At 35.5% G+C, this 112,273-nt stretch overlaps 2 protein-coding genes across 2 annotated transcripts; both read right to left on the bottom strand.

The window, feature by feature from the left end:
- Positions 1-8,064: 8,064 nt before the first annotated feature.
- On the bottom strand, positions 8,065-15,546 carry LOC136801051 (uncharacterized; the record flags this gene model as incomplete). Its single annotated transcript, XM_067057679.1, has 6 exons — positions 8,065-8,155; positions 8,508-8,655; positions 9,035-9,117; positions 12,965-12,969; positions 14,414-14,439; positions 15,321-15,546. Coding segments are annotated over 5 exons (462 nt in total), but the record flags the coding sequence as incomplete, so codon positions are not given.
- Positions 14,213-80,843, bottom strand: LOC136801050 (uncharacterized). Its single transcript, XM_067057678.1, has 43 exons — positions 80,504-80,843; positions 78,649-78,878; positions 64,732-64,816; positions 62,475-62,551; positions 62,023-62,124; positions 61,344-61,415; positions 60,549-60,727; positions 59,022-59,103; positions 57,460-57,535; positions 56,647-56,701; positions 55,641-55,725; positions 54,328-54,396; positions 53,305-53,415; positions 51,880-51,960; positions 51,443-51,496; positions 50,011-50,173; positions 48,556-48,690; positions 46,961-47,118; positions 45,586-45,718; positions 43,740-43,874; positions 42,912-43,078; positions 41,934-42,217; positions 41,604-41,679; positions 41,243-41,332; positions 40,838-40,904; positions 40,100-40,282; positions 39,217-39,537; positions 31,751-31,951; positions 30,405-30,477; positions 28,640-28,820; positions 27,612-27,734; positions 26,950-27,171; positions 26,176-26,282; positions 25,046-25,223; positions 23,866-24,032; positions 22,583-22,881; positions 21,726-21,899; positions 18,940-19,221; positions 18,157-18,282; positions 17,230-17,415; positions 16,576-16,702; positions 15,650-15,825; positions 14,213-14,439 (listed from the first exon to the last, which is right to left on the bottom strand). Exons 1-42 carry the CDS (start codon positions 80,841-80,843, stop codon positions 15,657-15,659), a joined length of 6,225 nt encoding a protein of 2,074 aa, XP_066913779.1. The 3' UTR covers positions 14,213-14,439; positions 15,650-15,656.
- Positions 80,844-112,273: the final 31,430 nt, after the last annotated feature.

Below are 112,273 nucleotides of genomic sequence, written 5' to 3'. Positions count from 1 at the left end.
TTTAGAAAAATTTTCCGCAAAATTTAAAATAGTTCAATTCTTTGCAGACAGTGTAAAGAAATTTTGAAACAAAAAAGTTGATTACCCATTAAAACTAAGCACTTTTTGTAAAAGAGGGTGATGCAACATATTATTAACATCTTTTTAAAGTTCATAACGTCATTTTTGCAATTAAGTTCTTAATTACTCTTAAGGGATTCGATTAAAAAGCAATTTATAAAGGCAATTCTTTGTTAAAAGTGTTAAAGAACCTAAAATATAACTTTTATGTTCAAATACCAAAATAAATTTTTGGACTATGGTCAGAGCCCTTAAGGGGTCAGACCATCACTAAAGTAACTCGCAAATTTTTGACTTTTATCTCCAGCAAAGGAGTGCAAAGAGATGGAAACATCTTTTTGAAAACGATGGAAATACGGCTCGTCATGTACTAGGTCCTTTGTTTTCTTAATAATGCGTAAACTTTATGGGCTTTATTTTGGGAACACCTCGCTCAGACCAAAATATACCTATATTAACTTGCTCAGAATTTCCTAGAAATATAAAACGCCAGAATGAAAATTTAATCTGCTTTTCCCGAAATTTGACCAAATTTTATCAGGCAACAAAATGGTGCAATACATATTTGTTACTTCACAATGAAACTTTATAGAGTAATCTGAAAAAAACGAAAAACGCAAATCCACTTTTATGGCCATAGCATATAGAAACTAGCCAAGTTTTAGCCGTCTTTCCTTGGACTTTTTTTAGGACCTAATTATAAAGCTTAAAAACGAAAGCGCTTCCAATAGAAACCATCAAAACGCTTTGGGTAAACAGAGAAGCTGGTTTTCTATTCCATCTCATTTCTCTGTTTCCAGTCACCTTTCATCTATTAATCAACTTTTAATAAAGCGTGAGGAGAATGGGTTCAAGCCAGGATGAGATTACGTCAAAATTTCTGAGGTCGTTCAATTGTCATTCTCAAATTCCTTGATAATTCATTACTATTCCCCTCAGAAACCGACTGTGTAGTTAATAGAGGGCTGATAGTTGTGTATTATTCATTTAGTTCGGGACCATGCACAGTTTACAAGACTTTCCGCCTCTGAATTAAACTTGTTTCAGAATAGACGATGCTATCGTCCGTTAGAGGGTCAGTAAACGCGGCGAAATTTATACGCGCAGGGCGGTTTACGAGAAAATAGTGGCGGTAGAGTTTATAACACTGTAAATACCCCTGCCATTGCTTACTCTGCCCCTGGCTAAGCACTCTTTTAAAATTTATCCCACCTCCGAAACTTTTCATTTTTTAGTGATCTTGTGTGGACGATAGGAGCGTCTAGTTTCAGAATGAAGGAAAATGAACAAGGAGAAAGAGTTACATAACACATTATCATATATACCAGAAAATGAAAGTTAAAGGTATGAAGATGCTCTCATATTTTTTCCTTCTTTCGAACTTTTCCAAAAACTGAATGGAAAGAGGAAGAAAAGTTGGTGACCCAAAACACGAGGAAGTCTTCTTGAAAAAAAAAACACAACTGCGTTGCACAGCTAGCATAGACCTATCGCAAAAAGAGGAATAGCAGTTTTTGAATGAAAAAAGAAGAAAGTTTAAATTCTCGCTTATGAAAAGGGAATATTTTTTAAATTCTCAATGAAAATTTTTGGGACCAAAACTTCATGGAGTGACCTCTTTTCAAATTTTTTTTCAGAGATATTTTCTTGATATACAATTTTTTTGTAAAGAGAATCGCTAAATGAAGTTGAAGCTCACATAGAAGAAACATTTTTCTTTTCATTTCTATTTTATGAATTTATAAATCGGTGATTGATTGAAAAAAAGAGGCTAAATCAAAAATTTATTAAAAAGGGGTGAATCGTATTCGTCTTATTCATTTTACACGAGAATATTTTTTCTATCAATTCATATCTTTATTTTGATGAAAAAATATTTTATCCTGGATAAGAATTTAGTACTGTGGTAGATTAAGAATTGGAAAGTTATGTTGCAAATTTATACGGGAAAAACTAAAAGTAAAAAATAATTTTTCACAAAAATTCAGGAAAATGGTAAGTAACATACACGCTTTTTTAATAAGAAAAAGAATACGCACTTTATAAGAATGTCCATGATGAAAATGGCCAAAAAATTAAGAATATCGTAAGAATATAGCCATCATGGAATTAGGCAACTGAAGCTAAGAATGTCTTATATCGACTGTATATTGCCATTTACTCCAAGGAAATATTAAGAAGTTCTAAAAGGTCCCAAATTCTTCCTTGAGGTATATATTGCATGCTAGATTAGGTTTTTATCCTAACCTAAGAATGATGTAAGAATATTTCAGGATGATTTCGACCAAAAAGTTAAGAATATCCATGATAAATTGAATAATTCTTATAAAAAAAGCGTGTAAAATCCCAGTCTAAAGTAACCGAAATCTTACTTGTTTGTGAGCATATTCTACTGATTGTATGTTTGCCCACCAAAACACTGAAAACTTTCTTTTAGATAGGGGAAGTGTAACAAATCGGGAGTTGAACCTCGTATTTTGGAACTAATTTTCGGCCTTTAATAACTTTCATTCTCATTTCAGAAAATCTATGCACTTGGTTCAATCGTTTACATCTTGACATTTCTCTCATTACCTTATCCAATCAAAACATGGTTGCCATGGGAAAGTTTATGGTATGACAGTGATTTCATGCATGATTCACATGACAACAGTGGGATGAACAAAATTCTGGCAACTTATCAAGGCTTTGATTCTTATCGTGTAAAGTATGTTTGGTTTTAAACTTTGTAATACGTTCATAAATTCCCAAGTTAATTAATAGACTTTTTCATAAATCACTTTTTACCACACTAACATTCTATTCACTTTCCTGGGATTCTTCCGTTGTATTTCCGAGGGTATAACTGGTATGAGATTGGAAAGGATTTTTTCACGCTTCGCGTTTACGGGAAATCTTGTGTTTTCTTGCAAAACTGCCTAACTTTCCGTAGTGGATATTATCACCTTCAAAATGAGGCAGTCGTTGCACTCAAAATAATTTATTATGAAAAGACCCATTGAATGATTTTGATGAAAAAATGATTTTTCAACGACTTTTTTGAAGGACAATTTGCATTAAATTGTGCAAGTTCAAATTGAATAGAAAACCCTATGAAATAGGCCAAATTTGCAGGGCTATAGTGTTATATATATTTAGGAAGTAGATCCAATAATTTTCTACAATAGCATACAAAAGCTCTTTTACAAGACCGCGTCACAAATTATGAAGTCGTTTTTAGAAATTTTCTCTCAACCAGTTAGGTTAGGTTAACGCCCAAGGCCAATTGAACCCAACTAGGGACTTTGAACGTTGTACATCAAAGCCTGATAATGATTCTTCTTTGATGAGAACTTTCCCAAGCCCCTTTTTAGAGCTTAAGCACCAATCCGTTATAGGAACATCAGTTAGTAAAATGCAATTCCATGATGGTGACATTCTTACCCCGGGGGGGGGGGGGGTATTAGGGTTGCGAACTGACGGGGGTGTCGCCCGACTTTCTAACTTTAAACCTACCGGGACTAAAAAGGAGAAAACAAAAGAAAATTTTGGGAATTTTACGACCCTTAGCGGGACAAAATTGACCACTTTTGACCAAATTTCGATCTTTAAGGGGGTAAAAAGTTGAAATTTTTCTATTTTTCCGACCCTTAGTGGCACTGAAATTTGATTTTCTGATTTCTCCGACCTTAGCGGGACTTTGGAAGTCCAAAAAAGGTACCCTTAAGGGTGGCACATACCGTACCCTCCATTTGCCTAAGTACCCCCCTGGGCATTCTTAGCATGTTAGTTCTATTTATACTGAGACGATTAATTGTCTGAGACGAGCAATTTAGAAAATGAGAATTATAGAGGAGTGTACTTTCCATTTATGTTTCAATAAATAGTATCGCCTCCACAGATCACATTTTACAAACTACTCGTCTCAGACGATTTTTCCGTCTCAGTATAAATGGAACCAATCTTTATTTTTTAGTCAATTTCTTCATAAAAATACTCAGAGAGTATGGCTGCGTTTAGACCAACTGGCATTTGTAATTTGGCATTTGCTCATGAGGGATTCGTTTTTAATAGCTTTTCCATTGTATTTTCTGTCATGGCATTTAAGGAATCGTCTTTTTAGAGTCATTACTGAAAAGGTGATTCCCTCAAGTTCAACTTTGACAGATCAAACAATGAAAAGCATGGAATTTCTCAAAAACTGCAGTCATTAAGCTTGAAACTTTTTGCCGTAGGGCTAGGCTATGGCAAATTTTGCAAATTTTACAATCTATAGAAAGAACTGAATAAAAAACGTGCAAATACTTTAAAAAATCAAAAATGTCATTTTTTCTCTTTGTTTTGGTTCCTTTGTTTGATTTGAAATGCCAGAAAAGGGGATTCCTTTGCTCAAAATGGCATTTCAAATGCCAACGTAATGCCAACACGCTGGCATCATTAGGCATTTGACAAACCGAACAATTGCGCGGAACAATAGAATTCAAAAGAATACTGCAAGCAATTACAAATGCCAGACTGGTCTAAACGCAGCCTATATTATTATAAAAAAGACGTGCATTAATCTTTCTTTTGTTTTTAAAGGTACCAAGAGACTAAGAAAATGGGAAACGATTTCATTGATGAGCATTTTCATTTATGTTTCAACAAAGATGGTACCAAGACATATTATAAGAAGTTAGATCCAAGACATTTTGAGAATCGACGACATTGGGTTATATCTGCTAAATCTGGATTTGTTGCTTCTATGGAGTTGTGTTAATCTTGTTTCTAAAGTCCTTTAACGTGTTTCACTGTCTTTTACTGTATTCACAGCCCTTTTTAAAAATCAAAAATTGAAGTTTTACTTTTAGGAGCTCCTTTTAAGAGCTCCTGCGTACTGAATTTTCTTCGAATGCATTTAATTGTATACCAATCGACACAGAATTTCAAATAGGTTTCTAATGCAATCGAAAATGTTGCAAAAGTTTCTGCGTCAAAAGTGATGTTGAAGTACATCCTGTATTTTGGACTTCTTACTGAAAGTATATACTCGTAGTCACTACCCTGAGTATCAGAGGTTAAGTTTTCAAAGAATATATTAACCTCTGAAGACAAATAATAGAAATTTTATCGCGCATGTGTCAATCTAATCACTGTAGAAAAAATCAAAGATGAAGAGCAAATATTACCATATTAATGTCTAGCAGACTGTATCAGTATGCAGTTTACTATTTACGAATTCCCCAGAAACCTCCAAGTGTAGTTGAAATGAGTTTATTTCGAAAGAAATCTTTTACATGATCCCAAAATGTATAACAGTAATTACTAAACTTTTAATTATGGAAATGTCACTTTAATTGAATCGAAATAATAGACAGACTTTATGTTATGATTCTCTATCACTGACTCTTTTTACAAAGCATTGATGACTTTTTGTAAGTTGTGTTTTCAACGACGGGAATAAAAATATCGACTATGACGCTCATCCAAGATCTTGGATGGTCGTCATGGTTACTTTTGTCTTCGCTGATTGCGCGATGAATAGAATCTCGATTCGTCGGCACAGCGTAAATACATGATTTTGAGCTGTGCTTTTCACGGTACGTAGTCACCTAAGAATATCCTGATAACAGACTTTGAGTTTTCTTAACACGACACGATGAAGATGGCTGAGAAGTATATTTTCTCCCATGTCTTCATCCTTTAGCGAAAATAGTTACTTATGAAGTACTTTAATGGGATAAATTTTTGCGGGGATAATTTTCGCGGATTTCGCGGATTTGGGTGTCATTCGCGAAAATAAGTCCCATTGGAAATTTGAAAAAGGCCCATCCGCGAAAATTTGTTTCCGCGAAAAATTTGAATTTTTTTTGCAATCCGCGAAATTTCTATTTTTATCGCTTTTTATTTTTTTTCTACATGAGGGCACGCAACCCTCGAAAAAGGTCAAATCCTCGATATGCTTGTTAGCAAAAAATCGTTTTCCTCAAAATTTTCTTCACAAATTTAGAAACTTGGAAGAGGTATTGGAAAAATTTTTATCTAAAGTGATCGCTTATTGTTAAAAGCTTTTCAATGCAAGAGGGTAATCCAACTGGCTTGAAATTAAACATTTATTAAAAGGATATGTAAGAAAAGGAGGGAAAACGGAAAACAAAAGAATTTATTTTCAATTTAATTTTCTTATCCCGAATTTCTCTTCCGCTTTTTTCCCAAATAGGCTAACTTTTGATAGTTGTAATACATAGCTCCTCACCCTATTCCAAAACACCCTCTTATTACTTGAAAAAAAATTCTTAATTTTCCTGGAAAAATTTTATTTCAATGTTTTGACCCTTTTCAAAAATTTCAATTTGTACCCCAATCCGCGAAATTAAATCCCCGCGAAAAATCAGGAAATCCTTCATCCGCGAAAATTAATCCCCACGAAATCTTAAAATTTCGCGGATGAGCTCAACCGCGAAATTTAATCCCCGCAAAAATTTATCCCATTAAAGTATATCTATAGAAGTTTACGATTCAGACTAACGTCTTTAGAGCTTTAGCGTACTGGGCCAGAAAATATGGAGGAGTCTAGGAGTTAGGAGTCTGTTATCAGGTTACCAAAGAACTTATTAAATTCTGTTCGCGGTAGATGTTTGTTTCCTCCTTTTTACCGTGCGGAAATCACTCTCAATGAAATTTGTCTTCCAGCTAATAGGCCAATATTTTAGCTGGAATTACAGAAATATTCAAACTATAGAAGTATGATATAGACTGTACAGTTGGAGGATTATTTTTGCTTTATAAAGCCTCCAACTTTGTAAATAGCATGCTTTTGATACATCATATAAATTAGATAATAATTTATTACTTGTAAATTTGTAGAGTTGTGAAATTTCAAAACTTTAGGCTAGAAAAAATTTTAAAATCTTATCCAAAATTTTTTAAATCTTTTGTTATATAAAAACTTTCTTATAAATTACATCACAAGCAAAGTTTACCTCGTTTTCAAAATATTGCTATATGGTAATTGATAAGAAGTTTACTCTATTCATAGAAGGAATCTTGAAGACTCGAGGTAATAAATTACCTTGGTAATGGTTTCAAAACGAGGCAGTTGTTGTCCGTGATGTATTTTATGAAAATGTGACGTGACTCTACTTTTTTAACTTTTCAGAAATACTTGAGGTCTGACACCACCCTTGGTATCCTCAGAACTAAGGAGCTACCCTTCAAACTGTACTCAAACTCGTATCCCATAATCCCTTATTTTGTTTTGCCTTTTTTCATGATTTTGATATCGCTGATATGACGATTGTTAGATAGACCATCGGCCGAGGTAGTGAATACATGTTTTTGTTTTATAAGCATTGCACTTGTAAGCATATCTAGGTTCAGATATATATGGGGAAAAATTAGAATATGCTAATGTATTAAGTATTAGAATATAAGCATCCCTCAAGCATTTTTTCAGCCTTATTAAGCTTTCGACCTAAGCATCTCTGACCCTGTTCTCAGATTTTTATATGCTTATAAAAAAAACATGTCAAAAAACATGTGTCACTTCATAGGGCACCGCTTAGATCAGGGCAAATTTTTGATATTATGCCCCTAATAGGGTGTAGAATTGACAAAAAAAATTACTCGTCGAATCTCCTGCAGTTTTCGAGTGAATCGATTTTTAGTTAATCGATATAAATTATCAACTTATTATCCCTTTACTAACGGTTTTTTTGAAGTCTGAAAATCAAATATCTGAGGCTACCAACGGGATTCAGCGTAAAAAAGTAGATAAAGAAAATGGGATTATTTGTTAAGTTTCGACCACCTGGTGCTGAGAAATGGCATTTTTAAGGCGAAAAATTGACGTTTTTGTATGTTAAGTTATACAATAAATAATGTTGACAAAAGTTCCGGGAGAAACTATGCTGATTTAACTTCACAAATAAATTTATGTATATAACCACAAGGTACATCGTTCCAGCAATCACGGACCAGCTCGACGCAATGTTCCCTCTTGAAATTGTTGTTTGGCTCATTTTTGCACCATTTGACGAAATTATTTTCTTCTCCGTTGACCCATTTGAATTCACCTTCTTTCTGTATGTCATTAAGTCCAATGAGAGCTTTCAAGAATTTAGGATGACCTAAAGATCTGTTGTTAAAAAAATGAGATGAAAACCATTAGCCTGTTAAATTTTCGTTCGTCGTCGTAATTTTACCGATTACTTAACTTCACTTTTATGAACATGCGAGGGAACATATCTTCTATTTCAAATGGTGAAATATACGTCAAGTTAAAGTTCTTAAGTTAAATTCCTCGAACGAGCAAGACACTAAAAGACTAATTATAATGAATTTAATGTGCTTTATCAGAGTATAAAATTGCTCAAATTGATAGGGCTCACTAAGCTATATTCTCAATGTCTACTTTTGAGCATCATGTTCATTCTTTGCAGTTATCACGGAAGCTAAAAACTGTATTACAAATTTTCAATAATACTTACTTCATAGCATTGGCTAAGTAGATATTCTATTCGACATGGTTAATGGTTGCCAAATCACCTCCAAGGTGCTGGCAATGTTTTCTGGCTTCAGTGAAATTCGAATTTTGTTCACCGATGTAATAGTAGCTCGATTCAATTCTTGTAAAGCCTACATGAAAAGAATTCATTACACGTTTTTTTATTATAAAAACAACATTCAAAGTTTGTAAAAATTTCGAGTGTACTTAACTTTTTTTGTGTTTTAAGCCTAAAAATGTTCTTTTAAAAAGCTAGTGAGCATTTTTGTCAAATTTCCTAAGAAATTGACTTTCAAACATTTCATTCAATTGAGCTTGCAATGGTCTTAATTCCGATAAAAATTTGAGCTTGGCCGCTGAGACAGGGATGTGTAAAGTTAGATAAAACAAATTGAAAAGATCCCAGCTGGCACACAACGTTGTTTCAACGTTCATCTAACGTTATATGAACGTTGTGAACGTTAAATAAACGTTGAAACGACGTTGTGTGCCAGCAGGGATTGATCTTACCAATGGCGCTGGTGAGAATGAAGAGATTTGTAAAGATGATCAAAGTGAAGCCAGTAGATGACATAATGGACCTTTCTAGGAACCTAAAAAAAAAGAAACCATAACCAAATTGAAACAAACAGTCTACTTGAAACCACAATCATGGACAAAAATGTTTAAGAAAAACACAGGAATTTGCAGTAAAAATGTAGAAAAAAGTTCCCTTCCCCCAGCTGCAATGTTCAGTCCGCAAGGCCTTTGACAGCTAAAATTGTGCACTCGTTTTTTGGGTAACAAGTGTGATCTTGATCAAAAGAAAACGAGACTATATTTGTGTCTTCAAGTGGTATACAATTAAATTAAAGAAATCAATAATTGAAATTTTGATGATGAGCTTCAAATGTTTGTGACAGCTGTTATGCATGAAAGTTTGTGGATGACAAATATTAATTTTTGGTCAATTTCAAAATATATCAAAGTTATATAAGGTGCAAAGTAAAAAAGTAAAATTAAAGTTAATTACCTTTTCCGACGATTTAGGAAGTATTAGTGACGAAACCTCACCATAGGGAACAAGAAAAACTTCGGGTATTGTAGATTCTAAATGTTGTTAAAGATTCCTTGAGAACGGACCGAGACCGCGAAATATGTTTGAGAAAATTATCTGAAAATTCTCTTTTAGATACCTTCTGTCTGTCTGTCTGTCTGTCTGTCTGTCTGTCTGTCTGTCTGTCTGTCTGTCTGTCTGTCTGTCTGTCTGTCTGTCTGTCTGTCTGTCTGTCTGTCTTCTCAAAGTAAAACTTTCAACAATCGGGTGGCTTTTTAATTTCGTATAGCGAAAGTATTACGATAGCCTTTCGCGGAGTAATAAAAAAATTAGAAAACGAAAGTGCTTTAGAAGCTTCTCGAACATTCTCGAATATCTTAAAGATTGACTCACTCGCTAAGATAAAATCTAACTTTTTGTCGCTCCGCAAGTCCCGGTAGACGTAACCAAGCATTGCTCGTTTTTAAATATGGCGGTTTTCAGCATGCTGTCAGCTGCTGCTTGTTTGTATTTTTTGTGCTTTTTAGAGTATTTAAGAGGCTTTTATTTCTTTTAGCTATGGCATAGTATTTTATGTTTGTGTAGTTAGTAAATGCACTAATAAAGTGATAGGAATCTTACAATCAAAGAGTTGCTTTTGAACATCACCATATATCACTACAACAAAACAGACAGCAGGTATGATTTTTTCAGGTAAGTATTTTTACAGGTAGGTTTTGGTTGTGTATAATAGATTATCAGTTATTAAGTATTTCAAAGAGGAATTTATGGCAGGGGTTATTTGGGGAGGACATTAAAGTAAGCCAGACCCGGCAGCGAATCAATCGAACTTGTCGATCAGCTGATCGATTATGCAACGGTTGGCTCTAAGCTCTAAGATGATTGACAGATTGATTGTTAAACAGCTGCAAGTTCAATCAATCATTTCAATCAATCTATGATGAATGCTCAAGATTTTGGAATAGACACGATTGCCCTAACATAAAAGTTGATCTAAGCTAAGACCGACTGACTGTCTTTTCAAAGTCGCGGTGACGGAAACAGGACCCCCCCGGCGCTCCGGAAACTTCCGGAGTTTTCCAGGGCAGCTAAAAAATACTATTTTTCTCTCCGGAAAGTTCTGGAGCTCTTCCGGGGCTTCCGGAGCAAGTGATTTTTATCAGTTTCTAAAAAAAAACCGTTTAAACATTTATTTTATTTTTTATTCATAGAATTATATTTCACAGGTCTATCGACCTCTACGAAATAATTTTAGATTTATAAGATATTGTCTAATTCTTCATCTGTCGTTCAGTCGTCAGAAGATATGGACAGAGAAGACGTTGTTTTGGTCTTTGTCCTAGGTTTTTGAACTAGGCGAAGATTTGTTCTAGGGCTTCCTCTTACATGCAAAACGAAATCATCATTTTTTAAATTCATTTTTTTCGCCTTTTGGCACATATCTTTAATAATTTTTCTTTCGTTGATGGTGAAGTCGTCTGTAATGCTAAAGCCACCAATTTCATTGGATCGTTTCAGCTTATGCAGATTTTGCATTATCCGTTCTTTTTCCTCTTTACTTTTTAAGATCAACTTGATTGGACGCCAATGTAGCCCTCTTCTGTTTTGTCCAATGCGATGACGGTTTGATATCTTGGACGCCAATGTTACCTAGTATACCTTCAATATATATTTTGTATTGTTCCTCTTTGTTATCTACCTCTAATTCCACCATTCCATGTATAATAATATTTCGTTTTCTTGATTCGATGTCTCTTTCTTCATTCTTGTTTTCTTGTTGGTGTTCTCTCACTGCTGATTTGAAATTATCCTTGTGTTTCTTCGTTATTTCAGCGTATGTTTTTTCTGATATTTTTTCTATGTAATTCGTCGTTTGCTTTATTTCTTCTTTTATAATCTGCTTGGTTTTTATTTCAAAGTCAGCCATCTTATTGGTTAAGATGTTTTCGATATCGTTCTTAAGGCTGCGGTTCTTGGCTAGCTGGTTTTTGAGCTTTTTAATGACGTTGTCCTTCTTCTCAATCTCCCTCTGCATCATATGATACGAGTTCTTTAGAGATCGTGTTATCCGCACGCAATTCTGACATAGATATTGTTCGTTATAAGTGTTTGCGAAAATTTTTAGCTGATAAAGCGGTAATTGTGTGCACTCGTAGTGTACCATGCAGTGTCATTTTCGGCATTTTAGACGGTTTTGGTCATCGTCATCTTAGCAGGAGGTGAGAGTGCATGTTTGGCTTTGTTTAGCTTCTTCAAATAGTTTTTTTCTTGCTTTTTGTCGGTATTTTCGTTCATGTTTTTTTAACATGGTTACAAAAAATATTTGTCCCCAGGATATGGACACTTTGGTCAAATAAAATACTTTGAAGATGATGATTCAGCCAATGAAATTGAATTTGTCACATTAGCTATATTCGAAAGCATCACTGGTCAAAATATTGAAACTACCATGAGTCGGCTGATTTTTTTAGAATACGCGCGTGCGCAACTAGCGGAAGTGCACTGGAACGTTCCGGAGTTCCGGTGCAGACCGCCAATCACCGAAAATCGTGCTCCGGAACACTGAAAGTACTCCGGAATCTTCTGGTGTTCCGGAGCACGAAAAACGGCACTCTTTGCTCCGGACGTTTCCGGAGCGCCGGGAGGGTCCTACGGGAACCAAGCTATTTTTTACAAACGACCTAATATAATGTTGACATCCCTCATGTTATTCCGACACCCCTCTCAATAGATAGGATTAAAAGGAAGGTCAGAATCACTGATTGTGACAAAAAAGATGTTTTCCTCTCTGACCCTTTATCAGCGATTCCAACCTTTTATTATTTTATTATTCCCAGGTTTAAAGAATGGTAGTTGGAATTAGATGAGCGATGTCAACATGGATGAGGGATGGCAAAGTTATGGTTATATTGATTATGGGAACCAATTGATTGGTCATTGATTTAAAAATGTATCCGTCGTTTTGTATAAGATTCTCATTTCCGCACTAAGATTCCTTAGCCACTTTTCTAGCGGAAAAAGACCAGGACTTAGGGTTTGAAAAACAAGCTTCTGAAAGTTTTAGGCAATTTCATTAAAGATTATCATTACCTTTAGAAATAACTTTCTAAAATAACTAGCTTTCAATCTTATGCTGGTTAGCACAGAAAAGATTAATTTCCAAAGATTCTGGAAAAATGACAAGTAATGAGAATCTTACCTTAAGGGAGTTAAGTTTCGTAGTTGAGAGAATTTTTTTATTACCTTTTATGGTCCTAAGAAACACCTCCAAAGTTTTTGACCCAATTATTTTCCAAAGCTGAGAAATTCGACTTTGAATTTTCAAATTTTTACTTGAAAACAATAGAAATTCAACGTAAAGACTGTGTAAAGACTCATTTTTAGAGATTTCAAAGAAGTCATACCTCAGCTTTGGAAGAAAAATTGGTTAAAAAGATTTAGAGGTGTCTCTCTGGACCATAAAAGGTATCCCTAAGCCAAATATCAAATAGGTCAATAGGTAGGTACAAATTAAATGCCTGCCAAGGTTGATTTTGTTCGATTGAGGTAGTATTGTATCTAATATCATTTAAAAGTATGTGGATATACACTTCACTTTTTAAACATTTTCTCAGGCCCATTCATAAAGTAAAAAGGTATTCATCGTTTGAAAGATATATGAGAGCTGAATAATCGAAAACATTAAAAGTTTTTTTAAATATTGAGAAATTATATGGAGAAAAGTGAAAGGAGACTGAAAAAGGAAAATTCTTACTTCTTGCTTGCGATGACACATTTGAACATGAGGATTTTGAATCTCTCTCTCTGCACAAATTTCCAAATTTTATCGTATATTACTAAGTTAAAAATTTACTCGAACCCTATGCAGTAGGGCTATAACACTCAAAAATGACTGAAATATAGCAAAATATATACTTTGAGTTTTTTAAATTTAGGCAAACTTTCACTTTATTTTCGATATTATTTTCTTTTTTGAGTCTGAGTTTTTGTCCCCAAATTTGGAGTCATTTCAGATATTTTCTGGCCGGTCTTTTTGGTATTTTTGCATTTCTATCTATGTATCTAGTGCCTTAATATTTTGCAGATTTGTTTTGACAAAGAAATTTGATGAATTTTCTTTAAAGTCATCCGTCTCAAAAGTATGTGTATATATCCAAGAATATCTTACAGTTTTCTTGATATATACCTTAAGTTTTTTGACATTCTCACAGCCCTCGTTTGTGCAATCTGCAATCCAGATTTCCGTATCTTTCTGGGATAAAAGTAGGTCTAAGACGGTCAAAAATGACCAAAAATAGCAAGAATAACTTCAGTCGTTTCATTCTATGACCTTATCTATATCATCTATGAATAATCGTGCACTGTGTAAAATTTTCGACTCTAAGTCGTCTTGTTTGTGTTGATTTAAACCAAAGGCTTTAACTTTTGTTGACGTTGGTCCAGAAAAATTAAGAAGAACACACCTCCTCTATAAGGAGCACGAATCTGTTAGTGGATGCCAGAAGCCTGGAAGAGGCTGAGGTAAAAAATCGCATTTTGTGTAGACAAAATTCAGATCCTAAATTCGCCTATGGGGTTTTTGATACAAAAATATATCAGGGGAAACTAATTATCTAAATGGAGGATAAACTAAACAGAGTCAATATGTTATTAAGATGTTCATTTTACTTTTTTTCATAAATCTTTTATATGTGCGTATATATTATGTATGAGGTGTTCAAGTGCGGATATTATAAAGTGCATCAAAAATCAATTCCCTATTATAACTAAAGGCCTGGTTACATTTCACAAATTTAGTGTAAACCATGCCACAGAATTAAATACTTTTATATATGTGTGTTTAATGTGCATACAATTTGTGCATAAAGTTTTCTTGCACCTGAAAAATCAAAATGGTAGAATTTTGTTAATTTAATATTCATTGACGCACCCGCCATGATAGGGGTTCTAAAAAAAGAAATTCAAAATGACTAAACCCACGTAAGAATTAGTGTAGCAATTGAATTGTTGGTCTAAATTTTTGGCTGTTTTTGCATCTAGCCAACGAGAAGACGTTATGGAGGCGCGATCTGTCCTGATTACCCATGATCCATTTCGACTGTTAAATGGACTACAATCATGGTCGTAATATTTAGGAACAAAAGGGAAATTCCAACGAAATCTTATAGCCACAATCGATTTGGAAGCGCTCTAAAATAGGTCGGAAGGGTAGAGTTTTAACTCTGAGTTTTAACAATAGACTTAAGACCCAAAGTCCAAGAATGGTCCAATTGGGCTCAGAATATAGCGTGGAAGTCTATAAACCCCTTCTGAATTGGGATGAGCTGGAGTTTTTATAATATACTTCACTAATTGGTCATTTGAAATAATAGAGATGACGCGTTCTTTAGAAAAAGCAATAAAATCCTTTGTCTCAAGATTCAATCATCAACCGAATCATCGAAAACCTTGTAAAAACTCCAGCTTGACCCCCTGAATTGAAATATTCGAAAAATTTATCAATTAGCCCAAAAGCGACTTTCTCGCCCGAACTTTAAATTGCTAAAAACGAGGAATTAACCAAAATTCTCAATATATTTTGATCCAGGATGTATGTCAGAGCAAATTGGGTTCTGATAACATAGTATTACTTCCAACCGTGAAATGACCTATACACCTACCAACCCTTGGAATGCAAGAACACTGGGTTGGAGTTTACCAGGTACCTGACGTTAAATGTGTGAAATGTTTATGAAATGTTTTATTGATGTTCTTATAGACACAGAATTGTAACGTCAACCCTACCTGATAAATTTAATCCAGTCTCATCAAAGGCTACGGGTTGATAGCACTGACCTTTATATACCCCGGAGACAGTTTTTTCTATCCCGGCCAAGCAAAATCTTTGATCGGAGATCATCAAAGCTGGCGAAAGATATTTTAAAACGGAAAATCTGATTGAATAACAAATTGACACACATTGAGTAGTGCTTATGTTAAAGTACCACCAATTTTATAAAAACTTCGATCAAAGATGGCGGTGGATAAAGCTTGGTCCAGGATATATGAAGGTCAGTGTTTAATAGTTTTATTATGAAGAGTTGACTTACACAGCAATTAAAATTCATCCAGATAGTGGTTAGTAACAGGTAACAAAGATGAACCATCCGGCAGGTAAGCTCCAACTGAGAAATGATCACCACCAGTATTCTCATTGAAAACACCTTCCATGTAATATTTCTGTCCAGCTATCAATTTGATTGGTCCTGATTTTTGTTTTTCATGTCTAAGATAAATTAAGATCATCTTATTAGTTTTGTGCTTGTTGGAAAGAAAAACAGGAGTGGAATATTACCAAAAAGAAAAAATTCTAATCCGACCCCTATCAAAAGTTACAGCCTTTTTTGTCTCCACTGCAGATAGACACTGAGACATACTTTTTTAAGTATGAAAATAAAATGAATCGATCTAAACTCCATTTGCTTTTAGTGCCTAACACGTTTTTGTTTCAGCGTTTAGATATTTCCAGAAAATATCGATTCACCAACGTCCCACGACTAGGAACTCCGTTATTTTTAGTCAGAATTGACCATGTTACTTTAGAAAGCTGAGACACACAGACAGATTTCTAACGAGAGAGAGAGATAAGTGGACCCTCCGATATCACCGGATCGGGCCCTATCTCGGAGCCGTACTATATCGATGACGATACTCGCACAGTACGGGCGATCCTTGCCTTCTCGCAGGTAATGAGCATACGAGTACCATCGCCACACCACATTCAATGTCCGGCATATCTCCCCATACTCTTGTATCAGAGTGATGGTATCCTATTCCCCTCACATGGTATGGGTTGACCCGGCCAAGGCACATTCACTTGCCAAGTGAATCGCAGCACCGAGTGGGAATCGAACTCTGACCTCCAGCACGGAAGTCAAGAACGATGACCACTACGCTACTACGCCTACAGATTTCTAACGATAACAAAACATTTGATTGAAAGTGATTTTCTAAACAAAAGATGTATATTTCTTACTTGTCCCATTGGTGGAAACTATTCCATGAAGCGACAGAAATGATTTTTCGTTTGTTGGTAGCTTGAGTGTCCGTTGAGAGATACAAATCGCCTTGATCATCACACGACACAACAAAACGATATACACCTGGAAACAAAAATCTTACTGTTGTAATACAGTAGCAGGATTCTTCCTTCTTATTTTAACTTTTATCATTCGAATCTTTCTATAATTCGAATCCGTTCTCTGTTCCCTTCAAGGGAAAACCCTCGTAGATTACTTTCGAATCTTTCTCTTTTTTCGACTTCAACGTCGAAGTGGTCGACTTTCGGTCTCGGGTAAAATCATTCAATACTGTAGCCTCTTTCAACCCCAAAAATACAAAGACTGCGGTTATTTGTAAAAAGAAAGTTGACAACAAACTCAAAAAGCCTTAAAATGTTCTTAACTTGCTCTTAATATTTTGTCCACCAAAGCATTATGTTCTTATATATAAAAAAAACGTGTATGTATAGATAGAAAAAAGCAACAGACACATCCGGGAAATTACTATCTACTATACCGATGATATAGCGAAAACGTGAAAAGTTTGCCAAAATCACAAATATTTTTATTTTTATCAGTCATTATGCCTAATTATTGAACAAAAAAAACAAACGAATCAATCTATATACCTGATTGAGGTGCAACAAAGTATGTTTGAAGTCGGGCAACATAATTAGCTCCAATATTTCTGGTCAGCTCCAGATTGTCAATACGACCCGTTTTTGTTGGTGAATCCGGATAACTTTGATGCTTAGCAATTTCGTCAATTGTAGTTACACTGAACTCGTACTTCGATACCTTAACTTTTCCTATTGCTATAAAGAAATATAAAGAGAACTTTCGAAATAAAACTTTCAATGATGCTAAGAAGTAAAAACAAACTCGAGGAAATTCACTAAACCAAGATAATGGCTTATCCAGCATTCGCATGAAAGTCACGCGCGGGTCACGCGGTTTGGATGGATGAGTACTGGATGAGATTGCACATAGCTTCTGATTAATTGTCAAAGAACTGGTGATCACTGATAGCATGCTGTGAAAACAGCAACAACACTTTATAAAGTTTCTATGGCAACTGATACAAAGAAATAGTTCAAGGGTCACCTACTCAGCTAGGTGGCACCTACATTAAATGAAACTAAAACGGATAAAAAATGACTAAAATTTCACAATTCAGTCTAACTTAAATGGTATCCTTTTGGCTTTTCCCTTTCACTTTTCGGCAGGCTTTATTGTGCTTAACAATGAGAATATAAGGTTTTTAAAGATATTTCCTATTCTTTAAAGTTTCTCATTTTCTCAAACTAAGTAGATCATTTTTCAACTCAGGCGCAGGCCACTTAAACTCTAAGGACAAACTTAGAACCTGTTTATTCATGACATTCATGACATAATGTTTTCTACGGAAAGACCCCAGTTTCCGCCAGTAGTGGCAAATTTTATACAACTTTTGTCTAGTTTAAATTTGCCACTACTGGCTAAAACCGGGGTATTTCCGTAGAAAACATTACGTTATGAATATCATGAATTATAACCGAACGAGATATCACACTCACCAATGGTTGGGAAGACCAATCGTCTTTTGTCTTCTGAACATTGATTCCATGTTATAACGGTTCTCCCATCTCTTGGTGTTCCTCCTGAAGCTTCTAAACATTTGGTTGAAAATTGAACACTGTCGTCTGAAAAACGAGAATCCATTAATTGGCGTGTATCTTTTCAGTGATGTACCCCTGCAAATTTACCCTTGGCACATATTTTACCCCTAGACACTGAAATCTACCTCTATCTGATCGCAAATTCACTCTATGGATACGATAGCTTCCTCATTATTTCTTCGATACTCCAAAAATTAAGACATCAAAAATCATCATCAAAGTGCATTGGTTTATTATGACCGTGAAATAGCCTATTGCTTTGAATTCAAAATTAATAACCAATTTCAATCTCACACTGATATCATTATCAACCGGGAGAATTAATCGGGAAAAAGTTAGTAGATTTTTCATAATAAAGAAAGGAGGGGAGCCTCTATGCTGACAACGCAGACTAAATAAACGAATTTCTCAATACAGTGGATTATAACTCGAACATTTACAACTTAAATGTCTCCTTAGCACGAAAAATACCTTATAAACCTTATTCCAAAACTCGAAAAACTCGAACAAATTTGTGTTCCCCGTGCGTGTTCGATTTTGGAGACTCTACTGTATTTGTGCTTGCGCAGGGTTGAAAGGAGCGAGATTTGTTCTTTCTTTTGTTTAAAAATGCTGTTTAAGCAGTAATCCTATTCCAATCTTTAGCGTTCCCTTGCAAAAGAAATCTAAACACAATCTTACAATAAGTCCTTGCCAGATTCAAATCACTAGTTGGTTCTTTACAAGTAGAGTTGACAACCAGAGATACTCCCCAGCCTGTAGACTGATCTTTGATACACACAGGTTTTTTACTGCATTTATGAATCAATTTCCCAGTATCACGATTAAAGATGAAATCAGAGTCTTCATTTTTGCAATGTGAAGTTGTTGATCGGTATTTGATGACAGTGCCGTCTGATGGATTGCATTGACCAGTCTCAGGCTCCAAACAAAAGGAATTGTCGAATGTGGTGATTTTGGAGACTGTGAAGATAACAAAAAGAAAAATGGAATAAAATTCAATGAATAAGACCTTTATATCTAAAGTAAATAACCTAGAGTAAAGAAAGAAACGTATCAAGAAAAAAAAATGAAAAAAAGTAGTGTTTCTGGAAACCGGCCGGGTGAAAAATAAAAATTTTCTGACGCGGCCGCAGAAATATTATAAATTCTATAAATATGGTTCATCATAAAGAAAATCAAGTTGACCGTTCAACCTATCAAACGTCGTTTGGTTAGATATTCCCGCTTGTAAATCAAGTTTTGTTCGTTAGTAGTTGAATTTTTTTCTGGCCGGCCGGCCGCACGAGAGCTTTTTTCCTTCACCCGCATTCCGGAAACACTACATTTTTATATTTTCGCCTAGGGACGAAATATGCTACCTCTAGTGTAGGGTCAAAATAAAAAGAAAGAGACAAAAGCATTTTTGTTTTGCATTGTATGAATTCTATGAATGTACGAATGTATGAATGTACGCAGCAATCTGAAAGCAAGAACGGGAATACATCCTCTCCTCGAAAACCCTAATAATGAAAATTCGATCAAATATGATGACAAAAGTAAAGCCAACATACTCCAGAGCCAATTCTGTAGTGTCTTTACACGTGAGCCACTTGAACAACTCCCTGAATTCCATTCCAGGACGGATAAAGAAGTAGAGATAAATATACTAATTGAAACTATAAAAAAGGAACTCAAGGCGTTAAATCCAAACAAATCCATGGGGCCAGATGAACTTCACCCAAGGATGCTAAAGGAGCTCGCTGAATATATTGCAGAACCGCTTTTCCTAATAATGACAAAATCTCTCAACGAAAGTTGTCTCCCAAACGACTGGAAGCATGCTAATGTATCACCTGTTTACAAAAAAGGAAACAAAAAATATAGCGGAAAACTACCGTCCGATTAGCCTGACATCCATTGTGTGTCGAATGATGGAAAAGATTCTTAAAACACATATTATGTCGCATCTAGAGCAAGAGAAACTACTTTCTAACAAGCAACATGGTTTTATCAATCGCCGATCAACAGTAACACAACTGCTAAACTATCTAGATGTGTGTACCGAAGACATTGCTAACGGTAAAGCTGTTGACGCAGTATACTTTGACTTTGCAAAGGCATTCGACTCAGTTCCCCACCAAAGGCTCTTAATCAAATTAGAAGCCTACGGAATAAGAAATAAGTTGCTTGAATGGATCAGATACTTCCTGAAGGATCGATTTCAGATAGTTAAAGTAAATGGAGTTGAATCCGAAAAACAATTAGTTCTTAGTGGAGTACCCCAAGGTAGTGTCCTAGGGCCTACCCTTTTCGTTCTATACATCAACGATTTACCAGATTCAATTAAATCACAACTCTTTTTATTTGCTGACGACACTAAACTTGTTAGTAAAGTAGAATCAATTGAAGATGCACTTATAATCCAGGAGGACATCGATCGACTACAGCAATGGTCAGATACGTGGCTTTTAAAATTTCATCCCGACAAATGTCATGTACTAACGTTAGGTAAGCCAAATATAATTAAACATGTACATCAATACACACTCGGAGGAAATTTACTGAAACATGTACAATTCGAAAAGGATCTCGGAGTTATCTTTGACCAAAATCTCTCATTCGACCAACATATATCAAACCAAGTAAAAAAGGCAAACTCAATGGCTGGTCTAATTAGACGAGCCTTCACGTATCTCACTCCTGAATTATTCCGTAAACTTTACATAACATTTGTCAGGCCCCACCTAGAATATGCCCAAGTCATTTGGTCACCGAAACTGAAAAAACACAAAAAACTTATAGAAGGTGTTCAGCGGCGCGCTACAAAAACAGTCGAAACATGTGGACGACTATGTTATGAAAGCAGACTACAAAGAATTGGAATCCCAAGTCTAAAATATAGGCGTGCGGTAAGTGATATGGTTGAGATCTTTAAACATTTAAATCACTATGAAAAATCGTGTGTTCCTAAGAAATTTAACCAACGAATAAGACCAATGAGAACACATAATTCTGAGCTGGTAAGAATTTTCGGGAACGATGGTGTCCGTGGACCCCAGAGCAACTCCCTTTACTATCGGGGCATTGAACAGTGGAATAGCCTACCTGAAAAAGTAGTTAAATCATCTACAATACAAGAGTTTAAAGAAAACCTCGGTCTAGCTTGGAAAGAGAAAATGTTTGAGTATGATTGAAACTGTCACTATTGTTGCATATCTGTTTGAAGTTAACCTTTGTAATAAACCAAACCAATGTATGAGCGATTTATAGAGGCCCATGTGCTTGCACGGTGGCCTGGAAATCTGTAAAACATTATTATTATTATTATTATTTCTACTATTCGAACTTAAATGTTGTTCTCTTCAGCTGGAAAGTAGTAATTGTTCTCTGTAATTCGAATCCCCCTCTAATTCGAAAAATTATTGAGCCCTCTTGAAAATCTAATTATAGAGACTCAACTGTAACAGAAATGTATAAATCTTTACCGTCACAAGGTCCTTGGCATGATTGAGTTTCTTCTAAAGATTGTGACGCAGGGCACTCATCACCACCACACTTGGGGATGGGATTGTTGCAGAGTCGATGTCTTTTTTGTGTTCCTTGGCCACAGAACCATGAGCATTTTGACCATGTTGACCAAGTACTGAAACCTCCATCCACTGAAAAATAATGCAGTACATAAGAGTCTCTATATCTCAAATGTCTCATTAACTCGAACAAGTTAAAAATGCCTTACTAGAATTTTTTCAATGTGCGTATTTCATTTATGGAGAAAGATATATGATACATATGTAAGAAAAAATGGTCTAATGTTTGGTTCAAAACGAAAGTGAAAGTTGCCACCAGGAGTGTAGAAAAGAAGGTGTTTAAGTAAAATTTCAAACCCATTTTCCAGGACCCATCCAGGTTTCTTCCCTATTCCTTTTTCAAATTATGAATAAGGCGAGGCCAATTTAATTTGTTGTTTTACGGGCCAAGCAACCCAAAAAAGAGGATTTCTTGTTGGCCAAAAAGAAGCAAAATAAAAGTAGAAGTTTTACCTAAAAAATCCCCTAAAAAGAAAGCAAAAACTACCAGATCTTGACAAAAATGTGACATAGAAAATAAAAAGACAGAGAAAGCTCAAATTCATGTATAAAATGAAAAATTGAACATACAATTCTCAAAACCTTGGAAAAACTACGAAAATTTGAAAATTTGGGAGTCTGTAAAACAATGTACTACCAAAATTAATTTTATTTTTATTTCGATTTTTGAGATTTCAGGGTCGGTCAGGCCCGCAAAACAACCAATCTAATTGATTTCACCTTTTGACAATTATAAAATGAATTTATGTAATTACCTTTAGCATAATCAATATTACAATCATTCTCATTTAACCAGTACCAAATAGAGCCTGGACTTTTGACATTATCATTCATCCAAGGTGCTGGATTACGATTGGATATATTGGAGATAATGGTACCATATTCCCAATAATCCACATACGATGCTGTTGTCAAGAGAGCACGTCCTTTGGATGGATCACCTAGATATGGGAATCGTTTTTGCGGAGAGCTATACCAATTTGCTTCGTAAGCCCAATCACTGAATTTGTGAATCAGGTGGACGTTGTCAAGATTAGATGAAGTTTGTGTAAACCTATGACAAAAAGCGATATTTAAAGTTTTCTGAGCTGAAAAATTTCCATGGGTGTTTCTATTTGGTTGAGTCGCAGGATGCTTTTAAGGCCCATTTTCGCAACTATAGACGCTTTCAATTAGCGCCCCGTCAGCACCTTGAACTGACTACCCAATTCCTCTCACATGGCATGGTTGACCCGGGCGAAGGTTCATTCACTTGCCAAGTGAACCGCTGCGAGTGGGAATCGAACCTCAGTCGCCTGTGTAGCAACCAAGGTTAATGACCACTATACCACAGCGCCTATTGTGACGCTCCGACTCTAGCAATTCTAAAGAACTTAAGAACGGAGTCATTTATGATCCGTCTAATACAATGACATGGCTGTTATTTGATAATAAGATATTTGTTACGGGATAAAGTTTGCATAAAATAGAATTTGTCCCTTCCATTGTTTTTTTTGCTTTTTTTTCTATTATGTCTAAATTTGTCTTCTGGTGTGATAGATTTAACCTGAATGATCGTACCCTTGAAACTTTTACGGGCCAGTTCTCAAACAGTTAGGAAGACCGTTTCATTATCGTTACTTAAACTTTACATTTTTGAAAGTAGAAATATGTTATAGGGAGCTATTGTGAAAAGTGTAAAATTTTTATAAGAATTTAGCAACTAGCACAACTATGATAACAAGAAAAATAATTAAATCTCCAACCACTATCGGAGGCGACCTGATGGCTATATTTTGATAGATTTCCACTCGAAGGTAGGGGGGGGGGCGTCACTCTTTCTCCCTTGATCGCTCCTAACCTTGATTCTTACCTTTAAATCCTAAACGCCAATCAGAGGGACATCAAGTGTCATTTTTGTGCTAAGTACGAAATCGTTGGTATAACCCACCTGGGGATTGAGCCAATGAACCTTGCGCACCATAGCCTAACATCATACCTATTCACTAATTTTCACCAGAAGCAAAAAGTTTACTGCACAGTTAAATTGTAATCTTACGAGTATTCGATAGGTGCTCTCCATATACCACCCCAATGCCGTCTAAGCTTGGCGTCCAACATGTATTTAAAGGTAGAATTTTTGGAGAGAGATTTCATTTTGTTGGCTCGATTCAAAATGGAATAATCGTTGTATAATGATGGTCGGTTGATGTTACGCTCCAAAACCTGAAATGGCGTGAAAAATTTGGTAAAAAGCTGAGAAAACTTAGTCCTAGTTCTAGTCGCGTCAAAAGCGGTAAATTCAGAAACCTTTTTTGAAGTTAGATATACACATTGTTTTTATTTTGACGTTAGTTAAACGAATTGTTAAAGAAACCCAGTCTGGTAAGAATTGTGAAAGCACAGACACCTAATTTTTAAGGGCTAATTTATTTTTGGTTTTATGAAAGAAAGTTAAAAATTCGACTCCGTTCAAACTGAGTGTCAGCGGTTTTTTTCCAAGAACGATGAAATAACAAAAACCTAGCAAACATCTCACCAAGAAACAGGATTTTTCATTCCGTTTCTTGATGAGTTCCACTTTGATGATTTTCGAAAAATAGAAGCCTTTCAAGTGTATTGACGTCAATTCGATTTTTTTGCTACTGCAGGAGCTTCAAAAGTTTAAAGTGACGTCAAAAAATCGAATGTAGAGCCCAAAACATTCGAAAAAGTCGCAAAGTGGAATTCATGATATGCACCATTGCAATGTCTTCAACGGACCCAACAGCTGATTGGTTGAAAGTGACGTATTGATTGATTTTACATCACTTACAACCAATCAGCTGTTGGGTCCATGATGTAATGTCAGAAGACATTGCAATGGTGCATATCATGAATAGACGTTAATTTTTTTTGGGATAGACGTTAATTGCGTAGAAAAACGCGAGTGACGTATTGTATAAGCTAACAAAAAACATAGTTGCATAACAACGTTCAAATGTCGTCCATAACATCCATGTATTTAACGTTCTAACTATCTAACTATCCTCAGAGGTAATCCTTTGGGAGCTCCTTCTTGGGAAAAGACCACAGGGCAGACCAACCAAAACTTGAATCGACCAACTGAGAGATGGTGCAGGCTGTTCAAAAGAGCAATGGGAAATCGGCAACAGTGGAGAGAACGTGTCATTGCAAACCGGGCAAGCTCGATCTGTCAAGGTAAGGTATCTAACGTTGAAACCATCTACGGAACAAACCTGTTGAGCGCTCCATCCTTTGTTATTGGAAGCCACCAACAGTGTCCATCCTTCATTAGGCGTGGTTTCCATATCACAGTAAATGTTTAAATTATCTTTCAGCATGTAGAAACCATCCTTGTAGTCAGTCTTTCCTTTGTGAAAGCCTCTGATCTTAATATCGTTACAAGATTTGCGGCTAGAGAAAGAAAATAAAGAAAAACAGTAAATTTTAAATAAATTCAACCAACTCTTTAGGGACGAGACCCTTCATATCGCCATATGCTAAGTGCAATGAAAGGGTTAATCAAATCAAGCAAACCCTCTCCATTTTAAGGATCGGACCGCTCTGTTGTTATGTCGCCTTCGTTCACCCCCATTTAGGAAATACAGTTGACGCTCTCATAACGACGTTCTACTACTATTCGATATGCTTCATTATTCGATAAAATTGAAAGTCAACAAGAAACTCTAATAACGACGCTCTACTATTCGATACGCTTCCTTATTCGATGAAAATCCACAATCATGGTTGAAATATATTGAGAATTCCGGTTATTTTTAACGTTCATCAGGATTTAAAGTTCTGGAGAGAAAGTTGATTTTGGGCTATTTCTTTAATTTAATCGAATATTTCAATTTGGAAGGGGTTGGCAGACTTCTAGGCTATACTCTCTGAGCCTTATTGGACTATTTTTTAACTAATGGATCCTCATATCCTAAGGTCCTTAAATCTTAAGTCTAGCGTTACAACTCTACCCTTCCAACCTACTTTAGAGCACTTACAAATCGATTGTGGTTTCAAAATCTCCTAGGGAATTTCCCTTTTTCTCAAATATTATGACCTTGATTGCAGTTCCCCTTGAAAATTGATTAGAGAGCGTCAACTGAATTATTATAATGGAGGTTGCTTTTATTACTTAGCAACCAGGTTGTAAAATGAAGTTTTCAACTCGAACGTGCACAGGGACACAAGTTTGTTCGACTTAAAGGAAATTATGAGTTCTGGAGTAAGATTTATGAGGCATTCTTAACGAAGGGACGGGGAAACTTATGTTCAATTTAAGGAGAAATTCAAGTTTAAAAAGAGTCTATTGTATAAACAATGTAGACACTGCAATGTAAAATATTTAAGTAGGGCTGAAACATACCTTCCTCCTTCACGAACCCAAAGTTTAACTATGTTCGGTTTTGTAAGGGTTGACAAATATTTTCCATTGCCTGAAGTCACGATTGTTCCTAACACATCAGATGAATCCTATAAAGACAATTTGGTGCTTCCTTTTTCGAACAAATATTGAAGAAATCTAAGTCCACCTCTGGCGTGTAAAAAGCCCCTTAAACTATTTTCAATTTCGAACAATTGGGTTTTAACTAGTTGACTCAGATTAAAATCACAAATCGCTAATAAGCGGGATCCAGCTATTGCTTGAATTTCGATAATAAGCCGTAAGTAACGGTCTGCAGTCGGAAGTCACCCAATACTCCTCTTTTGATAGCTATCTACCGGAAGGTAGGGGAGGGCGCCACACTTTTCCCCCATATTACTCCTTTAAACCGTACTGGGTGTGACTTTTTAAAGTGGGGGGTTAATTGCAGGTTCTACTAAAAAGGTTTGAGATAATTTTCATCACACATTACGGTTCCGCTCCGATCCGAAACGATTGGAAGCTTTTTATTGGTTAAATATAATATCGGTCAAACAATAAGTCAACAGAAAGGCCGATTCCAAATGGATAGGATGAATGGATGATTTTTTTCTAGAAAAAGTCTTCAAATAAAAAATTTTAATGGAAGAAAAGCTCAATATTATAAAATCTGCCTCTAGGGCTCTAGGGCTCATTAGCCCTAACCATGTCGCTAGGACAAACTGAAATAGAAACCTCAGTGCAGTCAATAAAAAAGAATTCTTATTGCATACTCACATCTGAAGGGCTTGCTGCTAAAAAGATACCATTTTTCGAACCAGCCGTGACCGGATATTTCAAGAGGTTCTCTGTTTCTTCATTCCAAGATCCAAACTTCTTCTGTAAGACAGGCTTTTTGTCTTTTGGCGGGCAATTCAAGAGTGTAAAATCAACCGGTAACGAAAATATGCCACCGTTTGAATCGACACTGTTGGCTTCGAGCATGTAATCGAAAGAAGTCTAAAAAGGATAGTAGTGGTCAAAGTAAGGTATTTCGTCGGAGACGGAACATGGATTTTCTACACAACAAATATTAGCACATATTTTTTAAACTTTTGGTGAATGAGATATAAATTGTCTCTTTAGATACTTCGCTGAATCGGAAATCCATCTGAGAAGGAGAATGTCAATATTTTTTGAAGTTTTCAACTCAATCTGAATATCAAATTTTACAAATTATAATTTCCACATTCTTTTCTTTTAGGGAATTCGTTTCGATTTCAACCAATACATTTCTATTTGCACGCAATCTATCTAAAGATAAACTGGTGCCTAGTTTGATAGCTTTAATATACCAATCTATTGCTTAGAAAATAATCGAATTTCACCAGTAGCATGAAATCTCTTTCATTTATCATTATTCTATTACAATTAGGATTCAAAGAGTATATTCTATTTACCTCAGCCGGATCTTTAAACTTTAAATCATCAATATATTTGAAAATAGAGTAATCCCCTTTCGAAGCATCATTCTCATTGCGCAGAATCGAATTTTCTTTTGTCCAACCGTTAGTTGTGGAAACCTTTAAATGCAAATTGTTTAAGTTTTAAAGTTTTGAGAATTATCAATAAGACATTTCTACGGAAATTCTATCAGGTGAACTGATAAGTACAATCGACTTCCGCTTAATCGAACTCGGGGATATAATTTGTTCGAAGTACAGAAAGATTCGAACTATAGAAAGAATTTCAGGAGTGTTTTTTATTGAAGGGGATTGAAATTTTCTTCGAATTATAGAAAGATTCACTCTGATGCAATTGAAAGTGTCCAACGTAGGGCCACAAGACTTGTCGGTGGTTATAGAAACCATTCATATTAAGAACGTTTACAAGTCATGAACCTACCCAGCCTCAAGATCCGGCGTAAAATCGGGGACATGGTGGAAGTATATAAACATCTTAATGTCCATGATAAATTTTCCCTATGTCAGAAACTCGTTTTTCGAAATCGACCTCGACGTAAGCACAATCTCTAATTAAAGAGGAATTTCGCTGAAGACGGCATTAGAGGACACCAAACGAATTCACTTTACTATAGGAGCATTGATATTTGGAACGGTTTGACAACCAATGTTGTAAATGCACCGTCCGTAGGGAAATTCAAATTAGAACTGACAAACGAATAGAGTGATAAGATCTATAAATTGTAAAGATGTAAGATTGTTTCATAGAGGTCAATAGACCCATGTTCATGATAGACCTGAGAAATACACTTCTATAAATTATAGAAAGATTCGAATACTATAAGTTCGAATTAGCTAGACCCAGCTGACACACAACGTTGTTTTAACGTTCAAATAACGTTATTTGGACGTTATGAATGTCAAATGGACGTTGTTTTGACGTTGTGTGCCCGCTGGGGAGTCCACTGTAAATAAATAATGGTCAAACCTTTTTTCTCAATTTAAAGAAAAAAGATGATGAATACCTTGGTGATTAGTGTCCAGCCTCCCCCATGTCGGTCAAAGTCACAATATGTCTGAACAATGTCACCTTTGATTTGAATTTTATAGATTCCACTCTTGAAGGGTTCTTTTTCAGAAAAACCACGATACATGATTTGGAGACATGATTCAGGGTAGGAATATTTACCCTCTCTCATCCAATACCTTTGATGAAAATACTACCACGTAAAAAAAGGTGTATTAAATTTATGCAAATAATGAAAAAATAGCTCAGTATTTGACTTATTTAACGACTTTTACGACATAATTAATTGTTAAAATACTTTTAAAAGCAGTTTTCGTTTACAACATAGTCAGTTTTTAGTAAATAGTCAGTTTTTAGAATATTTTGAAAAAAATTCTTATCGAAAACGCTTAAAAATGCTTAATTTAATACCCTTTTATTACGTGTTTTTCACACTTTTCGAAAAGTGAATTTTAACTTCAAAAGCTTATAACTTGACAACTACTTGACCAAACTTAAAAAGTTATACCGCAAAATTTAAGTTAGCATGTCCTCTTTCTAATAAAAGTGGTTTTGAGTCTAAACAAGACTTTGTTCGGCCTCAGTGGCTCGCCAAACGTCCAAAGTTTTTTCTGCTGCACCCGGTAATGATTTTATCAGTCTTCTTTAACATTAAGAGGAATCTTTATACCCTAAGACCTGATGTTTGGTTTTCTGTGTGGCAGACTTGTTAGAAAAGCAACAAACTACACTCATTAACCCCTTAGGCAAATTGGGCACCAAATTTGGTGTATTTTACCATCTGACATAAACCTCAAACGCAAAACAATAATGATAAATTTTTGCTGCTTCATAGTGAGTCATCTCAGACTCAAAAATGTAAATTTGCCATCACTTTATCTGTTAGAATCACTGACCTTTATATATCCCTGGACCAAGCTATATCCGCCATCTTTGATCGAAGTTTTTTTGAAAGTTGGTACCCGCAAAGAAGCCATTGTATGGTTTGAAACTTTTCCTACCGACAAACGGCGCTACATCACTAGTGCACGAGCGAAATTAGACATAGCGCTGTTTCCGCAGGTACCAATTTCAAAAAAACTACGATGCTTGGCCAGCTTTGAGTAACTTGGTCCAGGGATATACAAAGGTCAGTGATAAGAATCAATGTTTTACGTAGGACTATTAAAGTCTTTCGAATAATTTGACGGTTTTTAGGGTCAGTCAGGTATGCTACTTATAAATAGAATGGAACATTGAAAGGAGTGGGGATTCAATCTGGGAACCCCTGATTTACTTGACCATCGTTGACTCCTGTACAGTAAAAAAAAAACATTTGAATACACCTTGTCGGGGGAAAGTGATGAAAATTTTGAGGGGGTGACGAAATTTTTCCCCGACGAAATTTATCCCCGACATTTTATCACCCGACCAAAACTTGTACCCGATGTTTTATCCCCGACCAAAACTTTTACTCGATTTTTCCCCCCAGCCAAAAAATTCAAATCCAAATTTTTTACGCCTTTATTAACCGAAATTAGTGCTTTAAACGTCGAATTACAAAATCTTTTTTCGAGCTAGTGAAGGAAACCATTTCATTTGGACAATTTAGTCGGAGTGAAGTGACTAAATTGTAAATTTGGTCGGGAAAAAAGTGACGAATTTGAAATTTTGGCTGGGTAAAAGTGACGAAAATGCTTCTAGGTGACGAAATTTTTCCCCGACAAAATTTTTCCCCAACTAATTAAAACCCCGACATTTTTTTCCTCGATAAGGTAACATACCATATGTGTTCAGGTTGTTGCATCATGTGGTCACCTCGGATGTAATAGGAAGGTAGGGCAGCGTGTTGATTGTCTGAAAATTGATTGGTATGAACATAGTAACAGTGGTCAAAAAAATCTTAGACGGAACAACCAACATGCTGAATGTACCTACCTGAGATAGATAGTCGGAAACATTCTGAATAAAGATGAAAATGCTCGAACGAAAAAAGAAAAGATAACAGCATAGCATAGAGATACGTAAGCTTGAAAAACATGATGAAGCTTGTTTCACCCCGGCTTTTTGATGTTTTAGAGCTAAGTTTTAGGCACAAACAAAAACCTATTATTTCTTTCCAGTAAAGATAACTTATAGCTCTTTTAAGATAGAATCTAATGAAGCAACTTTCACAAATCCAAAATTTTTTCTTTTAAAAAATCTTGAAGTCTAACATTTTAAGGAATACAATTTCGCGTCAATTTTGCTGTGTAAAAAATCAGGAAAAACTAAAAACAAAGAATTTCACAAAGTCCAAAAAACCCCACTTTTTTCTGAAAATCGGTCTCCATCAGATTTTAATAAACAATACCATTTTACATCAGTGTGCAAAAAAATCAGAAAGAATCAATCGAGAGAAATGCTCATATTGTCGCTTTTTAGAGAACCTTGGCATTTATTTTTATGTCAAAAATCGGAAAAAACTAATGAAGCAATTTCACGCAGTCCAAAATACCCCATTTTTAGGCAGTTTTTTAACCAAATTTGCCCCCCAATTTTTTTCTTCGAAAATTGGGCTCTGTCACTTTTTGGGTACTGTCATTTTTACATCACTATGCAAAAACCCTGAAAAACCTTATGGGCCAATCCCGAGAAAAGCTGGTAACAGACGGGAACAAAGGTTAAATTAAAGGACTTCCGAGGTAGGTCCAAAAAGGAGTCTTACACAACACAATAGACCAGATTCCTCTTTAATGCAACAAACAACAACAACATTTTTACATTTTTCATAAGAGTAATTCTACACTACGTGTTTTCAATACCGTCGTCGAAAAGACTTTTCACTTTATGTTCGTTTCCAGTCTCCTCGAAGACTAACCGCATCGCCTAGAGACAATAAGTGTTAGGCGAGCATCATCTTAAACGGCCTCGCCAAACATTTCGATGTTTTTCTATATACAGAAGAGCTTCTTAAACTCAAACCTCTATAACTGGAATGTCTCCTTAACTCGAACAAATTTGCGTTCCCCGTGCGTGTTCGAGTTATGGAGACTCGACTATTTATGAATATTGCCCTTATGAAATAGACTCGACTATATAAAAAAATTACACATGAAAGTTAAAAAAATCTCCACCACACAAATTATACCTGTGATACTCCCCCATCCGTTCTTATCAGAGTCACTTGTCGTAAGCCGCTGTTTATAGAGATACGGCAGACGTTCCTGTAAGCCACGGCTCTGATAATCCCAGTTATTGAATTTCTTTAATAAAGTGACGTCAGTTTGATATCGATCGGTCGATGATAAGGAGTAAGTGCTTGGCGCTTTCCAAATTCCACCCCAATGACCTGAAAATCAAAAAAAGAAAGACTTGGATGGTGCGATAAAATCTTTCCTAGCCTCGCTGGAAAATTATCAGAAAACAAGAAAGTCTAGTCTAAAGACTTGGCTTGTTTTACGAAGGATTGCGAACATCATGGAAGAATTGAATTTAGTTCAAAGCTACAATTTATACACACCCCTTCTCACAGACCCGGTAGCATTTATTCAGCCAGTGGGGATAAAAATAACGGACTGAAACTCGATGGGGATTTGTATTCCAATATTTTGTATGCCTGGGGATTTCAATTATTTTGTTTTCAAAGCAGAAAATTCAGTGGGGATGGGAAAAATAGCAAAATGTTTTGCAGTGAGGATTAGTTTATTTGATTAGTTTCAGTAGGGACAAAAATTGGAGGATAATTTTCGAACGGGAACGATTTTTTGGACAATTTTTTCATTGGGAAGGGTTCCCAGTGGGTCTGTGAGAAGGGGGTGTATTTATTAAGCCCGTTACACGTAAAGGAGATTATACGTTGGTTCTTTGTCGGTTGATAAAAGGCTATTAAAACGGTGACATTTGAGTGCAAATTATGTCTAGCTATTTTTGTAATTGATGTCTTTTTTGTCGAATAGGTTGCAAGCATTCCTTTGGATATTCTTACATTACATATTTTTTTAATGCATAGAGGCATCGAACGTATCAAAAGAAATTCAAAGCTCGCCCGATTAAGTAAGACTTTTTAGTAGGAACTCAGGTTTGCTTTGAACATTCTAAAGCTAAGGGGACACGGAAAAAAACCTTCTCGCGATTGCAAAAAAAATATTTAATCAGATATCGCTATTTTTCAACATTTTCCGCTAGATGTTTTTCTGTTGCTGAAACAAAAAAATATCAAACCAGTATGATATTTTTTTTGTTGCAGAACCAAATTTTAATGTTGCAATTGAGAATTATACAAAAACCCTCGTGTCCCCTCACCTTGAAACATTTTTTTAATTCTAACCAATCAAATTCGTTATACGAATAAACACAAATTAAAATCATCGGCCATCTTGAATCACTGTCACACGTGTTCAAAATTTAATTTCATAAATTTAGTTTCATGTGCTAGGCCCATGCAACACGGAATCAATTTTCATGCGAATGCAACAAATTTTTCTTTATTGCAATCGCACAAAAATTGTTTCCGTGTCCCCGATGCTTAACTATCAGTATTGAAGATTTCTAGCCCTCTTATATTAGACTGGCACGCCAGTCGGGCTGGAACGGTATCACGCGGGAAAAGTGAGCGTAGGAGTTAGGTAAGCGTAGGAAGAAATTTTGTCGGCGGCGAGGGCTGAAAGCCCGACTGGAGCGAAACCCCAGGAAGGAAAAAACGGCTAAGCTGAAGCCCCAATCTTACAACGCCAGATTTCGGCGTTGTAGAAATGAATGAACTTTGAGAAATTCGTGAAATGAGAAATGAAAACTTCCGTCAAAGTCGCAGATCGTGTTGTTTTGATTTTTGAGGAGGGAGTGATTGGAAAAAATAATGGCTGACTTCTAGTGGAAATTTTTATTTGAAAAGATTTTGTTTTGTTTCTTGTTTCTTATTGATGAGTCTCTTATTTGTGTATATGTGGCTTTTCTTCATGGTTCTCTGCATGCAAAATTCTTTGGCTCATTTTTGATTGTTTTTTGTTTTGATTTGAGAGGCAAGAGAAGATGGAAAATCTTGTAACATCAGTTATCAGAACTTGTTGACTTGTTATCTTTTCCTATTCATAACTCATTCAATTTTAGGAATGGAGTATTCAGATTGCAAACACTATGGACTGTGAGTTTTTTTTTTCATTTCAGCTTTCTTTTTCCTAGGTTTGCAGGTGGTAATCAAAGGGATAACCCAGGTACAGTAGCTAACAATTATTTACTGACATTCAAACACATAAGACGTTTTAATTTTCCAGGACTCACAAGTCAAAGGTTCTTTATCAAAAATATATGGTTGTTGGACTACCAGAGACTACTACACGACACTGACACAATGTCGTGTGTATTGGAAGTGCTACAAACTTTTGTGAATATCTACCTGGTTATCCCTTTGAGTTAATACGTACTGTATCTATCCCTATGATAAAATTACACAGTTTTGAGTAGAAATAAAGTTATGGTAAAGCGGCACTGACAAATTTCTCCAAAAAATATTTTCTTTCAAATTATGAAATATTAAAAGTCTTCTTACATCTAAAAATGATTAAATTTTTTCGCCATGCTTATGTTTTACTCAATTCTAGTATTTTTTCCAAAACTTATATATACTTACGTAGAGGGAAATTTAGCACAATTTATGGAGAAAATTAAGAATTCTCAGTTTGGCAACAAAAATTTCTCAAACGTACTGTACACATAGTACCTATTATAACTTTAAACATTTACATATTTTTAAATTGCCAGATTAGTGTGGCAAGAAAACTCATTTTTTTCATTCAGCCATAAATCTTCAAGTGTGAAGTTAATTTTATAGTACACATACTTACAATTTACAGAAAAATGGGTGATAAGTATATGTCACATGTTCAACAACCCATTTTTTCCACAGCTTACTTGTTCAACAAATTCTTGTCAAATTGAATGTCGAACAAGTGGGTTGTGGAACAAATGGGTGCCAAAATGATCGACAACCCAGTTTATTGACAATCCACTTGTTCGACAATCTATATAGTTGTTCAACAGACCAGTTGTTTGAGAGAAGAGTGTCGAACAAGTGGTCGTCGAACAACCATGCAGTCGAGCAAATGGGTGTCGAACTAATAACTGTCAAACAACCGGTCTAACAAATGTACCGTCGGAAGTATACTGTCGAACAAGTGGGATTTCCCCAAAATTATAGTTGTACGTAGATGAAAATTTGTCAGAATTTATATTACGGTGAAAATTCAGAATTCTCAGTTTGACAACAAAAATTTCTCAAATAGTAGGTAACTTTAATTTAAATAATTATATTAAATTGTAAAATTAGTGTGGCAAGAAAACTCCCAAAAAAATTTAGCCATAAATCTTAGAGTGTAAGGTTAATTTTTCAGCATTTTTGGTGTGTTTTTGGTGTGACAAGAAAATTCTTCAGCACATAGCCACAGTCTATAGAAAAAGGTCAGAATTTACAATAAATTCTCTTCTCATGACAAAAATACTGCATTTTTCTAAAATCATGAATACGTGTACCCAAAAACTTTTCTGTCACCATATAAACTCTGGATTTTCTATCAGAGCTATCTTATCACAGCACTAAATTCTGCAAATTTCAATTTTTCACAAATTAAATTTGTACATGACAGATGTTACATTTTTCATTCGACAGACTGAAATACTTAATTATAATAATACACTTATAATAATAATTATGCACCAATGTGTCATTGTTTTGAGGTTGGAGTTTTAGTTATTCAACATATGACATCTTAACTATTAAAAGTAAGTACTTTTCTGTAAGTTTTCCATTTAATTTTCTATGTGTACGTGTAATTTTCCTGTGCTTGGCTGGTACGTTACATGCTGACAGGTTGTTTTTTGTAGCAGTGAGTCTGTTGAAGAGGGTCGGACTGTCAGACAGCAGCCTGGCAGTAATGACATTGAGAGTGATGAGAGGGATAATCTTTGGAGTTTCTTTAAACTAACCAGGAAACGCTGTTTATTCTCACGATAACCTAAAAATAGTTTTCAAACCGTACCAAAAAAATTTTTGGTACGGCTTGAAAACCTGTGTTAGGTTATCGTGAGATATTAAAAGTGTCAGAATTATTGATTATTATGATATGTTATTATTCTTAAAATAGTGTCAAAATTTTTTCAAAAAGGTTATTTTGTTGGGTACTTTTGAGCAGAGTTCCTGCCTGGTTAGTGTTAATACTGTTGTATTCATAGAAAAGTGTTGGAGGGGTTCACTTAGCCACAATGAGACTAGAGTAATCAAGTTCCTTAACAAGTAGTCTGTAAGTACTAAAATAAAAAGCAAAAAGTATTTAGGTGGAACCAAATTAGACTGTTAGAAAAAATATTTCTTACCTTGAATGAAAGAGGCTAGCAAAAAGCCCCAAAAGCACGTAACATATACCACCAACCTGCATAAGGAAAACTGAATAATCCTTGTATACTTTTGATGATTGTAGAAAACTGAAGCTAAATTGCAAATACTTACCTTTCTAAGAATGTATGAATAACAAAAACAACTAAAGATGTAAAAGTTTCAAAACTTGAAAGGTGGCTCCTCCACCACCCAAAATTCAAAACAAAGTGGTCTGTCGGCTTTTCTCCCTCCAAAATTTAGGAAAGCACTCCTCCGTTCTCACAACCTCCAAAATGAAGCCGTGGCAGAATGTTCTAGTCTGTATATCAGCAGCCTCTCACCAACTTTTGCTCGCTCTCCTACGCAGCTCCTATTCTAGCAAACGCCCGCCGCCTTTATGTTCCCGCCCTCTGACATGATTAATTTACAGACTAGTTTGCTAGTCTATCTTATATACGCGAGAATTAAATAAAACTTAGCCCCAGAAACAAGTATATATTCCATGACGTTAACCATTAAATTTTGTTTTGAAAAGATATTTTCTTAAGCCAGAAAACGGAAAGTTTATTATAAGCACACGCGATTTGAGACTCACCTTTTAGACAAAAAGTCGCTGGAGAATTTTTGAGGTGGGTATCAAGCAATAGATTTCACTTTGAAGAAAACAATGTCTTAAAATCTTGTCATTTGTTGAAGGATTGCCAAGTTTACAGGCCAAATATTTTCTTATACCGATGTCAGAAACAATCTCGTCTCATCTAATTTCTTACACTGAAATGAGCCAATAAGACTTCACCAATGGACAAAAGAGCTAATTAAAAATGCATGATATATGAGATTATGAGCATGCATACCTAGTAACTTTTTTAATCGTAGGGCGAGTTTGGTTATAATAACACACATTTCCTGTTTTTCTTGATACCGTGGGCCCCCCAGTGGTTTGCGTGAATGCGTGAATGGGCTTTTTCACTTGCGTGAATGCATGAAAATTAAAGAAAAACTGCGTGAATGCGTGAATTGGAAAGCTTTGCGTGAACAAAAATTGCGTGAATTGCGAAAAAACACTGCGCGAATGCGTGAATTTGGGGAAAAAATTTGCGTGATTGCGTGATTTGAAGGTCCGCTGGGGGGCCTCTACCATGACTACACACGGATTGTAAGCTTAAAAGTCATGGTTAAATTATAATCAGTTTGTTGTCATTGTAATGAAATTGATCATGTGCAACCGATTTCTGAACTGTCTTTTAATTATTTGTTTTGATAATAAACATTAGGTTGCATTCCTTTGGTTAGTTTCATATTACATTTTTGTAAAAATGCGTAGGGTTTTCGGTTTTGCTCTGAGAGGCGTTTTATTTTGAACGTAGAAAGAGAAAGATATAGTTTGTTGAATCAAGGTTTGAGTTTTCCTCAAATTCGCATCAAAATGGAAAACAATCTACAAAATGTTGTCATCAAAAACATTGTAGATGATATGAGAGAGCATAATGCGCATGGTGAAAGAAGATTGGACGAACACAACGCACAAGGTGCACGAGAGGATGATAATCACCAAGCTATTGCTGTACCACAAGTAAAAGGAAACGATGGTGGACATGTGCAGGAGAGAATGAAATTATTAAAGGAAGAACTTGAGAAGACGAGGAGAGAAAATGAGCTTGAGAAATTGAAATTCGAAAAGGACCAACTCAAAAGTGAGAAAGAAAATGAAGGCTTGAAAGCTACTGTGGACAAAATGAAACTTGAAAACGAACAAGTAAAAAAGATTTTGAGATGGAGAAGCTGAAAGCTGAAGTTGCTTTGTTAAAAACTGAAAAACAATTTGGTTTGGATAAGAAAATATTCTCAGATCAAAATTCAAAGCTTGAGAATGAGTTGAAAGCTGTCAAGATCGAAAAGGAAAAACTTGTGGAAGAGAATAAAAGTTTGAGGGACGAGTTGTTGAGATCGAAGAACTGCAAAACAAAAACATTAAAGAACAATCAGATAAGTTACAACTCGACAAAGCTGTCATGGACGGAAAACATCAAACACTTCAAAACGAAAATGAAAAGATTGAAAACCAGTTGAGAGCGTCACAATTAGAAACGGCAGTATTGAAAAAAGATTTTGAAAAGCTAAGTACAGAATTAAAAGACGAAAAAGAAAACAAGAAAATGCTACAAGGAAAATTGAACGACCTCCAGGAAGCATACGATAGGCTACAAAAGGAGAGACAAGATTTGAAAAATGATAAAAACGCGAACGAACAGACAGCTCTTGTACCTGTGAAGGAAAAAGTATTGGAAGAAATCGACTTCAGTCACATGGCTACACAAGAAGTATTACTTCATGGTTTATCCATGCTTCTCGAATCCAAATTTTGTTCGAATTATGAGAAATGGTATAATGCTATGCAACTAAAGATCGCTCCTGGTGAAAGTGTTTGTTCGGGGAATAATTTGATCATTAAAAATGAAGCTTCAATGTTTACAGGTTTATTAGGGATTCACGCTAAAATTGACATCAAGGAATACGTCATCGACCGACGAGAATGGAGCAACAGAAAGGTGACACGTATGAAGCTTCTTCATCCAAAGGATAATTCAAGACCAATAAGGTTGAAATATCATAAGGGACAAAATGTATGGCTGCTTGATTATTCCCGATGTGACGAAGAGTATATCTTCAAAGATGTTATTTACAGTTACCTTATCTTCGTTACGAAAACATAAATTATTCTGCACAGAACTGTTTGTCCTCCCCTTACGAAATATATTCTGCGCAGAACTGATTGTCCACCCCTTTCCCGTTACGAAAGCATGAAATATTCTCCACAGAACTTTCTATTCACCCATTTCCCCATACAAATGTTGAACGTCCAAAAATTCAACTCCAACATTGGTTTTAAGGAGAGAGGTTGCCGATGGAAAAGGGGATATCGGACATCAGTTCGGACCACGATTTGTAGTTTATAAAGTAGAATTTAAAAAAAATCAATTATCTTACTACACCGGGCACAAGTCTTTTTTTAATACTAAGAATATACCATTTGAGAATATTCATGATGAGATTGGCCAACAAATTCAGAATATGCTAAGAATATCACACAATCATGAATTTTGGAAACCAAACCTAAGAATACATAATCATTCATTATATTCCTTCTTTAGCAGAAAGAAATCTTTCGTCTTTTATTTCATAAGATTAGACCTTTGTAGTTTAATCGGCTTTTATGCGGGAAAGCAGAAATAAAAATTCGACGTTACCTCGAGTGTGCGCTTCTAGTTTATATTCGAAGGTCGGTTGGGAAATCAAATAACTTCTTTTAATAGCATCAGCGTTTTTCAACATTGAATAATCTTTACTCAATGATGGATTCTGTGCATCACGTGATAAAACATTAGCCTCTGACCAATCATTCATGTGAGATGAGACAAGTAGAGTCCAGCCTCCTCCATCTGACGTCATATCACAGTAGGCTGGAAACGCAGCCTGGTCGTCACTAGGCTTGATGTTGTAGACGCCATCATAGACAGGTCGTTTTTTTTCTTCAAGAATTAGTTTAGTTGCAAGGCAGGATCTACCAACTAAAATATTAGAAAATATATAGAGTAAGAAACTTAAAATTCACAAACTAAATCAATGGCAAATAGGTTCAACAACATTAACCCTTCCGTTATCGTTAGTTAATAAAAAAACACACTAGCAGTCAAGATTTAGAAAGGATAATCAACATTTAAACAGAATTCTGAGGAGGAGCTACGAGGTTTTTTAGGAATTTATGTAGATAAATTCCTTCTAAACCAACCAGAAACCTTTATTTATCAGCCCCCGTTTTGCAACACACGAGGAAAAGATGTATTAACCAATGAGTGGTGAAAATGATAATCATTCTTTAAGGAAAGGCTGTTGATTTATTACCAGACTAGCACTGAAATACAAAAGGGCGCAAAAAAGACGCCTCTGATTACTAATTTCGACGCCCCTATTCTTTTTTACAACTTAGAATTGGCAGTTTTCATCGAAAAGGAGAAAAAAATACCCAAAAGTTTTCGTGCTCGTTTCGCTCGCCTAATTTTAACATATATATTTTTGAAAGGGGGCGCCAAAATCACCTTCTTTCTTATGAAGTTAAATTAGTTAACAAACCTGGACAAGCGTCAGTGTTACAATTTCTCGATTCAATTAAAGCACCGTTACACATTGTGCCGCCATGTTTAGGAACAGGTGTATTACATTGCCGGTACCGAGACTGCGATCCCCCATCGCAACCTTTACTGCATCTGTCCCATTCAGACCATTTGCTAAAACCACCATTGATAGGGGTGTAAGCTATAAAAAATGACAGTATAAAATTTTCAAATGTTTTAAAAATAATATTGTCGAAGATGGCCGCCCCACTTTTTTGCTAAGAAAAAAAAAAACCAACCAACCATGGTGGCGCCTCCTTAGACACTTACTATTTGGCCCCTCCACTTTCAAAATTGATTCGCCGGCCCTGTCAGAGGGTAATTTAGCAAATAGTCAAATATATTTTTTTAAGTAAAGTAAGTGATCTGTTGGTTGTATTAGAAGATAAAAATACGCAGACTTTATCCTTTTTTCCCATGACGTTAATTATTTTAGAACGCCATGTTGCAGAACTATGAGATGCTTAAATGATGCCCCACAAATTCTCAGCTAAAACCGAGACTTGAATCTGAAAACCTTTGCTTTAACTGTAGGTTGGGTGTCCTACAAACTCTAAACTCTAAATAATCTACCCGCCTAATACGCACATGTAAACCGTAAAGAAGATTAGGCCCGAGTTTACCAGGGTTAACGATGTCTGATGCAATTTGGCGTTCCCAGAAAAAAAATGTGTGGCATGTTAAGTATGGATGTTACCTTTTTCGCAACCAGTGGCTGGGTTTAATAAACCTTCGCATTGACAAACACCGTCTAATCGACATACCTTTGATAAAGAAAATTGAAAAATATAAATGTACAATACATACAATATAATGCTTTAAAAATATAATGACACTAATGGAGTCTAACATGTGGAAAGGCAGTATGGGAATTTAGAAACCTTTTCGGTGAAATCAATGCTTTTTCCACTCGACAGCCAAAGAAGGCGTCGTGTCGTCACTAAATAATGAAATCAACTTTAAAATCAATAATTTCTTTTACTTGAAAGAATTTTACAAGGTTCATCTGAGAAGTTACACAACGTTGTTTCAATCTATCTCATGTTCACAACGTCCATATAACGTTATAGATGAACGTTGAAACAACGTAGTGTGGACTTACTCCCTTGCCATTGCATTCCTTTCCATTGACTTTTATGCATTCTTTGAATCCGTGTTCTTGGGCTGTTTTACATTGTTGTTTCATACAGAACTATAATAAGGAAAAATTATACATGTTTTTTCATAAGAACAAACTACTATATGTACATAAGGTTTTAATGAGCAAATCGTTAAGAACAAGGTAAGAACATTTTAAGACTTTGCAGACTCTAAAACACTCGATTTCTTAGGAAAATGAACAAAAGTAGTCACAAAATGGTGAAAATATTAAGAACATTGTAGGCTTAAAACTCAATAAGTTAAGAACATGTGAAGGCTTAAAAGAATTTGGATGTTCTTGTGAAAACAAAAAAAAGAATTACCTTGTTGGGAGCACACATGGTACCATCTTCAACCATCCCAAGACCAACTTGATCGGTTTCTGTTATTGATGCACCACTAGTAAAAAAAATCAAAACATAGTTTAGCCAAAACCCAGGGAAGGGGGGTACTAGGGTTGTCAGCTGATAGGGGGTGCCGCCCGACTTTCGATCCTTGGCCCCTTACCGGGACTAAAAAGGAGAAAAAAAAGGAAAACTTTGTGAATTTTACAACCCTTATTGGGACCAATTTGACCAATTTTGACCAAATTTTGAAGACCAAAAGTAGACTCTAGTCTACAGTATCTTTTACATACCTACAAATTATCTTACCTACAGATGTGAGTGTCAACATCAAATTTCTGATAAACTGTACCATAATCAATATAATATGGTTTATCATCTGGGGATCGGCATTGAATCTGACCACATTTGATATTTTCCGTTGCACATGATGTATTCGATGTTGATGAACATGTTCCAAAGCCTTTAGCCTCTGTGTTTAATTTGTTCCAACAAACATCAGAGGCTGTACGTGAGTCAGCATTCCAAAGTGATTGACATTGATGATTTAGGGTCTTCTGGCACTTTCCATTGTAGCAGACACTATTATCATCCTAACAAAAAACGGGAATTTAAACGTGAAATTGAATAGAATACGACGAAATAGCAAGTCTCTTAGAAAGGGTATCAAAGAATGAAAACTAAAAAGGATTAAAAAGTTTTTATCTCCGGTAATAAAACAATTTCAGATAAATATAAATACATTTCAAAAAATAATAAGAAATCGGTGGGGGTTGGGAAAATGCGAAACTCTGTTCCCTGAACGCCATGAAGATTTTTTTGTAAAATAGCATGAATGTAAGTGTCGTTCAATATTTTAATTATTTCACTTCTTCTAGTGGAAGATTTATGTTTTGAACTTCTCAATAACTGCTAACATTGGGCTTCTGCTCATCCTCTAGCGAGAATGTTTCTTATTATAATTTTGGTTTATATTCTAACTCGCATTCGAGTTACTGTAACTTAGAAACTCGCCAAAAAGGAACAATCTACCACCATAATGAACCACCGTAGCGGGAAGGCAAGCAATACACTATTAAGCAGACCTATATAGGAAGTATCTTTATAGAGGTCTGCGATTCAGACTACTGGAACATTACCTGATGATCGTTTAAGCGCGAAACAGCCTGTGTAGCATGTTTTATTTTTTAAAGAAAAATAAATTCTACCAAATGGAACAAAAATTTTTCAGGCAATTCGAGATTGAATTACAGATTTGTTCAGCTGGTCTATATTTTATACACATACCTTCCAAGAAGAAGCATGGGCATCTTTGAAAGGTGTCCAGTGTTTATCGTCATCAGAGTAGTACATATGATAGCCTGTGACCCAATTCCAATAATTACCACATTGAATGCCCATTTCTGTGATTTTGACTTGCTTGCCAAAATCAACTTTCAACCAGCCACCGATACCTAAGTATATGACGGTTGAAATGAAATCGAGCTTTTTTTAGCCTTGACATATTGATCTCTGTCTGAGAAATTGACCTTCAAATAATAACCAGAAATTATTCACTTTAGACTTTTGTTTCGTAAATTTGGGCTATTCCAGGAGCAGTCTGTACCTCTATTTTGAGGAAGAGGGAGGAGTTTGGAAAACAAAAGAATCCATAGGGGTCTGGTTTTCGAGTTCAAGAACCCAGGTGAGTAAAATAGAGTTAAAAAGGTAGGGTAGAGCAAAATAGGATGGAAAATCCAGGATGTTCAGTAAAACGAGGTCAAAAATCCAGGGTGGTTAGTAAAACGAGGTCGAAAATCCAGGGTGATCCAAAAAATGAGAAAAAGAATCCAAGGTCTTCAAACCAGAAGATAGCAATGGGTTTTTCTAGAAAAAAAACAATTACCCCCCGTTGAGGAGGACTAGCCCTTTGTGACTTTGAAATGCTGCAATCCCCTGGAATTCCAGGCAATTTTTGGTTCAAATTCTGAGCTTTTGTAGTATTTAAAAAGTTCTCTCCATAGAATTTCAGTAACCTTTGACAAATTTTTGTATAATACTATGAAACTCTGCCACATATCAAATCTGACTCCCTCTTCAAAGCCCCAAATATCTCACGAAAAAAAGTTTTTGTACCTCCTTTATGGGGACACCATTTGGAAGCATCATTGATACGAGCATGGAATGCTTCCTCTCCGTTATCATGAGAGCTCGATGAAAAAGCTGAGTTTGGTAAAGCTCCATTGCGAAAACCTTGTGCTAGTTTACAATCTGCAAAAAAGAAGGTAGATTTAAAAAAGTGATAAATAAAGTAAAGGCAAAATGAGTATGAGTTTATTTATAAAACACCCCTGTCTCACAACCCCAGTGAAAGTTTTTCCTACAGCGGGGAAAAAAATTTCGATTGAAATCTCAATAGGGATAAAAATTCTATTGTTCCAAGGTTATAAAATGCAGTGTGGATGGTTTTGGAGTGAAATTTCTGAGCAATGAATTTCGAATTGGGATGAAATCGAGGTCAATTTCTCAGTGATGATGAAATTCTAGGGTATTTTTCCCACCGGGATGAAATTTTTGTCAAACTATCCAATGGAGCTGGGGCCCCAGCGGGTCTGTGACACAGGGGTGTTTAAAAGGAAGAGTCAAATCCCGTCCCCGTGTATCCAAGGCTTTATTCAGATTAAAAACATATTTTTCTTTAAACCATATTTCAATCTTTACTTTTCAAGGCTTTATTCATGTACTGATGGGCACCAGGGAATACTCTGGTAGCGCCATCAGTATGCATAGTATGGATTAGATCTTTTGGTTTTAAGTGACCGGATTTAGAAACTCTTTTCCCACACAGATGTACATACAGATAACTCTTACTAATTTGAAGTCGAACGGGAAGTCAATGTTTTCGAATTCTGAAAAGTATTTTAAGAGGCTTTCCCTTTGAGGCGGACTGAAAATTAGTTCGAATTATAGAAAGATTCAAATGATAGAAATTCGAGTTAGAGAGAGTCCACTGTATCTATGGTAGTAAGTACAACAAATATTTTAAACAGTGCTTTCGTGCAATAGCTAATCTTATAGTAAATTCTTCACTTCAGAAGTCATACTCAAAATAGCAGATAAATTTAAATCCTCAATTCTAACAAAGCCCTCATCTTCCTTTAATAACGGGCTTTAACTAACTAGACAAACCTCTCTTATCCTTTGATGGAGATACAATTAGAGAACGAAACAAAAACTGTAAACTGAAAGCCTGCAAATGAGGCCCAGAAGTTTATTTAACAATTTAACCGCAAAAATACAAAAACGCCACCCCATATGTTATTGCTTTGCTGGAATTCATGTTCTGAACATCTGCAATGACTTTATGCAACCATAGTCCGTATAAAAAATATGATTACCCTTAGTATCAGAGGTTAAGTTTTTAAAGAATATATTAACCTCTGAAGACCAATAATAGAAATTTTATCGCGCATGTGTCAATCTAATCACTGTAGAAAGAAGCAAAGATGAAGAGCAAATATTACCTTATTAATGTCTAGCAGACTGTATCAGTATGCAGGTTACTATTTACGAATTCCCCAGAAACCTCCAAGTGTAATTAAAGTGAGTTTCTTTTGAAAGAAATCTTTTACATGATCCCCAAATGTATAACAGTAATTACTAAACTCTTAATTATGTAAATGTCACTTTAATTGAATCGAAATAATAGACAGACTTTATGTTACGATTCTCTATCACTGACTCTTTTTAAAAAGCATTGATGACTTTTTTTAGTTGTGTTTTCAACGACGGGAATAAAAATAACAACTTTGAACTTCATCCAAGATCTTGGATGGTCGTCATGGTTACTTTTGTCTTCGTTGATTGCGTGCTGAATAGAATCTTGATTCGTCGGCACAGCGTCGATAAATGATTTCGACCTGTGCTTTTCACGGTAGACTATGATATCATAAATAAAGAGACGCAGTAGCTGAAAACATACCAGTGGCAAGTAACACGTGTTTTGAACGATAATCACTCAAGTCACAATTGCTTGAAAGGTAAATCTTTCTCCCTGTTTTGGGCCAACCGCCTTCACTGAGCCAACACTTCTCATTTTGTTTCAATGAGTCAAGCTAAATGGAATCGAATGAAAGAAAAGTAACGATGGGTTATATAGTCGACTCACTCTAAGTCGATTCTCTCAAAACTTCAAACTAAAAAATTGGTCACCTCAGTTGGAAAGTAATGCAAAATAGTCTCTATAATTCGAAGAGAAGTCTAACTCCCTTGAAAAAAATTGAATTAGAGAGGTGCCCCTCTCTAATTCGATTTCCAAGGGAGAAAGTCTTTTTATTCTAATAAAGCCACACAAGGCGAAGACCAGAAGCTTATACTGTTGACGTTAAAAAGTTTTAAAGGTAAAAGAAAACAGTCCAAAGTTTTTGAATCTCAACTTCAATATCTTATAATTTAATTTTACAAGACAAAATATTAAGTTAAATAAGCTCATTTCGAAAACTCTGCAAAAAGACATTTTTAACATGTGCAGGCGTGGAACAAATCGTCGTTGTCCACATGACTAAAGGTTCAATCTCAAAACAAGTGTCTTGGAAAATTGGAAAACTTGCAATTCCTTTGAGATTGGTTTTTTTGTTATATGAAAACATTGACTATCCCTCTATATGAAAAAGGGTAATCTCAATCTCAAAGACGATCACAACATTAAAACTTTAAATTTTGTAAGGTACTGATTTTGAGGTTTAACCTTTAGTCATGTGAACGGTGAAAAATGTTTGTTGCGATCCACAATAGCATCGGGTATCACGAAAAATAATTCGTTTTCAAAAGCCAAAAAAAAACGTACGGTGTACCACAACTAAAAGGTATTTCCAATCAAACACGCAAAAATCGCAAAAGTTCGGATAGTGTTGCGGTACGGCCACTTTCAAATAAGTCAAAACTAAGCTGGCACATAATTTTGGAGCGTTACGTTGAACAATTCTAACGAGCAGCCAGCTTGATCTCAAAATATTCGTTGATTTGTATTTTCAGCTGAGATGTTTTCAAGTGATTGTTTAGCGTACCTTTGGATTATTAGGCGTAAAGGCCGGTCTCCCCTTGCGCGCGCTTCGATCGCACTTTTTCGACTAAAGCTTCCACGCTATTGGTCAAAAGAAAAATGAAGCAACTCCATTGGCGCGATTTGACGTAACGGGTGAAAAAAGTTGAAATGTGTTCAGCTTTTTTTTCGAGCGCGCGCTACATTTTTATGACGCAGTCTTTTTTCCAAGCAAAAAGGACTGAAGCCAAAAAGTGTAATTGCAGCGCGCGTAAATGGAGACCGGCCTTAAGTATATGGTACCATGTTGAAGTACCTGAGTTCGATTAAATTTAGATTCTTCAGCTCCACATGTGGAAGAGACATGCAACCACCCATCAGCATCCTGACAAATCTTTTTACCACTGCAATGATGAATCATGGTACCATCGGATTTGTAGTCAAACAACATTCGATTGTGATTACAATCCAAATCTGTGAAAGGAAAGGAAATAAACATGAATTTTATCTCTTTGAAAGAGGTTAATATTAAAACTTTACTTACTGTTTATGAGGGCAATATCGTAAAATAATTACCCAATGCAGGGGGAGGTACAACCGCACGGTACTAACCCATAGAGTACTAACTCTAATTTCAGAAATATTTGTCTTAGATACCCCCACTTAGGTGCCACCACCCCTTTTTTAGTACCCATAGACTAATCTTTTTCTGTAAATCTTTTGTGACAATTTGATTTTTCAAAATTAGGAAAATATGAACATCGAAAAATAAATTTCCGTTAAATAAAATCTGATTTTTTTCGGGAATGAATTCTGAATTGCCAAGATTGATAGATTTTTGTACCCATTTTACCCACCAAATATCGAAATTCAGTTCAAGGTACTAGCTTGAAATAAGTCAAACGCCCACCCAAACCCCAGAATATAGTACCGGGTACTAACCTTTTTTGCGATTCAAAATTATCACCACCATTCGGCTATCGGCCAGTAAAAAAAGTATTGATCCGATTTTATGGTAGAGGATGATAATAAAGGTATAAGAATACTCCCGTTACGGATACTGATGTACGATACAAATTTGAAACGAAATTCTAAGAACCAATCTAACTAGCGAGTTTATGTACTTGCACTTTTGAGGATGGCAAAGTGACCCGCAGTTATAGATAGATAGAGTCGATTTTATGTGGATAGCCCAGTAATGTAGGACTTTTAGACAGTCTTTCGATTCTTTTCAGGGGTTCCACGGCCAGGCGGCTCTGCTATCTATGAACTGAACGGAACATTGGAAGGAGCGGGGATTCCAACTGCGACTTCCAATCCCTGGCTTGAGACGCTGACGCCTTTGACCACTTGGCCACCGCCCCATAAGATCCGACCCGAAAAACCGAGGACGGTAAAAGTGTTTGTTTACTGTCGACAACATTTGATCACGATGTAAACAAATCAGAAGCGGACCGTCTCCGTCGCAGAAAAACAAATATACATAAACTCGCTAAATTATTCGTACCTCATTGGATATTAAGACAAGGCCAGCCTTTTTTCCCTTAAAGTTGTAGTTTGGCTATTAGTAGTAGCGTAGACAGGAGGGGCGCAAACTTTGTGTAGGAGGGCAGATTTTTATGACACTCTAATTATATTTTTACATTATGAACTATTCACAATATTAAAAGATAATTACTGTGTCATAAAAATCTACTCTCCTACACAAATTTTGCCCCCCCTGGCTACACTACTGTATTAGCACGTAGAAAAAACTTTGACCGTGTTATACGACTTTGCCCCTCGGAAGATAAACCACTGTGCTACACAGAAATATGTTCAAAATTGATATTCAAGAGAGATATTGAAGTAAACACATTTCATAATGGCCTTTGTGGATATAAGACTGGACATAGTCCTTCATTGTCTTACTTGGCATTTGCTTGTAAATCAACTTGGTGCCATCAGGGATCGCTGCACATTCATCATCATTGGTAATATTTGGCGTGATACACATTCGACTGTGATAATACAAATCGACCGTTGAAATAGGTGTTGCCACATTCACTAAACAAAAATGAATCATAGTTATAACCGACGAGCGGCAAATCACTAAAATAAATCTCGTACACAGTTTTATAAATCAAAAATAAATCATAAATCAAAAATAAATCAAAAATGAATCATAAATCATAAATACCTTATTGGTATTAAATTTCGCGGGTTACAACATTTCGCAGGTTCTTGATTTCGCGATTTTTTTGGTCAAATTTCGCCAAATTTAATACCGTTTAAAATTTTCAAAAATACAAAATCAGGAAATTAAATACACGCAAAAAATTTTCAAAAAATCGAAAATATTTATTGTTATACTTAGGTACTATTTTTGTCACTAGTTTTGTTACTATTTTTGGTATTTTTACACCCAATACGTTGTGTTTCAAGCGAAATCTGTCATTTTCTTGCCTTATTCCCACTTTTTGAAAGTGCCCAATTTAGTGAATCCTGAAATTTAATACACGCAAAACAAGTTTCCTCGAAAAAATTTCGCGAATCGCGAAATTTTGTAACCCACGAAATTTAATACCAGTAAGGTAAATCATAAATAAAAAATAAATCAAAAATAAATCATAAATAAATCATAAATAAATCATAAATAAATCATAAATGAATCATAAATCAAAAATAAACCATAAATCTCGTGCACCATTTTTCGAGTGATTTTCCCCTATAATTTATTTATCACGTGATGCGTGATAGGACATAAATCTGAGACGTGACGTCGTGACGAAGGTGTTGCTTTAAGTAAGTAAGTTTGCGACCGCAGTCGAAGGTTCCCTTTTCGTATAGCTGTCTACGCGAAGGTAGGGGAGGGTGCGTGCATTAATTTGTAAGTTAATGGAATTAATGAACCAAAACCATACCCTAAGGTCCCAAATAAAAGGGGGGGGGGGTTCGAGTAAAAAAAAGGGGGGTGAGGGTACGGAATTTTTTTCATAATATAATAAAATTTTGAAAAAATAGATAAACGTGGGCGGATCCTAATAAGATCAGGGTGGTCCGAAAATGAGAACCCATCTACTTAGGATTACTTCTAGAGTTTCTTTAAGTTACCTTTCACTATGATGAGTTCTGTAAAAAGTTAGTATATGGTTTCAGGAAAGAACAACCAGGGCAGAGACAGAAAAATATGTGATCAGCGACGGAAAAAACGTTTAACTCGACTACCTATATCTGGTGAGCATGTTTAACTCGATTACCTATATCTGGTGAACATGTTTAACTCGATTACCTATATCTGGTGAACATGTTTAACTCGATTACCTATATCTGGTGAACATGTTCAACTCGATAACTATATCTGGTGAACATGTTTAACTCGATTACCTATATCTGGTGAACATCCGTACATTTCCATTCTCAAACAAGCCCAATCGCTTTCGCCAGTACCTTTCCAGTGCTTTGGTTCAATACGAAAATATCGAGCAGTAATGTGATGCGAAAGCTTAGTAATGGTTTCACGGCTCCTTGACTTTGTACCAAAAATCATCTGACAGTAAAAACAAAACAACGAAATAAATAAGTGTTTTTGTAAAAGGCAAAAAATGCTCAATATATATCAAAAACCTAAATTATTCACTTACCTGAACTATTCAAAAACAACTATTTTAATTTCGCTTGATGTCTATTACCTGAGTATTGAAAAATACCTTACATTCTAAATACAAAAGGATAAGATTTCAATCTTGTGTCATGATTGGTTGAAGGGTAAAAGGTTTTTTTAATAAGAGTCACATCGTTTGCTTACTCATCAATTTTAACTCACAAGCTTTTTCAAATTGGATTGACACGGATGTGGAGCAAGATTAGTCAGAAAAAAGAAAAGAAAAACATTTTTTTTTGCTTATATCATCATAATATAACAATAGGCAAACACTGCTCTGATATAAAATATGTGTCTGATATGAAACGGGAACATACTTATGTAAAAATAAAACCTTTAATTGAGTAGTTATTTCAAAATGATAACTTCAAATGAACTCAAAGGGAACACATAAAAGTTGTCGGGCCTCGTGAAAAAAATCACTGATAAGACTGTATTGTTTTCAATTTGATACCAATGTGTGCAGCGTGTCCCGTGTCGTATTTTTTATAAAATAAAATTCTTAAAAATCATTATCTAAAGTGAGTTTAGGATAATTGAAGTAAGCGATTGGTTCAATTCCCAAGATGATTAAATAGGTTTTTGAGGTTGAAATAGTATACAGGGTGTCCCTAATTAAAGTATCGAGTCGAAACACAACTATGAGTAAAAAGTTTTATGTGCATGTTCACAAAATTGTATTTTAAGCTCTCCCTATTTTTTCTTTGTCATTACGATTAATTTATACGTTGTAACTACCTTTTGTAATAAGCCTGTGTGATGGAGAACGTTCTTATATTTTAGCGATAACACACACAAACTTTTCTACTCAATCGCATGTTCAAACTCGATACTTTAATTAGGGACACCCTGTACAAGTCACACAATTTTGCATAAATTATGAGGATTTTACTTTATTTATAAAAAACTTTCCGCTTTTTTGGGACACACTGCGCAGTTATATTAAAAGACTTTCAAAATATTAGGAGAAGATATAGGAAAAGTTCAAAGGGAAAATCTAAAGAGTGTTTTCTTGGGAGGGAAAATTGCCGCTACAATCGGTAAAGAATACGCAGCTGGCACGCAACGTTGTTTTAACGTTAATCTAATGTTCACAACGTACATATAACGTTAGATGAACGTTGTAACAGCGTTGTGTGCCAGATGGTAGGTCACCTGAATACTATCACCACAACTCATACCATTCTGTGCTACATTATCGACTGGACACTGAAAAAAATTATTATTAAAGTGAATACTATAAATCGAGTGGGTTTTCGAGTCATGGAGACTCCACTGTACAAATTCCGCGGTCTAAATAAGTTCCTTTATTTCGATGTTTTAAAGATAGACTAGGTGATCCACCTCGGCGGTAGCACAGTCCCCTGTCCAGTAACATCTCTAGATTAAACGTTAATAACTTTTGAATCTTTCTTTTCGCCATCAAAAGCAATGCTTGTAAAAAAACATTATCAAGGTAAAACTTGACAGACTATAATTTACTTACTTATTTATGTTTATAAGGCATTGTTAACTGAAGGGACAAATAAACTATTTCGAGAAGATATTCGAGTAATAGAGAGGTTCAAGTTTCTACTGTGATCAAAACTTACCATGGGGAAATCACCAGTACAATACTCATCCACATCACAATTGCTGGTTGCTTTTCGACACAACGTGCCTTCTTTACGAAACTAGAGAAAAGAAAATATCGTGCGATTGGATTTCAACTAGCCTATACTAGACGGATGTCACGGCTTTTTTCTATGAAGCATTTTCGGGCGCTAAATATTTTTTTGAAGCTCTTACATTAGCTAAAAATAAAACTTGCGTCAGAACACTTGAAAGGCGCCTTTTTTTCTCGAAAATCTTCAAAGTGTAACTCAGCTCTAGACGGCCCGATGCTCGGACATTTCCCACAATGTATTCGAGTCGGCGGGGCAAGTTTTAGTTTTTACAAGCTCCTATTTGATTTGGTTGGTCGTTAAGATGTAATAAAAGAACCTTATTACTTTTTCTAAAGAACGTGTCATCTCTATCACTTTAAATGACCAATTAGTGAAGTATCTTGTAAAAACTCCAAGGCATCTCGAGTTAGCTTGCCTAAGGTGGAAATTGTTGGCAAGCAGTGGCTCGTCGGGTGATGTTGCTAGGGAGATGACTAAATGTTTTTTGAAGAGGTCTTTTGAGCAATTGGTCATGTCTCTTGCACTTGTGGGGAGGGAGTTTATAACAAAAGAGGACCCTCTTGTCAAAGAGCACCCCCTCCAGATGCTTTAGTGTTTGGTATTAACAGGTTTGAGATTGCAAGTTCTGCCCAATCTCTGACATGAACGACAAAAGATGCCTCTCATTTGATCATCAAAACTAAAGTTTGGTATGTTGGCCTTTTTTCGATACATGGGAAGTGAGTGCAACCGGTTTGTAATTGTCAGCAAGTCCTTGATTCATTTTCTTGTAAACGGGTGCAATGTGTCCAGTTTTAAAGAGTTTTGGTGTGGTTCCTTTATTGATCATGTTTCTCCAGATGATTTGTAGAGGCAATGCAATGGATTTTTTAGTTTTTAGAAGGAGAATAGCTAGGAATCCAAAGGTTTGCCCCTTTTATGGAATCATCAACCAACAAATTGACTAATGATGCAAAATCAATACAAGTCGGTCTTCCTTCAGCCATTACCCAACTATGAGCTTTCTCAACCACAAAAACCAATACTTAAATTCGAATCTATATATTAATAGCCGTAGTCGTATGTCTGTTTTCTGTTTGTGTGTCACTTTCGTTTACGCAAGCAATTTTTTCTTCTCGATAACTTTGTTTTGATTAACAGATCGGATAGAGCTAGGTTTAGAATTTATTCAGGCTTTATTTAAAACCCGTAAGGCGATGCGTAGTTTTGTTCTTGGGCTTCCTCTTACGCACCAGTTGAAGTCTTTATTGTTATCGTCTTTGTTAAGTTTCTTTACATCTCCTTTATCTTTTTCCCAAAGTATATTTTATCCGGGAAATCTAAAAAAAATAATTACAATATCAAACTTACGTAACATTGTTCTGAACAGCATCCTGGGTAATTGTAATGACTGCATTGCACATGCGCTTTTAATTTACATTTCATTGGTTCACAACAATTGTCTCCATTCTTCTTACAATTCTAAAAAGTAAGTTGTATGATTTTTTTTTTATTTTGAATTATATGATTGATAGCAAAGGAGCACAAATTCTTCATATTTCCCAACGCTGTATTCAAAGATGGTGAAAGCTCTATTGTGCGTGACCGTTTAAACCTTTCTTAGCAGTTCGATATGCGAAAACACCTAACTAAAAGTCTATTATTGCTATTAAACCTATTTAATTCTTATAAACGCGACCTCTGTGGTGTGGCGCTCATTGAAGGGTAACGCTAAATAAAGGAAATACGGCAGTTAAACACTCCTTCTAAGGCGATCGTTCAGCTAGACCCAGTATCTAGAATACAGCTAATTTCAAAATTCATTGCCATAGAGCGTTTGTTGTTATTGTCTTTTCTCATTTGAGATTTTTCAAACCGACCGAAGACGACGAGAGAAGTTTTGCTATTTATAAATCATACTGCTTCGCAGATGTCTCCATACGGGAATTTTTTATCAAACAGACAACACACACCACAGAGTGCACTACGAAGCTATAAACGTGAGGAAACTCTGGTACAGAGTATTTTTTAGCATGTGTGGTATACTTCTTCAAATCTTTCGTGAAGATGACGGGTGACTCGCGAGTGGCAGGGGATGCTTACTCTAGGTACCGCACCTGATCTCATCTTTCTATACTTTTTCCATTTTCTTTCGGTTTAGATCTCTTTTCATTTTTGGGTTCCTATTCGCTAAATTTGTTTTTAATTGTTATAGTAATGTGTCTCTAGTGAAATTTGGTTGGTTTGTCTTTTGTCTTTTAGGATTTTGGGTGTTAAAATTCATTGGTCATTTGATTGTTGTCATATGATGTGGCAAAATTGCTTGTGTTTCTTGAAATTTGATTAGCTTCTTCAGATATAAAAAAGATGAAAATCTTCTATTAAAATACTAACCTCCTCGGTACCACAGTCACATTCTTCTCCGGGATCCTTGATACCATTACCGCATCGATGTAAAATTGGCTATGGTTTTGGAAAAAATTAGTACAATATAATGACATAAATACGTTAGAATTGTCACACTGGAAAACACAAAACAAATCATCAGAAAGTTGTACGTACTACAGTCAAAGAAATTATTTTCGAGTTACCAGAATTTTACTTAAATGTGTATATATAAAATATAAGGCTTGTTTATCTTTTCTTAATTCCATTTCATTTTTCAATTTCAGTTGTTTTTTTTGCGTTGTTATCGCGCATGAAGAATTGTCACGACCGACTATATCCGCCATCTTTGATCGGAGTCAAACTGCGTTAAGGCCGGTCTCCACTTGCGCGCGCTGCGATCACAACTTTGGCTTCAATCATTTTTGCTTGGAGAAAAGATTACGTCATAAAAACGCAGCGCGCGCTTGGAAAAAAAGTTGAATGTATTTCAACTTTTTTTTCAAGCGCGCGATCGTTACGTCATATCGCACCAATGGAGTTGCTTCATTTTTCTTTTGACCAATAGCGTGGAAGCTTTGCTCGAAGAAGAGCGATCGCAGCGCGCGCAAGTGGAGACCGGCCTTTACATTACAAGTTAGGGAAAAGTACATCTAGACATCTTGATATATTATAATGCTATTGATTGATCAAAATATTTAGCTTGGCTCAGATTGAGAAACCGGGTCTCCAGGTTTTATACAAAGCTCAGTATAGTTTCACAATCCGTGATTCGAGTGCTCAGAAAACACAGTAGCATAATCATTTGTTTGTACCAGACGATTTTTTCTAGACACCGTTCTATCTGTAACTTTTTCACGAAAATCCCTAGCCTGGGAATCCAAGCGTTAAACTTTTTCCACAGTCTAGCTTATGATATTTTTGCTGCTTGTTTAAGACTTCTGGCGTAGGTAACGCTCCTGCAAGGAGATTTTTCCTTGCAATACAGGTTCAGTCTGATTGGCCAGATTTTGTTCGCGTATTACTTAGCTGTACTTTCGCGCGCATTTTGATAATTTCGATGCACACGCATAATTGTTTATAACATTTTCTGTGTCAGGCTAACCTGCACCAAGCTCTATAGTTTTAGAACTTTGTGAGGTGAGCCTTTTTTTGTTTGTTTTTTTCTAAAATTATGAGCATGGATTTCCCAGGCTAGAAAATCCTAAACTGATCATTTAAAACCCTGGACTAAAATTATCTGGGATTGCGAAAGTGTCAGCGAGTTTTATATAAAGCTCAATGATATCCCTCATTAGTCTACAAAAACATTTTCTACTAACCGCTTTGGGTGGCTGGTTGATACATGCAAATTCTTTGAGCGCCAATCTTTGTAAGTTACAATCACTAAACCCAGGACGGCTCGATCTTAAATTATAAGAGAGAAGTTTTACGAAACTTTGTTGCAATTCTAAGATATTTTGACAATAGAGTAGACAAGAAGGACGCAAATTTTCTGTAGGAGAGCAGAATTTCGTTATACCGTGATTTTATCTGCTTAGACGAAAATAAAAAATGTAGTGTTTCCGGAATGCGGGTGAAGGAAAAAAAGCTCTCATGCGGCCGGCCGGAAAATCTTTTTTGCTATTTTTGATATCTTAAGATCATTGAAATAGAACTTTAAAGATAACTTTTATGTACAAACAATATGAAGTAAGCCCTGAATACTAATTTGTCAACTGCTAACGAACAAAACTTGATTTACAAGCGGGAATATCTAACCAAACAACGTAGCTTGAAAATATTTTTTTTCACCTGGTCGATTTCCGGAAACACTACATTTTTTTTTATTTTCACCTTATATATTATGAATATATAATAATGTGTCATAAAAATCTGCTCTGCTACATTTTGCACCCCTCTTAACTACGCTACTGCTAGAAAATCATATTGCATAAAACAATAAATCAAACCTAATCTGAAACAGATTTTGCCATACAGTTTCTTTACTGGTTGTTAAAAACCAAAGTCATTGCTAACACAAGAGTGACGAATTTGGTACAGCAAAAGTTTGATCTGTATGAAACTCAATGCATTTTGTCCATCTTTATAATTATAATTTAGGTCGAAATACCAAAGACAAAAGAAATACTTATCAAACCATGGCAATTTTTTTTAATCTAAAAGTTAAATATTCAACATAAAGGGACAAGAGAAAGTTTCTACAATGACATTTTCCATATTATTTGCGTATGTGTTGCAAAATGCAAATAATTTTGATAAAAAGTCAATGCGTTTGTTGAAATCAATCAATGCGTTTAAAAAATGTTATCAACGAAATATAATTACTTGGATCCACCCATGAAACAGCCTCTTGGAGTCAAACATGTACATTCATCCCCATCTAAAGAAAAAATTCAAAATATCACCAAAAAATTAAAAACAGTCTCCGTTCGAAATCATCCCCATTCCACGCGCACCTTGGTTGCACTACACGTTTTTTTTTATAAGAACAAACTATATAAGAACATAAGGCTTCCAGGTCCAAAAATTTAAGAACATTCTAAGAACATTCTAAGGCTTTGGAGACTTAAAAACATGCAATTTCTTAAGAAATTACATCAAAATGCTCAAAAAATACTGAAAATAAGAACATTTTAAGAACATGTAAAACGTGTATTCTTGGTCGCTCAATATTCGAAATAATGATATGGTCTCTGTATTTTCCAAGCTGCATAAAGCATACAAAGAATTTGCAATCACTTGGTCAAGCTTTGTCAAAAACAACTAATCACTGAGAGAAGAGAATTGCTCTGTCAATTGGTAACATCCAAGCAGGAGTAGAATAATTTATGAAGGAGAGAAAAGATCTAGTTTACACGCTTTTTTTATAAGAAACCCAAAATTTCTGAAGCCTTAGGATGTTCCTAACTTTTTCAGTTTTGAGCCTAAAAATATTCTAAACATGTTCTTATTTTAAACATTTTGTGAGCATTTGTGTCCATTTTCTTAAGAAATTGACTATTTTAGAGTCTGCAAAGCCTTAGAATGTTCTTAACTTGTTCTTAACATTTTGGCCATCGAAGCCTTGATGTTCTTATATAGGTTGTTCTTGTAAAGAAACGTGTATCGTCAATGAGAAAGAAAAATCGTCAAGCTCACCGTGAGGAAAATTGAAATTATGACCAAATTCATGCCCAATGATTGTAGTAGGACCACTGATCGCTGTGAAAGTCCACTGAAAAAAAAAGAGAGAGAAGTTATTATTTCGCATTATCTGATCTTGTTTATTGAACCCTTTCCCTATGGGTATTGCGATTTGCAGCAGTTGGCAGCAGTAAGCAAAGAATACTCATACACGTTTTTTATAAAAAACCTTAACTTGGCTCCCAGCCTGGAGTTCCTTATTTTTTTAGAGAATTTCAGCCTCAAACTTCTTCATTGAGTTCCTTCTTTACTAAGCTACTAAGAAAAGATTTCCATTATAACAAATGGACTACAGAAAAAGGCTTATTGAATGTTGTTTCGTCAATATTCGGCATCTTTTTGTTTAGGTTTTTGTAAATGTGTGAAAGTTCAACTCTCTTTTCTTTAACTTGTTTTCTTATTCTCAGCCTGCGAGCAGTTCCTTAACAATTCCTTATTTTTCTGACCATTTTCAGCGTCGAGTTCCTTATAACCGTGTTCCTTATAAACGTGCTCCTTATAAAAAAACAAGTGATACTGTTATGGACCTACCTGGTTATGCATTTAACACATACATAATTTGTTGAACGGTGAAAAAGAATGCGGCTATTATATTTTGATTTTTCCCACATATATAATTGATATCTACTTGAGCGTGATCGGTAAAACAATCATTCGGAAAACAAATAAGTGACGATTTATTAAAATTCGTCGTTTGTTCTCATCATTGATTGTCCCCCGTGCCCATTGGGGTGGTTTTAAGTGAAGGGATTGGAAGGAAAAAAATATCTACACGTTTTTTTTTATAAGGAACACGTTTATAAGGAACTCAAGGCTGAAAATGGTTCAAAAAATAAGGAATTGTTAAGGAACTGCTCAGGCTGAGAATAAGTGGATTTGAAAATAATGTACCTTATTGGGAGTAATTTGACCAAATTTTGATCTTTCAAGGGGCAAAAAGTTCAAAATTTCCTATGTAGTAAGGAACTCGATAAGGAACTTTGAGACTGAAATTCTCTGTAAAAATAAGGAACTCCAGGCTCAGAGCAAAGTTAAGGTTCCTTATAAAAAAAAAACGTGTATCTCATTAAAAAAATGAGTAATTTGACTGAGAACATTGATGCATGCTTTTAAACAGTGATTTTTATGGATAAAGATTCAATTATTGAGGCGAGAAAATGTTTTTGTGAAAATCTGCTTCAACCATCTTTTACCTATGCTACCCTACTTTCATGCAAAAAAATCAGATAGAATTAACGATGAAAAAAAAATTAAAATATTTTACAGAAAAAAAAAAACTTTTTTAGCCGTTTTTTTGCCTGAAATTTAACAAAAAAAATTTTTCCCAGAAATCGGGCTTCGTCACATTTTTTTTTTAGGCAGTGCATCGTTGTGCAAAAAATTAGAAAAAACTAATGAGCCAATCTTGAGAAAAGCTCATAACGAACGAACTGACGGACGAACGAACGGACAATTTATAGGACTTCCACCGGGATAGGTCCAAAAAACGTGTAGTTAAGGTAAATGGACAAACTTACTAGATTGATAGAATATTGTAATGATGTACAAACAGAGCCCATATAAGCCATGCCGACGACGCCGTCATCCCAACTCGTTTTGCTAAAAGATTAATGTGAGCAGTAAAGTTACAATTTGTTTAAAAAAAAATGAGGTTATACCATAGTCCGTATAAAAAACCCCGGTCTGGAAGCCATTTGTTTCTTTCTATTGTTTCTTAATTGAACTTGCGCAAAAAAATTACGAAAATGCGCAAAAATTACAAAACTGCGCACAACAAATGTTTTTCTGTTTTTAATGATTTTCTTGATCACTTTGAGTCATAAAATGTGTTCATGAAATCATAGTCCGTATAAAAAACCCCGGTCTGGAAGCCTTTTGTTTCTTTCTATTGTTTCTTAATTGAGCTTGTGTTGAGAAATTAGTTTGTTTTGCTCACTTTTTGATCATGTGATTAAATCTTAAACCAATCCCAAGAGGAATATTTAGTAACGTGATCAAAAACTGAGCAAATCGATTTTTGTTTTTTGATATTAACAAAGGAAAAAGCTAACAAAAAGTTAAAACAATAAGCTTCCAGACCAGAGTTTTTACACGGACTATAGTTATACTTTTGAAACAAGATATGTGACAGTTTGAGGTTGTCGTTGTTAGTAGCTATATAGCTTAATTATTTGTCTTGTTGTGTTTAGACCCTGTAGGGTCAACCATATAACCCGACCCACGGCATGTGGCGCCTTTAAGGGTAGGTTTTATATAATCGGGACAAGCTGGAGCTTTTACAAGCTCTTATTTGATTTGGTTGGTCGTTAAGATGTAATAAAAGAATCTTATTTCTTTTTCTAAAGAACGCGTCATCTCTATCACTTTAAATGACCAATTAGTGAAGTATCTTGTAAAAACTCCAGGTCATCCCATAAAATCCACTGATTTTGAATGCCAGTTTTGGCGGCACATGCTGTTGTTTAGAAATCGAGCGCCCCCAAAACTTATGAAAGACACAATGTACGTCACATTTTTTTATTATTCTCATTGCTTTAGGGGGGGGGGGCGCGAATGTAAAAATGCATCTGTAACCTGATTTAAACCTGAGATCAAGAGAATATCAATAGATACACTTTTTTGTCAGACTAAATCAGAGACTAAGTCCCAATGAATCTTATAAATCACCTAAACCTGTATGGAAACAAATCTCGAGCTTACAGGAGGTAGAGCAAATGTCACTTTCAAAATATAGTCACTTTAGTACAATAAACTTTCTCGGGGACTTATTTTCGCGGATGGCACTATTGGGAGACAATATTTTCAATTTTTTTTGCCTTTTACTGCCAAAAATTCATGTTGGTTGTCGAAATACGCATTATTAGCGCTTCTTTGATACCAGTAAACAGTTTAAAAGTAGTTATTTAACATTTTTCGAGATTCGCAGATAAGGCATTTTCAAATTCCCAGTAGGAATAATGATATCCCAGTTGACACCCAAATCTGCAAAATCCACGAAATTTAATTCTCGCGAAAGTTTACCCCATTAAAATAAACAATCATACCTGAAAAACAAACCATGATCATAAGAGATATCTTTGAAAGCATCTGTTTTCCGTAACTTCTCTGCGTGTTCCTTATAATTACCTAATTCTTTACCCCCTTTATTTTCACGTGCGAAGAGATCTTCGGTTTGTACCTCAAGAGCAGTTAATACCATTCGAACACCGATAGCCTGATAAGACTAAAAAAGAGAAAATTTTAAATTTGTGCCAGGAATGCAAACCAGTTTGTAAGTGTCTTTTTTAACTAAAGGGGTAGAAACCTTGTTCGAGTGACATTCGAGTTATGGTAACTACACTGTATTCAAAATTTAAGATACCAAGCAAAAATCCATGGATTTCCGATACCGAAACAATTTCAGAATTCCGAAATACCGAAGGAATTCTGCCCGATTTCCGAAATTCCGATGAAAAAAGGGTCGATTTCCGCAATTCCGAAATACTGTACGCCCCCCATTCTTTGTGGCTTCCCCGTTTTTTCCTGAAGAATTGTCATTTCTTCATTTCACTGATCTTTACCATGACATACATTTTTTTCAAATTATCGAGAACTGGACGGCGTATTTAATGTGAGCGAAGCGAGAAAAAGATCTCCGGGGGAGGGCTAAAGTGAAGAGATTTCTTTTTTCATTTGATCGTTTATTTTTAAGCCAGCTTCAACATTCAAAACTTTTAGTGCGTTCAGCTACAGCTTAACCGGCGTGCGACGCCGGGTACCGGCTAGTTATGTTGTATTGTCCCATTTGGGTTTTGAAATAGGAGCTTTGGGAAGAACTTTTCAGGGTATTTAATACTAACCACATCCACTTGTCCAATAGCATTCAATATTCTCTCCAAGATCAACGATTTATTGTTATTGTAGCCTTCTGTCTGAAATTTCAAAATAAGGAAGTCTCTCAAAATATTTTTTTGAAGAGACATATTGAGCTAACTGATTTATAAAATAAATGTTTAGACAACAATATTTGAAGGTTTTCAACTATCTTTATGTGAGTTGACTAATATGTAATAATGCAATGACTTCAGCCATGTGACATAATCTGAGCCTTGGGTGATCAACTTGAGGATGATCTCCTAAGAAGAAAAAATCTTCAAATCCAAGGCCTGGGAAACGGCCAATGTAGAGGTGGGAGTTTTATAGATCCCTTTCATCTTTCATCGATTATAATCTCCAACCAAAAAAAAAATCCACTTCCCAGGCTTGCGATTTCTTGGAGGTGTAAAATGGTAATTTTCAGGGCGGGCTTTATTTTGCTGAAAAATTAGAGATTTGAAAAGCTCCCCAAAAGTACCAATTCCACAGGCCTGGAATTTATTGAGCTGTAAAATTGTAATCGAGGTGGTCTTTCTTTTGCTGAAAAATTTTGAAATTTTGAGATTTGAAAAGCCACCTCTGTGTATTTTTCGGGGTATAAAATGACCATTGCCTGTGCTTGTATATACATGCAGATAATTGGTAATCAAATAAGTTCCTTACCACTCCTTTATCAACAGTTGCCAAAAGTTCGACATATCTTGTTTTGTTAGTTGTCAAATATTTTTTATATTGAGGTTCAACATCAATCAGTTCAAACACTCTCTGAAAAAATGAAAGCAAAATGAGTCAGGTTAGTAAGGTCATAGACAAATCCTGATAATTCAAACTCTTTGCTTTCGTTTCTTTGAAAAAAAATTTTCAAAATTACTATGAGATCTAAATATTTCCTGCAAAAAAATCCTGTAGAGTTTTGTCAAATAAGTAAACCTCCTTAGGTAAACCTAGTACCTAGAAAAAATAATTACCTAACTATTATTACTTAGCGAGTCTTACTTATTACGAATTTCCTTTTTCTGGAAGGTTGTGCAAGCTGAGCAACCTGTTTAACAGTTTTGTTTGGAACTAAAACAATACTAAAAATCATGATAAATACTTCCTAAAAGATAACTTACTAATCCAGGGATATTTCCATTTTTGGTGGCATCTCTACGCTTTCTGATCATTGGAGCTTCAATAGATTCATCATTTTCTAAAAAGAAATCAATATTGACGAGAAGAGTAGCTATATTTGTTAATTACAGGCAATAGAATTTGAATGAACTTCAGCTCCTCATTTTAGATTAAATACTTTGTTAGCTCTTAGACTGGTGGTGCAGTGGTAGAGCATCTGGCTACGGTTCGCAAGGTTGTGGGTTCAACCCCCAGCCAGGTCATACCAAAGATTCTCAAAATGGTACTTGATTCATTTCTACTTGATGCTCAGCAATTAAGAGAAGGATCAAGGGTAAGTGGAAAAATCCAGGGAGAAAGAGTGGCCCTACCTTCGGGTGGATAGTTATCGAAAGAGGAGCCTTCGGGTTGCCTCCAACTCCGGTCGTAGACTTACTTACTTACTCTTAAACTGTTCTTATTGAGTTTGCAAAAATATGTTTTATCTGATATCAACTTAATTTGCTATCATGTAGAAACAATGTTAGTGCAGTTAAACTAATTCCATTCCAATAAAAGCGTTGTTTCAATGCACTCAAAGCTAATTGATTTTAGTTTTTATTGATTGATGTACTGTTTTGTTTTTACATAAATGTTCCCGTTTAATATCAGACACATATTTCATATCGGGACAGTGTCTGCCTTTTAGTTATATTATGCTGATTTAAGCAAAAAATGTTTTTATTTTCCTCTTTCTGTCCAATCTTGCTCCACATCCGTGTGAATCCTGGTGAATCCAGTAAAAACGCTTTTGTATTAAAATTTATGAGTAAGCAAACGATATCACTCTTATTTAAAACCAAAACCTTTGAAGAATATTTAAGTTAGGCGAAAATAAAAAAATGTATTGTTTTCAGGAAACCAGACTTCGTGAAAAGGAGGTCAAGCCATGATTTAGACTTAAAGTTCAAGTTATCAAACATCGTTTGGTTAGATAGTCCCGCTTCTAAGTCAAGTTTTGCTCGTTAGTAGTTGATACATTAGTATTCAGGGCTTCCTTCATACTGTTGGTACATAAAAGTCATCTTTAAAGTTCTATTTCAATGATCTTAAGTTATCAAAAATAGCAACAACAAAAAATATTTCCGGCCGGCCACAAGAGAGCTTTATTCCTTCACCCACATTCCGGAAACGCTACATTTTTTATTTTCACCTTATTAAAATTAAATCAAAATTTAATATTCCAGCAGTTAAGTTATTGCATTATACGAGGTGTCCCAAAAGAAAGTCCTGTTCCAAAACATGGCTACAAGTAGAAACAATTTGTGTGTCAAAAAGTTGGTATTCGATAAGGTCTTTATTAGATTCTTTTTAGTACACGTTAATTGATTTTATAGTTTCACAAAAAACTAATTTATTACACAATCGATATTTTAATCATCTTTGGCTGCGTTTAGACCAACTGGCATTTGTAATTTGGCATTTACTCATGAGGGATTCGATTTTGATAGCTTTTCCATTGTATTTTCTGTCATGGCATTTAAGGAATCGTCTTTTTAGATTCATTACTGAAAAGGTGATTCCCTCAAGTTCAACTTTGACAGATCAAACAATGAAAAGCATGGAATTTCTCAAAAACTGCAGCCATTAAGACTGAAACTTTTTGCCGTAGGGCTAGGCTATGGCAAATCGTGCAAATTTTACAATCTATAGAAAGAACTGAATAAAAAACGTGCAAATACTTTTAAAAATCAAAAATGTCATTTTTTCTCTTTGTTTTGGTTCCTTTGTTTGATTTGAAATGCCAAAAAGGGGATTCCTTTGCTCAAAATGGCATTTCAAATGCCAACGAAATGCCAACACGCTGGCATCATTAGGCATTTGACAAACCGAACAATTGCGCGGAACAATAGAATTCAAAAGAATACTGCAAGCAATTACAAATGCCAGGCTGGTCTAAACGAAGCCATTTACGTGTTAAGTAAGCGTTGCATTAAAGAGAAAAACTAGACATAAACAAATATTTCTCCTTTTAGCCGTGTTCGAGCAACCTGATAACAGCTGTTCATAAACACAATCACGCAACTTTGTTGTCATCCCCAGTCCTTTTAGACGAACGCGGTCCTTACGATTTCCAGATTGCATATTCGTCAGATTGTATGTTTTCACCCATCCCTTTAGAGCTTCAGCGTGGTGGGCAGAAAACAACCACAATCTGATCTCAGGTTATGTTCTAGACATTCTGCACAATATATGAGAAACACAAAACGAACTATATACCAAAGAATGAGCCTTTTTTAAGCATGTGTTGGATATTGTTGACATGATCATCGACTCTTATAAATTGATGTCGCCCTTCTTCATCCTAAAAATTCAAAAACATCTAAAAAGTAGGATTTTCACAAATCAGGCATCAAATAATCAAATGATATACAAACAAAAGGCATTTAAAGAAAAACTTTTCTTGAAAAAGTGCATAGGAAAATACGGGAAAGAAATAAAATGTCATTTTTTCTCTTTGTTTTGGTTCCTTTGTTTGATTTGAAGCCACGAAGCCACTGGCTGCGTTTAGACCAGCCTGGCATTTGTAATTGCTTGCAGTATTCTTTTGAATTCTATTGTTCCGCGCAATTGTTCGGTTTGTCAAATGCGTAATGATGCCAGCGTGTTGGCATTTCGTTGGCATTTGAAATGCCATTTTGAGCAAAGGAATCCCCTTTCTGGCATTTCAATAAACACGGAGCCAAACAAAGAAAAAAATGACATTTTGATTTTTTAAAGTATTTGCCGTTTTTATTCAGTTCTTTCTATAGATGTAAATGCAAGATTTGCATAGCCCTAGCCCTACGGCAAAAAGTTTCAGTCTTAATGACTGCAGTTTTTGAGAAATTCCATGCTTTTCATCGTTTGATCTGTCAAAGTTGAACTTGAGGGAATCACCTTTTCAGTAATGACTCTAAAAAGACGATTCCTTAAATGCCATGACAGAAAATACAATGGAAAAGCTATTAAAATCGAATCCCTCATGAGCAAATGCCAAATTACAAATGCCAGTTGGTCTAAACGCAGCCACTGACGTGATATATATGGCTAATTTCTAACTTCATTGCTGTAGAGTATTACAAAACGATAAACGATATCCACATAACAATTCTTTAAAATCTAGTTTGTGTAGAGCTATTTTCGGACGTGAAATTCGATCTCGTCCCTGTACACCACACGATGACATTATTCCAGATGTGTGAAATTCAATCTTCAGAATCTTGTGTCACGCAATGTGATTTAATGAAATTTAATGAAGTCTTTTTCACAGGATTTTTGACTTTGAAAATATCAATTGGCCAGTATGCGCCCAGTCACTGATCAGAACTCCTGCGGAAATTTTTATATTTTTCTATGCGCGCATAATTTATGGAAAAAGCTGACCTTGCGAAAAAAGATAAACAAATAAAAATGAAAACACAGGTTTATTTCTAAACAAAATGGCCGCTGGAGGAGCCTTTATGAATTTGGAGTTGAATTTTTTGATAATTGTTCGTTAAAGTCTTGATTTCTTTTATGAAATGTACAGTATCAAAAGAAATTTTAAGCCCATGTAAACCCACCCTTAGACACACGAGGTGTCTTTTTAGACATTTCTAAGGCCTTTGACCGAGTTTGGCACGAAGGCCTTCTTTTCAAGCTTAAGTCATATGGGGTTTCTGGCTCTCTCCTTCTTTTGAACAAAATTTCTATGGAAGGCAAGAGGGTAGTTCTTGGGCAATCCTCGAATGGACCCGATTTCAGAGGTACCTCAGGGTTGTTCTGGCCCCTCTTTTTCCGTATATATTAACGATCTCCCCGAGATATAATTTCCTGATAAAATTTTGCTGAGACTCTTCTTTTTTTCCTGATTCTTGATCAGATTAGTGTCTCAAGAACCAACAGGACTTGCAAAGTAAATAGGGGCTTATCAAGGGAGATGTCCTTCACCCCTGAGCCTCTAACAGCCCGTGAAGTCTACTTTCAAGGGGCAAACCTGATCTCCAGTATTCATTCAACAATTTACCCATTGCGGTTCAAGATCATCATAAACATCTTGGTCTTATACTTGATCAAAAGTTAGCCTTTGATCGTCATCTTGATGAAAAAAATTAAAAAAGCCAATCGAGGTATTGGTCTCATCAACTGGACGAGAACATACGAAATCTTCCTTCAATCTCTCTTTTCAAAACCGCGATACTCAGATTCTTAAAACCAAATGCCAATTCGGTTTTCAGACTGATACAATAGAGGGTGGGTTCTCTTAACCGTTAGGGTCGATTCAGTCATTTCGGGACATAAAGCAAACCAATTTGCGACACGTTGATCCTTTTTGCAACGGCGAAATAACTCTATCGAACTACACATCATTTTTGATGCATGCTCTGATTTCTCCGATGATAGACTGTAATGTTTGACGCCTTCTTCAACTTGACAGAGCTTGCTACCATTAACCCAAGAATACTCTCCAGAATACTTCTCTTTGGGGATTCGAATTTTAGTAACAACCTAAGTCATGATATAATAAGTATAACCGTAAAATTTATCCAAGATACCGGTCGATTCGAGGGTCCGTTGTTTTTTTTTGATTTTTGTTTTAATTTTGACTAGTTTCTATGTTTTTTTTTTCTCTTTTTCTTTTATAGTTCCTCTCTCCTGGCGTTCCTCTAGCGGTTTTTTTTTTTTGCGGAGGGCTGGAACCTTTTAGTGTTTGTATTCTATGTTCGTGTCATTACTTATAAATAAAAAATAAAAATAAAAAGTTTTAAGCGCGCCCGATGAAATTTTAGTAGAAATCAAGTTTTCTCTAAACATTCCAACTATCACTATTTATCAATAGAAGAATGCATATCAATAGAAGTATATTTTTTACGTCTATTGACCTCTATGAAACAATCCTTTATAATTACAATTTATAAATCATATTTTCCCATTCCGTTGCAATTTCTTCCTTGAATCTGCTGAGAGATGAGGCATTCACAACCTTGACGCCTAAACTATTCCATGCATCGATTCATCCGTAATAAAGCGAGTTACAGTAGTTTGATATCCTCTCATTCCATCATCGGCAAAGTTCCTTCCTAGCTCCTGGTTATGCTTGCGCTGATGTCGATTACGATAAGAACGAATTTCTTTGAGCTGGCATCATAAACATTTAGATCTTTATATATTTCAACCATGTCTCCGATTTCACGCCTTGTTTTAAGGGCTCTGGTAGCCTGGGATTCCAAGCTCATAATCTTAGAAGAAAAAAAAAATACCTCACCTCACAAAGTTCTAAAATTACAGAGCTTGGTGCAGGTAGTTTTGTCTGACACAGGATGTTGTAACCAGTCTGTGTGTGAACCCTTGTTGACAGACTTTCTGAACTTTGGAAACCCAGGCAAACACACTTAATTAATTTACCATAAAAACTCTTTTACAAGCTCTAAAGACTTTCAAAAATACTAAAAACCACATCAAAGCATCAGCCACCGTATTAAGACTTCCAGCCAACAGCCATTTTTGGCCATTTTGTTTCAAAATGAATATATGTTTTCATTTTCATTTGGTTTCCTTTTTTCTGCAGAGTCAGCTTTTTCCATAAATTATGCACGCGCATTAAAATGCGCGCAAAAATATAGCGAGTGCCTCACTAAAAACCGAGATTTTTTATCCCGTTTCTTAGTGAGTTCCACTTTGGTGCACTTTTTAAAATAAGGAACCAAATGGTGGAGGGTGCGATCGGTCTCGGGCAGGTAGTCGGCCCTTATATGTAAACTCCATGGCGGACAGATCCAAACAAATCAAAACAAATCATAACAAACCAAACGGTGGTGCACAAAATGGTAGACCTCTAGAGTGAGGAGCGTTGGAGATACAGACGAAAAAACATAAACAAAGCTATGCAATGGAATCTGTTTTTGTTTTGGTTCAAAGGTCAGGCGTTAATTGGCGTAGAAAAAACGTTGGTGACGTCTAGTATAGGCTAGCAAAAATACTCCTAGATAATACGCCGAAAGATGGCCAATCAGGCCGAACCTGCATTGCAGGGAAAAATCTCCCTGCAGGCGAATTACCTGCGCCAAGCGTTAGACAAGCAGCAAAAATATCATAAACTAGACTGTGAAAAAAGTTTAACGCTTGGATTCCCAGGCTAGGGCTCTGGATATACCCAATTTTTGTGAAAAATAAATTTCCAAATCTCTGATAAAACCTTATGTTTTCGGTTCTTTGACATGTTTAAGAACAAATTGCTTTTGAAAAAATGAATTTAAGTAATTACATCATGAGTAATTAAGGAATAAGTGTGACATGGACCTTAATAAAACGTCATAACGACGCTATTCATATACTTTTCACAAAAAAAGCCTAATCTCCTTGGGGAAATCATTTTATTGTTTCAAAGTTTTTTTAAGTTAATGACAAATAATTTCTTTATTCAGAAGTTTTCGGAAAAATTTTCTTTTTGGCTACATCCCAAGTCAGTCATAGCTGTTTTCGTATGGAAATTTAAGTGGAGAAAATTGCCAAAAATGAGGTTTTTTGGAGATTTTAAAGGGAAGATAGTTCCACATAAATTTTCCGAAATTGTATTTTTAGATACTAAATAGATACATCACCTGAACCAAAAAAAATTCCAAAATGTTTGATTTTTACCAAGACTAGGGCTTTGAAAGGTGAAATACTCTTCTTCAAAAAACTCTTCGTTTTCTTCTTCATTTAATTTTTTTATTTCAACCTTTCGATTTTTAAATTTTAAAAAGGTAGGTTTAACAGGATATATGAAAAAAAGTTATACATTAATCTTTTTAAAATGCAGAGATTGCCATTTAAGTTGGTGTAAAATCGAAAAATTGGGTATATCCAGAGCCCTACTTGGTAGATTCAAAATTCGTGGAAGTTCTTCACATGGATGGTTCCTGTAACCTCTTACGAGCCTTGTGGCTATTCGCTGGAAATTTTCGATCGTGTTAATACTAGGTCATAGTTTGCCGCTCTCATAACGGTCACGTATTTAAAACAAAGCTTAACAAGGCGACTTAAAGTCGAAAATTTCGCCAATTGTATGATGAGTTTTGAGATGAAATAAATTTCTTCCAATCTCCGAAAAAAGCTGGAAAAGAAATAGATATACCTTTTTTAATTCATTAATTCTAATAATCATAGAATCTTTCGTTAATCTTTTCTAAAGAAGTACAAGCAATGCATTGGAGAGATTGTCGATATTGAGTAAGTTACGGATTACGCATTTTGATTTTAACTGGTTGAAAAATTTTAAGTTGATAAATAAGAATTGAAACTTTAGCTTACAGTACCAGATTTGCAAAATCGCAACTAAAAATTTCCTTATTTTAACAGAGTCTTATAAAGTAGACGCTTATAAGAAAAATAGATATGCTCATCTTCTTCGCCATCCATTGTTTATTTTGTAAGAACTAATTGTCGAAAGGTATATAACCTTCAATAAAGAGTTTTTGATTTGATTCTTATAAAGTAGATGCTTATAAGGAAAATAAATATGTTTATCTTCTTCGTCATCCATTGTTTACTTTGTAAGAACTAGTTACCGAAAGATATATTACCTTCAATAAAGAGTTTTTGATTTGATTCTTATAAAGAAGACGCTTATAAGAAAAATAAATATGCTGATCTTCTTCGCCATCCATTGTTTACTTTATAAGAACTAAATACCGAAAGATATACTACCTTCAATAAAGAGTTATTGATTTGATTCATATAAAGTAGATGCTTATAAGAAAAATAAATTTAATAATTTTCTTCGTCATCCATTGTTTATTTTCTAAGAACTAATTACCGAAAGTTAATAGTTAAAGCAAGGAAAATTCGAGATGCGTGTCCAATATCCTAGCGTGAAGTAATGACTGCCATCCTCGCTCGCCCTCAGGCTCGCTGCGGTGGCAATAATTGACAAGCCTTGGACACCAAACAAACTCAAGGTGAGTTCGTATGGATGCTATGAAGAGTGCACGTGCACGGAGCATTCCCGGTGAAAGGAAATCGAAACTTCTGTTTATTAACCCGACGATAAAGTTTTGATCTTGCTATAGCTATGCTCTTCGATTTTAAGGGCTCTGACCATAGTGAATTTTTAATATTTGCTACTTATAAAATATAAATTTCTACTTGATGTAGCTCACAAAACCGTGACATGTTATACATATTCTGTTAGGCCAATTATTCGTAAGTCTGAAAATTTAAGAATCACAAGGAAAAAAATTGATTAAGAAGAAAATCAAGACTTTTGCGAAGAGTAGTATTTCGACTTTGAAGAGCTTATTTTGGGCGACGAAATTACATTTTGAAAATTTTTTTGCGGTAGATGGTGTATTTTTTACCGAACTAAAATTTATTCTTCGGAAAAGTTTTCTAAAAGCTTATTTGCTTCAAAATCTTGAAAATAGTAATTTTTGACCAATTTTTCATCCCAATTCTTCATAGAAACAGCCATAACTTTTGATGCATGATTTAGAAAAAATTTTCTGAAAAATATAAAACAGTTCAATTCTATGCGGACACTTGCAAAAAACTTCGAAACAAAAAGGTTAAATACCCATTAAAACTTAGCACTTTTTATAAAAGATGGTATTGCAAAATTATTAACGTATTTTTAAAGTTCATAACATCATTTTTGCAATTAAATTTTTAATTACTCTTAGGGGATTCGGGGGGGGGTACTAGGGTTGCGAGCTGACGGGGGGGCAGGGGTGCCGCCCAACTTTCGACCCTTAGCGGGACAAATTTGACCAAATTTGACCAAATTTTGATCTTCCAGGGGGTAAAAAGTTGAAATTTTCCTATTTTTCCGAGCCTTAGTGGGACTGAAATTTGATTTTCTCATTTTTCCGACCCTTAGCGGGGCTTTGGAAGTCCAAAAAAGGTACTCTTAAGGGCGGCACATACCGTACCGTCCATTTGCCTAAGTACCCCCCCCCCCCCGGGAGGGGATTTGATTAAAAAGCAATTTATAAAGGTAATTCTTTGTTTAAAGTATTAAAGAACCTAAAACCGTAGTATAAGAAAGCCGCGGCTGGAATATGTACCGCATTGTCTTTTCAGTTAATTGCTGTTCCATCTCTGTCTCCGAGCTTTATAAGAACATCAAGATGATCAGTTTGTTATTGGTAGATAGTTTTTGAAATTGTTCTCTTATTTTCCTTCACAAAAAGTTATTTTGTTGCTAGATATCTTTGAATCTGTACCCAATAGAACACTTGAACTAATTTTGGACATATTTCAGGGGTATTTTGTGGAAACAATAGTTTTTCGCTAAAATTGAAATTATAAGAACTATATTCAAGATGACAACTTTCCTGTCAGTTTAAATGATAAATTTTGAAGAAGCTGGCTTGAAATTTTCACAGTGTTATCTTGATGTAATTTTTCATGGATTTCTAAAGAGATTTCCCTGAAATATTGCTAAGGCATTTCGAGGCACCTCATTAATTTTTGAGTTCTATCAGCCCAGCCATTTTGTGCTTGTTTCAATTTCTTATTGTTGATTTTTCCGTTACAATGATTTTATAATGCAAGTGTATTATCAAGAGCATATCATTAATGTCTAAAACGCACTGAGAAGTAATTATTAACGACAAACCAATAAAATTTACCATTAAAGGTGCTACATTACTGATTTCTTGATCAACAAATAGTCATCAAATACGACAGAGATAGAATAACAGAAGTTCAGATGTTATCATTCCAGCCGCGGCTTTCTTATACTATGCTAAAACATAACTTAAATGTTCAAATACTAAAAATTCAATTTTATAATTAAACAAGAATCGCAAAATTGCGACTAAATATTTCCTTAAAAATGAAGGTCATTATTGACATATATAAAAAAGCACACATAATAAAGTATACATATATATTTGTCCAGAAAGAACTGGCATGTTGTTTGCTTTGTTTTGGTGTTTAAAGATATGTACTTATCAGTCCTAAAAAAATACAAATTTGAATATAATGAGGGCAATAAGTCTGGTTAAATGTTACTTTATTCACAAGATTCAAGGATTACTGAAAAAATACTACTGCAGATGAACTAAACTCAAAAACTAAAACTTTACAATAAATTTACATTACGACAATCTTTAATCTTTAATAGCAACAAAGAAAAAAATGTGGCTCAAAGTTTTAAAGCATTTAAATAGCTTGTAAACAGTAGACCTTTTTTTAAAGAGGCAGCCATATTGAATAATTATGTACTCCAGCATAACAATGATACAGCCATGCATAATTACTGTATCATGCATATTTTAAAAATTCAGTAGGTATAGAGAATTCAAGATTTGAAAACAGACACTGCATTGGTTTACAAGACTAGACTAGAGAAAGATGTCAACCATCCACACGGTTCATGAAAAAAATAAAGTATTTATCTATCAAAAAAAGGTTCTCTTTTTTTTGGTAATCAATACACTGTTTAACAGGTGTCGGTTGCGTACGCGTATGAACAATTTTCTATTGTTTTGATTTTGGCAACCACAAGAAACTTCACTCTCCCCCGTAAAAAATGGTAGGTAAACATCCAGTTCTCATAAGAAAACCCAGCAGAGAAATGGTAGGTAAAGAACTCCTTTTAATCATAACTTTTTTTCCTCTTGATGAATTTTTGTGAAATTTTCAGGAGAGATACATAAAATTGTCATTAATATCATGTTCAAACATCTAAAACATTCTCTTTAAAGGAAGGAAAAAAAATGGCAATGTTTACATTTCTCTAACCTTCCAGCCACAGTACTAAAGTGAGCATTTTTACCTACCGCCCGCCTCTACGGTGGAGATGGCGAGACTGTTAAACGGTGTATTCCAACAAACAACAATCAATATACCGTAACAGGATCCCACGGTGTAAACATTATCAACCAACAAAACCCACACCACCAAAATTGTAAAAATAAGTCAATATAATTTCTATCAACAATTTCTCGTAAAATGTTTTTTTTCCAACATTCTGACTGTCTGATACCAATCATGGCTGGAGTCATCATGTGTAAGAGTGACTGTGTATAACAACAAAAGTTTATTGAAAATCATCCCACGGTCATGGTGAAGCTAAAGATTTATCAACCAAACAAAACTGACGCCAAGTCAAATCTGTCGCTTAAAAATTTCCATGAAATTACAGTCGAAACTTATCTCATAAAATGCTTTTTTCAACATTCTGGAGGTGTTCAAAGTTAGAGGTATCATATGTAGAGCCAAGCAATACATGAAAAGTCATTTGCTATCCCATTTGCCATGAGATATACAAGTCAAGAAATCAAACAATAACCAACAAATCATGTCTCTTCACTTTCATGTCACATCGTGTTTATATGGGGTAACCAGAAAGTCAATCCACAAGAACAGCCATCTTCCTTTATTATGGAGTGTTCCAAAACTATTGGTAGGTTGTTTGGAAGTAAAGAAACCCACACAGTTTGATTTATTTTAAAGATTTAACTTGGTGAAAACAAACTGCATCTTTCTAGCAAAAACTCATGTTTCAACCTGCTACATAACAATTGCCAGTCGGGTCTGCTACTAACATGTAATAGTTTTATTATAACCGGGCTTGAGAATCTGTAAGGAACTTGTAACATATATTATATATATAGTTTATCAGTCGACTCGAATCATGATACATAACTTATACTTCACTGGGTGCATTTTTCGCTGTGAAATTAAAAACGGGCGTCAGTCAGGGCGTACGGAAGGCGTTTTGACACGGGAAATTATGGAGAAAGCCCGTTTTAACAAATATTTCCCTTTTGGAAAACGGGAAATATTTAATAAAACTTAGCCCCACAAAACAAGTTTATGTTCCATTTCGTTATCGGTTAAATTTTGTTTCGAGAAGATATTTTCTTGAGCCAGAAAATGGAAAGGTCTTTATTAGCACACGCTAATTAGACTCAATTTTTAGACAAAAAATCGCTGGGGAATTTTCGGGTTAGTGATAGAGCTCAATTTGAAGAAAACATTGATCGAAAGATTTTGTCATTTGATGAAGGATTGCCAAGGTTACAGGGCCTTTTTAGTCCAAATATTTTCTTACACCAATGTAAAACACAATTAATCTCGTCTCATCAACTACTAACTAAAGTCTGTCTCAAAATAATTTGCAGTTGAGACAATAATGATCTGTAACTTTTGATAGAATTTGAATCAAGTTGCGATTTTGTGCTCGTTAAAAAGATATTTGTGAGTGGAATATTATCAAGTAAAAAATTTGGAAAAGAAGGAAAAATGAAAATAAAAAATGAAAAAGAAAAAAATCAACTTCTTGTAGAAATGTGGTATAATTACCATTTTCACAGGAGTGATTCTTCAATCTTAGACCATGATCACCGTGAAAAATAATTTCAAAAATATTCATTCAATCAAAAAATATCAAACAAAGTTTATTGGTGGTTGACTCTATAAAGTGCAAAAAACAGCCTTTTGTCGATCAAACACCAATAACCTTTGTTTTATATTTTTTGGTCGAATGAATATTTTTGAAAAAAATTTTCACAGTGATCATGGTCTAAGATTGAAGAATCACTCCTGTGAAAATGGTAATTATACCACATTTCTACAAGAAGTCGATTTTTTTCTTTTTCATTTTTAATTTTCATTTTTCTTTTTTTTTTCAAATTTTTTACTTGATAATATTCCACTCACAAATATCTTTTTAACGAGCACAAAATTGCAACTTGATTCGAATTCTATCAAAAGTTACAGACCATTATTGTCTCAGCTGCAAATTATTTTGAGGCAGACTTTGACACTGAAACGAGCCAATAAGATTTCACCGATTGATAAAAGAGCTTATTAAAAATGAACGATATATATGAGAGCAAACCTTGTAACCGAGCCTTTACTCTATTTGGCATCAATTTTGTGATGCGCTAGCGATTTCCAACTGATAAAAGTCCCGCTACCGAAAAATGTGCTGTAGAAAAACCTTCAGACACGTACTGCTATCATAATAGATGGATAAGAAAAATTGTATTTTTCTATGAGATTACAAAAATGTACCAAAGAAAAATTACAAAACTGCGCAAAAAGCTGTAAAATTGCAAAGAAATTACAAAATAGTTCAGAAATCAAATCTACGAATACCGTATTACTTCGAATAAACACTGTGGGCGTTAATTAAACTTTTGGGATTTTAGGTAGGGCGTTTATTCGAGGGGACGTTTAAAAGAAGGGGTGTTTATGCGAAGTAATACGGTAAATAGTTTAAAAAACCAGGTTAAAATTAATGTTTCTGATTTTTCTAAATTTATACCAGGGAATTAGCAATGCTCTCAAATATAAATGTGACATTCATACAAAATTTGATGCATCCCACTGACAAACAAACCACTGAACTTTACAAATTTTGTTTACAAAAAATATGTGTACATGGAAAAATTCTTGCACAAATCAACATTTATCTTTTCAAACAGCTCCTCGCCAGATACAAAAGTCTTAACGTTCCAATCACCGTAGCATCGATATTTCTCCTTCGATAAGAAATATCGGTAATAAAAATCTTGCCTTTCAATAAATTTTGGACAAAAATACCCATCATCGTTTAAAATTTGGATGTAAACATGGTTTTTGTTCTTTTCCTTGTACGGCTTGTAAAGGGGACTGTTGTCCCATTCAAACTTAGTTGAAGTCAAATGCCCGTCAGCCGATGTCTTTATGCCATTCAAGTAAGAAGAAAAATGGATTTCTAATGGGTCTTGCTTTACTTTCGAACGATGGGCGTTTACATTTTTTAAGATGGCCGACGCTATTGGAACATAAGTAAATTTCATTCCATAATCAACAGTGACAAATATTTTTCGAACCTCCTTCATGCAATCATCAGTAAAAAAGTTTTCCAACGGTACGACATATCGTAAACATCGTGGTCCGGATTTTTTATGACATCGAACAGTGTCTTAATGACTGGGTGTTGCAAAAGAAAACCATCGTAACTTTGAAGCTGTGTTTGAATATTTCGATTCAATGGAAGCCAATCTATTGGTTCATAATAAGTGTGAATCCTGAAAACAATAATTGTCCATTGTCTCTCGTTCTGTAATACATCCAGATTTTTGAGAATCTCATCGAAATCACCATAACTCATATTATATATGATAAGGACAAGAATTTGTTTAATGTTTACATCATTCCCCATGATCTTCTCGTCGCAAAGCTGCTTCATTAGTTCGGCGATTCTACGCTGTTCGTTATTATATCGAGAGGAAGAAAATTGAATATTCTTTGTTCGAAATTGAAATTGATTAATATTGTAGTTCTTTCTCAATCTCACTATGTCAAAACCGTCGAAGTAGTTCACCATAAAACATGCTTCGTTGCCAAGCAAATCGTTTAATCCTTGCACGAAAAAAGGGTGACCAAAAGTAAAATGATAAACTGTCCCATACTCGATAGTGCTAATGAAGGTGACATTCCTGAATTCGGAGCAACTTAACATTGAAGAGTCTTGGAAATTCTGCACAACACCATTTGAAGCAGTAAAATAAATACATTCTGATAGAACGAATAACTGGACTGCAAGAAACATGCTTGTCTTCTTATTTTGATTTGCAAACCTCTTCAGTGTCGATGATTTATTACTGCAATGAATCTGATTTAAGGATGATTGTTTATTTGCCTTCTTATAAAAATGCATATTAAAAAAGAATACCACATTCTTATCCCAAGTATGAAACTTTTAAGACTAATTGAATAAGAATTGCTAAAGATTAAATAATGTGCTGTCTGCTTAATCACTTTTTAATTAACTTGGAAGCAACAATATGGTCGTGTTCAGACCAAGGTTTAAAGCAATTAGGTCTACATGTTTCTTTTATATTCCTTTTGTATTTAACGGCACGCTTCTCATTAGTTAAACCAAAGTTTAAAAAGGAATCACCCTCTGGTTTAAAAAAAAAGTTTTTACGATTTCGTTACAGTTTTCTGAATAGACGAAATCAGAATTCGCTAGTGAAAAGCATGCTCCTATTGTAAATGAAGAAAAAAGAACGTGAAATTTATGACTTAGAGACGCTCGGAGCATCTCTAGCAGTAATGACTTCAACAAACACGAATTAGTGTTTTGCAGAGGGATTCCCTGAGATCTTTTTTGTTTCAAAGTATCTCAAGAGAGAAGATGACATGATTTCAAGTTAGGAAAGGAGATTCCTCGAGATCGCCAATCGATGATGACAAAAGAAAAGTGATTATAATTGCATTCCCATATCAAAAAAGTATTACTTAAACCTTAAACTTAAACTTTCAGGTCTGAACACGACCCTAGGTTGCTGCCATGTTAATTAAACTCCCTCAATTAAAAGCTCATTAAACAGCATGATGTGATGCGATATGATCACGTGGAAAAAGGGACGAAATACTCTTTCTTATCATGTCTCATTTCTTAAATTGCCCATTGAAGCCCACCCCCTTTAAGTGTGCACTAATCTTTGTTTTGCTTGTCATTTTTCAACGAATGCCTCCATTTTAACATACCTGTATTTTAAACCGTTGAAATAGTCCAGGGAAAGTGTGCAAAAAAGGATACAATTTTGCATTTTTAGCTAGAAAGCCTAAAATTTGGTACAGTGGTATCTTTGGGGGTAGGAAGGGGATAGGAAACATTCTAAAAGCCTCAGACCCACCCACCATCGGAACACCTGTTTGTTTATTTTACAGACCAGAAAGCCTCCCAGGTAAGAAAGAAATTTTTGTCTTCAAAAAAATTTTTTTCTTCAAAAACATGTCATATCACATACCGTTGGATTTAGAAAGGTATTTTTGCACATACATACACATATTTTTGTGATACATATGTATTTTTGGTCAGTTTGCTGAAGTCGATGTACGCTTATGATTATCATTTCACTAAAAGTTACTGTGATTGGTTGATCGATAAAAAGGTTGTTTTTATTTGTTCTAACATGATGAACAAGTCATCTCCTCGGGTTTGGAATGGATTAGATGGCTTGAAAGTGAAAATGACTTGGATTCACTTAATGGTCCGACAACACACCATCCGAGCCTTAACTGGAATGCTTTAGGTCCTTCACCACGCATTGGTATTACCTTCAAGGGTTCTAATGCCTTTGCACAATTGGAACCGTTCAACAAACCAACCTTGAAAGTTTGAAATCCTTTTGTGATTTTGTTAAGTGACATAAGATTGAAGACAAGTGACTTTCACTTCTTCACATTATCATACGTTGGAACATCTCCTATGTCAACCAGGAATTCTCTTTGGGTATACAAACGTGGAAGTTTGATCATGCTATCGCTTGTCGTAGAAGAGACGCAAAGATTTTCGATCAACTGGCATTTCTTGAGCTTCTCACCATGCAAAGTCTTCACAATGAGAGATGTGTGAATTCCTGAAGAACCGAATGACCTTGCAATAACTTCACTAACGAAGGATCCGTTAATACCTGGATCAAGCAAAGCATATATGTGGACAACTTTGTTTTGATGATTGACATGACACAGTTTCACAGGCACGACACAAAGACCAACATTTGTAGAAGACAACGTATACAGAGCTGGACGTATATACTTAGCTGATGAAACTACTCGACACTACGCCAGGATCGTCAGGTGCCTTCTCAGGTTCCTTTGGAGAATCTCTGGACTTGTCATGAAGTAGTGTTGGATGTTTTCCTTTGCATGTCAAGCAGGTTTTTGGATTTTTACAAGAATTTCTTTGATGACTTTTCGCGAAGCATGAAAAGCATAGTTTCTTTCGATACAAGAAGGTTCGACGCTTATCAACAGGTAATTCTTTGAACTTTTTACATGACGCAAGTTTGTGTGATTCGTTCGTTTTGGACAAGGTGTGCTGACTTGGTTTACAAAGCTTGACCTTCTTCCTCTTTGATTTTTGGAATCAGATCCTTTCTTCTCCGATCCTTGGGACAGAGCACCAAACGAAAACAATAGCAAGTGCTGTTTCGATTTTAACATATTCAATCAAGTCTCGTAGCTTAGGTTCCTTTCCAATTCTCAACGTCTCTCTCTCTGTTCCATTTGTTCGGCATAAAGGAAGGCATCTTCCGAATGACTATTTGAATCAATGCAGGAGTGTCATAATTCCTGTTTTTGTAACATTTCATGTTGAATTCGAATTTAACAAAATAGGCGTAGAAATGACACAACGACTCTGCATTATTTGATTTCAATCTGGTCCAATTTTTCAACTCCTTCAGAAAATGACTGGTAACCTTGTGTGGTTCTTCAACAATTCCATTGCATGGAAATATCCATCGTTGGATGATGAAAGATGGACACATCCTTCAACCAACTCTTTCAGTTCTCCAGTTAGACAGTCCATCAGGCAAAGCAACTTCCAGGGTCCAAAATTTTCTTTTCCATAGATTCGACGAAAGTGGAGAAAAAATAATCAAATTCAAGTGGGTAACCACCGAATGTATCTAACTTCACGCTTGGGGTCTGCAGATAGCCAAACATTTCGGATAACATCCTCTCCGGACGAATTTGACTTGATGTAGTTACTGTAGAATCACAATCAGAGTTGATAAGAAGGGACATTTTCGAACGAGAACGTTCTGGAGTGGAACAATATCATCTGGAACATCTTGAACTTGGACGTTTTGAACTGGATGGTTCTGGACTTGGAAATTCTGGATTGGACTTTGAACGCTCTGAATTGTACTGAAGATGGAACGTTCAGAATTTGGACAGGTTGGCCTGGATCGATAAATCCCGGTAGAACTTGACTTAGCATATGGGGATCAGAAACATCTTAACCATAAATGATGTGGCTTAGAACAGCTTGGGTTGGAACATATTGACTTGGAACAAACTGGCTTGACACGGTTGGACCTGAAACAAATCGGCCTGAAACGATTTGGCCTGGAAAAACTCGGCCTGACACGGTTGGACCTGAAACAAATCGGACTTGAACTGCTTGGCTTAGAGCAAACTAGCTTGACACGGTTGTACCTGGAACAATTCGGCCGACCTGAAACGATTTGGCCTGAAACGACTTGGCCTGGAACAACCCGACCTGAAACGATTTGATCTGAAACAACCCGACCTGGAACAACTTGGTTCTGCATAGTTTGGCCTGGAACAACTCGGCCTGGAACGAATGGTCGAGCATTAGAGTTCAAAACCGATGAATTGGACGATTGGAAGGGACAATACTGGTATTTGGTAATCTTCAGATTGCTGTCAGACTTCTGGTCTTGGAGTGATGCTACGTACTCTGCTACATAGTCTCCTCTCTCTTTATCCTCCAAAACTATCGACTTTCGTCCAAAACTTCCATTCTCCGATAAAATATACATATTTACCTCTGCCATCGCGATCTTGTACTCATTCTCAAGTTGCAATCCTTGAATTTCTGCATCTCTGATTAACTGTTTTGCTTTCATTTCTAATTCCTCTCTCAATCTGTTAGCTTTCGACTCAGCGTCCAACTTGACTTTGTCGACGTTCTTGGTATCCCTCAGGAAATTGGCTTTCAGCTTCAAATCTGCTATTCTAACTCCTCAAAGGCCTTCTCGATGTCTTGTTTTTCAGCGTGAGGCTTATTTAATACGGGCTCTAATATTTCGTGGATTATACGGATAATTTCAGTAAAGATTAGGTTTTTATGCTCGAATCTCGACTCCAAGTGTACAGACTGTAGTTTGGTTCAAGATGACGACCGGCTACTAGGCAGGTGGATACCATAATCCTATGGTAGGTGCACTAGTGTTTTTACTGTAAACAATTCACGTTTGATGTTTGACTCAGCATATATTCATTCGATATGAAGAAAAGATAAGTGAACCCTCCGAATCATCCGGGATGGGCCCTAGGGGAATTACCACATTACCAGACAGTACTTACTAAAAACGCTTTGGCGTGATAGTGGTAGAAACTTTTTTCAAATATGACAAATTCTTACCAATAACAAGAAATTGTTTTAAGTTTCGAGCATAAAAATCTCTTCTTGAAAGATATCTCTTCTCTCCTACAGATTCTTTTTATCGCGTAAAGTCCGTCAGTTTTCCCCCTATAATTTTGTTCGTCACTTAGTTGGATCTCGTACCGCACGGAAGAAGTCGATCAAGAATCAAATTAATTACAAGTTTGCAAACAGTTGATGTCGAGGCATATGGTCCGCCCATTAAGAATAAAGCCCGAAGGGCTAGACTAGAATCTCTAACCTTTCTCAGGGAAGAAAAGGTGAAGTCACTTATTTCCCATTCAGAACGCGCCTAGAACGCACCGCAATCATGACGAAGGATTGCATCTAGCGGTTCAATTGTTTTTGAGGAGTTTTCTTTTTAATTTACCGATAGGTTTTAGTTTCAACATGGATTTATCATAGAACTCTGGATAAACATCAAATAAAACGGTGGAGAGCGAACTATTGTCTTTCCATTGTTTTAGAAAACAATCGATGTTCTAGCTTTGTCCGCAAAGGACAACTATCATGGCGGCTCGAAGGTCCCTGATTTTGAAAAATGATTAATATTCCCATTTCTAAAAAGCCCTGTAACTTCTTGTTTTTGTATATTTACCGGATGCAACTTTGAAAATGAAAGCAAGAAAGCTTAACGAATACATTTATGAAATTAAATGTGAAAAAAACTTCATCAAACAAGAAAAATTGAGTAAAAATCCTAGAATGACGCTGAAAATAAGGTTGGCAATATCTTTCCAATCTTTTCTTGGGAAGAGCTAGGATTGACATATGTTAGACTGGAGTATCTTGGCTTCATAGTGATATGAAAATCTTTTGGAGGCACGCGGTGGCACGGTGGTTTCGGCGAGGTGGAAGTTTGAAATTTTCTGGTGTCAACATTCAATTTCTTATACATAGCATGTTTGTCGCATCTTTCTCACAGCTTGAAACGTCATAACGACATATCATTAGCAATCAATTTGATGCATTTGACTCTCTTGAGAGATCTTTAAGTCTCATTTGGGAATTGTATAGCTGTGTTTTGATGAAAACTGCAATAAAAAAATTTACGAAAAATTATTAGTGAATGGAGGAGGGTGAACAATAATGTCATTACTGCGGACAAGGCTAGAACATGAGAAATCGATGAAAAACCAGCTCGTTGTGTATCCAGAGTTCTATGATAAATCCATGGTTTCAACAAAGCGTTTGTGTAAAAATCTCTTACTTGTTTATCCAGTGTGTAATGAATCCTTGATATAAGATAGGATACAATATAAGTTAACAAGTTAAGCCTTTTTAAGTTAAGCCTCGGATATACGGATACCAGGATGATTATTATACATGCTGGTCAATAATGCCCCCGCCCCGGCGGCTGCTCGTGAAGAATGATCTCATATCCCGGGGGGTACTAGGGTTGCGAGCTGACGGGGGGGTGCCGCCCGACTTTCGAACTTTGGACCCTTACCGGGACTAAAAAAGAGAAAACCAAGGAAAATTTTGGGAATTTTACGACCCTTAGCGGGACAAATTTGAGCAATTTTGACCAATTTCGATCTTTTAGGGGGTAAAAAGTTGAAATTTTCCTATTTTTCCGACCCTTAGTGGGACTGAAATTTGATTTTCTGATTTTTCCGACCCTTAACGGGACTTTGGAAGTCCAAAAAAGGTACCCTTAAGGGCGGCACATACCGTACCCTCAATTTGCCAAAGTACCCCCCCCCCCCGGGTCTCATATCCTCCTCCTCCTTCAAACACCCTCCACTTAAAGTATTCTTTAACTGTTCTAATGATCCGGTTATGGAATATTCATCCAAAAAGATTCTTACAAAAGTCGCTAAAGCATTTTTACCCAGGGTTTGCTTTTTATTGTATTTTGCTAGAGGGTCGTCTTCTTCCAAGGGTTGAGGGTCGGCCTTTTCCTAGGGTCAGGGGCAAGGTCGAGGCACAGATATCTAAGCCCGAAGGGCTAGATTTGCAACTTTAAGCTTTCTCCAGCAAAAAAAAGTGAAGCCAAAATTTGACTTTTTAAATTTCGTGCCGATGGATAGGATCTAGCATTTTAATTGTTTTCGGAGCGCGAGATCAAAAAAAGTAGGCGGCAAACACTATTTCACATCTCTCAAACCGGTGAAATTGCATATTTTAGTCACGTGACTCTGGTAGGAAATCCTTCCAAACCTAGGCTTCACTTTTCGATAAAAGCCGCAAATCTAGCCCTTCCGGCTTTACAGATATCTGTGGGTCGAGGTAGGTAGAAGTTATATCGGATCGCCCAAAGTTACCTTCATGTTTTTATTTTATTTTCTTATCTCTGATCCTGTCTTTCTCTTTTTTGACTGTTTGAGTCTCTGAGACTTAGTTTCTCATTTCTGACTGAGTTTTCATGCCTGTCAATCATTTGTCCATCAATTTCGACCAGTCTAATTTTCGCACCGAGTGGGATTCGAACCACCACCAAAGAAAGACCTTCAGATTCGAAAGTCAGCGCTCTATCCGTTGAGCCATCGCCGCACAGCAAAATCATGCAATTCATAAAATATTATACCGAACTGGCAAAAGACGGGGGTAATGTTATTATAATATGGGTAAAAGTACACCTTTTTTAAACCTGACTGAAATTCGAGCCGTTACTAGCAACCCTGCGGGGCTCAAGGCGCCGAGTATGCACCCGGCACAGTGACAAGCCGTTACTAGCAACCCTGACCCTACCTAACTGTTAGTTAATTAATTCCAAACAACAAAACCCCCGGAAAGGTGACTATCAGCGATCCGTCGATAAGAAAATAAAATAAAAAAATGAAGGTAACTTTGGGCGATCCGATATAACTCTCTCCGTCGAGGTCGGGTTAGTATAAATTGCCCGTTTCAGGTTGGTGGAATGGAGCATGTTGCATTGCACCATCGCGAAAAAAACCTTCTCGCGTCCCCCAGCCTTTACTCTATTTAGCATCAATTTTGTGACGCGCTAGTGATTTCCAACTGATAAAAGTCCCACTAGCGAAAAAAGCGCTGTAGAAAAGGCTTAAGACACATACAGCTATTAAAATAGATGGATAAGAAAAATTATATTTTTTATGAGATTACAAAAATATACCATAGAAAAATTACAAAGCTGCACAAAAAGCTGTAATATTGCAAAGAAATTACAAAATGGTTCAGAAATTATAAATCTACGGATACCGTATTAGAGTATTACTTCGAATAAACACCCCGGGCGTTAGTTTAAGTTTTGGGATTTTAGGTGGGCCGTTTATTCGAGGGGGCGTTTAATCCAAGGAATACGGTAAATAGTTTAAAACACCAGATTAAAATAAATGTTTGTGTTTTAAAAAATTCTGAATTTATACCAAGGAATTAACAATGCTCTCTATTAAAAATACTTTGTTTACAAAATCATAGGTACTGTACACGAAATAATTCATTTTTTACACAAATCATCATTTATATGTTCAAACAGCTCCTCGCCAGTCTCAAAAGTCTTTACATTCACATCACCGAAGCATTCTTCGCTCCATTTCTCCTTCGATAAGAAATATCGGTAATGAAAATCTTGCCTTTCAAAAAATTTTTCACAAAAATACCCCTTAACGGTGAAAAGATGGATGTAAACATGGTTTTTGTTCTTTTCCTTGTGTGGCTCGTAAAGAGGATGGTTTCTCCATTTAAACTTACTAAAAGTCAAATGCCCATCAGATGATGGTGCTATGCCATTAAATGGCGAAGAAAAATGGATTTCTAATGGATCTTGCTTTACTGTCGAACGATGGGCGTTTACTTTTCTTAAGATAGCCGACGCCATTGGAACATAAGTTAATTTCATTCGAAAAACAGTGAAGAATATCTTTCGAATCTCCTTTATGCAATCAGCAGTGAAAAAGTTTTTTTTAGACATGACCCAACGGTACGTCATATCATAAACATCGTAGTTCGGATTTTTTATGACATCGAACAGTGTCTTAATGGCAGGGTGTGGCAAAGAAAAAGTATCGTAAAGCCAAACCCGTGTTTGAATATTTCGATTCAATGGAAGCCAATCTATTGGTTTATAAAAAGTGAAAATCCTGAAAACAATAATTGTCCATTGTCTCTCGTTCTGTAATAACTCCAGATTTTTGAGAATCTCATCAAAATCACCATAAGCGTCATTTTCTATGACAAGGACAAGAGTTTGTTTAATGTTTACATCATTTCCCATGATCTTCTCGTCGTAAAGCTGCTTCATTAGTTCGGCGATTCTCGGCCTTTCGTCCAAATATCGAGAGGGATTATCGTAAAAATGAAAATTTTTTGTTCCAAATTGAAATTGATTAATATTGTAGTTCTTTCTCAATCTCACTATGTCAAAACCGTTTAAATAGTTCACCATAAAACATGCTTCGTTATCAACCAAATCGTTTAATCCTTGCTGGAAGAAATGGTGACCAAAAGTAAAATCGTAAACAGTCCTGTCCTCGTTAATGCTAATAAAGGTGACGTTCCTGAACTCGGAACAACTTAACATTGAAAAGTCCTGGATATTCTGCACAACACCATTTGAAGCAGTAAAATAAACACATGCTGATAGAACGAATAATTGGATTGCAGGAAACATGCTTGTACTCTTCTTATTTTGCCTTCAAACGTCTTCAGTGTCGATGATTTATTACTGCAATGAATCTGATTTAAGGATGATTGTTTATTTGCCTTCTTATAAAAATGCACATTTAAAAGAATATCACATTCTTATCCCAAGTATGAATTTTAAGACAATCACTGTTAAGTGCATAAGAATTGCTAAAGATTAAATGATTTGCTGTGTGCTTAATTACTTTTTAATTAGGTAGGTTGCTACTATGGTGATTAAATTCCCTCAATTAAAATCTAATTAAACAGACTGATGTGATGCAATATGATCACGTGGAAAAAAGGGCGAAATGCTTTTTCTTATATCATGTCTCATTTCTTAAATTGCGCATTGAAGTCCATCCCCTTTAAGCGTGCACTAATTTTTGTTTTGTTTGTCATTTTCAACGATTGCATCCATTCTACAATACCTGTATTTTAAACCGTTGAAATAGTCCAGGGAAAGTGTGCAAAAAAGAAAGCAACTGTGCATTTTTAGCTAGAAAGCCTAAAATTTGGTACAGTGCTACCTTGGGGAGTAAGAAACATTCTAAAAGCCTCAGACCCACCCACCATCGGAACACCTGTGTGTTTATTTTACAGACCAGAATGCCTCCCAGGTAAGAAAGAAATTTTTGTCTTCAAAAAAACATGTCATATCAATATTATATACCGTTGGATTTAGAAAGGTATTCTTGCACATACATATATGCACAAACATGCACATATTTTTGCGATACATATGTATTTTTGGTCAGTTTGCTGAAGTCGATGTACGCTTATGATTATCATTTCACTAAAAGTTACTGTGATTGGTTGATCGACAAAAACGCTGTTTTTTGTTTGTTTTTGTTCTAACATGATGAACAAGTCATCTCCTCGGGTTTGGAATGGATTAGATGGCTTGAAAGCGAAAATGACTTGGATTCACTTAATGGCCCGACAACACACCATCCGAGCCATAACTGGAATGCATAAGGTCCTTTACCACGACTTGGTATTGCCTTCAAGGGTTCTAATACCTTCGCACAGTTGGAACCGATCAACAAACCAACCTTGAAAGTTTGAAATCCTTTTGTGATTTTGTTAAGTGACATAAGATTGAAGACAAGTGACTTCACTTCTTTACATTATGATACGTTGGAACATCTTCTATGTCAACTAGAACTTCTCTTTGGGTATACAAACGTGGAAGTTTGTAGAATACGACGTATACAGAGCTGGACGTATATATGTAGCTGGTGAAGCTACTTGACACTCCACCAGGATCGTCAGGTGGCTTCTCAGGTTCCTTTGGAGAATCTCTGGACTTGTCATGAAGTAGTGTTGGATGTTTTTCTTTGCACGTCGAACAGGTTTTTGACTTTTTACACGACTTTCTTCGATGACTTTTCGCAAAGCATGAAATACATAGATCCTTTCGATACAAGAAGGTTCGACGCTTATCAACAGGTAATTCTTTGAACTTTTTGCATGACTCTAGTTTGTGTGATTCGTTACACTTTGGTCAAGGTGTGCTGACTTTGGTTCCGAAGCTTGATCTTCCTCCTCTCTGATTTATGAAATCAGATCCTTTCTTCTCCGATTTTTGAGAGAAAGCGCCAAACGAAAACATTGGATCATTAGCAAGTGCTGTTTCGATTTTAACATATTCAATCAAGTCTCGTAGCTTTGGTTCCTTTCCAGAACGACGAATTTTCAACACCTCCCTCTGTTCCATTTGTTCGGCATAAAGGAAGGCATCTTCCGAAGGACTGTTTGAATCAATTCAGGACTGTCATAATTCCTTGTTTTTGTAACATTTCATGTTGAATTCCAATTTAACAAAAAAGGCGTAGAAATGACCATAGTCATAGGAAAAACGGTTTTTCCTATGACTATGCTTCTTCTCCGATAATGGCTGGTAACCTTGTGTGGTTCTTCAACAATTTCTTTGCATGGGAATATCCATCGTTGGATGATGAAAGATGGACACATCTTTTAACCAACAATTTTCGCTTCTCCAGTTAGACAGTCCATCAGGCGAAGCAACTTCCAGGGTCCAAAATTATCATTTCCATAGATTTGACGAAAGTGGTGAGAAAATATTCAAATTCAAGTGGGTAACCACTGAATGTATATAACTTCACGCTTGGGGCCTGCAGATACCCAAACATTTCGGAGAACATCCTCTCTGGACGAATTTGACTTGATGTAGTTACTGTTGAGTCACAATTAGAGTTGATAAGAAGGGACGTTTTGAACGAGAACGTTCTGGAGTGGAACAGTATCATCTGGAACATCTTGAACTTGGACGTTTTGAACTGGATGGTTCTGGACTTGGAAGTTCTGGATTGGACTTTGAACGCTCTGAATTGTACTGAAGATGGAATGTTCAGAATTTGGACAGTTTGGCCTGGATCGATAAAGCCCCCGGTTGAACTTGACTTGACATATGGTGATCAGAAACAGCTTGACCATGAATGGGGTGACTTGGAACTGCTTGACTTGGAACTGCTTGGCTTAGAACAAACTAGCTTGACACGGTTGGACCTGGAACAACTCGGCTTGAAACGGTATGGCCTGGAACAACTCGGCCTGAAACAACTTCTTGGCTTGGAACAACTCAGCCTGAAACGGTTTTGCCTGGAACAACTCGGCCTGGATTGATCTGGCTTTGAACAGTTTGACCTGAAACAACTCGCCCTGGAACGAATGGTCGAGCATTAGAGTTCAAAACCGATGAATTGGACGATTGGAAGGTACAATACTGGTATTTGGTAATCTTCAGATTGCTGTCAGACTTCTGGTCTTGGAGTGATGCTACGTACTCTGCTACATAGTCTCCTCTCTCTTTATCCTCCAAAACTATCGACTTTCGTCCAAAACTTCCGTTCTCCGATAAAATATACATATTTGCCTCTAACATTGCGATCTGGTACTCATTCTCAAGTTGCAATCCTTGAATTTCTGCATCTCTGATCAACTGTTTTGCTTTCATTTCTAATTCCTCTCTCAATCTGTTGGCTTTCAACTCAGCGTCCAACTTGACTTTGTCGAAGTTCTTGGTATCCTTCAGGATTTTGCTTTGGCTTTCAGCTTCAAATCTGCTATTCTGGCCCTCTCTAATATTGCATTTTCCTTCACAGATCCATTTGAGCTTACCGATCTCTTCTTGGAACTTCTAGACGACTTTGAAGATCCGTACTTTGATCCATTTCCAGAACTTCGGCGAGTTGACTTTTCTTTCATGAACTCATCTTTCTGAACTTGACTTTCTGTCCTTTTCATCTCTGCCTTTGTTTGGTGGTAATTAATCTTTAATTGACATATTCTTTCGTCTATACTGTGTGCTAACCAGTCCTCGTCCCCACGTCTTTCCTCTTCATCTAGTCCGAATAACCCCTGGCATTCTTCGTGTACAGCTAATAAGCAACGATATTGCATGTCTAATTCTTCAAAGGCCTTCTCGATGTCTTGGGTTTCAGTGTGAGGCTCATTTAATGCAGGCTCTAACATTTCGTGGATTATACGGATAATTTCAATAACGATTAGGTTTTTATGCTCGATTCTAGACTCAAAGTGTACAATACAAGCGGTATTGCGGTTCAAGTTGACGGCCGGCCACTACGCAGGTGCATACCATAGGATTAACATATGGGAATTGCACTTGTGTTTTTATTGTAAACGATTCACGTTTGATGTTTGACCAAATCTCTGGTTTGACTCAGCATATATTTATTCGATATAAAGAGAAGATAAGCGAACCTTCGGAATCATCTGGAATGGGCCCTAGGGAAATTACCACACTTACCAGACACTGCTAACGCTGCGCTCGCAACACACAGAGTTATGGGTGTATAGAAAGCATTCATTCATTCGATATGCAGGCTAAAAAATAAGTACAAAAATTCTCATTAGAAAAATGTTTGACAAGGCCTAAATATTTGCTTACAAGACATCCAGAAATCTAGTCTAAAGTCCAAAATAACAAAGCTAAGTCTAGGTGAAAAATATACTTACTAAAAACACTTTGGCGTAACAGTGGAAAAAACTCTACCTCAAATATAACAAGTTCTTTACCAATAACAAGAAATTGCTTTAAGTTTCAAGCTTAAAAACCTCTTCTTGAAAGATATCAAAATTCTCTTCTCTCCTACAGATTCTTTTTATCGTGTAAATTCCGTCGGTTGTCCCCCTATCATTTTGTTCGTCACTTAGTTGGATCTCGTATCGCACGGGCGAAGTCGATCAAGAATCAAATTAAAGTCTGTCCAGATATAATTGGCAGTGGAAACAAGAATGTCTCTAACTTTTGATAGTCAAATATGATTATAGAAATTTTTTTTGCTTGTTTTAGAGAATGAAAAGCGCTATATTTGAATGTATTTTTGGTTGAAAAATTCGCGATTTTTAGCGGTTAAATTTGCGATTGCAAAAATTGAGCTTTTTTTCTACTTATGCTATAACGTTCATTTTTACACCAGTGGTGGTTCAACCTTAGGTTGAGAAGTTTGTTAAATTTCAAGGCAAACAGAAAAGTCCCTCGGAAGTATTGGGACCCGAAATACCCCTTGGTAGCACTTTTCTGTGAAATATCAATCTCAACTTTATTCTAAAAACGGGGGTTATGCTCTGTTTTGAACAGTGGCAATTAAAATGGAAAACGTTAAGCGTTGGTGCATTGGTATTATTGGTATCATTGATTATTTCAACGAAGTGAAACTCACAGTTTATAATTGTTTTATTGAAAGATAAGCTGAACTTATATACCTTGTTATTTTTAGTCTTACGAACTTTGCTAATACCCAAAACACTAAAAAGTTTGGCCAATGAGGTAAAAGGATCGTAAAATGTGTTATGATGAAAAACTTTTATCAATCATATCATACCCCGTTTTTAGTATACGTTGGGATGATATTCACAGAAAAGTGCTACAAGGGGTATTCGGTCCCAATACTTCGAAGGACTTTTCTGGTTGGCCTTGAAATAACAACTTCTAACTGCAGGGTGGCGCGATTTATCATTGAAAATCAAGTATATTCAAGACTTTTGGGAGCCAGTTTTGATAATTTTCAATATCTTTGGCTATTTTCAGTATATGAAGTGCAAATTAAGTAATTCAAGTATATTTTTGAACTTTACGTATGGTGCTTCGTTAGAATAGGGATATCCGGATCCTCAATTGCCAAATTTTTAGGGCTTCCCTTTCTTAAATATCATGACAAAATTGTGTGCACAAAATAATGTCACTGATGCCAGAATTATTTTGAACATTTTCTCAAATAAACAACAGATCAAATGTGCTCTAGAACTAGTGGATTAGACACCATGGGACCAAGCGGTTGTCTAATTTATTAAATTTTTATTACTAACACTTAGCAAAGGGTGTCAAATCAAGGATTTGTTGGCGAGAGAAAGTTAGAATTTCTTTTATTGCAAGTAGAAAAGAAATTTTCATTTTCCAGAATGTTTTCTAGGCTATCAGAAATTTTTCTTCAAAGAATCAAGACTTTTAAGACATTTCCAGTTCGAGCAGAGAGAAGAAAACGGTAATTAAGTGTTTAGTTAATTCAGTCAAATCAAAAACTTTGCTGAAAAATTGACATTTTCCCAATTTCAACTTCTTATTTCTAGAATCATTCCCTATGGGCTCACCGCCAGAAGGTTTTTTCTAGCAAGAGTTTTTTAACATAGAAATTGGCGAACACTTTTCATGTAGCACTTTTCATGTCACTACCTTTCAAACTTTTCAAAAATACCACCATCAATTTTAGATAGGTCAAGTGTCCTGATATTAGTGGGTTTCATGATTACTTGGAGGACCCACCATGGTTGGTTCCGACAAGAAAATTTTGAAAAATAGGGATCAAAGATTGGCTAAAACCATAATTTCAGGACTAGCAAGAAATTTCCGGACTTTTTCCCTGACTTTGAAGAATTTTACAAAAATTCCCTGGCTTTTTCCATGTTTTCCCTGACTTTTTCTAAAAATAGCCCTTTTTCCAGGTGCCAAGTTTTCCCTGACCGCTTAGCATTAGCCTGCCAAATTCATTTACCATGGGCTCCATTTTTCAGCAGTAGCTTGATTTGCAAATATCAGATATCCATTTGGCAGAGAAAGAGTGGAAATGTGCACATTGGATATATTCTTTCAATACATGCTCCAAAGGCTAGATTTTTGAAATTCTCAATGAGGGTTATCTTGCAGTAAATAACTTGATCTGAAGAATATCTAAGATTCTGCTTTTACCTTTTTTCATTTTTTGTATGCTCCAAAGGCTAGATTTTTGAAATTCTCAATGAGGGTTAACTTGCAGTAAATAACTTGAGCTGAAGAATATCTAAGATTCTGCTTTTATTTTTTTTCATTTTTTGTATGCCCATTAAGGTTCATCTTTTTTAAAAAAGCCATATCAAATAGGTTAAGTGAATAAGACCAACCAAGAATGTCTAACATTACAAATAGGATACAATACATTGTTATCAGGAGGACCCACCATGGTTGGGTCCGAATAGAAAATTTTGGAAAATTTATACTTCAAAACAGCCTGTAAGAGCCCTGGAAATAGAAGATTTGATTGAAAAAAGAAATTCAAGTATTTTCAAGTATTCCAATTTATCATTTTCAAGTATATACTGGAAAAATGGGCATTTTTTCAAAAACTCCAGTATAATCAAGTACCAATATTTTTTTCCAGTATATTCAAGTATTTTCAAGTATTTCCAGTATCGCTGGCCACCCTGCTAAGGTTGAACCACCACTGGTGTAAAAATGAACGTTATAGAATAAGTAGAAAAAAAGCTCAATTTTTGCAATCGCAAATTTAACCGCTAAAAATCGCGAATTTTTCAACCAAAAATACATTCAAATATAGCGCTTTTCATTCTCTAAAACAAACAAAAAAAAATTCTATAATTATATTTGACTATCAAAAGTTAGAGACATTCTTGTTTCCACTGCCAATTATATCTGGACAGACTTTAATTACAAGTTTGCAAACAGTCGATGTCGAGGCATATGGTCGCACCCATTGAGATTAAGTGGCTTCATTTCCCATCTAGGAGTCTTGAGTCTAGCCCTTTGGGCTTGAAAGTCAATCGGAAGGCCTGTGAGAACTTTCCTTGACCAGGCCTTAGATAATTTGAATATTTCTAATTGATCAATTTTGAATTCTTGCCCTTAAAGGCAAGAATTAGAATTCTGTTGGGGAGATGCGTGAATACAGAATAGGAAAACAGGGATAATTCCAGGTTTTCCACTGTGCACATCTCTTCATCTCTGTTCAATCTAATAATAGGGACACAGTAAATTTTATATACAGTATAAATAGTTTATTCTTATATAAAAAAACGTGTACATAGTTTTTGAAAGGCCCTAAGGGCACGGTAGCTAGCTTGGAATAAAGTTCATAGCAAGCTCCTTCAAAATATCCAATACAGTAAAACCCGTAAATAAGTTGACAATAAATAACAAGAAAAACCGGTTTTATGGCGTTCTTCCGGTCACTCCAAACCAAAGAATTTTGCCAAACCACAAAACCAATATTACGTTTTTACGAGTATGTAGTTCCTTCTTGCAAAAATATTTGAACGTCATTAAATGTGATATTGATGATGCATTTTTTTTACAATAAAAATTGGGGTTTTTTCGGATTCTCAAGATTAATGGAAATAGTTCTGATTTTAACCGCTCCTAAAAAATGAAAGTTTCATAGTCAAGCGACAGAAGGTAAAAGCGTAAAAGTAGATTGTAATGGACAGGGAGACGTCTTTCTAAAGTCTATTCACGATAAGTGTGCACTCTTTTTTCTTTTACCTATAACTTTTGAAGGAATTCTTCAATCAATTCACTTATCGTGAATAGACTTTAATACTCCAATTTCCTGACAATGTCATCTCGAAATAATTATCCTTGTCTTTTTGTTTCTTTGAAATTATGGCTTCAATCACACAAAGATCATTTAAGGGCGGAATCTGGTTCCGCTAAAGGTCTGGGGCCACCTGAAATATTTTTCATCAAAATGAAACATATACTTTTGTTACAAGTGGCCCAACTAATTTTATGTTTACATGAAGATAAAACGGGGCTTCGTGAACATTGACAGGGTTAACAGTACACGTATGCAACGTGGATTGAGGATTGCGATTTAGTAGGGACCTAAAAAATAAGGTTTTATATTTTTGTTTGATTTCAAATTGAAATGAAGTTACAAATCAAAATTAACCCTCTACTAGTAATGATGATATCAAAATATAACATAGTTAGCCTGTCTTGATTCGTTGACATGGAGCTTTCTAGGTGGACCAAAAGTGACGACGCTTGACAAAAAAAAACAGACTATATTATGTTGCCAGCTAAATGATATAGATGGTCAATAATTAAGAGTTATCTCTCTAACCTTAGAGGGTGTCAGTAGTGCTCTGTCTACACAATCGCTCGCCTAAGCATCATTAAAAGGATTATCTCAAATGATTTGTATCAAATGTCATAAAAAGTATATCATGAATTTACATGGTTAACACGAAGACATCCACTCAGCATTATATGGTCGGCGAACAAGGCGCACAGCTCGGGCGCTTTGGTCGCAGAACGCTTTTCCCATTCCACTGATCCAAAATAAAGGGGAGATATTCTGCACATTTTTTCTTTTTTCTATTGTTGATATCTTTTTGCACACGGTACAAGAGAGTTAAATGTCTCTTCTGATTGGCTATTTAAAAAAGAACAATAGAGAAGCCGCACAGCCTAGCGAAAAAAGTTGAAAAGTTTCAACTCTTGTTGCACTCAAGGCGACAACCTTTGAAGGTTTGATTTATGTAATTTATGCGATAATTAAGCCGCGTTCCTTGTTCGACGACCATAAAATGCTGAGTGGGTAGCGACCTTTATATCTAATCCTGAAAATTTCTCCCATCCGCTACACAAATTAGATTACATATACAATTAATTATTATGAGATGAGATGTCAACACATGACGCAAAACAAATCAAAATCTGTGTGAGTCAAAACTTTAAAGATACATCAGGCATTTACTGTCAGACTTGCGATTCAGCCGTCCCATAGCACACCCTTACAGTGTATCTACAATCAGTGCCGAAATATATTAGCAAGTTGGGTATTTTAACGCTTTTCAGAATTTACAACTCGGGCGAGAATTGCAATTTCAGTACTTCCACTTTCTTTCATTGAATATTTCGATTTGGGAGGGGTTAAATGGCTACCAGGCTATGTTCACAGCCATATTGGAATATTTTTGAGTTTTTAGATCTTGAGATCCTAAGGTGCTAAGTCTTAAGTCTCATGTTAAAACTCAGGTTTAAAACTCTACTTCCCAACCGTACTTTACTACCGATTGTAGCTAAAAGAAGACCCTTGTAGTGCACTCTATCAAAAATACATCTTTACAATGCATTTCGAAAACCTGCTCTTAAGGGCGGCACATGCTGCGGGTTGGACCATATGAGTGCCCCCCCCCCCCGGGCGGTTGCTATGAAGGTACTAGACAAACATGATTTATTTCGGCCTTGGCCCACTATGAAAGTAAAGTTGTAAAACAGACAAATAATCCTTCAGAAAAACACCAGAGGAACACGTAATATTTATTGTTATTGCTATCAAAACACAATCACACACAGACCTTATCTGTCAGGGTCTCAAATCAACTAATTTTCAAGATGTGTATCTGACTTATGGTTATTTGGAAAATTTTTCAGGGTAGAAATAAGAAAAGTTTTCAGTTTTTCGTCTACTTTCAGTCATTTTGGCCAATTGTTAGGGTAGAGATTGGAAAGATTTTCAATTTTTCGTTCTGACAGGGTCATCATTTTACCAAAAATTCATATCTGACAGGGTCAACTTTTCAAATTCCAGCGGCACGTCTCCGTCGGTCGTCAAGGTCAGTCCCCCGGGACTAAAAACCTTTTTTTACTTCTCATCGATAAGAACTACATGCTTCTTTTACAAGAACCAGTAAATTTTGGCTCAGACTGGGCTGTTCTTAATCTTTTGAAATTTTCAGGCTTAAACTTTCTTAATACGCTGCTTAATTTCTCTACTAGAAACTGATAAAATCTGTTAAAATATCAGCACCGTCTTACTAATTTCTGAAATCTGAGGATCAGATTGTTCTTAATTTGTTCCTAAGTTTCGGCCAATTTTCAGCCTCGTGTTCTAATAAAATTGCTTTAAAAAGAGGGGTTTAACCAGTCTTCGAACAGAAAATAAAGTTGATACATACCAAAACATTGAGCATTGTAGTACGATACTATAATATACATAGTACTCTATTCTCCAAATCATTTTCCAACGTCAGTGAATTGAAACAACCAAATTATTGAGCCTGAAAGCAAAATAAATCAAACCAGGTGAATCATTTATATTACCAGTTCCTTAAGTTGTCTTTTGTTTAATATCCTAGCATCCTTGGAAGCTATACCGATATATAAATATCCACCATCAACCTCTCTATTCTTACCAGGAAAAACGTTTAAGAGTTCCTGTTTCATCTGCTTACAAACCCGGCGGAACAACCGTAAAAGTAGGATGGGAGTCTGAAAAGTCTCAAAATAAGATAAAATTCGCTAGGAATTTGAGAAAAAAAATCTCATTTGCTCAAAAGTGGGGAGGCTGAAATCTCCCCAATCTCCCCACTTTAGCCGGACCTGTTTTAACGCTCATCACCAGCGCAAAGACTATATTTTCCGGGGGTGTACTTGGTCAAAACGGGTGTTGAGTGTGTTCGAACCATAACTGTCCCTTTTTTAAACCCCCGAAACTTTCTCAAAGGGGTACAAAAACGATGAATTAGCAATTTATGCTCTAAATAGATCCCAAAATTACGAAATATAAAAAATCATAAATTCTTTAAAAGAAACGTTTGTCATTATATTAAAATGTGACGGTAATTCAGTAACTGTGAAAGTGAAGTGTGTAATAAGAATTATGAAATCTCTTGAAATGGATGCTCTTATTTTGTCAAGTGATTTACGTTTAAAAATAAATTCGTGCACTATTACACGTTATGGGATAATCTATCACGAGTAACCGTTAAATCAACGCTGTAATACCATAGCATGAGAAGAAAAAGTGAAAAATCTTTTACAAATGTATCAAATTAAAGACCTTTTTAGCCTTTAGGAGACAGACAAGGTTTATAAAATACCACATCAATTGAACATTAAATTGCTTGACTCACAGGATGTATGGGGGCTGTGTGAGTCAAGAATTCTCAGACACTTATTTTACAAGACATATAGAAACGCACTCCTTTATTTTAGCTGTTGGTTCGTTATCAGGAAGTACATAACGGTTGCTAAACTTCAAAACAATTTCTTATCTTATTTTTAACCGCATTATACAGAGACGTATGACGAAAATTAGATCGTTATCTTCTTATCTTTATACGTCGTGAAAGATTGTTGAAAGTTATACATTCGTCTGACGATTCTCTATGCTTTACTCTTAAGTTTAACCCTTCGAGCATCTTCCTATTTTTAACAAAATCTCAAGATTGACAAGTGCCGCGACCTTGAAATTTTGACCAGTGACAGATATTGATAAGTGAAGATGATTTGCTACCTATGGTTGGTGTTTTACAAACCAGAATGTAAAGCTATGTTTTGACTGATTGACTAATTGAAATAAGTGGCCTTCTTTCCCCATACGGGAGTTTCGTATCTAGCCCCATTGGGACTTTGAAAGTCTTTGATGTCTAATAAATATGTTATTAACGACTCCAGTTTAGTGTTAGGACGGGTTAAATCTATTGAAAGTGTAATAGCGTAATAACATATTGGTCCGAAATTCAAAATTTATCGAAGAACTGGCTGCCATTGACTTGTTGTGTACTGTGTAACAGGAGGATTTTAGCAAGGATGATTGGACACCTCCTGTATAACTGTTGGTAATGTCTTTAGACTGCAGCCTACTGATATACGAAGCTAAAATATTTTAGCTTAGACTTCGTTCACACTTTACAGTTTCGTTTTTTGCTGCGAAACGAAAACACTCCCTTCTCGCAGACCCACTGGAAAAACTGTCCAAAATATTATGTGCCCGGTGGAAATTTGTCCTCCAATTTTTGTCCCTACTGAAAATAATCAAATAAACCATTCCTCGCTTACTCTTAGGTGCCAAATAAACGGGCCCCCCGCTTGCTAATTTTTCGATGTTTTTCCAACCGCCCCCTGGACCTTATTATGCCCCCCCCGTTTATTAATTTTTGAAAAAATTCCCAGCTACCAAAAGGAAAGTTCCTTGTTTTACTCTAAAAAGCCTAAATTTAGTCTATTTTGACCCTATTTAGGGTTTTTAAGGTCCATTTTCCAACCCCCCCGGTAATTAGGCCCCCCTGTTTATTCAATTTGAAAAATTTTTCCAACCCCCCCCCCCCCGTTTATTTGGCACCTAAGAGTAAAGATGTTATGCTATTTTCCTATCCCCACTGAATTTTCCGACTTGAAAACAAAAGAACTGAAATCCCCAGCCATAGAAAATACGGGATATTAATCCCCATCGAGTTTCTGTCCGTTATTTTTATACCAACTGGCTAAATTAAACCTACTGTGAGAAGGGGGTGTACGAAATGAAGCAATTCTATTGATTCAATTCATTTTTTACGTGACTTCTGACCAATAGTATGGCTTCATTTCGTTTCGGAGCGAAACGGAAGGGTAACGTGCAAACATGGTTTTAGATATCTGAAATCCTAGATTATTTCAAAGGACAACTTTGTAAAACACTTTGGCACTACGAATCGATTGATGTAATTCAAAAAAGAAACTGTTCCTTTCAAAGAGGTATTTCACCTTTCACTTTAATTATAATTTCTCTCAGCTAAATTAATTGCAATTACACTAATTGCTATACATGTGGGGGCGTACTGTATTTCGGAATTGCGGAAATCGACCCTTTTTTCTTCGGTATTTTGGAAATTGCAAACCCCCATACAAGTATATAAAATTGCAAACAACGACTTGTATGGGAGAGAAAGTACCTTAAACTCAAAAAGTTAAGAAAATACGACTCTTGAATATTCTTATAAAAAACGTGTATTGCGCACGGTCTAGAACTTTCCTTGGTGCACAGCCTCTTTATTTTAATTTCGAGTAAAATTTGCAAAGAAGAAGTCGTAGGCAGGGGTCTTATTTAGGCTTGGCGACAACAAATCCAGGCTGGACAAAGGCATTTGAAAAATTACATATCACCGGTTTAAGTATTCGGTTCGCCGTCTCAAGTATATAATCAATATAATAGCCTTGCTAAGAGTTCACCGGCCTAGAAGCCAGAATTCGCTGGAGTTTATTTTTCTTGCCAAACACAGTATTGGAATATGTAGGAAATGAAGCCGTACCTTCAAGTTGAGTCAAAATATTTAAAAGCAGTGTGCAACACAATTAAGAAACACTCTCATGAAACATGGATTTTGAACTGTTAGTTGTTCTCTAATACTCGTTTTTATAAGAACAGACTAAGAACATAAGGCTTCGATGACTAAAATATTAAGAACAAGTTAAGAACATTTTAATCCTGCGAACTCTAAAGCAGCCGATAGGAAATTGCACAAAAATACTCACACCATAGTTGAAAATAAGAACATTTTTAGGCTTAAAATTCAAAAAGTTAAGAACAACTGAAAGCTTCAAAATTTTGGATGTTCTTATAAAAAATGTGTACTTCGTACCGAAACTCGCATTTGATGAGATTACCCCTGTGCAACTCTTTGTAGTAGGTGTTCTAAAAAGATATGAAACTTGCTGACTAAAGCGTAAATCCTTCTTTTAACTAAGAATTAGCCAATTAGTCGTAGGAAAAAATTTTAAACAGGATATAAAGAAAAAATAGACACGAGTTGAATCTGAGGTGTACTTATCTCGTTAGAATTAATTTCACTCAATTTATTAGCCAGACAAAAGCTTCGGCAAGACAGACAGGAGGGAAATATAAAGAAAAAGACAATCATAAAATTTTCATTCATTTCAAACAGTATATTTCGTTGCCAGATATATTATTTTCGATTTTATAATTTTTAAGGGCCATACAGTATTAACATATGTACAATATTAAAAAGAGAATTTACACTATTTAAACTAGACGGTAGATATTTACATAAAATAGTTCGTTTCTTGTTGAGTTGGTATTTGATTTTCGATTAGCACATGATTTGTACACCATAGAAAGATCGATCGATCCCTTTAGTAGGGGCCACTATGTCGCGAAAAAGCTTCCCGTGTGCAGCAGCTTGTGCAAAGGGATTTTATGATTGAATATTGTTCCTTGAATGTAGAAGATCAAAATTTGAGAGGTGGGGCCGGGTGTGACCACCCGTTGCCATGGAAACTGACGTCATTGGTTACTATGGCAACCAAAATAAAAAGTCGTCAAAATTGAAAATTTTTTGTTTCAGTCGAAAGAGCATGAAAAACTGATAAAGAAAAAGGTCACAACCTATATCTGAAAATGAATATATCAGGAGATATTAAGGAAATAAGGCAAAATGACGTCATAAAACGATGACGTCATCGAAAAACAAAAATTTGCCAAAATTCAAAAACTTTTGTTTTTTTGGAAAGAGTACCTTCCAGTGAACAAAAATTATTATTACGAAAAAGTCTGAAAATCCTTTTTAAGAAGTCTATGAGCCAAAATTGATATTTTTAAATTTTGCCTGTAATGTGTTTGGGCAAGCTCCAACCTTCGACAGGCAAAAAATGAAATTGTCAATTTCGGCCAATAGACTTTTTTTAACGAATTTTCAAACGTTTTTCGTAATAATATTTTATGTTCCCTGGAGGGGTCTTTTTCCAAAAAACCAAAAATTTTCGAATTTTGGCAAATTTTTATTTTTCGATGACGTCATCGTTTTATGACGTCATTTTGCCTTATTTCTTTAATATCTCCTGATATATTCATTTTCAGATATAGGTTGTGACCTTTTTCTTTATCAGTTTTTCATGCTCTTTCGACTGAAACAAAAAATTTTCAATTTTGACGACTTTTTATTTTGGTTGCCATAGTAACCAATGACGTCAGTTTCCATGGCAACGGATAGTCACACCCGGCCCCACCTCTCAAATTTTGATCTTCTACATTCAAGGAACAATATTCAATCATAAAATCCCTTTGCACAAGCTGCTGCACACGGGAAGACATAGTGGCCTCTACTACTTTTCGCTTCTCAACTTTCGTTAAAAGGGAAACAAAACATTCATTCAGTTCATCTGTTCTCAATGCAGATTTCTCAAAACACAACCCCCGGTTCAATATCGCAAGTTTATTTCGAATTCGCTGCAAATGCATTGATTTCTTGTTTACTAAATCCGATTTGTTAGCGATGATAAGAATCGGGGTATTCTTGGATTTCTTGATGGAATCAATGTCTTGTAGAATATATTCCATTTCTTTCAAACTGTCCTCGTCATCAAGTGAGAAAACCAAAACAAACGCTTCCGAATTTTGGATAGCTTGTTTGTGTAAAGTCTGAAAGTCATATCTCAAATCCCCAGCTGTATCCAAAATAGATAATTCGTGTTTACAAACAGTTCCATCTTGTGAGCGAAGGATAATTTTACGCTCGTAACACTCAGTAATCGTCGGTCGGAAAATCGTCGTTTTGCCGTAAATTGATTTGGCGAACGAATTGATAATGGTTGTTTTGCCGACGCCTGAAGCTCCAAAAACAGCAATGTTAGTGGAATTGGTGTATGTTCTTGCCTTGTTTTTCTTCTTCGTTGAGAGCAACTTCTTCGAGATACCGTGTAATACGCTCATGTTTGAAAATCTTTGTTTGTTTCTTTGTATATCAGTTCAATATCTCATAGGACTCTTCATTCAGTGTCGATAACAAATTCTTTTAAGACGTTTTGACTGCACACTGTCTCATTACATTTAATGAATGATCTTGACAACAACTCTGAAACCGCTTTTATAAGCTTTCGGTGACGTCACGACGCAATGAGGCTGTCAATCAGTCTTCAAGGAACTGAAGAAAAAAATTGTCAAAAGTTTACAAGCAGAGAGTGAGAGAAAGAAGAGATGTTATTACTAAAATGACGCAACGTGATTACTCTCTTTGAAATCTAAAGTAGAAAGACTGCTGTGCTTTTAAAAGTCGAAGCTTTAAAAGAATACTAACTAAAGGCGATAATTTCTACACCCACCTAAAATGTCGTGTTATGAAGCAGCAGATGTATTTTTTGTGCAATAGTGCTGTAGGATTCAAGAAATCTTGCTCAAGAATCGAGAATTTTCGATGTTAGATTGTTTTTCTCATTAGCGAGTTATGAGTTTATGTATGAGGGAGGGGGTGGATCGTAATTGCAATCAAAACCAAAAGAGCTCGGGGTTTCTTTTAGTTGTGGTGAGGTGAAAACCCGATAAAGCGTATTTTTTTAAGTGCCCATAGATACGCAGTTATACAATTGCTAGTTGTCGGGACTGACAGTTAGTTTAGCAAATACTTTATAATAATTGTCCATAAGATTGCCTCTTCCGCTACTAGTCGGGACTTACAAACTTCATTTTTGGAATTGTAACTCTGACAATTTTCCTCAATTCTTCCACAAGATGATGATTTCCGCTCTTTTTTGTGTCATAACTACATCCTGTTATTTCGACGACCAGGATTCTCAGTTATTCATTGATCTAGATTCAGATTGAGTTGAGGAGGATTATACTTTTAGTGTTTTCATTATTAAGGAATTAAGGACTTCACACATTGTGGCAGCGTATATGTTTGCATTGACCTCAACTTGATAGCAAACTACAAAACTGAGGACTGGACGACATTCGCATTACTAGTGCAACTTCTCTTAATGTTAAGTACTATAGTTGACTCTCGCTAATTCGAACTGCAAACAGGAAATCTCAACGATGGGGACTGTGAATAAATAACGAACGAACAGGGAGAGTCTACGGTATTCTCACATTTGAGGCTGCGGGTTATTCTTTGTCCCCATAGGTCGAGTCGGATGGATTCAGTAGCTGACGACTGTTTGCACCTGAAAACACTTTTTAATTGGATGATATTCGATCTATCAAAAAAGGGATTAGGGATGGAGGTGAGGTTGACTTATAGCTACAATATTGTTCTTGTGTAAGAAGCCATAAATTCGAGTACTCAATGCTCAATTATCAAAAGCTTTTCATCTGCTCTCATGTTTCCGCTTTATGGCGGAAAAAAACCTCAATTAAGGTTTTTTCAAAGAATTGTTGTTTTTAAGAATTCGACCCCTGAGAAAAAGTACTGCACAGATCATAAGACTCTCAACCGAAAAATCTTACGAGAAATAATTTCAAAATGGCCCAAAGCACACAACACATGAGAAATTTAATATCAAGATGCTTGACTGTCATATGATTATAAATGGTTCTCAGTATTTCTAGTTTCGACAGGAAAAGTCCCCTTTGAAAAAAAATGAGATTTCAGGCTAGAACACCCAAATGGAAGTTGATACCTTGAGGTAAAACAAACAAAAAGTAGTGCAATAAATCCTAAAGCTTCAGGTCTGGACAGAAAAAGTCCTTTTGATTGACACGTGACTCATTAAAACAAACAAATGCTTTTTAAGCTATAATCTAAGTATTGCCATTTCAACAACAACTGCAGCGACTCATTTGCATTTCCGATAGGCTACTTTTTGATGACACGCCTCACGAAAAAAAAACAACGTTTTTAGCGAAGTGCGAGGAAGGTGAAAAAACGAAAGTAGACTCATATCCTTTCTATCAAGAGATGTAATCAAAATGGATAGTTGAATAACTTTCACAAATCTATCTTTTTAAAGAGATGTCATTTCCATTTCCCGGCCGTTATTCAAGAATATTTTCTTTTTTGTGTAACTGTATATTAAGTATGGAAATGTTTGGTTGTTGCTATGGTGATAAATCTAATGTGCCTGGGGATGCTTTTGTTTCAAAAATAGTAGACAAAGGATGTGACAGGTTCGATTTTAATGATAACAGACCATTGTGCGTGAATGTCCGGCTTGGCTAATTTGAAACCCACACAAAGATGATGAATATTATATCTTGATAACCAAAGATAAGGGAGGTAGTTGAGAAATCTCCGAGCTGTGGTCAAAGTCTCTGATGTGAATGCAGAACACGTTTTTTTATAAGAACACCTTAAAATCTTTGAGGCCTTTGGATGCTCTTAACTTTTTGAGTTTTAAGTGCAAAAATGTTCTTAACTTAAAGACAACAACTTTATTAATAACGTTATGGAATGGCGTTCTTAACTTGTTCTTTAGATTTAGGCCATCGAAGACTTATGTTCTTATTTAGTTTGTTCTTATAATAAACTTGTACACGAAAGAATATAAACTTTTAATCTTTCATTCGATTTCGAAATTTAATCAGAAACTATTCAGCCCTTTTCACCTTAAGTTGAACGAAGACATACGAAAATTGACATTTCTCAAGTCATCTAAAAGTATGAAGAAATCTTTGAGGGAAAGAGGGGGGTTCTTTTGAATTTTAAAAGGTTGATATGATATCATTCTGATGAACGAATTTTGAAGTTTTTAAAGAAACAGTTTATAGCGAAAATTTTAAAATAATGTGACGTTTAGAGATTTTTGACGTACTTCGTCACAAGTTATGAATGACGTTTATGGTAAGATGTTCATCGAAAAGGCAGACAGTAACTGAACTTCGATAATTTGAAAAAATTTCATATAATTAGGAAACACTCCTTTCAATTTGAATCAAAAACATGTTTCAAGACATGTTATAGAGTAATATCCAGTCTGTTCCTGTAAAGAATCCTGCATTCTAACACGCATGCGTAATTTGTCGTTCTTTAAAGAACGACAAATTGTGTAGTTAATTCCCGTGATAAACAAAGAGGAATGAATAGGTAGGGCTGGTACAGTCACTTTCGGTCGGGGTTGTGGACGGCGAAATTGATCGTTCTTTATAAAACTTTTCGTTCTTTTTGTCTATTTATAGTAATGTAGGATTCTTTAGATAATCTTTGTGATCAAAGGAAAAATATTATGGCTACAAGATTGACGATGTAAACATATTTTCTTGGAAATGGAGTTAGGAAAAGGATGGCACACCTTCATATACAGTCATACATACATGTGATTGAACGTAGAAGTATTTGCCAAGATTAGAGAGTTGGGACGGCGCTCCTTATTCAAGGCCTGGGTCAATACTTTTAGATCACGGCTTTTAAACATCTTCTACCTTAAAAAAGAATTCCAGTCAAACGCAAGCTCAAAACAAATTCAAACATGAAGAGATGGGGGGACCCTAAAAGCCAACTACTGTCATAAAAATCAAGAATTAAAAATAAAAAATGCTCGAATTAGATACGGAGAAAATGATCTAAAATCTTACTTCCTCAGCGAATATCTTTTACCTTTAGGAATTTCACAGCATGGTGAAACATTTCAAAATCTAAAATGACCACAAAGTTCTTGGAAATAAAAGTCGTCACCTACCATAAAAATAAGCATACATCATGGAGGTATAAAGAAACAGGAGAAGTATGCTATTGTAACCATGCTCGCCCTACGATTAAAAAAATTACGAGGAATGCATGCTCATATTCTCATATATCGTGCATTTTTAATGAGCTCTTTTGTTGATAGGTGAAATCTTATTGGCTAACTTAAGTGTTGGAAATTAGATGAGACGAGATTCATTGTTTCTGACATTGGTGTAAGAAAATATTTGGATTAAAAAAAGGCCTGTAAACTTTGCAATCCTTCATCAAAGGACAAAATTTTTCGATCAACATTTTCTTCAAGGTGAACTCTATTGCTTAATACTTTCCTCCAACAACCTCCAGCGACTTTTTGTCTACAAATTGGGTCTGAAATTGTGTGTGCTTATACATAACTTTTTATTTTCTGGCTGGAGAAAATATCTTTTCAAAACAATATTTAATGGATGACAAAATTGAACGCAAACTTATTTCGTGGAGCTAAATTTTATTTTATTCTCGTATATTAGAAGGCTAGAAATCCTCGATGCTGATAGTAAGAATGTTCAGAGCAAACTTGAGTTCTACTAAAAAGTCGTATTTCTTCGGGCGAGCCTAGAATTTCTTTTGATTTATTACATAAAAGAAATCAAAAGACTTTAACGACCAATTACCGACAAATTCATCTCCTGTCTTTCTTTATACCTCTATGCATACATGAACAGCGAATTATCGAATTCATTGATAATAAAAAACACTTTCAATCTCAGTTAAAAAGCTTGATCCGTTTATCGCTTATACGTGTTTTTTTTACCAAGCATAACGTTTATAAGCATATGCAGGATCAGTTTTTGTTATCTAAACAGTGGCTCGTTTGTTTGAGAACAATAGAATGCTAAGCACTCATAATGCCAGCCTGGTGTAGGGATAGACATTTGCGTTTAGAAAACACCCCCTTCTCAAAGACCCGGTGGGATTCAGCCAGCGGGGGTAAAAATAACAAACCAAAACTCAATGAGGATTGGTGTTCCCATGTTTTTCATAGCTGGGGATTTGAATTTCATTGTTTTCTCGCCAAAAATTTCAGTGGGGATGGAAAAATAGCATAATATTTTGCAGTGGGGATTTGCTTATCTGATTATTTTAAGCGGGGACAAAAATCAGAGTATAATCTTCTACTGGGGACAATAGTTAGGCCAATTTTTCCAGTGGGAAGGGTTCCCATTGGGTATGTGAGAAGGGGGTCTTAGAAAGAAACATGTATTTGGGATTGCTGGCTACTACTGGCAAGATTAATTATTTTGGATGGGTATTTGAATCTTTTCATTTCCCAGACTTATTCCAAACAATTTACCTCATTTAAGAATGCTGATGAAAGCGTAGAAAGAAAATTCAGGGCTTTTAGAATAAGAGAAAAAAAATCAATCAAAATTAATCTTGCAGTGATTCAATAAATAATAATTTTTTCGCATCAATTTAATAAGCTTATTGTTGAAAACACACTCAAGAAATTTGACCTCAGATCTGAAGACTTCCGCTATTAAGAAAAATCAACGACTCAATTTACATAGTTCAAAAAATGATGATGATATTTGCTCCACGAACAACATATTGACAAGTTCAAACCATTTGACATAGAACGAGGAAGAATTTGGTTTTATGGAATGTGCTGATGAAAGCATTTTTTCAACGTTTCAAGTTTCGCCAAGTTTTGATTTATTTGAAACAATGTGTGAACTTCACACGACACTGTTTCTCTCTCGGAAATGCAACCAGCCATATTCTCCTTATAAAGTCAAACTATTTCATCATGGTATTTGATGATGTGATAGGCAGACCCGGACACAGGTAGTAGAAACTTGTCCGTTGTGAAAATTACACCTAGATGTCACCAAATACTTGTGTGGAGTGATGTAACTGTTAGAAAAGTTATTGGTGTTGATCTTGTTTGATAAGGGAAAAGGTTATCAATGAAATGAAAGTATGTCTTAGTTAAACCTGACATTAACAATTGAAATCCAAGATTTTGGTTTTGTCGGGGCCTGTGAGCGCAATAGATTAACAAGTCCAGTAGTCCAGGCTAAACCAGCGGCAGTTTTAGAATTTTTGCCTCGCCTACCCGCACGATGTTTGACCTACTCTTATATTGGATAGAATTGGTAGTAAAGTCAAATTTCATTCTCTTTATGGCAAAGTATATTTTTTAAGGTTTTTAGTTTTCAAGATGGATGGAGTCAGGTCAGGGAGCAAGTGGGAGGTTTATATTTCAAGCTTGACAGAGACTTTTTTTCAAGTAAACTTATGTTATAATTCATTATTAAATGATAATAAAATGCAGCTCATGTGTAAATTTGAATAAGTTTGGAATGTTTTTTCATGATGCTACCCGTGAAGATGGTCAGTTTTGGATTTATTACTCTAAACTAAAACGGTCGGTGGTTGGATTTTTCAAACCTGACAGAGAATTTTTTCAAGTAAACTTATGTTGTAATTTCATTAAATGATAATAAAATGCAGCTCATGTGTAAATTTGAATAAGTTTGGAATATTTTTCATGATGCAACCCGTGAAAATGGACAATTTTGGATCTATCGCTCTAAACGGTCGGTGGTTGGATTTTTTAAACCTGACAGAGAATTTTTTCAAGTAAACTTATGCTGTAACTCATTAAAGGAGACTAAAATACAGCTCATGTGTAAATTTGAATAAGTTTGGAATGTTTTTCATGATGCTACGGGTTAAATCGATATTTCTGAACTTTGACGGTCAACATTTGACATTTGAAGTTTGTGAATTTATTTAAACCGATTTTTTCTTTCATACTATAGCAACAAAAACATAGAGCAAATCTATTATATACATATATTGCGTATCATTTATCATTGCTGACTTTCCCCTGACCTTCCAGCGCAGCTGGTTTCTTACCTTTTTTTTCATTCAGCCAATTTTCGAACTTTTTTAACTTTTTGAATGTTCCGTATTTCAATCTCTGACGAAAATGTGCATTAGGATTCTAAGACTCGATGTTTCCTTTAAACCCTAAAATTGCAAAAATACGATTCCGCAAACATTGATATTCTCTTAAGGTACCCGATACAAACGACATTAGTTATTGCCACGTCAGCTGGGCCTTCACGCCGCTTCGGCTTCTTGTTATGCTTACTAATAGCGCTAGATCATACCCTGGTATTTTCTGTTTTTCTCCAGCGTCAATCAGTAACTTAAATATAGCCTGAAATACAGAGACGAGGTTGAATTAGATCGATGGGTTGTGACGCGCGTTTTATCAAACCCAGGAACAAGGAAACATGGTAAAATCTTGCTAGATCGACCTTTTAATATGGTTAAATACTGCACATGAAATGGTTTTCTTTTAGTATCTTAATCTTTAGCTGGTGGTAGAACTAAGCAACTATCTAGAATCATAAAGATATATGACGACCAGAACAAATTGTTTGACCAACTTAATTTTGAAGTATTCGCAATGCAAGAAACACAAAAGGCGTTGGTCAAAACAGCAAAAGATACAAGTTTTGTTTCCGAATGTACATACAAGATGCAAACATCAAGAGGTCACACACCTGTAATGTTTTTACGTCAAAAAAAGACTTTCGTGTACATCAAACTTTCGAAGACTTAGGGCGTCACCATGGCAAGGAAAATTTTTCACGGAACCAAATTACTGTTTTCTACGTTAACGAATGCTTCTGTGACGTACCGGTAATCAGAAAAACCACAAGCGAATTAAACTAATATAAAAATCAACGTCGTGCTCTCATTAAAAATCTAATCATGATAGCAAATCGAGCTTTAATTATCCTTAATTGAAATGTGTTTTTTATAGATTTGTTGTCTAGCAACACGGCTAAAAATATAGACTGGAAGTTTTTCCGGGAAAAAATGAAGAAACTTTGGGAAATTATGGCAGGTTTTTACATCTGTAAATTATATCCTCCAGCCAATTCGTTTAATTGTTTCAAATATCGTTATAAGTCTGCCTACACATAAAAACAATAGAGTAACTGCCATTGACAGTATAAAAAAGCGATCAATATATTTCAACATTAGCCCTTTTTTGGTCGAAAATCGCCTAGGTAGCACTTCGATAGATATTTTTGTTATTATTGGAAAGAGTTTTGGAGCTAAGACGTGTCGGGCGTTTTTTACTTGAAATTTACACATATCTTTTACAGCGGGAAACGGGAAAAGTTATGACACCATATTTTTCTAGGAGTGAAATAAGAGTAGTAGGTATCTCCTGTACGTAATTCGGTCAAAAATAATTTTGAGTTGACTCATCATTATATGCATCTCTGGCGTGAGTGAAATTGGATAATGAGTACATTCTTTGCAGTTGTAAAAAAGTTCTTGGAGTGTAAAGTTTTGACAAGGAGACATATTTTTTATAATTTTTTTCATTTTTTCCCGTTAGCTAATGTTTAGACTCGTAAACCATGTCGTTTCATCTCGCTACAACTTACGCTTTCTACGTTCGCTTTCCAAACCATTCTCCCACGGCAATTTACGTTTTCAATAAGAACTCTTTATAAGAATAACTATAGCCCCATCCTAAGGAAAGACATGCGCTTGTCAATCTAGCTAATGTTTGACATGTTATTTGAGTCCTCTTTGCTCAAAAGTACAGCCTCTCGCTTTTACAGTACTGTTTTAATGCTCAATTCGGCAAAAGCGGTTCTTGAAGCAGAAACCTTAAGGCTTAGCTGTTAACCATAGATTCTTTACGTACAAACGAATAATTTCTAAAAGATAATTAGATGCGTCATTCAATACAAATCTCGACATGGCACGAGAGCCCTCCAGACAGTATGCAGATTTCATTAAATTCTCAATGACATTCTTGCATGTACAGCCCAGTTTAACCCTGCTGTTCGAATGTAATTCAATTCAAATTTGAAAAGAAATTCCTCACATTTTTGTTAAATGATAGAACCCTTATCAGGTTTTCTTGCTTCCGCTGGGTTGCACCCGTCCTGTGGTGCAAATTGAAAGCCTCGTTTGCAAGCTATACACTTTTTGAAAATTAAAACAAAATTTCAGTCAAGAAACTTTATTCAATTCATGTTCAAAGCCTCGACAATTGACTCAATTATTATTTTGATGCATAGAATTAATTTCTGTCCACTCAGGAAACCATTTAACACGGCCAGTATAAAGCCATAGGCAGTTTACTCATACTTTTCATAAAAAACAATAGCTTACTGTTCGACCTTATCTTTTGACAGTTATTTTGAATACTAGAAGATAAGGACATGTTTTTTTTGACTGTACCAAAATCAGGTTTTCGAAAATCGTGAAAATCGCTTTATTTTAACTATTTCGTCATTCGCATGATGAATTTCCCAAAATTTTTATATGTATTGATATTCGGGAAGGGCTTTAAAATGAGCTATTTGAAATTTCAAAATTCGGAGTATTTCAGGATTAATCAATCATGGAGTGTTTTGGATCATATCTCACTCCATGACTCATTATTCGGTCATGAGGAGGTTTCTATGCATTCCTGAGGTAGTCTAAAATCATAAAATAGCCTAAGGAGTAATTTTTTTAAAGACCGGAGTGAGTTATGATCAAGACTTTTTTAATCATTTTTCACTCATTTTAACAATTCCTCTTTAGTTCCTTCCTTTCTTATCAACGAAACAAAAATCTCAAATCACTTCCCCGATAGATAGACTTGTCAGGACAATATATATGATTAGAATAAGCACCTAGATTTCAAAAATGATCAATTTGATCCCATTTTCCTCCGTTTTTTTCAAAAAAAAAGGAGTCGATGTGAAAATTCAATCCTTTAACTACACCCTCATATAAGTTTCGTATATAAATTTGACACGACAAAGGCCAAATATAGAGCCGACTTTATAAATCCGAAATAGACTATGATTTTTTTCATCACTGAAATACTCCGGATTCAACAAGCGATATCTTAAGTTCCATAAAAGCTTTTAAGATCGGACAAAAAGTATCGGACAGAGCTACTAACCTATTTTCTTATTTTTGAATAACGATAAGAAAGGGTTCAGCTGTCTCTGTCAGTGCCAATTTGAACCGGGTTGGTAGAAAATAGGCATTTTGGTACAGTAAAAAAAAACATGTCCATAAGGCCAGATTGCAATGAATAAAATGCCCCACACGCTCATATTTCTTACAAATTTGAGCTTAGATACATTAAAATAATTCGTAAATTTTGCTTTCGTAGTCTAGGATGGATGATGCTTTTTTCAATGACAGTCAACCCGAAAAAAAGAAAAGTTCTAAAAAGCAACTTCAGATTGTTTGTCAGATAGTACAAGTGGGACGTCTTAAATCTGTTTGGTGTAGAAAAATCAAGGAGCGGTGACCATGTGGTTTTATTGAAATCCCCTCTCCTTTGAAAATGTGTAGACACCCCTCAAAATGTTCGTCCATCCCCTGTATGGAGATAAATTGGAATGGTCCAATGTTCCGTCCAGCTAATAGAAAAACAAGTAGGCTGACCATAGAACCTTGTGAAAGCAATTGAGAGATTACTGGGTTATCCACGTAAAATATCGACTTTATCTATCTAAAGATTTCCTAAAAATCATGATTTTTTCGATCCTTAGAAAAACTGATTTCAATTTTCAGATTTTCGCGACCCATAAAGAGACTTTGAAGGATAAAAAATCTGACCCTTACCGTCCGCACATACGCACCGCCCCCTCCCCCGCCCTGCATATGAAGTCAGGCAACTGATGAGAATTCAGCTTTCTTAGAATATCAGAAAAAAAGCTTCAATGTCACGTAAATGGCGTCATCGAGGGATTTCATTTGAGGATATAATTAATTACATTTTTACATGCGCCTCCTAGTTGAAACCTACTGTTTTAAAGTAGAATATTACATTAG

This window comes from Clytia hemisphaerica, unplaced genomic scaffold, assembly GCF_902728285.1.
Source record: "Clytia hemisphaerica strain Z4C2 unplaced genomic scaffold, Clytia hemisphaerica genome assembly, whole genome shotgun sequence".
In the NCBI taxonomy this organism is placed as follows: Eukaryota; Metazoa; Cnidaria; class Hydrozoa; order Leptothecata; family Clytiidae; genus Clytia; species Clytia hemisphaerica.
The sequence above is the reverse complement of the archived record's forward strand: the minus strand, read 5'-3'. Positions and strand labels throughout refer to the sequence as shown.

Coding starts and splice junctions, on each gene's coding strand:
- LOC136801050 (XM_067057678.1), bottom strand. CDS start 80,843: ATGAAAGCAAAACAGTTAATCAGAGATGCAGAAATTCAAGGATTGCAA. Junction 54,397..55,640: donor TCAACCAGCCACCCAAAGCG/GTTAGTAGAAAA, acceptor CCAAAACCATAG/CCAATTTTACATCGATGCGG. Junction 27,172..27,611: donor AGTTTAAAGATCCGGCTGAG/GTAAATAGAATA, acceptor TATCCTTTTTAG/ACTTCTTTCGATTACATGCT.